Source organism: Leptodactylus fuscus, chromosome 3 (assembly GCF_031893055.1).
Source record: "Leptodactylus fuscus isolate aLepFus1 chromosome 3, aLepFus1.hap2, whole genome shotgun sequence".
Lineage (NCBI taxonomy): Eukaryota > Metazoa > Chordata > Amphibia > Anura > Leptodactylidae > Leptodactylus > Leptodactylus fuscus.
This window is the reverse complement of record NC_134267.1, coordinates 82624681-82768859: the sequence shown is the minus strand read 5'-3', so window position 1 is coordinate 82768859 and position 144179 is coordinate 82624681. Positions and strand designations below refer to the sequence as shown.

The 144179-nt window shown below is 44.6% G+C and overlaps 1 protein-coding gene across 1 annotated transcript; it reads right to left on the bottom strand.

Moving 5' to 3' along the window:
• Positions 1-72532: 72532 nt before the first annotated feature.
• On the bottom strand, positions 72533-114924 carry TAB2 (TGF-beta activated kinase 1 (MAP3K7) binding protein 2). The gene is made up of 8 exons (XM_075267861.1): positions 114552-114924; positions 93218-93264; positions 90035-90221; positions 84891-86325; positions 76765-76925; positions 76376-76469; positions 75297-75392; positions 72533-74738 (listed from the first exon to the last, which is right to left on the bottom strand). Exons 3-8 carry the CDS (start codon positions 90134-90136, stop codon positions 74593-74595), a joined length of 2034 nt encoding a protein of 677 aa, XP_075123962.1. The 5' UTR covers positions 90137-90221; positions 93218-93264; positions 114552-114924; the 3' UTR covers positions 72533-74592.
• Positions 114925-144179: the final 29255 nt, after the last annotated feature.

The following is a 144179-nucleotide window of genomic DNA, read 5'->3' as shown; positions in this document are numbered from 1 at the left end:
TAGGGGGACCATTATACTATTGGTGGACATGGTAGTGGGACCAATAAACTTCTTAGGGACATGGTAATAGGACCAATAAACTTCTTAGGGACATGGTAATAGGACCATTAAACTGCTTGGGGACATGGTAGGGGGACCATTATACTGCTTGGAGACATGGTAGGGGGACCATTATAATGCTTGAGGACATAGTAGTGGGACCATTATACTGCTTGGGGACATGACAGTGGGACCACTAAACTGCTTGGGGACATAGTAGTGAGACCATTATACTGCTTAGAGACATGGTAGGGGGGACCATTATACTGCCTAGGGACATGGCAGTGGGACCATTATACTGCTTGGGGACATGATAAGGGGAGCATTATACTGCTTGGGGACATGGTAGAGGGACCATTACACTGCTTGGGGACGTGGTAGAGGGACCATTATACTGCTTGGACACATGGTAGTGGGACCACTAAACTGCTTGGGGACATGGTAATGAGACCATTAAACTGCTTGGGGACATGGTAGTTGGACAGTTATACTGCTTGGGGACATGGTAGGGGGACCATTATACTGCTTGGGGACATAGTAAGACAATTATACTGCTTGGGGACATGGTAGGGGGACCAAAATACTGCTTGGGGACATGGTAGGGGGACCATTATACTGCTTGGGGACATGGTAGTGGGACCATTATACTGCTTGGGAACATAGTAGTGGGACCATTATACTGCTTGGGGACATAGTAGGGGGACCATTATACTGCTTGCGGACATAGTAGTGGGAGCATTAAACTTCTTAGGGACATGGTAATAGGACCATTAAACTGCTTGGGGACATGGTAGTGGGACCATTATACTGCTTGGGGACATGGTAGGTGGACCATTATGATGCTTGGGGACATAGTAGTGAGACCATTATACTGCTTAGAGACATGGTAGGGTTGACCATTATACTGCCTGGGGACCTAGCAATGGGACCATTATACTGCTTGGAGACATGGTAAGGGGAGCATTATACTGCTTGGGGACATGGTAGTGGGACCATTATACTGCTTGGGAACATAGTAGTGGGACCATTATACTGCCTGGGGACATGGTAGGGGGACCATTATACTATTGGTGGACATGGTAGTGGGACCAATAAACTTCTTAGGGACATGGTAATAGGACAATTAATCTGCTTGGGGACATGGTAGGGGGACCATTATACTGCTTGGAGACATGGTAGGGGGACCATTATACTGCTTGAGGACATAGTAGTGGGACCATTATACTGCTTGGGGACATGACAGAGGGACCATTAAACTGCTTAGGGACATAGTAGTGAGACCATTATACTGCTTAGAGAAATGGTAGGGGGGACCATTATACTGCCTAGGGACATGGCAGTGGGACCATTATACTGCTTGGGGACATTATAAGGGGAGCATTATACTGCTTGGGGACATGGTAGAGGGACCATTACACTGCTTGGGGACGTGGTAGAGGGACCATTATACTGCTTGGACACATGGTAGTGGGACCACAAAACTGCTTGGGGACATGGTAATGAGACCATTAAACTGCTTGGGGACATGGTAGTTGGACAGTTATACTGCTTGGGGACATGGTAGGGGGACCATTATACTGCTTGGGGACATAGTAAGACAATTATACTGCTTGGGGACATGGTAGGGGGACCATTATACTGCTTGGAGACATGGTAGGGGGACCATTATACTGCTTGAGGACATAGTAGTGGGACCATTATACTGCTTGGGGACATGACAGTGGGACCATTGAACTGCTTGGGGACATAGTAGTGAGACCATTATACTGCTTAGAGACATGGTAGGGGGGACCATTATACTGCCTAGGGACATGGCAGTGGGACCATTATACTGCTTGGGGACATAGCAAGGGGAGCATTATACTGCTTGGGGACATGGTAGAGGGACCATTATACTGCTTGGGGACATGATAGAGGGACCATTATACTGCTTGGGAACATTTTAGTGGGACCATTAAACTGCTTGGGGACATGGTAATGGGACCATTAAACTGCTTGGGGACATGGTAATGAGACCATTAAACTGCTTGGGGACATGGTAGTTGGACAGTTATACTGCTTGGGGACATGGTAGGGGGACCATTATACTGCTTGGGGACATAGCAGTGGGACCATTATACTGCTTAGGGACATGGTAAGGGGACCAATATACTGCTTGGACACATGGTAGGGGGACCATTATACTGCTTGGGGACATGGTAGTGGGACCATTATACTGCTTGGGGACATGGTAGGGGGACCATAATACTGCTTGGGGACATGGTAGTGAGACCATTAAACTGCTTGGGGACATGGCAGTGGGACCATTAAACTACTTGGGGACATGGTAGTGGGATCATTATACTGCTTGGGAACATAGTAGTGGGACCATTATACTGCTTGAGGACATGGTAGGGGGACCATTATACTGCTTGAGGACATGGTAGGGGGACCAAAAAACTTCTTAAGGACATGGTAATAGGACCATTAAACTGCTAGGGGACATGGTAGTGGGACCGTTATACTGCTTGGGGACATGGTAGGGGGACCATTATACTACTTGGGGACATGGTAGGGGGACCATTACACTGCTTGGGGACATAGTAGTGGGACCATTTTACTGCTTGGGGACAAGGTAGGGGGACCATTATGATGCTTGGGGACATAGTAGTGAGACCATTATACTGCTTAGAGACATGATAGGGGGGACCATTATACTGCCTGGGGACCTGGCAATGAGACCATTATACTGCTTGGGGACATGGTAAGGGGAGCATTATACTGCTTGGGGACATGGTAGAAGGACCATTATACTGCTTGGGGACATGGTGGAGGGACCATTATACTGCTTGGGGACATGGTAGTGGGACCATTAAACTGCTTGGGGACATGGTAATGGGACGATTAAACTGCTTGGGGACATGGTAATGAGACCAATAAACTGCTTGGGGACATGGTAGTTGGACAGTTATACTGCTTGGGGACATGGTAGGGGGACCATTGTACTGCTTGGGGACATAGCAGTGGGACCATTATACTGCTTGGGGACATGGTAGGGGGACCAATATAATACTTGGGGACATGGTAGGGGGACCATTATACTGCTTGGGGACATGGTAGTGAACCATTAAACTGCTTGGGGACATGGTAATGAGACCATTAAACTGCTTGGGGACATGGAAGTGGGACAGTTATACGGCTTGGGGACATGGTAAGGGGACCTTTATACTGCTTGGGGACATGGTAGTGGGACCATTATACTGCTTGGGGACATGGTAGTGGGACCATTAAACTGCTTGGGGACATGGTAATGAGAGAATTAAACTGCTTGGGGACATGGAAGTGGGACAGTTATACTGCTCGGGGACATAGCAGTGGGACCATTATACTGCTTGGGGACATGGTAGTGAGACCATTAAACTGCTTAGGGACATGGTAGTGGGACCATTATACTGCTTGGGAACATAGTAGTGGGACCATTATACTGCCTGGGGACATGGTAGGGGGACCATTATACTATTGGTGGACATGGTAGTGGGACCAATAAACTTCTTAGGGACATGGTAATAGGACCATTAAACTGCTTGGGGACATGGTAGGGGGACCATTATACTGCTTGGAGACATGGTAGGGGGACCATTATACTGCTTGAGGACATAGTAGTGGGACCATTATACTGCTTGGGGACATGACAGTGGGACCATTGAACTGCTTGGGGACATAGTAGTGAGACCATTATACTGCTTAGAGACATGGTAGGGGGGACCATTATACTGCCTAGGGACATGGCAGTGGGACCATTATACTGCTTGGGGACATAGCAAGGGGAGCATTATACTGCTTGGGGACATGGTAGAGGGACCATTATACTGCTTGGGGACATGATAGAGGGACCATTATACTGCTTGGGAACATTTTAGTGGGACCATTAAACTGCTTGGGGACATGGTAATGGGACCATTAAACTGCTTGGGGACATGGTAATGAGACCATTAAACTGCTTGGGGACATGGTAGTTGGACAGTTATACTGCTTGGGGACATGGTAGGGGGACCATTATACTGCTTGGGGACATAGCAGTGGGACCATTATACTGCTTAGGGACATGGTAAGGGGACCAATATACTACTTGGACACATGGTAGGGGGACCATTATACTGCTTGGGGACATGGTAGTGGGACCATTATACTGCTTGGGGACATGGTAGGGGGACCATAATACTGCTTGGGGACATGGTAGTGAGACCATTAAACTGCTTGGGGACATGGCAGTGGGACCATTAAACTACTTGGGGACATGGTAGTGGGATCATTATACTGCTTGGGAACATAGTAGTGGGACCATTATACTGCTTGAGGACATGGTAGGGGGACCATTATACTGCTTGAGGACATGGTAGGGGGACCAAAAAACTTCTTAAGGACATGGTAATAGGACCATTAAACTGCTAGGGGACATGGTAGTGGGACCGTTATACTGCTTGGGGACATGGTAGGGGGACCATTATACTACTTGGGGACATGGTAGGGGGACCGTTACACTGCTTGGGGACATAGTAGTGGGACCATTATACTGCTTGGGGACAAGGTAGGGGGACCATTATGATGCTTGGGGACATAGTAGTGAGACCATTATACTGCTTAGAGACATGATAGGGGGGACCATTATACTGCCTGGGGACCTGGCAATGAGACCATTATACTGCTTAAGGACATGGTAAGGGGAGCATTATACTGCTTGGGGACATGGTAGAAGGACCATTATACTGCTTGGGGACATGGTGGAGGGACCATTATACTGCTTGGGGACATGGTAGTGGGACCATTAAACTGCTTGGGGACATGGTAATGGGACGATTAAACTGCTTGGGGACATGGTAATGAGACCAATAAACTGCTTGGGGACATGTTAGTTAGACAGTTATACTGCTTGGGGACATGGTAGGGGGACCATTGTACTGCTTGGGGACATAGCAGTGGGACCATTATACTGCTTGGGGACATGGTAGGGGGACCAATATAATACTTGGGGACATGGTAGGGGGACCATTATACTGCTTGGGGACATGGTAGTGAACCATTAAACTGCTTGGGGACATGGTAATGAGACCATTAAACTGCTTGGGGACATGGAAGTGGGACAGTTATACGGCTTGGGGACATGGTAAGGGGACCTTTATACTGCTTGGGGACATGGTAGTGGGACCATTATACTGCTTGGGGACATGGTAGTGGGACCATTAAACTGCTTGGGGACATGGTAATGAGACCATTAAACTGCTTGGGGACATGGTAGTTGGACAGTTATACTGCTTGGGGACATGGTAGGGGGACCATTATACTGCTTGGGGACATAGCAGTGGGACCATTATACTGCTTAGGGACATGGTAAGGGGACCAATATACTGCTTGGACACATGGTAGGGGGACCATTATACTGCTTGGGGACATGGTAGTGGGACCATTATACTGCTTGGCGACATGGTAGGGGGACCATAATACTGCTTGGGGACATGGTAGTGAGACCATTAAACTGCTTGGGGACATGGCAGTGGGACCATTAAACTACTTGGGGACATGGTAGTGGGATCATTATACTGCTTGGGAACATAGTAGTGGGACCATTATACTGCTTGAGGACATGGTAGGGGGACCATTATACTGCTTGAGGACATGGTAGGGGGACCAAAAAACTTCTTAAGGACATGGTAATAGGACCATTAAACTGCTAGGGGACATGGTAGTGGGACCGTTATACTGCTTGGGGACATGGTAGGGGGACCATTATACTACTTGGGGACATGGTAGGGGGACCATTACACTGCTTGGGGACATAGTAGTGGGACCATTATACTGCTTGGGGACAAGGTAGGGGGACCATTATGATGCTTGGGGACATAGTAGTGAGACCATTATACTGCTTAGAGACATGATAGGGGGGACCATTATACTGCCTGGGGACCTGGCAATGAGACCATTATACTGCTTGGGGACATGGTAAGGGGAGCATTATACTGCTTGGGGACATGGTAGAAGGACCATTATACTGCTTGGGGACATGGTGGAGGGACCATTATACTGCTTGGGGACATGGTAGTGGGACCATTAAACTGCTTGGGGACATGGTAATGGGACGATTAAACTGCTTGGGGACATGGTAATGAGACCAATAAACTGCTTGGGGACATGGTAGTTGGACAGTTATACTGCTTGGGGACATGGTAGGGGGACCATTGTACTGCTTGGGGACATAGCAGTGGGACCATTATACTGCTTGGGGACATGGTAGGGGGACCAATATAATACTTGGGGACATGGTAGGGGGACCATTATACTGCTTGGGGACATGGTAGTGAACCATTAAACTGCTTGGGGACATGGTAATGAGACCATTAAACTGCTTGGGGACATGGAAGTGGGACAGTTATACGGCTTGGGGACATGGTAAGGGGACCTTTATACTGCTTGGGGACATGGTAGTGGGACCATTATACTGCTTGGGGACATGGTAGTGGGACCATTAAACTGCTTGGGGACATGGTAATGAGAGAATTAAACTGCTTGGGGACATGGAAGTGGGACAGTTATACTGCTCGGGGACATAGCAGTGGGACCATTATACTGCTTGGGGACATGGTAGTGAGACCATTAAACTGCTTAGGGACATGGTAGTGGGACCATTATACTGCTTGGGAACATAGTAGTGGGACCATTATACTGCCTGGGGACATGGTAGGGGGACCATTATACTATTGGTGGACATGGTAGTGGGACCAATAAACTTCTTAGGGACATGGTAATAGGACCATTAAACTGCTTGGGGACATGGTAGGGGGACCATTATACTGCTTGGAGACATGGTAGGGGGACCATTATACTGCTTGAGGACATAGTAGTGGGACCATTATACTGCTTGGGGACATGACAGTGGGACCATTGAACTGCTTGGGGACATAGTAGTGAGACCATTATACTGCTTAGAGACATGGTAGGGGGGACCATTATACTGCCTAGGGACATGGCAGTGGGACCATTATACTGCTTGGGGACATAGCAAGGGGAGCATTATACTGCTTGGGGACATGGTAGAGGGACCATTATACTGCTTGGGGACATGATAGAGGGACCATTATACTGCTTGGGAACATTTTAGTGGGACCATTAAACTGCTTGGGGACATGGTAATGGGACCATTAAACTGCTTGGGGACATGGTAATGAGACCATTAAACTGCTTGGGGACATGGTAGTTGGACAGTTATACTGCTTGGGGACATGGTAGGGGGACCATTATACTGCTTGGGGACATAGCAGTGGGACCATTATACTGCTTAGGGACATGGTAAGGGGACCAATATACTACTTGGACACATGGTAGGGGGACCATTATACTGCTTGGGGACATGGTAGTGGGACCATTATACTGCTTGGGGACATGGTAGGGGGACCATAATACTGCTTGGGGACATGGTAGTGAGACCATTAAACTGCTTGGGGACATGGCAGTGGGACCATTAAACTACTTGGGGACATGGTAGTGGGATCATTATACTGCTTGGGAACATAGTAGTGGGACCATTATACTGCTTGAGGACATGGTAGGGGGACCATTATACTACTTGGGGATATGGTAGGGGGACCATTACACTGCTTGGGGACATAGTAGTGGGACCATTATACTGCTTGGGGACAAGGTAGGGGGACCATTATGATGCTTGGGGACATAGTAGTGAGACCATTATACTGCTTAGAGACATGATAGGGGGGACCATTATACTGCCTGGGGACCTGGCAATGAGACCATTATACTGCTTGGGGACATGGTAAGGGGAGCATTATACTGCTTGGGGACATGGTAGAAGGACCATTATACTGCTTGGGGACATGGTGGAGGGACCATTATACTGCTTGGGGACATGGTAGTGGGACCATTAAACTGCTTGGGGACATGGTAATGGGACGATTAAACTGCTTGGGGACATGGTAATGAGACCAATAAACTGCTTGGGGACATGGTAGTTGGACAGTTATACTGCTTGGGGACATGGTAGGGGGACCATTGTACTGCTTGGGGACATAGCAGTGGGACCATTATACTGCTTGGGGACATGGTAGGGGGACCAATATAATACTTGGGGACATGGTAGGGGGACCATTATACTGCTTGGGGACATGGTAGTGAACCATTAAACTGCTTGGGGACATGGTAATGAGACCATTAAACTGCTTGGGGACATGGAAGTGGGACAGTTATACGGCTTGGGGACATGGTAAGGAGACCTTTATACTGCTTGGGGACATGGTAGTGGGACCATTATACTGCTTGGGGACATGGTAGTGGGACCATTAAACTGCTTGGGGACATGGTAATGAGAGAATTAAACTGCTTGGGGACATGGAAGTGGGACAGTTATACTGCTCGGGGACATAGCAGTGGGACCATTATACTGCTTGGGGACATGGTAGTGAGACCATTAAACTGCTTAGGGACATGGTAGTGGGACCATTATACTGCTTGGGAACATAGTAGTGGGACCATTATACTGCCTGGGGACATGGTAGGGGGACCATTATACTATTGGTGGACATGGTAGTGGGACCAATAAACTTCTTAGGGACATGGTAATAGGACCATTAAACTGCTTGGGGACATGGTAGGGGGACCATTATACTGCTTGGAGACATGGTAGGGGGACCATTATACTGCTTGAGGACATAGTAGTGGGACCATTATACTGCTTGGGGACATGACAGTGGGACCATTGAACTGCTTGGGGACATAGTAGTGAGACCATTATACTGCTTAGAGACATGGTAGGGGGGACCATTATACTGCCTAGGGACATGGCAGTGGGACCATTATACTGCTTGGGGACATGATAAGGGGAGCATTATACTGCTTGGGGACATGGTAGTGGGACCATTACACTGCTTGGGGACATGGTAGGGGGACCATTATGATGCTTGGGGACATAGTAGTGAGACCATTATACTGCTTAGAGACATGGTAATGAGACCATTAAACTGCTTGGGGACATGGAAGTGGGACAGTTATACGGCTTGGGGACATGGTAAGAGGACCTTTATACTGCTTGGGGACATGGTAGTGGGACCATTATACTGCCTGGGGACATGGCAGTGGGACCATTAAACTGCTTGGGCACTTGGTAATGGGACCATTAAACTGCTTGGGGACATGGTAATGAGACCATTAAACTGCTTGGGGACATGGTATTTGGACAGGTTTACTGCTTAGGGACATAGTTAAGGGTCCATTATACTGCTTGGGGACATAGCAGTGGGACCGTTATATTGCTTGGAGACATGGTAGAAGGGACCAATATACTGCTTGGGGACATGGTAGGGGGACCATTATACTGCTTGGGGACATGGTAGTGGGACCATTATACTGCTTGGGAACATAGTAGTGGGACCATTATACTGCTTGGGGACATGGTAATCAGACCATTAAACTGCTTGGGGACATGGAAGTGGGACAGTTATCCTGCTTGGGGACATAGCAGTGGGACCATTATACTGCTTGGGGACTTGGTAGTGAGACCATTAAACTGCTTGGGGACATGGCAGTGGGACCATTTAACTGCTTGGGGACATGGTAGTTGGACCAATATACTGCTTGGGAACATAGTAGTGGGACCATTATACTGCTTGGAGACATGGTAGGGGGACCATTATTCTACTTGCGGACATGATAGTGGGACCATTAAATCTCTTAGGGACATGGTAATAGGACCATTAAACTGTTTGGGGATATGGTAGTAGGACTGTTATACTGCTTGGGGACATGGTAGGGGGACCATTATACTGCTTGGGGACATGGTAGGGGGACCATTATACTACTTGGGGACATAGTAGTGGGACCATTATACTGCTTGGGGACATGGTAGGGGGACCATTAAACTGCTTGGGGACATAGTAGTGAGACCATTATACTGCTTTGGAATATGGTAGTGGGACCATTATACTGCTTTGGGGCATGGTAAGGGGAACATTTTACTACTTGGGGATATGGTAGAGGGACTATTAAACTGCTTGGGGACATGGTAGGGGGACCATTAACTACTTTTAGACATGGTAGGGGGACCAATATACTACTTGGGGACATGGTAGGGGGACCATTATACTGCTTGAGGACCTGGTAGGGGCACCATTATAATGCTTAGAGACATGGTAGGGGGGACTATTATACTGCCTGGGGACATGGCAGTGGGACCATTAAACTGCTTGGGCACTTGGTAATGGGACCATTAAACTGCTTGGGGACATGGTAATGAGACCATTAAATTGCTTGGGGACATGGTATTTGGACAGTTATACTGCTTAGGGACATAGTAGGGGGGCCATTATACTGCTTGGGGACATAGCAGTGGGACCATCATACTGCTTGGGGACAAGGTAGATGGGACCAATATACTGCTTGGGGACATGGTAGGGGTACCATTATACTGCTTGCGGACATGGTAGTGAGACTATTATACTGCTTGGAGACATGGTAGAGGGACCAGTAATCTGCTTGGGGACATGGTAGGGTGACCATTATAATGCTTGGGGACATGGTAGGGGCACCATTATACTGCTTTGGGACATGGTAGGGGGACCATTATACTGCTTGGGGACATGGTAGAGGGACCATTAAACTGCTTGGGGACATGGTAAGGGGACCATTATACTGCTTTGGAATATGGTAGTGGGACCATTATACTGCTTTGGGGCATGGTAAGGGGAACATTTTACTACTTGGGGATATGGTAGAGGGAACATTAAACTGCTTGGGGACATGGTAGGGGGACCAATAACTACTTTTAGACATGGTAGGGGGACCAATATACTACCTGAACATGGTAGGGGGACCATTATACTGCTTGGAGACATGGTAGGGGGACCATTATACTGCTTGAGGACATAGTAGTGGGACCATTATACTGCTTGGGGACATGACAGTGGGACCACTAAACTGCTTGGGGACATAGTAGTGAGACCATTATACTGCTTAGAGACATGGTAGGGGGGACCATTATACTGCCTAGGGACATGGCAGTGGGACCATTATACTGCTTGGGGACATGATAAGGGGAGCATTATACTGCTTGGGGACATGGTAGAGGGACCATTACACTGCTTGGGGACGTGGTAGAGGGACCATTATACTGCTTGGACACATGGTAGTGGGACCACTAAACTGCTTGGGGACATGGTAATGAGACCATTAAACTGCTTGGGGACATGGTAGTTGGACAGTTATACTGCTTGGGGACATGGTAGGGGGACCATTATACTGCTTGGGGACATAGTAAGACAATTATACTGCTTGGGGACATGGTAGGGGGACCAAAATACTGCTTGGGGACATGGTAGGGGGACCATTATACTGCTTGGGGACATGGTAGTGGGACCATTATACTGCTTGGGAACATAGTAGTGGGACCATTATACTGCTTGGGGACATGGTAGGGGGACCATTATACTGCTTGCGGACATAGTAGTGGGAGCATTAAACTTCTTAGGGACATGGTAATAGGACCATTAAACTGCTTGGGGACATGGTAGTGGGACCATTATACTGCTTGGGGACATGGTAGGTGGACCATTATGATGCTTGGGGACATAGTAGTGAGACCATTATACTGCTTAGAGACATGGTAGGGTTGACCATTATACTGCCTGGGGACCTAGCAATGGGACCATTATACTGCTTGGAGACATGGTAAGGGGAGCATTATACTGCTTGGGGACATGGTAGTGGGACCATTATACTGCTTGGGAACATAGTAGTGGGACCATTATACTGCCTGGGGACATGGTAGGGGGACCATTATACTATTGGTGGACATGGTAGTGGGACCAATAAACTTCTTAGGGACATGGTAATAGGACCATTAATCTGCTTGGGGACATGGTAGGGGGACCATTATACTGCTTGGAGACATGGTAGGGGGACCATTATACTGCTTGAGGACATAGTAGTGGGACCATTATACTGCTTGGGGACATGACAGAGGGACCATTAAACTGCTTAGGGACATAGTAGTGAGACCATTATACTGCTTAGAGACATGGTAGGGGGGACCATTATACTGCCTAGGGACATGGCAGTGGGACCATTATACTGCTTTGGGACATGATAAGGGGAGCATTATACTGCTTGGGGACATGGTAGAGGGACCATTACACTGCTTGGGGACGTGGTAGAGGGACCATTATACTGCTTGGACACATGGTAGTGGGACCACAAAACTGCTTGGGGACATGGTAATGAGACCATTAAACTGCTTGGGGACATGATAAGGGGAGCATTATACTGCTTGGGGACATGGTAGTGGGACCATTACACTGCTTGGGGACATGGTAGGGGGACCATTATGATGCTTGGGGACATAGTAGTGAGACCATTATACTGCTTAGAGACATGGTAATGAGACCATTAAACTGCTTGGGGACATGGAAGTGGGACAGTTATACGGCTTGGGGACATGGTAAGAGGACCTTTATACTGCTTGGGGACATGGTAGTGGGACCATTATACTGCTTGGGGACATGGTAGTGGGACCATTAAACTGCTTGGGGACATGGTAATGAGAGAATTAAACTGCTTGGGGACATGGTAATGAGACCATTAAACTGCTTGGGGACATGGAAGTGGGACAGTTATACGGCTTGGGGACATGGTAAGGGGACCTTTATACTGCTTGGGGACATGGTAGTGGGACCATTATACTGCTTGGGGACATGGTAGTGGGACCATTAAACTGCTTGGGGACATGGTGATGAGAGAATTAAACTGCTTGGGGACATGGAAGTGGGACAGTTATACTGCTCGGAGACATAGCAGTGGGACCATTATACTGCTTGGGGACATGGTAGTGAGACCATTAAACTGCTTGGGGACATGGTAGTGGGACCATTATACTGCTTGGGAACATAGTAGTGGGACCATTATACTGCCTGGGGACATGGTAGGGGGACCATTATACTATTGGTGGACATGGTAGTGGGACCAATAAACCTCTTAGGGACATGGTAATAGGACCAATAAACTTCTTAGGGACATGGTAATAGGACCATTAAACTGCTTGGGGACATGGTAGGGGGACCATTATACTGCTTGGAGACATGGTAGGGGGACCATTATACTGCTTGAGGACATAGTAGTGGGACCATTATACTGCTTGGGGACATGACAGTGGGACCACTAAACTGCTTGGGGACATAGTAGTGAGACCATTATACTGCTTAGAGACATGGTAGGGGGGACCATTATACTGCCTAGGGACATGGCAGTGGGACCATTATACTGCTTGGGGACATGATAAGGGGAGCATTATACTGCTTGGGGACATGGTAGAGGGACCATTACACTGCTTGGGGACGTGGTAGAGGGACCATTATACTGCTTGGACACATGGTAGTGGGACCACTAAACTGCTTGGGGACATGGTAATGAGACCATTAAACTGCTTGGGGACATGGTAGTTGGACAGTTATACTGCTTGGGGACATGGTAGGGGGACCATTATACTGCTTGGGGACATAGTAAGACAATTATACTGCTTGGGGACATGGTAGGGGGACCAAAATACTGCTTGGGGACATGGTAGGGGGACCATTATACTGCTTGGGGACATGGTAGTGGGACCATTATACTGCTTGGGAACATAGTAGTGGGACCATTATACTGCTTGGGGACATAGTAGGGGGACCATTATACTGCTTGCGGACATAGTAGTGGGAGCATTAAACTTCTTAGGGACATGGTAATAGAACCATTAAACTGCTTGGGGACATGGTAGTGGGACCATTATACTGCTTGGGGACATGGTAGGTGGACCATTATGATGCTTGGGGACATAGTAGTGAGACCATTATACTGCTTAGAGACATGGTAGGGTTGACCATTATACTGCCTGGGGACCTAGCAATGGGACCATTATACTGCTTGGAGACATGGTAAGGGGAGCATTATACTGCTTGGGGACATGGTAGTGGGACCATTATACTGCTTGGGAACATAGTAGTGGGACCATTATACTGCCTGGGGACATGGTAGGGGGACCATTATACTATTGGTGGACATGGTAGTGGGACCAATAAACTTCTTAGGGACATGGTAATAGGACCATTAATCTGCTTGGGGACATGGTAGGGGGACCATTATACTGCTTGGAGACATGGTAGGGGGACCATTATACTGCTTGAGGACATAGTAGTGGGACCATTATACTGCTTGGGGACATGACAGAGGGACCATTAAACTGCTTAGGGACATAGTAGTGAGACCATTATACTGCTTAGAGACATGGTAGGGGGGACCATTATACTGCCTAGGGACATGGCAGTGGGACCATTATACTGCTTGGGGACATTATAAGGGGAGCATTATACTGCTTGGGGACATGGTAGAGGGACCATTACACTGCTTGGGGACGTGGTAGAGGGACCATTATACTGCTTGGACACATGGTAGTGGGACCACAAAACTGCTTGGGGACATGGTAATGAGACCATTAAACTGCTTGGGGACATGGTAGTTGGACAGTTATACTGCTTGGGGACATGGTAGGGGGACCATTATACTGCTTGGGGACATAGTAAGACAATTATACTGCTTGGGGACATGGTAGGGGGACCATTATACTGCTTGGAGACATGGTAGGGGGACCATTATACTGCTTGAGGACATAGTAGTGGGACCATTATACTGCTTGGGGACATGACAGTGGGACCATTGAACTGCTTGGGGACATAGTAGTGAGACCATTATACTGCTTAGAGACATGGTAGGGGGGACCATTATACTGCCTAGGGACATGGCAGTGGGACCATTATACTGCTTGGGGACATAGCAAGGGGAGCATTATACTGCTTGGGGACATGGTAGAGGGACCATTATACTGCTTGGGGACATGATAGAGGGACCATTATACTGCTTGGGAACATTTTAGTGGGACCATTAAACTGCTTGGGGACATGGTAATGGGACCATTAAACTGCTTGGGGACATGGTAATGAGACCATTAAACTGCTTGGGGACATGGTAGTTGGACAGTTATACTGCTTGGGGACATGGTAGGGGGACCATTATACTGCTTGGGGACATAGCAGTGGGACCATTATACTGCTTAGGGACATGGTAAGGGGACCAATATACTGCTTGGACACATGGTAGGGGGACCATTATACTGCTTGGGGACATGGTAGTGGGACCATTATACTGCTTGGGGACATGGTAGGGGGACTATAATACTGCTTGGGGACATGGTAGTGAGACCATTAAACTGCTTGGGGACATGGCAGTGGGACCATTAAACTACTTGGGGACATGGTAGTGGGATCATTATACTGCTTGGGAACATAGTAGTGGGACCATTATACTGCTTGAGGACATGGTAGGGGGACCATTATACTGCTTGAGGACATGGTAGGGGGACCAAAAAACTTCTTAAGGACATGGTAATAGGACCATTAAACTGCTAGGGGACATGGTAGTGGGACCGTTATACTGCTTGGGGACATGGTAGGGGGACCATTATACTACTTGGGGACATGGTAGGGGGACCATTACACTGCTTGGGGACATAGTAGTGGGACCATTTTACTGCTTGGGGACAAGGTAGGGGGACCATTATGATGCTTGGGGACATAGTAGTGAGACCATTATACTGCTTAGAGACATGATAGGGGGGACCATTATACTGCCTGGGGACCTGGCAATGAGACCATTATACTGCTTGGGGACATGGTAAGGGGAGCATTATACTGCTTGGGGACATGGTAGAAGGACCATTATACTGCTTGGGGACATGGTGGAGGGACCATTATACTGCTTGGGGACATGGTAGTGGGACCATTAAACTGCTTGGGGACATGGTAATGGGACGATTAAACTGCTTGGGGACATGGTAATGAGACCAATAAACTGCTTGGGGACATGGTAGTTGGACAGTTATACTGCTTGGGGACATGGTAGGGGGACCATTGTACTGCTTGGGGACATAGCAGTGGGACCATTATACTGCTTGGGGACATGGTAGGGGGACCAATATAATACTTGGGGACATGGTAGGGGGACCATTATACTGCTTGGGGACATGGTAGTGAACCATTAAACTGCTTGGGGACATGGTAATGAGACCATTAAACTGCTTGGGGACATGGAAGTGGGACAGTTATACGGCTTGGGGACATGGTAAGGGGACCTTTATACTGCTTGGGGACATGGTAGTGGGACCATTATACTGCTTGGGGACATGGTAGTGGGACCATTAAACTGCTTGGGGACATGGTAATGAGAGAATTAAACTGCTTGGGGACATGGAAGTGGGACAGTTATACTGCTCGGGGACATAGCAGTGGGACCATTATACTGCTTGGGGACATGGTAGTGAGACCATTAAACTGCTTTGGGACATGGTAGTGGGACCATTATACTGCTTGGGAACATAGTAGTGGGACCATTATACTGCCTGGGGACATGGTAGGGGGACCATTATACTATTGGTGGACATGGTAGTGGGACCAATAAACTTCTTAGGGACATGGTAATAGGACCATTAAACTGCTTGGGGACATGGTAGGGGGACCATTATACTGCTTGGAGACATGGTAGGGGGACCATTATACTGCTTGAGGACATAGTAGTGGGACCATTATACTGCTTGGGGACATGACAGTGGGACCATTGAACTGCTTGGGGACATAGTAGTGAGACCATTATACTGCTTAGAGACATGGTAGGGGGGACCATTATACTGCCTAGGGACATGGCAGTGGGACCATTATACTGCTTGGGGACATAGCAAGGGGAGCATTATACTGCTTGGGGACATGGTAGAGGGACCATTATACTGCTTGGGGACATGATAGAGGGACCATTATACTGCTTGGGAACATTTTAGTGGGACCATTAAACTGCTTGGGGACATGGTAATGGGACCATTAAACTGCTTGGGGACATGGTAATGAGACCATTAAACTGCTTGGGGACATGGTAGTTGGACAGTTATACTGCTTGGGGACATGGTAGGGGGACCATTATACTGCTTGGGGACATAGCAGTGGGACCATTATACTGCTTAGGGACATGGTAAGGGGACCAATATACTACTTGGACACATGGTAGGGGGACCATTATACTGCTTGGGGACATGGTAGTGGGACCATTATACTGCTTGGGGACATGGTAGGGGGACCATAATACTGCTTGGGGACATGGTAGTGAGACCACTAAACTGCTTGGGGACATGGCAGTGGGACCATTAAACTACTTGGGGACATGGTAGTGGGATCATTATACTGCTTGGGAACATAGTAGTGGGACCATTATACTGCTTGAGGACATGGTAGGGGGACCATTATACTGCTTGAGGACATGGTAGGGGGACCAAAAAACTTCTTAAGGACATGGTAATAGGACCATTAAACTGCTAGGGGACATGGTAGTGGGACCGTTATACTGCTTGGGGACATGGTAGGGGGACCATTATACTACTTGGGGACATGGTAGGGGGACCGTTACACTGCTTGGGGACATAGTAGTGGGACCATTATACTGCTTGGGGACAAGGTAGGGGGACCATTATGATGCTTGGGGACATAGTAGTGAGACCATTATACTGCTTAGAGACATGATAGGGGGGACCATTATACTGCCTGGGGACCTGGCAATGAGACCATTATACTGCTTGGGGACATGGTAAGGGGAGCATTATACTGCTTGGGGACATGGTAGAAGGACCATTATACTGCTTGGGGACATGGTGGAGGGACCATTATACTGCTTGGGGACATGGTAGTGGGACCATTAAACTGCTTGGGGACATGGTAATGGGACGATTAAACTGCTTGGGGACATGGTAATGAGACCAATAAACTGCTTGGGGACATGGTAGTTAGACAGTTATACTGCTTGGGGACATGGTAGGGGGACCATTGTACTGCTTGGGGACATAGCAGTGGGACCATTATACTGCTTGGGGACATGGTAGGGGGACCAATATAATACTTGGAGACATGGTAGGGGGACCATTATACTGCTTGGGGACATGGTAGTGAACCATTAAACTGCTTGGGGACATGGTAATGAGACCATTAAACTGCTTGGGGACATGGAAGTGGGACAGTTATACGGCTTGGGGACATGGTAAGGGGACCTTTATACTGCTTGGGGACATGGTAGTGGGACCATTATACTGCTTGGGGACATGGTAGTGGGACCATTAAACTGCTTGGGGACATGGTAATGAGACCATTAAACTGCTTGGGGACATGGTAGTTGGACAGCTATACTGCTTGGGGACATGGTAGGGGGACCATTATACTGCTTGGGGACATAGCAGTGGGACCATTATACTGCTTAGGGACATGGTAAGGGGACCAATATACTGCTTGGACACATGGTAGGGGGACCATTATACTGCTTGGGGACATGGTAGTGGGACCATTATACTGCTTGGCGACATGGTAGGGGGACCATAATACTGCTTGGGGACATGGTAGTGAGACCATTAAACTGCTTGGGGACATGGCAGTGGGACCATTAAACTACTTGGGGACATGGTAGTGGGATCATTATACTGCTTGGGAACATAGTAGTGGGACCATTATACTGCTTGAGGACATGGTAGGGGGACCATTATACTGCTTGAGGACATGGTAGGGGGACCAAAAAACTTCTTAAGGACATGGTAATAGGACCATTAAACTGCTAGGGGACATGGTAGTGGGACCGTTATACTGCTTGGGGACATGGTAGGGGGACCATTATACTACTTGGGGACATGGTAGGGGGACCATTACACTGCTTGGGGACATAGTAGTGGGACCATTATACTGCTTGGGGACAAGGTAGGGGGACCATTATGATGCTTGGGGACATAGTAGTGAGACCATTATACTGCTTAGAGACATGATAGGGGGGACCATTATACTGCCTGGGGACCTGGCAATGAGACCATTATACTGCTTGGGGACATGGTAAGAGGAGCATTATACTGCTTGGGGACATGGTAGAAGGACCATTATACTGCTTGGGGACATGGTGGAGGGACCATTATACTGCTTGGGGACATGGTAGTGGGACCATTAAACTGCTTGGGGACATGGTAATGGGACGATTAAACTGCTTGGGGACATGGTAATGAGACCAATAAACTGCTTGGGGACATGGTAGTTGGACAGTTATACTGCTTGGGGACATGGTAGGGGGACCATTGTACTGCTTGGGGACATAGCAGTGGGACCATTATACTGCTTGGGGACATGGTAGGGGGACCAATATAATACTTGGGGACATGGTAGGGGGACCATTATACTGCTTGGGGACATGGTAGTGAACCATTAAACTGCTTGGGGACATGGTAATGAGACCATTAAACTGCTTGGGGACATGGAAGTGGGACAGTTATACGGCTTGGGGACATGGTAAGGGGACCTTTATACTGCTTGGGGACATGGTAGTGGGACCATTATACTGCTTGGGGACATGGTAGTGGGACCATTAAACTGCTTGGGGACATGGTAATGAGAGAATTAAACTGCTTGGGGACATGGTAGTGGGACCATTAAACTGCTTGGGGACATGGTAATGGGACGATTAAACTGCTTGGGGACATGGTAATGAGACCAATAAACTGCTTGGGGACATGGTAGTTGGACAGTTATACTGCTTGGGGACATGGTAGGGGGACCATTGTACTGCTTGGGGACATAGCAGTGGGACCATTATACTGCTTGGGGACATGGTAGGGGGACCAATATAATACTTGGGGACATGGTAGGGGGACCATTATACTGCTTGGGGACATGGTAGTGAACCATTAAACTGCTTGGGGACATGGTAATGAGACCATTAAACTGCTTGGGGACATGGAAGTGGGACAGTTATACGGCTTGGGGACATGGTAAGGGGACCTTTATACTGCTTGGGGACATGGTAGTGGGACCATTATACTGCTTGGGGACATGGTAGTGAGACCATTAAACTGCTTAGGGACATGGTAGTGGGACCATTATACTGCTTGGGAACATAGTAGTGGGACCATTATACTGCCTGGGGACATGGTAGGGGGACCATTATACTATTGGTGGACATGGTAGTGGGACCAATAAACTTCTTAGGGACATGGTAATAGGACCATTAAACTGCTTGGGGACATGGTAGGGGGACCATTATACTGCTTGGAGACATGGTAGGGGGACCATTATACTGCTTGAGGACATAGTAGTGGGACCATTATACTGCTTGGGGACATGACAGTGGGACCATTGAACTGCTTGGGGACATAGTAGTGAGACCATTATACTGCTTAGAGACATGGTAGGGGGGACCATTATACTGCCTAGGGACATGGCAGTGGGACCATTATACTGCTTGGGGACATAGCAAGGGGAGCATTATACTGCTTGGGGACATGGTAGAGGGACCATTATACTGCTTGGGGACATGATAGAGGGACCATTATACTGCTTGGGAACATTTTAGTGGGACCATTAAACTGCTTGGGGACATGGTAATGGGACCATTAAACTGCTTGGGGACATGGTAATGAGACCATTAAACTGCTTGGGGACATGGTAGTTGGACAGTTATACTGCTTGGGGACATGGTAGGGGGACCATTATACTGCTTGGGGACATAGCAGTGGGACCATTATACTGCTTAGGGACATGGTAAGGGGACCAATATACTACTTGGACACATGGTAGGGGGACCATTATACTGCTTGGGGACATGGTAGTGGGACCATTATACTGCTTGGGGACATGGTAGGGGGACCATAATACTGCTTGGGGACATGGTAGTGAGACCATTAAACTGCTTGGGGACATGGCAGTGGGACCATTAAACTACTTGGGGACATGGTAGTGGGATCATTATACTGCTTGGGAACATAGTAGTGGGACCATTATACTGCTTGAGGACATGGTAGGGGGACCATTATACTACTTGGGGACATGGTAGGGGGACCATTACACTGCTTGGGGACATAGTAGTGGGACCATTATACTGCTTGGGGACAAGGTAGGGGGACCATTATGATGCTTGGGGACATAGTAGTGAGACCATTATACTGCTTAGAGACATGATAGGGGGGACCATTATACTGCCTGGGGACCTGGCAATGAGACCATTATACTGCTTGGGGACATGGTAAGGGGAGCATTATACTGCTTGGGGACATGGTAGAAGGACCATTATACTGCTTGGGGACATGGTGGAGGGACCATTATACTGCTTGGGGACATGGTAGTGGGACCATTAAACTGCTTGGGGACATGGTAATGGGACGATTAAACTGCTTGGGGACATGGTAATGAGACCAATAAACTGCTTGGGGACATGGTAGTTGGACAGTTATACTGCTTGGGGACATGGTAGGGGGACCATTGTACTGCTTGGGGACATAGCAGTGGGACCATTATACTGCTTGGGAACATGGTAGGGGGACCAATATAATACTTGGGGACATGGTAGGGGGACCATTATACTGCTTGGGGACATGGTAGTGAACCATTAAACTGCTTGGGGACATGGTAATGAGACCATTAAACTGCTTGGGGACATGGAAGTGGGACAGTTTTACGGCTTGGGGACATGGTAAGGAGACCTTTATACTGCTTGGGGACATGGTAGTGGGACCATTATACTGCTTGGGGACATGGTAGTGGGACCATTAAACTGCTTGGGGACATGGTAATGAGAGAATTAAACTGCTTGGGGACATGGAAGTGGGACAGTTATACTGCTCGGGGACATAGCAGTGGGACCATTATACTGCTTGGGGACATGGTAGTGAGACCATTAAACTGCTTAGGGACATGGTAGTGGGACCATTATACTGCTTGGGAACATAGTAGTGGGACCATTATACTGCCTGGGGACATGGTAGGGGGACCATTATACTATTGGTGGACATGGTAGTGGGACCAATAAACTTCTTAGGGACATGGTAATAGGACCATTAAACTGCTTGGGGACATGGTAGGGGGACCATTATACTGCTTGGAGACATGGTAGGGGGACCATTATACTGCTTGAGGACATAGTAGTGGGACCATTATACTGCTTGGGGACATGACAGTGGGACCATTGAACTGCTTGGGGACATAGTAGTGAGACCATTATACTGCTTAGAGACATGGTAGGGGGGACCATTATACTGCCTAGGGACATGGCAGTGGGACCATTATACTGCTTGGGGACATGATAAGGGGAGCATTATACTGCTTGGGGACATGGTAGTGGGACCATTACACTGCTTGGGGACATGGTAGGGGGACCATTATGATGCTTGGGGACATAGTAGTGAGACCATTATACTGCTTAGAGACATGGTAATGAGACCATTAAACTGCTTGGGGACATGGAAGTGGGACAGTTATACGGCTTGGGGACATGGTAAGAGGACCTTTATACTGCTTGGGGACATGGTAGTGGGACCATTATACTGCCTGGGGACATGGCAGTGGGACCATTAAACTGCTTGGGCACTTGGTAATGGGACCATTAAACTGCTTGGGGACATGGTAATGAGACCATTAAACTGCTTGGGGACATGGTATTTGGACAGGTTTACTGCTTAGGGACATAGTTAAGGGTCCATTATACTGCTTGGGGACATAGCAGTGGGACCGTTATATTGCTTGGAGACATGGTAGAAGGGACCAATATACTGCTTGGGGACATGGTAGGGGGACCATTATACTGCTTGGGGACATGGTAGTGGGACCATTATACTGCTTGGGAACATAGTAGTGGGACCATTATACTGCTTGGGGACATGGTAATCAGACCATTAAACTGCTTGGGGACATGGAAGTGGGACAGTTATCCTGCTTGGGGACATAGCAGTGGGACCATTATACTGCTTGGGGACTTGGTAGTGAGACCATTAAACTGCTTGGGGACATGGCAGTGGGACCATTTAACTGCTTGGGGACATGGTAGTTGGACCAATATACTGCTTGGGAACATAGTAGTGGGACCATTATACTGCTTGGAGACATGGTAGGGGGACCATTATTCTACTTGCGGACATGATAGTGGGACCATTAAATCTCTTAGGGACATGGTAATAGGACCATTAAACTGTTTGGGGATATGGTAGTAGGACTGTAATACTGCTTGGGGACATGGTAGGGGGACCATTATACTGCTTGGGGACATGGTAGGGGGACCATTATACTACTTGGGGACATAGTAGTGGGACCATTATACTGCTTGGGGACATGGTAGGGGGACCATTAAACTGCTTGGGGACATAGTAGTGAGACCATTATACTGCTTTGGAATATGGTAGTGGGACCATTATACTGCTTTGGGGCATGGTAAGGGGAACATTTTACTACTTGGGGATATGGTAGAGGGACTATTAAACTGCTTGGGGACATGGTAGGGGGACCATTAACTACTTTTAGACATGGTAGGGGGACCAATATACTACTTGGGGACATGGTAGGGGGACCATTATACTGCTTGAGGACCTGGTAGGGGCACCATTATAATGCTTAGAGACATGGTAGGGGGGACTATTATACTGCCTGGGGACATGGCAGTGGGACCATTAAACTGCTTGGGCACTTGGTAATGGGACCATTAAACTGCTTGGGGACATGGTAATGAGACCATTAAATTGCTTGGGGACATGGTATTTGGACAGTTATACTGCTTAGGGACATAGTAGGGGGGCCATTATACTGCTTGGGGACATAGCAGTGGGACCATCATACTGCTTGGGGACAAGGTAGATGGGACCAATATACTGCTTGGGGACATGGCAGGGGTACCATTATACTGCTTGCGGACATGGTAGTGAGACTATTATACTGCTTGGAGACATGGTAGAGGGACCAGTAATCTGCTTGGGGACATGGTAGGGTGACCATTATAATGCTTGGGGACATGGTAGGGGCACCATTATACTGCTTTGGGACATGGTAGGGGGACCATTATACTGCTTGGGGACATGGTAGAGGGACCATTAAACTGCTTGGGGACATGGTAAGGGGACCATTATACTGCTTTGGAATATGGTAGTGGGACCATTATACTGCTTTGGGGCATGGTAAGGGGAACATTTTACTACTTGGGGATATGGTAGAGGGAACATTAAACTGCTTGGGGACATGGTAGGGGGACCAATAACTACTTTTAGACATGGTAGGGGGACCAATATACTACCTGAACATGGTAGGGGGACCATTATACTGCTTGAGGACCTGGTAGGGGCACCATTATAATGCTTGGGGACATGGTAGGGGCACCATTATACTGCTTGAAGACATGGTAGTGGGACCATTAAACTTCTTAGGGACATGGTAATGGGACCATTAAACTGCTTAGGGACATGGTAGAGGGACCATTATACTGCTTGGGGACATGATAGGGGGACCATTATACTGCTTGGGGACATAGTATTGGGACCATTATACTGCTTTGGGACATGGTAGGAGGACCCTTTTACTGCTTGGGGACATGGCAGTGGGACCATTAAACTGCTTAGGGACATAGTAGTGGGACCATTCTACTGCTTGGGGACATAGTAGTGGGACCATTATACTGCTTGGGGACATGGTAGGGGGACCATTAAACTGCTTGGGTACATGGTAGTATGACCATGATACTGCTAAGGGACATGGTAGGGGGACCATTATATTGCTTCGAAACATGGTAGGGGGACCATTATGATGCTTTGGGACATGACAGTGGGACCATTATACTGCTTAGGGACATGGTAGGTGGACCATTATACTGCTTGGGGACATGGTAGAGGGACCATTAATCTGCTTGGGGACATGGTAGGGTGACCATTATACTGCTTGGGGACATGGTAGGGGCACCATTATACTGCTTTGGGACATGGTAGGGGGACCATTATACTGCTTGAGGACATGGTAGGAGGACCATTATACTGCTTTGGGACATGGCAATGGGACCAGTAAACTGCTTGGGGACATGGTCATGGGAGCATTTTACTGCTTGGGGACATGGTAGGGGGACCATTAAACTGCTTGGGGACATGGTAGTGGGACCATTAAACTGCTTGGGGACATGGTAGTGGAACCATTAAACTGCTTGGGGACATGGTATTGGGACCATGATACTGCTTAGGGACATGGTAGGGGGACCATTATACTGCTTGGAAACATGGTAGAAGGACCATTATGATGCTTTTAAACATGGTAGTGGGACCATTATACTGCTTAGGGACATGGTAGTGAGACCATTATACTGCTTGGGGACATGGTAGAGGGACGATTAATCTGCTTGGGGACATGGTAGGGGGACCATTATACTGCTTGGGGACATTGTAAAGGGACCATTATACTTCTTTGGGACATGGTAGCGGGATCATTATACTGCTTGGGGACATGGTAGGGTGACCAATATACTGCTTGGGGACATGGTAGGGGCACCATTATACTGCTTTGGGACATGGTAGGGGGACCATCATACTGCTTGGGGACATGTTAGGGGAACCATTATACTGCTTGGGGACATGGTAGAGGGACCATTATACTGCTTGGGGACATGGTAGTGGGACCGTTATACTTCTTGGGGACATGGTAGTGTGACCATTATACTGCTTTGCAACATGGTAGGGGCACCATTATACTGCTTAGGCACATGGTATAGGGACCATTATATTGCTTGGGGACATGGTAGTGTGACCATTATACTGCTTGGCGACATGGTAGGGGCACCATTATACTGCTTAGGGACATGGTAGAGGAATCATTATACTGCCTGGGGGTATGGTAGTGGGACCATTATACTGCTTGAGGACATGGTAGGGGGACCATTATTCTGCTTAGGGACATGGTAGGGGGGCTATTATACGGCAATTCCAGCAGGTGCCGTGGCTTTAAGAGGAATACACTGCCACAATATAAGCTGTTCCATAAAGGGGCCCACCAGATCTGTGTGGGGACATGGTAGGGGAACCAATCTATTGCCTGGGGACATGGTGGAGGGACCATTATACTGCTTGGCGACATGGTAGTGTGACCATTATAGTGCATGGTGACATGGTAGGGGCACCAATATACTGCTTGAGGACATGGTAGGGGGACCAATAAACTGCTCGGGGACATGGTAGGGGGACCATTATACCGCTTTGGGACATGGTAATGGGACCATTATACTGCTTAGGAACATGGTAGAGGGACCATTATACTGCTTGTGGACATGGTAGAGGGACCATTAAACTGCTTGGGGACATAATAGTGGGACCATTATACTGCTTTGGAATATGGTAGTGGGACCATTATACTGCTTTGGGGCATGGTAAGGGGAACATTTTACTACTTGGGGATATGGTAGAGGGACCATTAAACTGCTTGGGGACATGGTAGGGGGACCATTAACTACTTTGAGACATGATAGGAGGACTAATATACTGCTTGGGGACATGGTAGGAGGACCATTATACTGCTTGGGGACCTGAAAGGGGCACCATTATAATGCTTGGGGACATGGTAGGGGGACCATTATACTGCTTTGGAATATGGTAGTGGGACCATTATACTGCTTTGGGGCATGGTAAGGGGAACATTTTACTACTTGGGGACATGGTAATGGGACCATTAAACTGCTTGGGGACATGGTAGTGGGACCATTATACTGCTTGGGGACATGATAGGGGGACCATTATACTGCTTGGGGACATGGTAGGGGGACCATTATACTGCTTGGGGACCTGGTAGGGGCACCATTATAATGCTTGGGGACATGGTAGGGGGACCATTATAATGCTTGGGGACACGGTAGGGGCACCATTATACTGCTTGAGGACATGGTAGTAGGACCATTAAACTTCTTAGGGACATGGTAATGGGACCATTAAACTGCTTGGGGACATGGTAGTGGGACCATTATACTGCTTGGGGACATGATAGGGGGACCATTATACTGCTTGGGGACATAGTAGTGGGACCATTATACTGCTTGGGGACACGGTAGGACGACCATTTTACTGCTTGGGGACATGGCAGTGGGACCATTAAACTGCTTAGGGACATAGTAGTGGGACCATTTTACTGCTTGGGAACATAGTAGTGGGACCATTCTACTGCTTAAGGACATAGTAGTGGGACCATTATTCTGCTTGCGGACATGGTAGGGGGACCATTAAACTTCTTGGAGACATGGTAGTGGGACCATGATACTGCTTAGGGACATGGTAGGGGGACCATTATATTGCTTAATAACATGGTAGGGGGACCATTATGATGCTTTGGGACATGGTAGTGGGATCATTATACTGCTTAGGGACATGGTAGGTAGACCATTATACTGTTTGGGGACATGGTAGAGGGACCATTAATCTGCTTCGGGACATGGTAGGGGGACCATTATATTGCTTTATGACATTGTAAGGGGACCATTATACTTCTTTGGGACATAGTGGCGGGATCATTATACTGCTTGGGGACATGGTATGGTGACCATTAAACTGCTTGGGGACATGGTAGGGGCACCATTATTCTGCTTTGGGACATAGTAGGGGGACCATTATACTGCATGAGGACATGGTAGGGGAACCGTTATATTGCTTGGGGACATGGTAGAGGGACCATTATACTGCTTGGGTCATGGTAGAGGGACCATTATACTGCTTGGGGACATGGCAGTAGGATCATTAAACTGCTTGGGGACATAGTAGTGGGACCATTTTACTGCTTGGTTACATGGTAGGGGGACCATTAAACTGCTTGGGGACATGGTAGTGGGACCACTAAACTGCTTGGGGACATGGTAGTGGGACCAAGATTCTGCTTATATGTGGAGTAGTGCGATGAATTTAGCTGGGTGGATGGTGAGATAGGGTCCCAATCCTTGTCATATAATGAAAAAGATCCCACCACGAAACAATAATTCTTTAGTTTGAATGCTTATTTATTTTCAAAGAATTCAGTAATGCTTCGTGAAATACTAAACGTTTTCGGCCTGTTTGGCCTTCATCAGACTCTACAAAGGTAAAATAAAATAGTGGAACAAAGTGAGCAATACACCATTGCATTATTTGTGAAACTGTACAGTAATTTCTAGTGGCTAAGATATTAATATACAAAATATACAAAATATACAAAGACATCACAGACGTGCTACATTGTAAAGAGGAATATGGTAGGGGGACCATTAAACTGCTTGGGGACATGGTAGTGGGACCATTAAACTGCTTGGGGACATGGTAGTGGGACCATGATACTGCTTAGGGACATGGTAGAGGGACCATTATACTGCTTGGATACATGGTAGGGGGACCATTATGATTCTTTGGGACATGGTAGTGAGACCAATATACTGCTTAGGGACATGGTAGGTGGACCATTATACTGCTTGGGGACATGGTAGAGTGACCACTAATCTGCTTGGGGACATGGTAGGGGGACCATTATACTGCTTGGGGACATTGTAAGGGGACCATTATACTTCTTTGGGACATGGTAGCGGGATCATCATACTGCTTGGGGACATGGTAGGGTGACCATTATACTGCTTTGGGACATGGTAGGGGGACCATTATACTGCTTGAGGACATGGTAGGAGAACCATTATACTGCTTGGGGACATGGTAGAGGGACCATTATACTGCTTGGGGACATGGTAGGGGCACCATTATACTGCTTTGGGACATGGTAGGGGGACCATTATACTGCTTGGGGACATGGTAGGGGCACCATTATACTGCTTGGGGACATGGTAGGGGCACCATTATACTGCTTGGGGACATGGTAGTGTGACCATTATACTGCTTTGCCACATGGTAGGGGCACCATTATACTGCTTAGAGACATGGTAGAGGAACCAATATACTGCCTGGGGACATGGTAGAGGGACCATTATACTGCTTAGAGACATGGTAGAGGAACCAATATACTGCTTGGGGTCATGGTAGGGGCACCATTATACTGCTTGGGGACATGGCAGAGGGACCATTATACTGCTTGGGGACATGTTAGGGGCACCATTATACTGCTTGGGGACATGGTAGGGGCACCATTATACTGCTTGGGGACATGGTAGTGTGACCATTATACTGCTTGGTGACATGGTAGGGAGACCATTTTTCTGCTTAGGGACTATGTAGGGGGGCTAATTTACGGCAATTCCAGCAGGTGCCGTGGCTTTAAGAGGAATGCACTGCCACAATATAAGCTGTTCCACAAAGGGGCCCACCAAGTCTGCGTGGCGACATGGTAGGGGGACCAATCTATTGCTTGGGGACATGGTAGAGGGACCATTATACTGCTTGGCGACATGGTAGTGTGACCATTATAGTGCATGGGGACATGATAGGGGCACCAATATACTGCTCGGGGACATGGTAGGGGGACCATTATACTGCTTAGGAAGATGGTAGGGGGACCATTATACTGCTTGTGGACATGGTAGAGGGACCATTAAACTGCTTGGGGACATGGTAGGGGGACCATTATACTGCCTGGGGACATGGTAGAAGGACCATTATTCTGCTTAGGGTCATGGTAAGGGGGCTAATTTACGGCAATTCCAGCAGGTGCCGTGGCATTAGGAATGCACTGCCACAATATAAGCTGTATCATAAAGGGGCCCACCAGGTCCGCGTGGCGACATGGTAGGGGGACCAATCTATTGCTTGGGGACATGGTAGAGGGACCATTATACTGCTTGGCGACATGGTAGTGTGACCATTATAGTGCATGGGGACATGGTAGGGGCACCAATATACTGCTCGGGGACATGGTAGGGGGACCATTATACTGCTTAGGAAGATGGTATGGGGGCCATTATACTGCTTGTGGACATGGTAGAGGGACCATTAAACTGCTTGGGGACATGGTAGGGGGACCATTATACTGCTTTGGAATATGGTAGTGGGACCATTGTACTGCTTGGGGACATGGTAAAGGGACCATTAAGCTGCTTGGGGACATGGCAGGGGGACCATTATACTGCTTTGGGGCATGGTAAGGGGAACATTTTACTACTTGGGGATATGGTAGAGGGACCATTAAACTGCTTGGGGACATGGTAGGGGGACCATTAACTACTTTGAGACATGGTAGGGGGACCAATATACTGCTTGGGGACATGGTAGGGGGTCCATTATACTGCTTGGGGACCTGGTAGGGGCACCGTTATAATGCTTGGGGACATGGTAGGGGGACCATTATACTGCTTGGGGACACGGTAGTGGAACCATTAAACTTCTTAGGGACATGGTAATGGAACCATTAAACTGCTTAGGGACATGGTAGTGGGACCGTTATACTGCTTGGGGACATGGTAGGAGGACCATTATACTGCTTGGGGACATGGCAGTGGGACCATTAAACTGCTTGGGGACATGGCAGTGGGACCATTAAACTGCTTGGGGACATGGTAGTGGGACCATTATTCTGATTGGGGACATGATAGGGACCATTTTACTGCTTGGGGACATAGTAGAGGGACCAATATACTGCTTGGGGACATGGTAGGGGGACCATTAAACTGCTTGGGGACATGGTAGTGGGACCATGATACTGCTTAGGGACATGGTAGGGGGACCAGTATACTGCTTAGGGATATGGTAGGTGGACCATTATACTGCTTGCAAACATGGTAGGGGGATCATTATGATGCTTTGGGACATGGTAGTGGGACCAATATACTGCTTGGGGACATGGTAGGGGGACCATTAAACTGCTTGGGGACATGGTAGTGGGACCATGATACTGCTTAGGGACATGGTAGGGGGACCATTACACTGCTTAGGGATATGGTAGGTGGACCATTATACTGCTTGGGGATATGGTAGAGGGACCATTAATCTGCTTGGGGACATGGTAGGGGGACCATTATACTGCTTGGGGAGATTGTAAGGGGACCATTATACTTCTTTGGGACATGGTATCGGGATCATTATACTGCTTGAGGACATGGAAGGGTGACCATTATACTGCTTGGGGACATGGTAGGGGCACCATTATACTGCTTTGGGACATGGTAGGGGGACCATTATACTGCTTGAGGACATGGTAGGGGAACCATTATACTGCTTGGGGACATGGTAGAGGGACCATTATACTGCTTGGGGACATGGTAGAGGGACCATTATACTGCTTGGGGACATGGTAGAGGGACCAATATACTGCTTGGGGACATGGTAGGAGGACCATTATACTGCTTGGTGACATGGCAGTTGGTCCATTAAACTGCTTGGGGACATGGTAGTGGGACTATTATACTGCTTGGGGACATGGTAGGGGGACCATTAAACTGCTTGGATACATGATAGGGGGAACATTATGATTCTTTGGGACATGGTAGTGGGACCAATATACTGCTTAGGGACATGGTAGGTGGACCATTTTACTGCTTGGGGACATGGTAGGTGCACCATTATACTGCTTTGGGACATGGTAGGGGGACCATTATATTGCTTGAGGACATGGTAGGGGAACCATTATACTGCTTAGGGACATGGTAGAGGGACCATTATACTGCTTGGGGACATGGTAGGGGCACCATTATACTGCTTTGGGACATGGTAGGGGGACCATTATACTGCTTGAGGACATGGTAGGGGAACCATTATACTGCTTGGGGACATGGTAGGGGCACCATTATACTGCTTTGGGACATGGTAGGGGGACCATTATACTGCTTGAGGACATGGTAGGGGAACCATTATACTGCTTGGGGACATGGTAGAGGGACCATTATACTGCTTGGGGACATGGTAGAGGGACCATTATACTGCTTGGGGACATGGTAGAGGGACCAATATACTGCTTGGGGACATGGTAGGAGGACCATTATACTGCTTGGTGACATGGCAGTTGGTCCATTAAACTGCTTGGGGACATGGTAGTGGGACTATTATACTGCTTGGGGACATGGTAGGGGGACCATTATACTGCTTGAGGACATGGTAGGGGAACCATTATACTGCTTTGGGACATGGTAGGGGGACCATTATACTGCTTGAGGACATGGTAGGGGAACCATTATACTGCTTGGGGACATGGTAGGGGCACCATTATACTGCTTGGGGACATGGTATCGGCACCATTGTACTGCTTAGGGACATGGTAGAGGGACCATTATACTGCCTGCGGACATAGTGGGACCGTTATACTGCTTGAGGACATGGTAGGGGGACCATTATACTGCTTAGGGACATGGTAGCCCCCCCCCCCCCCCACCACCCATTATACGGCAATTCCAGCAGGTGCCATGGCTTTAAGAGGAATGCACTGCCACAACATAAGCTGTTCCATAAAGGGGCCCACCAGTTCTGCGTGGGGACGTGGTAGGGGGACCAATCTATTGCTTGGGGACATGGAAGTGGCACCATTATACTGCTTGAGGACATGGTAGGTGGACCAATAAACCGCTCCGGGACACGGTAGGGGGACCATTATACCGCTTTGGGACATGCTAATGGGACCATTATACTGCTTAGGAACATGGTAGGGGGACCATTATACTGCTTGTAGACATGGTAGAGGGACCATTAAACTGCTTGGGGACATGGTAGGGGGACCATTATACTGCTTTGGAATATGGTAGTGGGGCCATTATACTGCTTGGGGACATGGTAAAGGGACCATTAGGCTGCTTGGGGACATGGCAGGGGGACCATTATACTGCTTGGGGACATGGTAGGGGCACCATTATACTGCTTTGGGACATGGTAGGGGTACCATTATACTGCTTGAGGACATGGTAGGGGAACCATTATACTGCTTAGGGACATGGTAGAGGGACCATTATACTGCTTGGGGACATGGTAGGGGCACCATTATACTGCTTTGGGACATGGTAGGGGGACCATTATACTGCTTGAGGACATGGTAGGGGAACCATTATACTGCTTGGGGACATGGTAGGGGCACCATTATACTGCTTGGGGACATGGTAGGGGCACCATTATACTGCTTTGGGACATGGTAGGGGGACCATTATACTGCTTGAGGACATGGTAGGGGAACCATTATACTGCTTGGGGACATGGTAGGGGCACCGTTATACTGCTTGGGGACATGGTATCGGCACCATTGTACTGCTTAGGGACATGGTAGAGGGACCATTATACTGCCTGCGGACATAGTGGGACCGTTATACTGCTTGAGGACATGGTAGGGGGACCATTATACTGCTTAGGGACATGGTAGCCCCCCCCCCCCCATTATACGGCAATTCCAGCAGGTGCCATGGCTTTAAGAGGAATGCACTGCCACAACATAAGCTGTTCCATAAAGGGGCCCACCAGTTCTGCGTGGGGACGTGGTAGGGGGACCAATCTATTGCTTGGGGACATGGAAGTGGCACCATTATACTGCTTGAGGACATAGTAGGTGGACCAATAAACCGCTCCGGGACACGGTAGGGGGACCATTATACCGCTTTGGGACATGCTAATGGGACCATTATACTGCTTAGGAACATGGTAGGGGGACCATTATACTGCTTGTGGACATGGTAGAGGGACCATTAAACTGCTTGGGGACATGGTAGGGGGACCATTATACTGCTTTGGAATATGGTAGTGGGGCCATTATACTGCTTGGGGACATGGTAAAGGGACCATTAGGCTGCTTGGGGACATGGCAGGGGGACCATTATACTGCTTGGGGACATGGTAGGGGCACCATTATACTGCTTTGGGACATGGTATGGGTACCATTATACTGCTTGAGGACATGGTAGGGGAACCATTATACTGCTTAGGGACATGGTAGAGGGACCATTATACTGCTTGGGGACATGGTAGGGGCACCATTATACTGCTTTGGGACATGGTAGGGGGACCATTATACTGCTTGAGGACATGGTAGGGGAACCATTATACTGCTTGGGGACATGGTAGGGGCACCATTATACTGCTTGGGGACATGGTAGGGGCACCATTATACTGCTTGGGGACATGGTATCGGCACCATTGTACTGCTTAGGGACATGGTAGAGGGACCATTATACTGCCTGGGGACATAGTAGTGGGACCGTTATACTGCTTGAGGACATGGTAGGGGGACCATTATACTGCTTAGGGACATGGTAGCCCCCCCCCCCCCCATTATACGGCAATTCCAGCAGGTGCCATGGCTTTAAGAGGAATGCACTGCCACAACATAAGCTGTTCCATAAAGGGGCCCACCAGTTCTGCGTGGGGTCGTGGTAGGGGGACCAATCTATTGCTTGGGGACATGGTAGAGGGACCATTATACTGCTTGGCGACATGATAGTGTGACCATTATAGTGCATGGGGACATGGTAGTGGCACCATTATACTGCTTGAGGACATGGTAGGTGGACCAATAAACCGCTCCGGGACACGGTAGGGGGACCATTATACCGCTTTGGGACATGCTAATGGGACCATTATACTGCTTAGGAACATGGTAGGGGGACCATTATACTGCTTGTGGACATGGTAGAGGGACCATTAAACTGCTTGGGGACATGGTAGGGGGACCATTATACTGCTTTGGAATATGGTAGTGGGGCCATTGTACTGCTTGGGGACATGGTAAAGGGACCATTAAGCTGCTTGGGGACATGGCAGGGGGACCATTATACTGCTTTGGGGCATGGTAAGGGGAACATTTTACTACTTGGGGATATGGTAGAGGGACCATTAAACTGCTTGGGGACATGGTAGGGGGACCATTAACTACTTTGAGACATGGTAGGGGGACCAATATACTGCTTGGGGACATGGTAGGGGGACCATTATACTGCTTGGGGACATGGTAGGGGGACCATTATACTGCTTGGGGACATAGTAGTGGGACCATTATACTGCTTGGGGACATGGTAGGAGGACCATTATACTGCTTGGGGACATGGCAGTGGGACCATTAAACTGCTTGGGGACATGGTAGTGGGACCATTATACTGCTTGGGGACATGGTAGGGGGACCATTATACTGCTTGAAAACATGGTAGGGGGACCATTATGATGCTTTGGGACATGGTATTGGGACCATTATCCTGCTTAGGGACATGGTAGGTGGACCATTATACTGCTTGGGGACATGGTAGAGAGACCATTAATCTGCTTGGGGACATGGTAGGGGGATCATTATACTGCTTGAGGACATTATAAGGGGACCATTATACTTCTTTGGGACATGGTAGCGGGATCATTATACTGCTTGGGGACATGGTAGGGTGACCATTATACTGCTTGGGGACATGGTAGGGGCACCATTATACTGCTTTGGGACATGGTAGGGGGACCATTATACTGCTTGAGGACATGGTAGGGGGACCATTATAATGCTTGTGGACACGGTAGGGGCACCATTATACTGCTTGAGGACATGGTAGGAGGACCATTTTACTGCTTGGGGACATGGTGGGGGACCATCGTACTTCTTGGGGACATGGTAGCGGGGCCATTATACTGCTTGGGGACATGGTAGGGGGACCATTATACTGCTTGTGTACATGGTAGAGGGACCATTAAACTGCTTGGGGACTTGGTAGGGGGACCATTATACTGCTTTGGAATATGGTAGTGGGGCCATTGTACTGCTTGGGGACATGGTAAAGGGACCATTAAGCTGTTTGGGGACATGGCAGGGGGACCATTATACTGCTTTGGGGCATGGTAAGGGGAACATTTTACTACTTGGGGATATGGTAGAGGGACCATTAAACTGCTTGGGGTCATGGTAGGGGGTCCATTAACTATTTTGAGACATGGTAGGGGGACCAATATACTGCTTGGGGACATGGTAGGTGGACCATTATACTGCTTGGGGACCTGGTAGGGGCACCATTATAATGCTTGGGGACCTGGTAGGGGGACCATTATACTGCTTGGGGACATGGTAGGGGCACCATTATACTGCTTGAGGACATGGTAGTGGGACCATTAAACTTCTTAGGGACATGGTAATGGGACCATTAAACTGCTTTGGGACATGGTAGTGGGACCTTTATACTGCTTGGGGACACGGTAGGGGGACCATTATACTGCTTGGGGACATAGTAGTGGGACCATTATACTGCTTGGGGACATGGTAGGAGGACCATTATACTGCTTGCGGACATGGCAGTGGGACCATTAAACTGCTTGGGGACATGGTAGTGGGACCATTATACTGCTTGGGGACATAGTATTGGGACCATTATACTGCTTGGGGACATGGTAGGGACCATTCTACTGCTTGGGGACATAGTAGTGGGACCATTATACTGCTTGGGGACATGGTAGGGGGACCATTAAACTGCTTGGGGACATGGTATTGGGACCATGATACTGCTTAGGGGGACCATTATACTGCTTGGAAACATGGTAGGGGGACCATTATGATGCTTTGGGACATGGTAGTGGGACCATTTTACTGCTTAGGGACATGGTAGGTGGACCATTATACTGCTTGGGGACATGGTAGAGGGACCATTAATCTGCTTGGGGACATGGTAGGGGGACCATTATACTGCTTGAGGACATTGTAAGGGGACCATTATACTTATTTGGGACATGGTAGCGGGATCATTATACTGCTTGAGGACATGGTAGGGGCACCATTATACTGCTTTGGGACATGGTAGGGGGACCATTATACTGCTTGAGGACATGGTAGGGGAACCATTATACTGCTTGGGGACATGGTAGAGGGCCCATTATACTGCTTGGGTACATGGTAGAGGGACCATTATACTGCTTGGGGACATGGTAGGGGGACCATTATAATGCTTGGGGACACGGTAGGGGCACCATTATACTGCTTGAGGACATGGTAGGAGGACCATTATACTGCTTGTGGACATGGTGGGGGTACCATCGTACTGCTTGGGGACATGGTAGCGGGGCCATTATACTGCTTGGGGACATGAGAGGGGGACCATTAAACTTCATGGGGACATGGTAGTGGGACCATTAAACTTCATTGGGATATGGTAGTGGGACCATTATACTGCTTGGGGACATGGTAGTGGGACCATTATACTACTTGGAAGGACCCGATTTCGAAAAGGATCAACGCGCTCAGCCAACAGTCATACAATATTCTTTATTTTCATTTAGAAGAACACACTACACTTTTCGAGCACAACGCTCTTTTTCAAGTGTATAAGCTGGCCTGGATGGCTCCAAACATCATGTTTGGAGCCATCCAGGCCAGCTTATACACTTGAAAAAGAGCGTTGTGCTCGAAGCGCATAGTGTGTTCTTCTAAATGAAAATAAAGAATATTGTATGACTGTTGGATGAGCGCGGTGATCCTTTTCGAAATCTGGTCCTTCCATATTGATTGACACTAAAGGTGGTACGGATCCTGCAGTCTCGTTACCTGGGGCAGAATCCTCCCTTCTCAAGTGGTTCAAAAACCTAACTTATGGTTGTGCTATACAACCTTGCAAGGTGAGAAGCTCTCATACTATTAATTGAAATTTACCATACGGTACCTCACCATATGCAGCTCGGTGCTGTTTTCTATTTTTGTCTTCATTATACTACTTGGGGACATGGTAGAGGCACCATTATCCTGCTTGGGGACATGGTAGGAGGACCATTCTACTGCTTGGAGACATGGTAGGGGCACCAATACACTGCTTGAGGACATGGTAGGGGAACCATTATATGGCAATTCCAGTAGGTGCTGTGGATTTATGAGGAATGCCCTACCACAATATAAGCTGTTCCATAAAGGGGCCCACCAGGTCTCTTATTGCCCAAGGGTCCACAGAAACCTGAAGCAGGCCCTGACAAGTGCAAGAGGCCTGCAAGGCTGAATTACAGAGCTGGCCAGACTCGGTCACCAACATGAACCAGGACAACGTGTTCTACAGGGCGTATTGTACATGGCATGCACTGTACTAGTTTTCAGCAGAAGGACCCTGTCCCTCAGCCCACTAGAATTTAGCCAGCTCTATTTGAGAATGCTAAATCCTAGTGGGCTAAAAGACCAGGTCCCTCAGCCCACTAGAGATAGCTAGTTTTGAGTAGAAGGACCAGGTCCCTTAGCCCACTAGGATTTAGCCAGCTCTATATAAGGATGCTAAATCCTAGTGGGCTAACTGACACAGATCCCTCTGTAGTTGTTGGGGTCGTATTGGTCTCCATTCTTGTAGATGGGGGTTATGAGGCCTTTGTTCCAGTCTTGGGGGAAGTGTCCTGCGTTGAGGATGAAGGTGAAAAGCTTTGCCAGTGTCGCTTGTATTGCTGGAGGGCTGTGTTTGATCATCTCTGGTAGGATGCCGTCAGGGGCGCTGGCCTTTCTGCTTTTCATCAGGGCGATTCTTTTTTGTATGTCTTTTATGGTGATTGGTGAGTCCAGAGGGTTCTGGAAGGCCTTGATGACTTTCTCTATATCCCTCAATTTCGTGATTATCTGTTAGGTTAGATCTTCTTCAGGGATGTTTTTGTAGAGACCTCTGAAGTAGTTGTGCCAGATGTTGCCATTTTGGATGTGGAGGGAGTTTTTCTTGGGCTTTGTGCCCATGTGGTGCCAGGTCTCCCAGAAACAGCTGTCCTGGAGGAAGTCCTCTAGTTGCTCTATTATGTGGGAGAGGTACCTCTGTTTCTTCTCTCTGAGGGTGCCTTTGTATCGCTTGCGCAGATTGTCGTAGACTTCCATCACCTCCTTCTTGTTGGGGTCTCTGTGTTTTTGGTTGGAGGCTGTTCTTAGGGAATGGTGTAATGCTCTGCAGTCGCTGTCAAACCATTTGTGGGACTGTTTATTGGTTTATCTTATGGGTTTGGTTCGTTTCAGGCATGCTAGTTCTGCTGTGGTCTGTAGGATGAATTTGAGATCCTTCACAGCTCTGGTGACTCCCTGTTGGTCTGGCTGATAGGTGTTTGTATGGAAGTTTGTGAGCAGTGTCTTGATTTTGGGTCGGTTGGTTGTGTTGGTATATTCCATGGCCTGGTGGTTGGCCCATTTGAAAAGAATGCTAAATCCTAGTGGGCTAAAGGGCCAGGTCCCTCTGCCCACTAGACATAGCTAGCTTTGAGCAGAAGGACCAGGAACCTCAGCGCACTAGAATTTATCCAGCTCTATATAAGAATGCTAAACCCTAGTGGGCTAAAGGACCAGGTCCCTCAGCCCACTAGAGATAGCTAGTTTTGAGTAGAAGAACCAGGTTCCTTAGCCCACTAGGATTTAGCCTGCTCTATATAAGGATGAAAAATCCTAGTGGGATAAAGGACCAGGTCCCTCTGCCCACTAGACATAGCTGTTTTGAGCAGAAGGACCAGGTCCATCAGCCCACTAGAATTTAGCCGGCTCTTTAAAAGAATGCAAAATCCTAGCTGGCTAAAGGACCGGGTCCGTCTGCCCACTAGAAATAGCTAGTTTTGAGCAGAAGGACCAGGTCCCTTAGCACACTAGGATTTAGCCGGCTCTATATAAGGATGCTGAATCCTAGTGGGCTAAAGGACGAGGTTCCTCAGCCCACTAGACATAGCTAGTTTTGAGTAGAAGGACCAGGTCCCTTAGCCCACTAGGATTTAGCCAGCTCTATATAAGAATACTAAATCCTAGTGGGCTAAAGGACCAGGTCCCTCTGCAAACTACATATAGCTAGTTTTGAGTAGAAGAATCAGATCCCTCAGCCCACTAGAATTTAGCCGGCTCTATATAAGAATGCTAAATCCTAGTGGGCTAAAGGACCAGGTACCTCTGCCCGCTAGATATAGATAGTTTTGAGCAGAAGGACCAGGTCCCTTAGCCCAATAGGATTTAGCCGGCTCTATATAAGGATGCTAAATCCTAGTGGGCTAAAGGACAAGGTACCTCTGCCTGCTAGATATAGATAGTTTTGAGGAGAAGGACCAGGTCCCTTGACCCACTAGGATTGTGCCTGCTCTATATAAGGATGCTAAATTCTAGTGGGCTAAAGGACCAGGCCCCTCTGCCCACTAGAGATAGCTAGTTTTGAGCAGAAGGACCAGGTCCCTCAGCCCACTAGAATTTAGCCGGCTCTATATAAGGATGCTAAATCCTAGTGGGCTAAAGGACCAGGTCCCTCTGCAAACTACATATAGCGAGTTTTGAGTAGAAGAACCAGGTTCCTCAGCCCACTAGAATTTAGCTGGTTCTATATAAGAATGCTAAATCCTAGTGGGCTAAAGAACTAGGTCACATTGCCCACTAGAGATAGCTAGTTTTGAGTAGAAGGACCATGTCCCTTAGCCCACTAGGATTTAGCCTGCTTTATATAAGAATGCTAAATCTTAGTGGGCTAAAGGACCAGGTACCTCTGCCCACTAGAGTTAGCTAGTTTTGAGCAGAAGAACCAGGTCCCTCTGCCCCCTAAAGATAGCTAGTTTTGAGCAGAAGGAACAGGTCCCCCAGTCCACTAGGATTTAGCCTCCTTTCTATATGGATGCTAAATCCTAGTGAGCTGAAGGACCTAGTCCCTCAGCCCACTTGGATTTAGCCTGTTCTATATAAAGCAGGCTAAAGCCTAGTGGGCTAAGGGACCAGGTCCTTCTGCTCAAAACTAGCTATCTTTAGGGGGCAGAGGGACCTGGTCCTTTAGCCCACTAGGATTTAGCATCTTTATAAAGAGCAGGCTAGACCCCCGAGTATAATGATCGGAGGCCTAGGGAGAGTGAACATAAAGAAATACAGCAACTTACCTCTCCAATGTGCTGATGTCCCTCCCTATTATCTTCGGGCCTTTGAAGTGACGTCACATGGGTTAGGCTGCCATGCTGGCTTACGCCACATCTGTGTCGTCGTTGCAGAGTTCCCGGGCCTAGTTGAGGGTAACTAAAGCTGTATTTTTTTTTATACTTGTCATCTCTCCTGGGCCACCGATCATTATATCATGGGGTTTGAAAAGACTCCAGAGTATAATAATAGCTTGTAGGTGGTGTACCCCCAAAATTTCACCAAACCCCAAATGTTTGCAGTGTCTGACAAATGGTGTAGGGGCCACTATGGGACATAATGCTGTGTGATAGGGCCACTGTGACACATTATAATGTGTGGGGGACACTATGGAATATCAGACTGTGTGGAAGGGGTGCTATGGGACATTATACTGTGTGGAGGGGCGGCAATTGAGACATTATTTTGAATGGAGGGGCCGCTATGGGACATTATTTTGAACTGAAGAGCTGCTATGGGACATTATTTTGAGTCGAGGGGCTGCTACAAGACATTATTTTGAGTGGGGGGCCTCTACGAGACATTCTTTTGAGTGGAGGGGCCGCAATGGGACATTATTTTGAGTGGGGGTGCTGATATTATTTAGTGGTGGGGGGTTAGCTATGAGACATTATATTGTGAGTACGGTCCGCTATGTGGCATTATACTGTGTGCAGGGGACGCTGTGGGATAGTATACTGTCTGAAGGCCAGTAGGAAATTATAGAATTATAGTGTGTGTAAATGGGGTGTTATACCACATGGGGTCAGGAAAGGGGATGCTAAGTCGGGGGGGGGGGGGGTCAAAGGTTTGCTACGGGGCCTAGTCTTTGTTAGTTAGGAGAAGCGGTAGAGACCAAGGAGAAACGAGATAGTGCAGCAGTTAGGTGATCTATATCACTTAAACATTGCTGTGCAACAACATAGTTTCTGTGTGACTTCCAATGTACATTTCTCTCCCGCTACTATAGGCCACAATGTCTCGTAGGAAACCTTCTAATGTAAGACGCTACATTGAGCCCAGAGTTATACCCAGCCTCTTCCCTGAACATGCAGTCCCATCAGGCGTTCCCACGTGAGTCCCTCTGTGTATGCTACAACTTCAAGAGAACCCAGAGCTGCAGCCATCCCCCCCAGGCAAGGCCAGAGCAGACAGAACCACCAGATAAACAGGATGAGAGACCTCGTCTTGAACCCCAGGGGGTCTGATCACCAATGCATTGCAATGCATTGCAAAATACCGGCACTTCTATTTCAGGCTATGTAGCGTAACCTGCAATAGAAGCAATGTAATGACAAGCCGGGGAACCTTCACAAGGCTCCCGGCTGTCATAGTAATGGGGACCGATTGGAGACATTAGCGCCGGTTGTCTACTGTGTAAAGCAGTAGACACCCAGCGGCTATGGCAGACGCCCGGCTCCTGGGCGGCTGCCATAGTTACACACCCAGCATGCGCCGTACTAGTATGGCGGATGTCGGGAAAGGGTTAACACGTCTTTCATTTCTGGACATCCTTATTGATTTAGAGCTGTGTCTTGTTTAAAGTGTGATATTGACATATGTTTGACAGTCGGAAAGGTTCCATTGTCTTGGCTGCAATCGCTGTTGGAGCAGTTGACCTCAGCTTTTTGGATTTTTCCTATGGGTACAGTTTTTTGCAGGCGATTGGCAATGTTGATGTCTGGGGTAAAAATGCCTCGTCATTATGCCCATGCCACGAAAGTTTTGCAGGATACTTGCAAGTGTGGAAATCTTTTTTTGCTGGACTATACTGGCATTTCTTGCTTCCTGAATTCTTAGTTAAGTAATTTCAGACCTCCAGCTTTTCACTTTTCAGTGGATTATGGTGCCATTTTTGGAGACAACTGGCCATGGTTGCACTGGAAATCACTAAGAATTTGACCCTACTAGAATTGTTTCTCCATGGTGGCGGTCATCGAATTATGGTGCACCACCAAGGTGAACAAACTAATCCTATTCTGGAGCAACAATGAGAGTGCTGTCTCTTCCATTAACCATTTGTCTTCCAGTTCTCTGTCAGTACTGGCTCTTTTGAGACATTTAGTTCTAAGATGTTTGCAATTTAACATTGTGATGGGTTGGATACAGGTTTAACCAGATGTTGTAGCGGCCAGCAGATCCTCCCAGGACCTGGTGGTGCTGGTGGTACATGCTGGAGGGAACGATATTGGGTCGGATTTATGGTTTGGTCGGAGGTGGTTCCCTTAAGCACACTGTCGTGACACTTGAGATACAGCTGCAATTGAATAGGCAAGGAGATAGTTGAACATGCATGTATCTTGTCACACATGCTCCCTAGGCGCGATCATGGTGCAACATTGGCAGTTGAAAGAGATTGTTGTTGACATTTTTCTGTCAGGGATATAGGATGCCTTTGAAAAGGCAATGTTCCTGCTGCTTGGAGGTGGATCAGAAGAAACATACTGTCCTAACAGTCTTAGCATTTTACCCCAAATCTGTTATATCATATGCAGAAGTCTAATCAATAGTAAATAAATAAATAAGCACCTTATAGTGGATACCAGAGATAAATGGCGCTAATGAGCAGATGTATTTATGGGGGAGCCTGCATAAGTTTGCCATAATAAGTTATGGCTCCTAATGTGGTACTGTATATGTTTGCATTACAGGTAGCAAGTTCACAATACTTTATGAAAAAGTGTATCCTGTATGTTGAAGGGAATATTTCCATAAACCCATCAGATAAGGTACCACTGTGATCTAATCCCACAAAAATGTGTTTGTTGTCAGAAAGCTATATTTTTCTTTTCGATGACCATCCCGTCTTCTCCTTATTTTACCAGTGACGAATATTCGGCATTGTATAACTGGCAATGATGCAACGATTGCGGTTGCAAGGGATGCAAATGCGATCCAATTTCTAGCTCTCTAAGGTAAGCACAGCCAAAGTTATGCAAGTTTCCATAGAAAGTATGTCTATGGAAAAACAAATGGTAAGCCAGGATACAAACTCTGAGTTTAACCATACACTGCGCTGACACTCACTTTTACACATTTACTATTTAAAATGCTCCTAAAATCACCTATTTATTAGATTAAGGTACGGGCACATGGTTTTTAGACACACTTGACAGTTATATTGCTACTGTTTTTACTCCTCCTGACACTTGTGGCATTAGCAGAGGAAGTGGAGCAATGGCTTAGTGAGGTGGACTGGGAGCGGGCCGAGACATTCTCCCTGAATGCAGCGGCAAGCTGGGTGGGCCCTGCATGGTATTGGAATGGAGCCTGTACAATCAGAGTGGAGTGGTAGCCTTGCTATGTATTGCCCTTGTCCATAATTGCAGCTCCACATGTCAATGGAGACACATGGCGTTATATTACCATGTGTCGGAGAACTTTGGCCTTTCTTTGGATAAATTAGTCTGGGTAAAGGTGCATGTCTCCATTGACAGGGACAGCTTTTCAAGAGAAATAATGGTGAGCTTGAGAAATAGGCTCAGATTGAGGACATGCTATCAGTTGCCAAAACGCATAAGGAATCCACTACATGGTACAGCAATGACTGCATCACCATCAGCTTGACCAGGAACATATTAAGTTGCACAACTGCCGTATAACTGTGTGCATATTGCTTTCTCTTGGACACACATTCCTTTATGGATGACTAATGTTGGTGTGGAAGAGGAGGAGGAATGTAATCAGTGATGGTGATAATGATGAATGTACTAGATGTAGATGGGACTTGCCTACAAGAAGGATCATTGGGAAAAGGAATAGAACAGTCTTTCTCACTTACACTGCCAGTGCCACTGCCAACTAATATGGTGATGCCTTTCATGTGTGTACATAGAGAAGTCATTCCTATATTTGTCCCTGCATGAACATGGCTAAGTTTCTGCTTGCAGACCTTGCACATCACCATGGGTTTATATTTGGCAATGTACAATAGAATTCTCACATGGGGGGAGTTAACCATGTGTAATTGCTGCTAACAACAGCAGCAGTGGAAACAAGTCTGCCACGATCACCACCCCACCCCACCCCACCCCACTTCCTCTAGGTCTGCCCAGGGCAGGCTTTTTGGATATTGGGCTGGATTTCTTACTATTACCACTGCCATCATCCTCTTCATCTGATATTATCTTGTCACCCTGAACCATTTTTCTTCACTGCTGTAGGTCAGCTTTAAAGGGGCAGGGCGCTGAAGATGACACTGTTACACAAGGTCACATGCACACAGCTTTACTCCAGGTATCCATAACAACTGATCGCAGGTTTTTCACTGAAATCCAAACTGAGATACACATGATGACATGACTAGAGATGAGCGAGTAGTATTCGATCAAGTAGGTATTCGATCGAATACTACGGTATTCAAAAAAATTCGTACTTGATCGAATACTACGGTATTCGAAATATTCGTACTTGATCGAATACTACTAGCTATTCGCAGTAAATATTTGATTCAGAACCAGCGTTGATTGGCCGAATGCTATACATTCGGCAAATCAACGCTGGTTCTGCAGCAGGCTCGTCCTTACTAGTCAGGAGAGCCGGCAGCTTGCTGTTACAAGGGAGCTGACTTTTTCTCATAGGAATGCATTGACCAGCATTGATTGGCCAGTGTACAGCATTCGGCCAATCAACGCTGGTTCTGCCAGAGACTCGTCTGTGAGGAGGCGGAGTCTAAGATCAGACCACAGCAGTCCCCATTGTGGTCCGATCTTAGACTCCGCCTCCTCACAGACGCGCCTCCGGAAGACAAGGGAGACAGTGTATATGTCAGCCATAGGGAGGCAGGGACTTGGCTCTTTTTTTTTAATTTTTTTTTTAATGTAGATTGTGAGCCCCACATAGGACTCGCAATGTACATTTTTTTCCCTAGCAGAATGTCTTTTTTGGAGTATGGGATGGAAATCCATGCAAACACGGGGAGAACAAACAAACTCGCGGGCACCAGCGCTCAGCAACCACCTCTTCTGTGGTCTTCTTCCGGCTGGGGTCACACTCCAGCGCCTGCGCAGTCGGCTCTGCCATCAGGACCCAGGCAAAGTCAAATGCACAGGCCGGCCGGTGGCCATTTTTTTGGAGGACGCTAACGTGCGCATGCGCAGTTCGCTCCTGTTCTCCATAGCACTACAGGAGCGTACTATGCATGCACACATAGCGGCCTCCAAAAAAATGGGCGCTAGCCGGTCTGTGTACTCGGCTCTTGCCTGCATCCTGATGGCAGAGCCGACTGCGCAGGCGCCGGAGTGTGACCCCAGCCGGAAGAAGATGCAGAAGAGGTGGTTGCTGCAGAAGATGGAGGCGTCGCTGGAGAGAGTTCTCTGGCAGCATTGGGGATGCCCCCAGTGCTGCAAAAGAACTCATTTGCATACCAGTAAAAACCGGTATTTGTACCCAACGGAGGGCCAGAGGCGACTGATAAAGGTAGGAGACAAATAGCCTTTCTTAAGGCTATTCCGACGTGTCAGCTAGAAAAAAAAAAGGGTTTAAATGATAGGATCCCTTTAAGCTAGGTTAAGCAGGGGATTCATTTCTTTAATTTTAAATTGATCATCATGAAGTTCCTCATACATCATAGCCAGCACCAGTGGCGTAACTACTGGGTAGCAGCTGCCACAGGCAGGGGTGAACCTGCCTTTTTCGCCGCCCGAGGCGGACGACAGAAAGCTGCCGCCCCCCCCCCCCCCCGGAGGAGGGGGCGGAGCAAAGGGGGCGTGGTGGAGCGGCGTTCGCAGGCAGAGAGCAGGCATAGAGGGAACCTGCTCTCTGCTTGAGCGTGAGGGGAGGCCGCCGAAGCAGCGCTGCTCCAGCGGCCTCCCCAATCCACCTCTCGGTGACGTTAACTGGCTTAGTTAAGCAAAAATGCCACCCTCCCGGGGCCCTGGCATAGCGCCGCCTGAAGCAGTCGCTTCATGGGAGGTGCGGCGCTGGCCACAGGGCCAGGGATATTAGGGGCCCGGCGACAGCCGCTACTGCTGTATTTAAAAAAAAATCTTACTAGGCCGTTACCGGCTGGAGTTACCCCAGCTCGTAACGGGCCCTATTTACTTACCGATCCTGGCAGGGGCTAGGATCGGTAAGTGACGCCACGGGCCCCACATACACTATTATTATACTCGGGGGTCTTTTCAGACCCCTAAACAAACCAAAAATGAAATGCACTAAAACTTGACCTTATTAGTAATTTTAAAAGCCCCCAAAAATCGTGGCACCGTTTGACTGCCACCAATAATAGGAGATATTAAAAGGTGGAATGGAGTGGTAATAACGTCCTAAATATGTAAGTCTCTCAGGAAAAGGCCTTAATATTCCACCTATAAAATCCACCTGACATAGACTCACTAGCCTTAGGCTGGGTTACTGGTCTAACTGGTTTTTGTTATTTGGTTCTATGAATCACCCCCAACCCCCACATGCTAGAGGACAGGCATGCATACAATCAGGCTGAGACGATATTAGGACCTAATACACACTAGCAGGGAATGTAGTTATCGCTCCCTCCTATTTAAAACCCTCCACCCCACACACGCTCAATTGTCAGCACATTAGTAGATTATAAGCTCAGCCTGATGGTCTGTTTCACCAGACAAAAGCCGGTTCATCAGAGGTAATGCGAGCTATTTAAATAATGCCTGCAATTTTGCATAGCATCAGTATGTGTTAGTAGCGTGCAGTCGCTTCAGACCCCCGAGTATAATGATCAGAGGCCCGGGAGAGGTAAGAGAACATAAAACACACAGTTACTTACCTTTCCACGCTTCTGGCAGCCCTCAGGCCTACTACTGTGAGGTCCCTGACGTCACATGACCGGGGTCTGCGTCCCGGGTCATGTGACGTCCGAAAGTCAAGGAAGATGGCCGACACCACCGGGGACTGCAGCGGAGCCGGGGATAAGTAAGTGACAGTGGTTTTTATGTTTGTATCCCCCCCTTGGGTCTTCGATTATTATACTCTGGGGTCTGAAAAGACCCCGGAGTATAATAATTGTTTATGGGTGTCCACTGTGGGGCATAATACTGTACATAATATGTACTGGGGCCACTATGGGGGATAATACTGTGTGCAGGGGCCATTATGAAACATAATACTGTGTGCAGGGGCCACTATGGGGCATAATACTGTGTGCAGGGGCACTATGGGGCATAATACTGTGTGCAGGGGCCACTATGGGGCATAATACTGTGTGCAGGGGCCACTATGAGACATAATACTGTGTGCAGGGGCCACTATGGGGCATAATACTGTGTGCAGGGGCCACTATGGGGCATAATACTGTGTGCAGGGTCCACTATGGGGCATAATACTGTGTGCAGGGGCCACTATGGGGCATAATACTGTGTGAAGGGGCCACTATGGGGCATAATACTGTGTGCAGGGGCCACTATGGGGCATAATACTGTGTACAGGGGGCACTATGGGGCATAATACTGTGTGCAGGGGCCACTATGGGGCATAACACTGTGTGCAGGGGCCACTATGAGACATAATACTGTGTGCAGGGGCCACTATGAGGAATAATTCTGTGTGCAGGGGCCACTATGGGACATAATACTGTGTGCAGGGGTGACTATGGGGAATAATACTGTGTGCAGGGGCCACTATGGGGAATAATACTGTGTGCAGGGGCCACTATGGGGAATAATACTGTGTGCAGGGGCCACTATGGGGAATAATACTGTGTGCAGGGAACACTATGGGGCATAATACTGTGTGCAGGGACCACTATGGGGCATAATACTGTGTGCAGGGACCACTATGGGGCATAATACTGTGTTGCAGGGAACACTATGGGGCATAATACTGTGTGCAGGGACCACTATGGGACATAATACTGTGTGCAGGGGCGACTATGGGGAATAATACTGTGTGAAGGGGCCACTAATGGACATAATACTGTGTGCAGGGGCCACTATGAGGCATAATAGAGTGGGCAGGAATGTGGGGGGTCGGTCGTTGGGGTCTTCGGCGGCGTTCGTGGGGGTTGGTATGTCAAAAGTTCACCACGGGGCCCCACCATTCCTAGTTACGCCACTGGCCAGCACAATGTCCTTGTACAGTTAATTCTTACAACATTAAATTTTTATTAAGGATTTTCCAAGGGTTTAACAAAAGGGGAGAGGGGGAGAGGAAAGGCAGGGGAAGATCAGGGAAACAATGGGAAAGAACAGGGGAAAAAGGGGTCAGGAAAGGGAAACAGGGGGAAGGGGAGGCGGACTCTGACGCAGCAGAGTTACAATGAACAATGCATTTCAGATAAATTAGAGAAATAAAGAAGAAAAATGCAACAAGAACCATAATGTGTTGTAAAAGCATAACAGAAGGAACAGCAATCCGCAACACTAAAGTACTAACTGAGGTTATGCGAGCACCAGAAAGGTAATTGACAAGAAAGAGTTCCAGAAATAGGCAGGCATCATACAGGCGAGGAAGGGAAAAGAGCACGGAAGTCAGCAGAGTAATAGAACATGTTCCACAGTAGCCAGGTCTGATGGTGAAGTCGGTCATCAGGGCGAAGCATCGCCAGCATGTCCTCCATTGTACGGATATGGAGGAACTCCTTAAGCCAGGAAAGGAGCGTGGGGGGGGACTGGGACTTCCACAGTCTCGGGATGACCGAGCGCGCAGCTACCAACATAAACCCCAAAAGCTTGCGAATAGGTTTCCGGAATTTACGAGAGAAAAGAGAAAGGAGCAGAGGGGCCGGATCATCTTCTAAAGCAACACCTGTCACCTGAAAAATAACCCCTCTCACACTATCCCAGAAAGGGCGAAGAAGGGGACATCCCCACCAGATGTGAGCCATCGTGCCGCGATCGGTGAGACATCTCCAACACCTATCAGAGGTGGTTGGAAAGATGGCGTGGAGCAGAGTCGGGACCCTGTACCACCTAGAGAGGATTTTATAATTTGTCTCCTGAGCCTTGCAGGAAATGGAGAACTTATGACACATCTCAAAGGCTGACGACCACACACCCGGCGGGAACACCACCCCCAACTCCCTCTCCCAGCCCCCCACGAATGGTGGTAAGCCACTCTCCGAACCCTCTAACAGAAAATTGTACAGAAGAGAAACCGTATGTCCCGGTCGAGAAGCAGAGAGGCAAAGGCGTTCTAAACAGTTAATTCTTCACATAGAAATGCCTACCTTCCAAGATTGTATTATTTTATTTTGTATAACTGTGCTTTTTATTAAAGATTTTCAAGTAAATATACAAACATACATCAACCAAAAATGCAAAGTGAATGTATAAAGTGCATGAAACATTCTAAGGCAAAAAGAAATAAATAGGACAATACGGAAAATATACCCAACATAGGGCCTATAAGAGGCAAAATAAATCAATTGGGGAAGACAAGATAGATAAGAAAAGGAGTGGGGAGGGACACTGCCAGTAGAGAGGAGGGAGGCCGCTGCCTATTCACAGATACTGGGTAGCCCAAAACTCATCCCACGGCTTCCAGACAGCTTGGAATTGCTCTTCCTCATGATTCAATAAGGCAGCAAGGTACTCCAATGAATAGGCATCCTTAATTCTAGTGTGTAGTTCTTCAAGAGCAGAGTGGGGGAGGGAAACCTACCTCCAATGTTTGGCTACTAGACATCTAGCGGAGCTGAGGAGACAAATCAGGAGTTAGAGAGGGTTCTTACACATCTTGTCTGAAGGTTAATTAAGCAAGAACGTTTGGATAATAAAAGGCAGCTTACACTCTGTCCACCCACTCCACCAAGGTCTCGATTTGGCGTCAGAAAGATTGGAGAAGGGGCAAGACCAAAAAAGGTGAAAAATGTTGGCTGAGCGGGAAGTACAACAGCAGTTATCCAGTATGTTCAGATTGAAGGAGAGTTGTGATACCAGTGCATGAACATCTTGTAAAAGTTCTCCTTATGTGTGATACATCTAGAGGTCTTGACTGCCCTTCCCCAAAAAGGTTTACCCAAATATCCTTCTCAGTTAGACGTGTAGCTGTGTGTAGGAAAAATATCCGGAGTGGAGTCTGAGAGGAGCTGATATTTATCTAAGATGAGACCAGCAGTAGTAAAACCAGACTTACACATCTTTTCAAAAAACGTGAGTGCTTAGATCCTAGGTCCATTGAAGTCAGTGCAAGTGAAATGAGAGATTCAGATATATGAGAACTTACCAGACCAACGGAGGTCAAATTGGATTGGAGATCAGTAAATGGAAGGAGGGAACATGTCCTATAATCCTATAACATTGGAGGAACTAAAATGGCCAGCCCATTGTCAATGGTTTTCCAGCGGCGTAGTGAGTCCTAGAGGAAATTTAGGATGGAGGAGGAATACTGTCATGAAGGAAAGTTCAGAGGATGGGGGAAAGAGAACCACACAATTGCGCCAAACATCCCTTGAGAGCACCATAGAGCCTAGCAAGTCAATTGTAGGAGGAAAATAAGGACTGGACCAGAGCAGGGAGTTAGAGTGATGTGGGGTAAGCCACCACTGTTCTATCTCCATCCATTAGTAGTAGGATTGAGGGATAGACCAAGCTTGTATCTGGTGTAGCTGGGTCGCCCAGTAATATAAAACTAGGTTACAAAGGGAAAGGTCATCCCTCGCCCTAGGGGCCATTAAGAGCTGCCTAGAGAGCTTGTGTCCTCCTCTGACCCAGACAAACTGCAGAATCGAGCCCTGCAAAGTACGTAGGTCCCAAAGGGGGACCGGTATCAGGAGGGTCTCAAATAAATAAACTAGTATAGACATAGTCATCTTTACCTCAATTATCCTGCCGTAGAGACAGGGGGAGCACCAACCACTTGGTAAGTATGTGTCTAAAGAGTGAGGGAAAATTTGCTTGATACTCTTGGGAAAATTACCTGGACAAGCGAATCCCCAAATACTTCAAGGATGAGGTCTGCCACTTGTACGGGAAAGAAGCCTGAAGGCCAGCCAAGGTAGAGGAAGAGATCTGGTTTAGAAGGTATTAAATTTATAGCTGATGAGACAGAAGAGCGTGGAGGTTGTAATGAGAAACATGGATATAGGTAAGGGTCAGAAGGATATCATAATAATAATTATAATAATAACTTTAATTATATAACGCTAACATATTCTGCAGCACTTAACAAATCAGAGGACATATGAACAGGCAAAATATGAGACATTACAATATCACAAAGAAATAAACATATCAAACAATAGGAGTGAGGTCCCTGTAGGGTTATCTATGCACCAAAGGTCGTACAATGCATGGTATCAACCTCTGGAATTCCCTAGCCAGTTGAACCTGTGGACGGGGCAGTTGCCTCTGGGTACAGGCAAACAATCAGCATGCTCAGAAAAGACCATGATAAAATCTCCGCCCAAGAGCCAAGTAGCAGAGGAAAGGGAGTGCAAGCAGGAGAGGACCTGACGTAAGAAGGCTATCTAGGAAGAGTTAGGGGCATAAACATTGCACAAAACTAGTGTGGAGCCATGAAGGATTCCATCCAGAATAACACAACAGCCATGGGGATCGAGGTGGGAGAACGTGACCGAGATGGGGCAAGAGCGAGAACGCAGGATAGCGACTCCCGTTCTGTGACGATCATGAAACACTGAGAAGGCCAGAGGAAAATGTGCATTTGGCGAAGTTAAACGTCCCGTATAGTCAAAATGAGTCTCCTGCAAAAATAGCTACATCAGCCCGAAGGGAACGACGTTCCAAGAGGATCAAATGCTGCTTGACATTGGAGCCCAGGCCCTTCACATTAATAGACAAAAATCTAACCATTGGGGTCTAACAAATGAGGACAGCGGCAGATAATAAGCAAGCTCACACACAAGACGCTGGCATGCTCCCATGAAGAAGAAGGAGCCGCAAGTTGCAGGCCAGGACGACGAGTCATAGGTGAAGTCTCCGAACCAAGGGGGAGGAAGAGGGAGGGAAAGGAAACAAAAGACAAGCAAGACAAGACAAATATACAATTTAATAACATCATGGGCAGAACTATGTGTCCTGCCAGGGGGTAAATTAGAACCATGGATGCAGAAGAGAAAACAGAGTAGAGTAACATCCCCCGGTTAAGGGAACATGACCTAGAGAGCAGGGGCATGCAGCCAGAAGCCTCCAGATCCACATGAAAAGTAATGGAGAACAAGAGCCAAATGGTACCAGTCCGTCGTGGGCATTATTAAACAGACTTTTAAACAAATAGGTCAAAGCACCTAAAGGAGCAAAAACAGTATAGCTTAATCAATAACAATCACAGGAAAATGAAATACGGGCATGAGGAAAAAGTAACCCGACCACCAAGAGGCACTTAGGGATTGTCTCCCAAATTAAGCTTCTGGGAAGAAGAGGCGAAAGGGAGCAATTGGCGCTTCCTAGAGCAGTGACAACGCCAGACCGGATCTGGCAAAGGAGGTGGCAGGGGGAGGTATGTCCAGGGCTTCACAAAAGAGGCAGGTCCGAGTAGGAACGTAGAGTAGCAGAGCGCTTGTCCTTCAGGGCAGGAAGCACAAACGGAAAGCGGAGATAGAACAATCCTGCAATAGCTGAAGAAGGGGGTGAATATGACGATGCTTCTGGAGGGTAAGAAGAGAGAGATCCTGGTAGAGCTGGAGTTTGGCCCCATTAAAGTCAAAGTCCTTGAGAGTCCTCGCCTTAGCCATGATAGTTTCTTTCAGGGTGAAGTTGTGGACGCAACAGATAACGTCCCTTGGCGTGGATGAAGCGCCTTTAGGGCAGAGGGCACGGTGAGCCCTATCTAATTTATTTTTGTCTGAGGGGGACTCTTGTAGAATGGAGTTGAATATCGCCTCTAGAACCAGGTGCAAATCCTCCGGCTGAGTAGGTTCTAGGAGACCTTTAATGTGGATATTGTTGCACTGACCTCTATTATCAAGGTCAGCGGAGAAGGAGATGCCGGACTCACATGGCGCCTGTGTTTCAGGAGGAAGATGGGCCATTTCCAGGGAGGCCAAGGATCCTGCCTGAGGGAGCTGTGGAAGGGACCTGGAGGGAGAGACCCATGCTGGAAGTGATTGAGAGCGCAGGAGTAGCGGGACCCCCGGTGACAAGGAAGGTCCCGCTGCAAGATCAAAGCGGCAGCCTGTTTTGCAGAGGTAGGCCCAGGCATGTTGGAAGCAGGAGGAGAGGATGCAGGATGCCGGCGCCAGGAAGGCATCGATGGTTGGCAGGTGCCTCGGTGCTGGCCAGCATCTTCTTATGAATGTGCTTACCCATGACAGCTGAAGGGGAGTGGAGAAGGTCCGGGGACAGCGATGCCGGGACGGAGCAGGTGAGAAACACGTCCTACTCCATCGAACGCTAGGCCACGCCCCCACTATTCAATAACACTTTTTATCCTTCTTGTCCTGTCCTCTCCATCCAGAAGTTACCCTGCACTCTTTGCACTTATTATCTGTTTATTCATGGATACCGGCTGGTGAAGGGCTCATACAGCTTCAGTTACATAAGCTTTTCTATTAAAAGATGGCTGGACCATTGAAGCAAACAAGCCCCCTTACCTCTTGTGTCCCCTTATTTCCTCATAGAATGTAAGCTCTTATGAGCAGGGTGCACCTTTACTTTTTTTTTTCTCACCACAACACTCATTCGCGTATAGACTACTTCTTTGGGAATGCCCCAGCTCTTCGCCTGCTGACTGATACCAGTATTGGCCCTCTTTCTTGGTCCGACCATGTCCACTTGACAGTGCCATTGGTGCCTCAATGAGTCTCTGCTGAAGTCGCCAACTTCGCTCCCTCTTTTGCGCACCCACCTAACTATTTCTGCAATAACCTGGGCTCTGTCGACTCCCCTGGGTTTCTTTGGGAGGCCCATAAAGCTGTCATGAGAGGATATTGTATTGCGCTGGTCTCTAAGTTTAAGAAGGACAGGCAAGCCTAACTGCATTACCTTCAGGCTTGTATTTGCTCTCTTTCCTCCACGTTGGCTAGTCCTTGCCCAATCGGATCTTCGTGATCTGGAGACCCGCCAAGTGCAACGACTCCTCCTATACACCCACAAGCAAAATTTTGAGTAGGGCAATAAGACTAGAGATGAGCGAACACTAAAATGTTCGAGGTTCAAAATTCGAATCGAACAGCCGCTCACTGTTCGTGTGTTCGAACGGGTTTCGAACCCCATTATAGTCTATGGGGAACATATACTCGTTAAGGGGGAAACCCAAATCCGTGTCTGGAGGGTCACCAAGTCCACTATGACACCACAGGAAATGATGCCAACACCTCTGGAATGACACTGGGACAGCAGGGGAAGCATGTCTGGGGGCATCTAACACACCAAAGACCCTCTATTACCCCAACATCACAGCCTAACAACTACACACTTTACACACTCAATACCACCTCTCTGACAGTAGGAAAACACCTTGAAACATGTGTATTTGGCACTTGCAGTGAGGAGAGCTTGTCACCAGCAGTGAATTTGGCCCTTGTAGTAAGTTGAGGTTGGCACCAACATTTGTTTTGAAAATCAGGGTGGATTGAGCCTCTAACCAGCAGAGTTTGGGCAAATTCATGGTGGAGGGAGCCTCTAAAAACCCCAGTTTGGACCAATTCATGGTGGAGGGAGACTCTAAAAACCCCAGTTTGGACCAATTCATGGTGGAGGGAGCCTCTAAAAAACCCAGTTTGAACCAATTCATGGTGGAGGGAGCCTCTAACCAGCCCAGTTTGGACCAATTCATGGTGGAGGGAGCCTCTAAAAACCCCAGTTTGGACCAATTCATGGTGGAGGGAGCCTCTAAACAGCCCAGTTTGGACCAATTCATGGTGGAGGGAGCCTCTAACCAGCCCAGTTTGGACCAATTCATGGTGGAGGGAGCCTCTAACCAGCCCAGTTTGGGCAAATTCATGGTGGAGGGAGCCTCTAAAAACCCCAATTTGGACCAATTCATGGTGGAGGGAGCCTCTAAACAGCCCAGTTTGGGCAAATTCATGGTGGAGGGAGCCTCTAAAAACCCCAGTTTGGACCAATTCATGGTGGAGGGAGCCTCTAAAAAACCCAGTTTGGACCAATTCATGGTGGAGGGAGCCTCTAACCAGCCCAGTTTGGACCAATTCATGGTGGAGGGAGCCTCTAACCAGCCCAGTTTGGACCAATTCATGGTGGAGGGAGCCTCTAAAAACCCCAGTTTGGACAAATTCATGGTGGAGGGAGCCTCTAAACAGCCCAGTTTGGACCAATTCATGGTGGAGGGAGCCTCTAAAAACCCCAATTTGGACCAATTCATGGTGGAGGGAGCCTCTAACCAGCCCAGTTTGGACCAATTCATGGTGGAGGGAGCCTCTAACCAGCCCAGTTTGGGCAAATTCATGGTGGAGGGAGCCTCTAAAAACCCCAATTTGGACCAATTCATGGTGGAGGGAGCCTCTAAACAGCCCAGTTTTGGCAAATTCATGGTGGAGGGAGCCTCTAAAAACCCCAGTTTGGACCAATTCATGGTGGAGGGAGCCTCTAAAAAACCCAGTTTGGACCAATTCATGGTGGAGGGAGCCTCTAACCAGCCCAGTTTGGACCAATTCATGGTGGAGGGAGCCTCTAACCAGCCCAGTTTGGACCAATTCATGGTGGAGGGAGCCTCTAAAAACCCCAGTTTGGACCAATTCATGGTGGAGGGAGCCTCTAAACAGCCCAGTTTGGACCAATTCATGGTGGAGGGAGCCTCTAAAAACCCCAATTTGGACCAATTCATGGTGGAGGGAGCCTCTAACCAGCCCAGTTTGGACCAATTCATGGTGGAGGGAGCCTCTAACCAGCCCAGTTTGGGCAAATTCATGGTGGAGGGAGCCTCTAAAAACCCCAATTTGGACCAATTCATGGTGGAGGGAGCCTCTAAACAGCCCAGTTTGGGCAAATTCATGGTGGAGGGAGCCTCTAAAAACCCCAGTTTGGACCAATTCATGGTGGAGGGAGCCTCTAAAAACCCCAGTTTGGACCAATTCATGGTGGAGGGAGCCTCTAAAAAACCCAGTTTGGACCAATTCATGGTGGAGGGAGCCTCTAAACAGCCCAGTTTAGGCAAATTCATGGTGGAGGGAGCCTCTAAAAACCCCAGTTTGGACCAATTCATGGTGGAGGGAGCCTCTAAAAACCCCAGTTTGGACCAATTCATGGTGGAGGGAGCCTCTAAACAGCCCAGTTTGGGCAAATTCATGGTGGAGGGAGCCTCTAAAAACCCCAGTTTGGACCAATTCATGGTGGAGGGAGCCTCTAAAAACCCCAGTTTGGACCAATTCATGGTGGAGGGAGCCTCTAAAAACCCCAGTTTGGACCAATTCATGGTGGAGGGAGCCTCTAAAAAACCCAGTTTGGACCAATTCATGGTGGAGGGAGCCTCTAACCAGCCCAGTTTGGACCAATTCATGGTGGGGGGAGCCTCTAAACAGCCCAGTTTGGGCAAATTCATGGTGGAGGGAGCCTCTAACCAGCCCAGTTTGGACCAATTCATGGTGGAGGGAGCCTCTAAAAACCCCAGTTTGGACCAATTCATGGTGGAGGGAGCCTCTAAAAACCCCAGTTTGGACCAATTCATGGTGGAGGGAGCCTCTAAACAGCCCAGTTTGGGCAAATTCATGGTGGAGGGAGCCTCTAAAAACCCCAGTTTGGACCAATTCATGGTGGAGGGAGCCTCTAAAAACCCCAGTTTGGACCAATTCATGGTGGAGGGAGCCTCTAAAAACCCCAATTTGGACCAATTCATGGTGGAGGGAGCCTCTAAACAGCCCAGTTTGGGCAAATTCATGGTGGAGGGAGCCTCTAAAAACCCCAGTTTGGACCAATTCATGGTGGAGGGAGCCTCTAAAAACCCCAGTTTGGACCAATTCATGGTGGAGGGAGCCTCTAAAAAACCCAGTTTGGACCAATTCATGGTGGAGTGAGCCTCTAAACAGCCCAGTTTGGGCAAATTCATGGTGGAGGGAGCCTCTAAAAACCCCAGTTTGGACCAATTCATGGTGGAGGGAGCCTCTAAAAACCCCAGTTTGGACCAATTCATGGTGGAGGGAGCCTCTAAAAACCCCAGTTTGGACCAATTCATGGTGGAGGGAGCCTCTAAAAAACCCAGTTTGGACCAATTCATGGTGGAGGGAGCCTCTAACCAGCCCAGTTTGGACCAATTCATGGTGGAGGGAGCCTCTAAAAACCCCAGTTTGGACCAATTCATGGTGGAGGGAGCCTCTAAACAGCCCAGTTTGGACCAATTCATGGTGGAGGGAGCCTCTAAAAACCCCAATTTGGACCAATTCATGGTGGAGGGAGCCTCTAACCAGCCCAGTTTGGACCAATTCATGGTGGAGGGAGCCTCTAACCAGCCCAGTTTGGGCAAATTCATGGTGGAGGGAGCCTCTAAAAACCCCAATTTGGACCAATTCATGGTGGAGGGAGCCTCTAAACAGCCCAGTTTTGGCAAATTCATGGTGGAGGGAGCCTCTAAAAACCCCAGTTTGGACCAATTCATGGTGGAGGGAGCCTCTAACCAGCCCAGTTTGGGCAAATTCATGGTGGAGGGAGCCTCTAACCAGCAGAGTTGTGGGAAAGCAGGGTGGAGGGAGCCTCTAACCAGCAGAGTTGGTGGAAATCAGGGTGGAGGGAGCCTCTAACCAGCAGAGTTGGGGGAAATCATGTTGGAGGGAGCCTAGTATTAGCAGAATTGTGCAACGCTTATGGTGGATGAGTATGAGGATGCGGAGGAATTGGAGAGGTTGAGTACAGACATGGAGTTTCATGTTGGGGTGCTTTACACAGGTGGGCACAAAAATGAAGGCTCTATCCAGTGGTGGTTCATTTTTATCAAAGTGAGCCGGTCGGCACTCTCAGCTGACAGACGGGTGCGCTTGTCAGTGATGATGCCACCGGCTGCACTGAACACCCTCTCAGATAGGACGCTGGCGGCAGGACAGGACAGCACCTCCAAGGCATATAGGGCAAGTTCAAGCCACAGGTCCAACTTCGACACCCAATACGTGTAGGGCGCAGAGGGGTTGGAGAGGACAGGGCTGTGGTCAGAAAGGTATTCCCGCAACATGCGCCTATACTTCTCACGCCTGGTGACACTAGGACCCTCTGTGGCGGCACTTTGGCGAGGGGGTGCCATCAAGGTGTCCCAGACCTTAGACAGTGTGCCCCTCGTTTGTGTGGACCGGTGAGAACTTGGTCGCCTACTGGAGGAACTGTCCTCCCTGCCGCCAACGTCACATGCTGGAAACATCTCCATCATATTCTGCACCAATTGCCTGTGGAAAGCATTGATGCGATTGGCCCTCCCCTCTACCGGAATAAAAGACGAGATGTTGTTTTTATACCGGGGGTCAAGGATAGCAAAGATCCAGTACTGGTTGTCCTCCATGATTTTGACAATACGCTTGTCGGTTGTAAAGCACCCCAACATGAACTCAGCCATGTCTGCCACAGTGTTAGTTGGCATGACTCCTCTGGCCCCACCGGAAAGTTCAATCTCCATTTCCTCCTCATCCTCCATGTCTACCCATCCGCGCTGCAACAATGGGACGATTCGAAGTTGCCCGGAAGCCTCCTGTATCACCATCACATCATCGGACAACTCTTCTTCCTCCTCCTCCTCCTCCTCCTCCTCCATTAAACGCGATGAAGCGGACAGATGTGTGGACCTAATCTCCAGCTGTGACGGATCGGATGCTATCCCTGACTCCTCTGTGTGATCTGAGTTATCCCTGATGTCAATCAGGGATTCTCTCAGAACACACAAGAGCGGGATTGTAAGGCTCACCATCGCATCCTCAGAGCTCACCCTCCTTGTGGACTCCTCAAACACCCGTAGGATGTCACAAAGGTCTCTCATCCATGGCCACTCATGGATGAGAAACTGAGGCAGCTGACTTTGTGGCACCCTAGGGTTTTGTAGCTGGTATTCCATCAAAGGTCTCTGCTGCTCAACCACTCTATTCAACATCTGAAACGTTGAGTTCCAGCGTGTGGGGATGTCGCACAAAAGCCGGTGTTGTGGCACATGCAGGCGTTGCTGGAGAGATTTTAAGCTAGCAGCGGCTACTGTCGACTTGCGAAAGTGGGCGCACATGCGCCGCACTTTCACCAGTAGCTCTGGAACATTGGGGTAGCTCTTTAGGAAACGTTGCACCACTAGGTTGAAGACGTGGGCCAGGCATGGAACATGTTGGAGTCCGGCAAGCTCCAGAGCTGCTACCAGGTTCCGGCCGTTATCACAAACGACCATGCCTGGGCCCAGGTGCAGCGGCTCAAACCATATTGCCGTCTCATCGAGGAGGGCATCCCTCACCTCGGAGGCAGTGTGCTGTCTGTCCCCCAAGCTGATCAGCTTCAGCACAGCCTGCTGACGTCTACCAACGCCAGTGCTGCAACGTTTCCAACTCGTAGCTGGGGTCAATCTAACAGCGGAGGAGGAGGCGGTGGCGGAGGAGGAGGCGGTAGAGGAGGAGGAGGAGGGGGGTGTTCTTCTCGTGTCCCTGCCAGGAATGTTAGGCGGGGAGACGAGGTACACCGGGCCAGTTTGGGAAGCAGTCCCAGCCTCAACTACATTCACCCAGTGTGCCGTCAGTGAAATGTAGCGTCCCTGTCCGCATGCACTTGTCCACGCGTCGGTGGTCAAGTGGACCTTTGTGCAAAGCGCGGAACTAAGGGCCCGCCTGATGTTGAGTGACACGTGCTGGTGCAAGGCGGGGACGGCACACCGGGAGAAGTAGTGACGGCTAGGGACGGCATAGCGAGGTGCCGCAGTTGCCATCAGGTCCAGGAAGGCGGGAGTTTCAACAAGCCGGAACGCCAACATCTCCTGGGCCAGCAGTTTAGCGATGTTGGCGTTCAAGGCTTGCGCGTGTGGGTGGTTAGCAGTGTATTTCTGCCGCCGCTCCAATGTCTGAGAGATGGTGGGTTGTTGTAAAGAAGCGCCTGATGGTGCCTTTGATGGTGCAGGAGAAGGAGATAAGACAGGAACAGGGGAGGATGAGGGAGAAGTCAACAAAGTGGCGGAGGCAGATGAAGTGGTGTCCTGGCTCGTCCTCTGGAGTGCATCGCCAGCACAGTCAGCAGTGGCAGTGGCAGAGGCAGAGGCAGTGGCAGAGGCAGTGGCAGTGGCGTGAACGGCAGGCGGCCTTTGTCCTGCCGTTGCTGCCTGCCACTGATTCCAGTGCTTGGATTCCAAATGACGGCGCATTGAAGTGGTGGACAGGTTGCTCTTCTCAGAGCCCCTAATCAATTTCGAGAGGCAAATTGTGCAGACAACACTATATCTGTCCTCGGCGCATTCCTTGAAAAAACTCCACACCTTCGAGAAACGTGCCCTCGAGGTGGGAGTTTTTCGGGGCTGGGTACGAACTGGAACATCTTGGGAGATTCCGGGTGTGGCCTGGCTTCGCCTAAGCTGCTGACCTCTGCCTCTGCCTCTAGCTACCCTTTTTGGTGCTGCACTTGCCTCAACATCCACACTACTTTCCCCGCTTGACATCCCCCCTGTCCAGGTCGGGTCAGTGTCCTCATCATCCACCACTTCCTCTTCCAACTCCTGTCTCATCTCCTCCTCCCGCACAATGCGCCGGTCAACTGGATGCCCTGACGGCAACTGCGTCACATCATCGTCGATGAGGGTGGGTTGCTGGTCATCCACCACCAAATCGAACGGAGATGGAGGAGACTCTAGTGTTTGAGCATCTGGACACAGATGCTCCTCTGTTAGGTTCGTGGAATCGTGACGTGGAGAGGCAGGTTGAGGGACAATGAAAGGAGCGGAGAACAGCTCTGGGGAGCAGGGACAGTTGGGGTTATTGTTCTGTGAAGCTTGGGAATTTTGGGAGGAAGGAGGACAAGACTGTTGGGTAATAGGAGGAGAGGAGGCAGAGTCTGACTGGCTGCTGGACAATGTGCTGTAAGCGTTCTCTGACAGCCATTGCAAGACCTGTTCCTGGTTCTCGGGCCTACTAAGGTTTGTACCCTGCAGTTTAGTTAATGTGGCAAGCAACCCTGGCACTGTGGAGTGGCGCAATGCTTGCTGCCCCACAGGAGTAGGCACAGGACGCCCTGTGGCTTCACTGCTACCTTGCTCCCCAGAACCATTCCCCCGACCTCGCCCACGGCCTCGTCCACGTCCCTTTCCGGGAGCCTTGCGCATTTTGAATTCCCAGTTAGAAATTGGCACTATATACGAGTAGCAAAAATTGTGGGTGCACGTAACCCCAATATATTCTTTGAATTCCCAGTCAGACAATGGCACTATATACCAGTAGCAAGAAATGAGGGTATTTATAACCCCAATATATTCTTTGAATTACCAGTCAGAAACTGGCACTATATGGCAGTAGCAAGAAATGAGGGTATTTATAACCCCAATATATTCTTTGAATTCCCAGTCAGACAATGGCACTGTATACCAGTAGTAAAAATTGTGGGTGCACATAACCCCAATATATTCTTTGAATTACCAGTCAGAAACTGGCACTATATGGCAGTAGCAAGAAATGAGGGTATTTGTAACCCCAATATATTCTTTGAATTCCCAGTCAGAAACTGGCACTGTATACCAGTAGTAAAAATTGTGGGTGCACGTAACCCCAATATATTCTTTGAATTCCCAGTCAGACAATGGCACTATATACCAGTAGCAAGAAATGAGGGTATTTATAACCCCAATATATTCTTTGAATTCCCAGTCAGAAACTGGCACTATATGGCAGTAGCAAGAAATGAGGGTATTTATAACCCCAATATATTCTTTGAATTCCCAGTCAGACAATGGCACTGTATACCAGTAGTAAAAATTGTGGGTGCATGTAACCCCAATATATTCTTTGAATTACCAGTCAGAAACTGGCACTATATGGCAGTAGCAAGAAATGAGGGTATTTGTAACCCCAATATATTCTTTGAATTACCAGTCAGAAACTGGCACTATATGGCAGTAGCAAGAAATGAGGGTATTTGTAACCCCAATATATTCTTTGAATTCCCAGTCAGAAACTGGCACTGTATACCAGTAGTAAAAATTGTGGGTGCACATAACCCCAATATATTCTTTGAATTCCCAGTCAGACAATGGCACTATATACCAGTAGCAAGAAATGAGGGTATTTATAACCCCAATATATTCTTTGAATTACCAGTCAGAAACTGGCACTATATGGCAGTAGCAAGAAATGAGGGTATTTGTAACCCCAATATATTCTTTGAATTCCCAGTCAGAAACTGGCACTGTATACCAGTAGTAAAAATTGTGGGTGCACGTAACCCCAATATATTCTTTGAATTCCCAGTCAGACAATGGCACTATATACCAGTAGCAAGAAATGAGGGTATTTATAACCCCAATATATTCTTTGAATTCCCAGTCAGACAATGGCACTGTATACCAGTAGTAAAAATTGTGGGTGCACGTAACCCCAATATATTCTTTGAATTCCCAGTCAGAAACTGGCACTATATGGCAGTAGCAAGAAATGAGGGTATTTATAACCCCAATATATTCTTTGAATTCCCAGTCAGACAATGGCACTGTATACCAGTAGTAAAAATTGTGGGTGCACGTAACCCCAATATATTCTTTGAATTACCAGTCAGAAACTGGCACTATATGGCAGTAGCAAGAATTGAGGGTATTTGTAACCCCAATATATTCTTTGAATTCCCAGTCAGAAACTGGCACTGTATACCAGTAGTAAAAATTGTGGGTGCACGTAACCCCAATATATTCTTTGAATTCCCAGTCAGACAATGGCACTATATACCAGTAGCAAGAAATGAGGGTATTTATAACCCCAATATATTCTTTGAATTCCCAGTCAGAAACTGGCACTATATGGCAGTAGCAAGAAATGAGGGTATTTATAACCCCAATATATTCTTTGAATTCCCAGTCAGACAATGGCACTGTATACCAGTAGTAAAAATTGTGGGTGCACGTAACCCCAATATATTCTTTCAATTACCAGTCAGAAACTGGCACTATATGGCAGTAGCAAGAAATGAGGGTATTTGTAACCCCAATATATTCTTTGAATTCCCAGTCAGAAACTGGCACTGTATACCAGTAGTAAATATTGTGGGTGCACGTAACCCCAATATATTCTTTGAATTCCCAGTCAGACAATGGCACTATATACCAGTAGCAAGAAATGAGGGTATTTATAACCCCAATATATTCTTTGAATTACCAGTCAGAAACTGGCACTATATGGCAGTAGCAAGAAATGAGGGTATTTGTAACCCCAATATATTCTTTGAATTCCCAGTCAGAAACTGGCACTGTATACCAGTAGTAAAAATTGTGGGTGCACGTAACCCCAATATATTCTTTGAATTACCAGTCAGAAACTGGCACTATATGGCAGTAGCAAGAAATGAGGGTATTTGTAACCCCAATATATTCTTTGAATTCCCAGTCAGAAACTGGCACTGTATACCAGTAGTAAAAATTGTGGGTGCACGTAACCCCAATATATTCTTTGAATTCCCAGTCAGACAATGGCACTATATACCAGTAGCAAGAAATGAGGGTATTTATAACCCCAATATATTCTTTGAATTCCCAGTCAGACAATGGCACTGTATACCAGTAGTAAAAATTGTGGGTGCACGTAACCCCAATATATTCTTTGAATTCCCAGTCAGAAACTGGCACTATATGGCAGTAGCAAGAAATGAGGGTATTTATAACCCCAATATATTCTTTGAATTCCCAGTCAGACAATGGCACTGTATACCAGTAGTAAAAATTGTGGGTGCACGTAACCCCAATATATTCTTTGAATTACCAGTCAGAAACTGGCACTATATGGCAGTAGCAAGAAATGAGGGTATTTGTAACCCCAATATATTCTTTGAATTCCCAGTCAGAAACTGGCACTGTATACCAGTAGTAAAAATTGTGGGTGCACGTAACCCCAATATATTCTTTGAATTACCAGTCAGAAACTGGCACTATATGGCAGTATCAAGAAATGAGGGTATTTGTAACCCCAATATATTCTTTGAATTCCCAGTCAGAAACTGGCACTGTATACCAGTAGTAAAAATTGTGGGTGCACGTAACCCCAATATATTCTTTGAATTCCCAGTCAGACAATGGCACTATATACCAGTAGCAAGAAATGAGGGTATTTATAACCCCAATATATTCTTTGAATTCCCAGTCAGACAATGGCACTGTATACCAGTAGTAAAAATTGTGGGTGCACGTAACCCCAATATATTCTTTGAATTCCCAGTCAGAAACTGGCACTATATGGCAGTAGCAAGAAATGAGGGTATTTATAACCCCAATATATTCTTTGAATTCCCAGTCAGACAATGGCACTGTATACCAGTAGTAAAAATTGTGGGTGCACGTAACCCCAATATATTCTTTGAATTACCAGTCAGAAACTGGCACTATATGGCAGTAGCAAGAAATGAGGGTATTTGTATTCCCAATATATTCTTTGAATTCCCAGTCAGACAATGGCACTATATACCAGTAGCAAGAAATGAGGGTATTTATAACCCCAATATATTCTTTGAATTCCCAGTCAGACAATGGCACTGTATACCAGTAGTAAAAATTGTGGGTGCACGTAACCCCAATATATTCTTTGAATTCCCAGTCAGAAACTGGCACTATATGGCAGTAGCAAGAAATGAGGGTATTTATAACCCCAATATATTCTTTGAATTCCCAGTCAGACAATGGCACTGTATACCAGTAGTAAAAATTGTGGGTGCACGTAACCCCAATATATTCTTTGAATTCCCAGTCAGAAACTGGCACTATATGGCAGTAGCAAGAAATGAGGGTATTTGTAACCCCAATATATTCTTTGAATTCCCAGTCAGACAATGGCACTGTATACCAGTAGTAAAAATTGTGGGTGCACGTAACCCCAATATATTCTTTGAATTCCCAGTCAGAAACTGGCACTATATGGCAGTAGCAAGAAATGAGGGTATTTATAACCCCAATATATTCTTTGAATTCCCAGTCAGACAATGGCACTGTATACCAGTAGTAAAAATTGTGGGTGCACGTAACCCCAATATATTCTTTGAATTACCAGTCAGAAACTGGCACTATATGGCAGTAGCAAGAAATGAGGGTATTTGTAACCCCAATATATTCTTTGAATTCCCAGTCAGAAACTGGCACTGTATACCAGTAGTAAAAATTGTGGGTGCACGTAACCCCAATATATTCTTTGAATTACCAGTCAGAAACTGGCACTATATGGCAGTATCAAGAAATGAGGGTATTTGTAACCCCAATATATTCTTTGAATTCCCAGTCAGAAACTGGCACTGTATACCAGTAGTAAAAATTGTGGGTGCACGTAACCCCAATATATTCTTTGAATTCCCAGTCAGACAATGGCACTATATACCAGTAGCAAGAAATGAGGGTATTTATAACCCCAATATATTCTTTGAATTCCCAGTCAGACAATGGCACTGTATACCAGTAGTAAAAATTGTGGGTGCACGTAACCCCAATATATTCTTTGAATTCCCAGTCAGAAACTGGCACTATATGGCAGTAGCAAGAAATGAGGGTATTTATAACCCCAATATATTCTTTGAATTCCCAGTCAGACAATGGCACTGTATACCAGTAGTAAAAATTGTGGGTGCACGTAACCCCAATATATTCTTTGAATTACCAGTCAGAAACTGGCACTATATGGCAGTAGCAAGAAATGAGGGTATTTGTATTCCCAATATATTCTTTGAATTCCCAGTCAGACAATGGCACTATATACCAGTAGCAAGAAATGAGGGTATTTATAACCCCAATATATTCTTTGAATTCCCAGTCAGAAACTGGCACTGTATACCAGTAGTAAAAATTGTGGGTGCACGTAACCCCAATATATTCTTTGAATTCCCAGTCAGACAATGGCACTATATACCAGTAGCAAGAAATGAGGGTATTTATAACCCCAATATATTCTTTGAATTCCCAGTCAGACAATGGCACTGTATACCAGTAGTAAAAATTGTGGGTGCACGTAACCCCAATATATTCTTTGAATTCCCAGTCAGAAACTGGCACTATATGGCAGTAGCAAGAAATGAGGGTATTTATAACCCCAATATATTCTTTGAATTCCCAGTCAGACAATGGCACTGTATACCAGTAGTAAAAATTGTGGGTGCACGTAACCCCAATATATTCTTTGAATTACCAGTCAGAAACTGGCACTATATGGCAGTAGCAAGAAATGAGGGTATTTGTAACCCCAATATATTCTTTGAATTCCCAGTCAGAAACTGGCACTGTATACCAGTAGTAAAAATTGTGGGTGCACGTAACCCCAATATATTCTTTGAATTCCCAGTCAGACAATGGCACTATATGGCAGTAGCAAAAATAGTGGGTGTATATAGCCCCAATTCTATTGCTAGGGGACTTGCAGGGTATTTCTGGGGTGAAGGTGGGGGGGGCACACCGTTGGAACGGGTATCGGGGGTATATATCGGGTATACGGGAATACACTGACAGTGTATTCCATTCAGGATCCTGGGAAAGCTGGGTTGCGGCGATTGAGCCCGTCAGTGCCACGTTACACTGACAAGCTTCTCCCTGGAATTTAGCTCTTATAAGAGCTGTTGGTTGTCTTCTCCTTCCTATCCTAGCCTGTCCCTGCCTACCCAGAATCTAAGCCCTAGCTAACTGGACGGAAACCTCCGTCCTCGGTGAATTGCAAGCTCAGAATGACGCGAACCTGGGCGGCGCTGTTCTTTTAAATTAGAGGTCACATGTTTTCGGCAGCCAATGGGTTTTGCCTACTTTTCTCAACGTCACCGGTGTCGTAGTTCCTGTCCCACCTACCCTGCGCTGTTATTGGAGCAAAAAAGGCGCCAGGGAAGGTGGGAGGGGAATCGAGTAATGGCGCACTTTACCACGCGGTATTCGATTCGAACATGCCGAACAGCCTAATATCCGATCGAACATGAGTTCGATAGAACACTGTTCGCTCATCTCTAAATAAGACCCATACCTTGCTGGCGAGGACCCTTAGAGACCACTGTGCTACTTCTGTTCCACATGCCATTCGTGATTCCTCTGGCATCCTCCAGCATCACCCTGATCGAATCGCTTTGGCCTTCCATTCTTACTACTCTAAACTGTACACCCTCCTGATGGTTGATCTGGTTTAGTTCCTACCTGGCCTGTGGTCTTCCGCGACTCTCTTCCCAAGCCCTGGCATCCCTGAATTCTCCCATCACTGGCAAGGCGTTAGAGGGAGTTCTTAAGGATCTCCCTAATGGCAAGGACCCGGGCCTGGATGGCTTCATGTATCTTTACTACACTACACTTACTTACTACAAGTTCTTTCGGGATGAACTTTCTGGGCATCTTCTTAGTTTATTCAATTCCTTTCTTATGGGTTCCCCGATTCCCCCAACCATGTCTCACCCTCTCCTCTTTCTGGTCCCGAAACCGGGAAAAGACCCCCAGGACTGCACTAGCTATCATTCGATAGCCCTACTAAATACGGATCTGAAGCTTTTTATGAAAATTTAGCCAATAGACTCATTGCTTAGCTTCCTCTCCTTATTCACAAGGACCAGGTGGGCTTTGTTTTGCGTCATCAGGGTTGCGATAAAACCAGGAGGGCAGTGGACCTAGTGGAGGTGGCCAACCATACTTCTACCCCAGCTCTCCTGTGTATGCTGAGAAAGCCTTCGACTGCCTCGATTGGTCCTTTATGTTCTCCACCTTGGAGGCTTTTGGATGCTCAGGGGCTTTTCTCACGGTGATCCGAGCTCGTTACTCGTCACCTTTGGCAGTGGTTAGACTCTCACACAACTCCTGACCCTCCTTCCCAATTTGTAATGGCACTAGGCAGGGTTGCCCCCTCTCTCCTCTTATCTTTGCCCTTTGTATTGAACCTCTTGCAGTTAGAATTCATAGGAATCCGGATGTTAGGGGGATTAGGGTCGGAGATAAGGAATTCAAGGTTTCTCTCTTTGCCAATGATGTTCTTCTTTCCATTACCTCTCCCTATACTACCCTCGCTAAACTTTTTTTGCCTACTAGAGGACTATGGTAATTTCTCGACTAAGGGCAATTCCTCGAAAACCAAGCGCTCCCCCTTAATATTCCACAGGATTGCCTTGCACTCCTGCAGAGTAATTTTGACTTCTAGTGGCAAACCTCTTCTATCCGCTATCTTGGGATCCAGATTTCACCCTTCTATTTGTCCCTCTACTCAGCGAGCTACCCACTTCTCTTTCGCAATCTCCAGGCGCTTCTAGATAGGTGGCATCCCCTGCTTATCTCTCTCTTAGGGAGAATTGCTGCGGTCACAATGACCCTTCTTCCAAAATTGCTATACTTTTTTGAGGCCCTTCTTGTGGCAGTTCCACGGGCAGACTGTCGGAGCCTCCAGAAGGCAATATTCCAGTTCATTTGGCAGGGTGATGCATTGCATACACCGTACGCTTATGTTGATGGGGAGGGGGAGTGGGAAACTGGCCGTGTTTACCAGATGGATGGAAATTTACTTTACTAGATCTGCCTATTGTGCTACGTTACTGTTGGTCTCACCTTGCTCCTCCATGGTGTCCCTCTTCTATGGTCAAGGTGTGGTCCAGGGTGGGGCTCTTCTGTTTCGCCGATATGGTGGATGCTGTGGTCGTTTGATCATCTTACGTCTTCTATGGGCCTCCCTCCAACGGAGTGGCTCCACTACTCTCAGGTAGTTCATTTCGTCCGTTCACTTTATAGATCCCTCACAGTAACCCCTCCCACTGCATTTGAGAGGATTTGATATGCAGGTACTTCTACATGAGGCTTGATCTCCTCTATTTACCAGCTCCTCTCCTCCCATGCTGTGAGTTCTCCCTCATCTCACTGTTATATGCTAAAATGGGAAGAGGCAGTGGGTAGACCTATTTCCCCTGAACAGTGGCAGGTAATATGGTCCCATGCTGAGAAGTCCTCTTAATGTGTGTCCTTTCGTGAGGTCCAATATAAGCTGTTAATGCTGCCTTCCTGAACGCATTGAACCCTGCTATTCCAACATTGTGTTGACGTTGCCAAGCTGTGGTAGTTTCGCTTTACCACATCTTCTGGACATGTCCTCTTATCCTGGGTTTTTGGTGGGAGGTTAGGGCTCTGACGGCTTCCCTCTTCAGCCAAGGGGTACCTCTTGACCTGCTTACCTACCTCCCACTGAGTCTTCGTTGTTGGCCAGGATGAAGGACGTGCGGAGCCTTGAATACCTTACACATATCAATAGTCTTAACACTCTTGATGCCTCCCAGTCTATTTGGGCCCCCCGGGACACCTATTGCATCCTGCACGGCTTCTGATTATGGTCTACTTCTCCCCTCCCCCCCTTTCTCCTTCCATATTGTGTTTTCCTTGGTCATTTGCCTGTTCTTTGCCCCCCTCCCTCCCAGTTTTAGTCTTTTTTGTGACTTTTCTTTAGAGCATTTCTTTGGTTTGCCAGTTTATTTGTACTTTACCAGTTGAGGGTTGGGAGCGCTAGCCCCTTCCCTCTCATTGTTATGTCTTTTTCTCTGAAAGGCGGAGAATCCTATTAACCCCTTCCCTCATTATGATATATCAGTACATCATTTAGCAGTGTAATTTTCCACACTATGATGTACTAGTATGTCATGGTGATGGTGCATGCTCAGAAGCTAAACTCCGATTATGGGTGTTAAAAGGGCTCCATCATTGGGAAAAGTAATTTTTAACTAAGCACATACTTGCATAGCCTTTAGAAAGGCTATTCCACACATAAGTTTTGTATGTAAATTGCCTCAGTAGTTTTTGAATGAGCCTGTTTTGATTCATATGCTAATTAACCTCCAGAGAGCACCAGAAGTGTCTATGAGCACTGTCTGCTATTCTCTGCTCTGTGTGAGAACAGAGAGATGAGTCATCAGCAGCAGCCTGTGCTGTACACACAGTAGACATTGCTCGCTGAGAACTTCCTGTGGTCGCTGAAGCCTAATTAGCATATGAATAAAAATGGACCCATTCAAAAACTACTGAGGCGATTTACATACAAAAGGTATGTGTGGAATAGCCTTTCTAAAGGCTGTGCAAGTATGTGCTTAGTTAAAAATTACTTTTCCCAATGAGAGCCCCTTTAACGCCTTAGATGCCACATTCAATTATGACTGCTGAAACTAAGGGGTTTCCAGCCCTCAATCACTCGTGCAGCACATTGGAGGGTGGTGATATATTGTCATGGCAGCCAGGGGCCCAATCAGTTGCTGCTGGACTATAACTGACTAATCACATAGGCGGGCAGCCTATAATATATACTGCGTTCCATGTGTGTATTACTGAGCTAGCAAATAAAAATTAAAACACTTTGAGTCGGGTTTACAGGAGGAAAATCTTAATTCTAACAACAAATTTAAAAAAAAAAAAACCTCCCCCAAAAATAAGCCCTAGCTAGATTTTCCAGGTTTTTTTTTTTGAGTAGACTTGAAATTAAGCCCCATTTAAAAAATAAGCTCTAGCTAGTTTAACCCCATCCTAACATCAGCCATGCAATTACATCAGACTTCTACCACATCAAGTCCACACTGATCGTGTACATTGTTGTGCTAATGCCCACGATCAGAGTCCATTCCGATCGCGGGCATTGTTGCCCACCCAACCACCGCCCCCAAAGTATTACAACTGTACCTTTCTTGTTGAAGGCTGGCTCCAGTACAGCAAGATCGCAGGAGCAGACCTTTTCCTTTGACAGCTGGGAGCCTTATGAAGGTTTCCAGGCCTGTTATAGGAATATTACTAATGAGGCTACTTTTTCCTATATGGTGAACACTGTAGAGGGTGGGAGAAAAAAAACCCAAAAAATAAAACCGAACTAAAAAAAACAAAAAGTGCAGGTTTTTTTTTTTTGCCATTTTGCCTCTGATAAAAATTGAAATAAAAAGTGAAAAATTGTTGTTCATGGAAAAAGACCTACCCCGAAAATAGGCTCTAGCCCCTTTTACAGAGGGCTATATCATGTTTTTTGGAGAAAAACTGTACATGCACACCCATTGCCACTGTAAACATATTTGGATGGTACGCCTAGCATCACCACTGTGGAACACTCATATGGGCCCTGGGCACTTTTAAAATTACTAAAGGGCCAGCAGGTCAGAGACTGAGCAGAGATCCTGAAAAAGTGATGACCAAGAACAGTCCACTGTTCCTTGCGGAGAAGGGTGATGGTGGGGGATTGACAAGTTAATGGACAGAAACTTTTACAATGCATGTTGAATAGTTTTTTTTTCCCCTCACCCTTTACATGTTGTAAAGTTACATTGATATACATTGTGGTAGCGTGCGTGTGCAGAATTCCATGCCAAAATTGTCAGTCTAGAACAGGGGTGCTCACACTTTTTCAGCTTGTGAGCTACTTTGTTAGCTGACCAAGGCAAAAGATCTATAAGGGCGGGGCGTTCCTGTGGGTGGGGCCGAGGCGAGCCTATGGGTGGGACCGGGCGGGCTTATGGGCGGGATGGGGCGTTTCTGTGGGCGGGACCCAGCATGTGGGCAGGGCCGAACTTATCGTGAGAGCAGGAGACGGAGTTCTGTGGCCGCCCAGGGATCCCCGATGTCTGTTCACAGCGCAGGCTGAGAGTTATCTCTGGGCACTGGCAGGCTAGGGCAGCCCCGCCTGCCAGTGTCAGGAGATGACTCTCAACCTGCACTGTGAGCAAGCAGACACCGGGGATCCCTGCATCCCGCGATCGACCTATACGTCCTTTGCGATCTACCAGTAGATCGCGATCGACATATTGGGCACCCCTGGTCTAGACGACTAGTTTCAGAGATCCAACCTACCTCAGCAGTCAGCAAGTATCAGAACACAACTCGCATCATTTAATAGGATCTTCATTCTGTTATTACTAAAAGAGACTCTAAAATGCATCATTTTCTTGCTTGAAGTTAAATGAACAAATCGACAAAGTACTTAGAATATATATTTTTTTAATTTTTATAAATAACTTATCTGTTACAAAGACTGTTTACCCAGCTAAATCACAAAACCATCAGCTCAAGATATCCAAATTAGGTTTTATTATTAAAACAAGTAAAAATTTTCTCAATCTTCACAGAAAACTGCAGACGAAGCTGAAAATGGTCTTTTTTTTTTAAAGCAAAAGCATTGCTTGTAAGTGCTTTGGTTCTGCTGTTTAGCCCAATTACAGTGCTGGAAGGCCTAACATAACAAGCCTTTGCAACACTTTGGTTACCTAGAAATGTATTCTGCAACACAATGAATAGCCTCAAGAAATAAGGCTCATCACATTTAAGTTTCTGGTACAAAAACCTTAAAAACAACATTGCACTGTATGATGTTGAGTCATTTACAGTGGATGACTTTATGAAACCAATGGCTACATAAATATCAAAGCCTAAAAGAAAAGGAGAGCCACTGACTGGTGCTAATCTCTTAATACTTAAATAAAAGCAGCAATTCCGCACATTTCTTTGAGATGCCAAGCAGTGTATCAGTTCATTTCCAAGAGTGAGCTGCTCGTGAAATGCATGGTTACTTCTTCCCTAAACTTTATGATGTCCTACAGGTCACTGCTTCAAGCCAAATGATCATTTTCAAAATGGCCAAAAATCGTAACGCAATAGTTTTTGTTGGGAATGAAGGAATGAGAACTACCCAGATCTATGCTGACAAATGAGCATCTGTTTTAAGATACAACTGTCTCAAACAGGAAAATCATAGATTTGAGGCCATTGTAACAAAGAACATGGACCCATGTGAATACAAAAATAAGTTAAAAAACAGAGCTTCATACGCAACGTCTGGGCATTAATAAAAGGTTCTCATTCGTTACATAGACAATATTGGCAGTACAGTACTTGAAAGTATAACTGAAGATATGACGTTGCAACTTGGGTAACCTAGAACCTGTATTGGCAGATTACCTTGGGATTTCCAGGATTGTCTGCCATACATGACATTAGGTTTTCTTTTGCCAGAAATATACAAGTTCTAAGACTTCTAAATAGGCATGACACATTTGGCACGTTATGGAAATAATATTCAAAGGTAGGTTTTTAAGGAAATGTCAATGTGAGAGAGTCACCCACTGTAAAGTCCAATGTGTACAGGAAAATGTGTTAGAACATTGTGCCTTTTCATGATTTTCACAGGACATTAGGATATGCAAGAGAAATAGGTTCTGTGGTGGAGAGATGACCAACAAAATCAAACTGCACAATGCTTTACTCCCTCCCACCACCCAGTAAAAGGCACCACATTGTTGATAAAAGATGCAAAAAAAAAAAAAAAAAAAGACTGTGGCAAGAAAAAAAAAAAATAGAAAGGGAAATTTTAACAAAAAACCCTATTACACTTTACATACAGGAGAGAACATGAAATTAATAAAGGTGAGAAGGAAAAATAAGGTCACTTGGAGCAGGTTTCAGGGTTATTTACAACTGGAAAAAGCTTTAGGTAACTTCACTGTATCGTACAGAGACAACACATGCAGTTTTTCATCATTGTTGCACTTGATTGTACTGATGCTGGTTTCACAAGTCATGGGAGGTTCCCGAAAGGCACTTAAACACATGAACGGCAAAGTCCTTCCTCTGTTCATGTGACGGCAACAACATGCAGCAAGTTGAAAATCCTTTGTATTTTTAGTGTTTGTTTTCGGGGTTGCTGGTTTTGCATATGGAGAATTGAAAAGCCAATAAAATGTATTGCTTTGTTTCTCCTCTAAATATCCAAAAATCGATCCAGTAACTTTTACTGAGAAAAAGTAGTAAGGACCCAAAACACTGGGCACAGTGAGAAATCTTCTTTAAAGGCTATTAATACTGTACATGGTACAGGCGGCCAGCTGGGAACCAGGCGTATCAGTCTTACACTGATCAGAGAATTTAAGAAAAGGGCAAATACCCAACTGCGCACAACACAAGACTGAGGTATTATTCTGTGGGCTAATGTTTACTATTAGTAAACAACCACAAGGCCATTTTTCTCCTAGGATTTAAAAGCCGTTTTTGAAGATTTTCCATTTCTATCCATCGACAGAATTGACCTACTGGCTCAGTAATTCCTGGGCATATCGCACTGTTCACATCGGTTTAAGGCAGGGTGATTCAGAAAAGTACATGCAGTGCAATTCCACTGAGCTCCCTCGTCTTCCTCCGTGTCAGGAACTTTTGTTGGAGTTTTGACAGTGGACCTTTGATCTAAATGGGAACAAAAAATTAAAAAAACAAAAAAAAAAAGTTTAAATTAAATTAATGTAACAAAAAAAAAAAAAACCTCAAACAATATCCAGTGATAAAATTCCAGAAATATTAAGACAAACAAAACCAAAAAGCAAATTGTACCTTTACCTCACAAAATAACCAGTGGTCATATAGATCACAAACAAGGAAACAATTTTGATATCAAACATTTACATGGATTTGATCCATATAATAATTCCCCCCAAAAATTGAAATACTGACTTTGGTGGATAAACCCCATGGATGCTGCATTGTGGGACAGGAATAGGACCAGTCCTGAATTTTGCAGCCTGAACGGTCGGCCAACACATGGGACGTGTAATGCACGGTTGTGTGCATTGACTAACAGAAATTAAGTGGTCAGTGTACTATCCGGGAAAAATATGAATACCACACAGAACCATGCCACGATTGTGTACAAGGGGCCTAAGCCACATCTGTAAGTGGTTAAATTTAAGTAATAACTAGCATATAACACTTATTTTATATCAAGTGTTTAGTTTTGCATGTACTTACCAACAGACTGTGTACCTTTTGGCTTTGGAGGCACGGGGCCTAAAAATCCAATGTTATCATAGAAATTATGAATGGCACTGGGATCAAAATTCGGCCCTGGATAAAACAGAATAAGCCTGTTTAATGACAGTTAACCTCCCCTCTTTCGCCCCAAAGAAGAAATTTCATATCACATATTTTAACAGGAATCAAACTAGGATTTCACTGGAGCAAAACTGGTAAAATGTGGTTAGAAAAGAAAAAAGTGCAAAACAGACGTAAACCACAAAATAATTGTAATTCACATGTAAAAGGCACTGAAAGGGTTTTCCAGGCTAAAGATATTGATGATTTACTCTAAGGATAATTGTTCACTACCAGATTATTGGGGGTCCAACACCCCCACAGATCAGCTGATACCCAGAGAATGGAGCAGGAAGCAGACAGGCTTTGGACTCTGTATATGTGATCACACCAGGATGCTGCAGATCACCTGCCATTCAACTGAAGGGAACCTAACCTGAACGGACTCCATTAAAAGATTACACAGAGAAAAAAGCTGTGTACTTCATTCTCCATTCTGTGTATCAGAACCAGGGTTCTCTACAGCAAGGCTGCCCAATACGTCGATCGCAATGGACGTATGGGTCGATTGCGGGATGCAGCTACGCTGTCTGCTTCTTCACAGCGCAGGCTGAGAGTTATCTCTGGACACTGGCAGGCTGGGGCTGCGACAGCTCCACCTGCCAGTGTCTGTAGATGACTCTCAACCTGCGTGTGAACAAGCACTTGCATAATACTCGATAATAATACTTGATAATGCTCAGCCTGCGCTGTGAAGAAGCAGACAGCGGGGATGCCTGGGTGGCCATCTCTCATGATCCGCCCGGCCCTGCCCACAGGCCCACCCCGGCCCCGCCCACAAGAAGTAGGTAGTAGATCTTAGGGCTTGGTCAAGTTAAGAAGTAGCTCACATGCTGACAAAGTGTGAGCACCCCTGCTCTACAGTAATAAGCATAATGTACAAGAGGATATGTTACAACCTTCCCCCCCAAAAAAAATAAAAAAATAAAATAAAATATAATATTACACAAACTCACCTCTTGCTTGAAAAAGATCTATTTCTTTGGTGAGACAGTCTATATCAATTTGTAACTGCCTGTTACAACTCCTTAATTCCTGCATTTCTTCCAGCTTGAAACAAAAAAATACAAAGTAGATATTTAGAAGTAGAAGGTGAACATACTATACAACATGGTAGGATGCGAAACCTAAAACAAAAAAAATAGATCAAATTTGCCAGCAGCTGCTATAGTCATTACAGCCAGAGTCAGCTGAATTGCATTTAATCTTCTAAAAGTCAAATACAGTATAGAAGCTTTCACAACACAGCTTGGCAGCAAAATCTCAGTTATTGGGTTGGAGAAAAAAAAACAAAAAAAAAAAAAAAACACCACACATACTACAGGTAGGTACAGTGTAAACTTACTGATGGAATTTGTGAAACTGAATTCGACCTATTTAAGCGTCTCTGGGTGAGATTATTTTCCATTTCATTGACCTCAGTTTTAAGTTTGTCCAGCTTTTTCTTTTGTACTTCTAGTTCTCGATGAAGCCGTTCCATTCTTGCTTTCTGATGTATTAACAAAGCTGGGACAAAAAAAAAAAAAAAGCGAGAAAAATTTATAAAGCACCTTATTAATTACTCTTAATTTGCTGAAGAAAAAAAAAAATAAATAAAAATTACCACCACTTAAAGGGGACCTTTTATTTTATTTTTTTTTTAAAGGGCCCCCCTAATTTTGGCACAGTAGTAATTTCTAAAGCAAAAAGTACCCCAGTATGCTAATTACAATGTCTGGTGTCAGTCAGTCTGCACCAACCTACAATCACCATCTGACAGCAGAGAACCTAACTATGGGTGGATTGATAAACTGTCGGCCTAGTCTGCCTTGGAAGTACGAGGCTGTCTAAGATGTAGAAAAAATGGCTAGGTGAGGGTCACTTTAAACAGTTATATGGCAGCTTTTTTTTTTTTTAAAAAAAAAGTGTACTAGCCTGCTTTTGGAGACATAAGAAAGAGGAGATTTTATAAATGTCAGAGAGATAACTGTTTGAAGTGACCTACCCTCATTTTCTCTACATTTTACAGCCCATACTCATGTATCATGTATCACATTGAAAGCAATAGGTAAAAAAAAAAAAAAAAGCCTCCCACTGACTTCAATGGATAGCGCACATAAGACCGAACCCATTGAAGTCAGTGGGATTCTGTTATAATCCGCTCACTCTGAACGTGTTCACGTGTCAGATTGAGCGGAGTCTTAACTCCGTGTGAAAGCAGCCTTAGGCCGATTTTGTGATTGGCATAATTGTTGCATATTTTCTATGAAGAACTCTCTAAAAATTCACAATATAACTAGAGTTTTACAGAACATCCTTCACAAGCTGCAAAAAAAAAAAAAAAAAAAAAAAAAAAAAATCTTCGAAAGGCATGCTGGGGATTTTCAAGCATTTATGTGTATGCGGTACCAGAAAAATGAGCAAAGTACATCTTGGTACAGCAGGAAGCCTGTAGCAAACAATAGCTGCTGAGGAGTGATGACAGAACGGGGCTGTTTGCCAACCCTTTCTGTACAGTTCTGTAATATGTATCAGTAGTTAGCTTTCTAAAAGACATACTGCTAGCTTTTGGAAGACCAGAATAACAAATAAAGGGGCATTACCATCACAGCATTTCTGGCTATATTCATAGCAGGTGCCAAAAATGCCTGATCGCCACAAATGTGGGACCTGCATGTATCTCAAAAACAGCAACCTTTTCATGGATGCAAGTAAACCAAAGAGTGCCGTGCAAGTCTCTGAACTCACTTGTAAGGGATTTGTGAAAATAGGCAAATTTGGTTACCAGGTTTTTATGACAATGTATGGAAATAGCCATAGTTTCAAAGATAGGAATACCCCTTTAATGGCCCTGTATGTTGCATGACTATAATAAGTTCAAGGAAAATGTTTGTTCTCGTACCGTTTTAGCCAGTGGGTTGGAAATATAAAGAAAACAAAAAAGCTTGATAGCCATTAAAAAGGTATAAACTACTGAAGACTAACTCACAATGATGACAGTTCACAACGTTTCGGAACATCTAGGCTCCTTTACTTGAGAAAGGAGCCTAGACGATCCGAAACGTTGTAATTAGAGATGAGCGAGTACTGTTCGGATCAGCCGATCCGAACAGCACGCTCGCATAGAAATGAATGGACGTAGTCGGCACGCGGGGGTTTAAGCGGCCGGCCGCCGTTAAAGCGGAAGTACCAGGTGCATCCACTCATTTCTATGGAGCGTGCTGTTCAAATCGGCTGATCCGAACAGTACTCGCTCATCTCTAGTTGTAATCTGTCATCATTATGAGTTAGCCATTAAAAAGGTATCAACTACTGAAGACTATCAAGCTTTTTTGTTTTCCTTATAATAAGTTCATATTACTAACAAATCTTTCCAAACTTTAAATTGAAATCCTAACTTTTTTTTGTTTTCGAAAATTAAAGACTGCTGCATTTAAGGAGACTCTGCAAACTAGGAAGCAGAAGATCACTTACACCCATAAGATCTAGTCAACACCTTGGCGTTAAATGCAAAAGACATGCTGACATCTCTAGCTAGACTAAACATGTTCCTACCTGGTGTAAAAATGCATTTTTTGCTTTAATATTTTAACCCTTTTACAGCCAAGGACATACAGTATGTAATAGGTAAAAGGATAGTCATGATAAGAACATATATAATACAGCCTAGACACAGCATCAGATTCAGGTTCTCATTGATACTAGGCTGGTCCTTGCTAGTTGGTGATGGAAGATAGTGTGTGTACATGTAGCGATACTTCACTGCCATGAACAAGATGAACTTTATGGCCCTGACAGGGAGCATCATTGTTACCTAGGAACAACTCTTGGGGGCGTCATACACTGAGCAAGAAAAACTATTGTTTCTATGGTCACACTGAACAACAGTGTTAATGGATCTTTACGTGATGTTGTACCTTTACAGTAAATGACAAAGCAGTAAGTGCAGAAAATAATTTCTTCTCCATGAACATCTAGAGATCCATGAATAAAATATAAGAATCATTTTTTGTAATTAACATTGTACCAAATAAGTACTGCCCTGCTGTAACTTATGGAATATGTATCCGAGGTCCTAAAATGTCCACAACCCAATGGAACAAACCTCATATACCATAATCTAAACTCAATATCTAGTAACAGCACTTAAGACGTTGCCTAAGTATTTTTTATAACACTGCCTAATCTTTGAAAATTCTGGAGAACAGCAATATTCATGTGAATGTGCCATGCACCATGCCAAGGTTGAATGGCACAAGGATGATATGTGTGTGCCACCTGTGCCTCCACAGACCCATTAATATCTTTCATCGAGCCTGAGGCTTCAAAACAGACAGGTATAAGACCTATCCGGAGCTTTGCTCTGAGCTCATGAGCCTATCTATGGGGCCTTTACAATATAATGGGTCGGTGTGCTAGCTGTGAAAACCATGGCTAGCACACGGATGATGCACAGTCATGCGCATGGAGCCAAAGCGGAACTCGCTAATCTTGAGACTATAAAGGCCACACAGACATTAAAGAGAACCTTTCACCGATTTGGGCACAGGCAGTTCTATATACTGCTGGAAAGCAGACACTGCGCTGAATTCGGTGCACTGTTGGCTTTCCCGATCGGTCCCGGTACCGTAGCACTTTACAGTCAGAAGGGCGTTCCTGTCAGTCAGTCAGGAACGTCCTTCTCCACAGCAGCGCCTATTGCGCTGTACAGTGTGAGCCGGTGGATGAACACCCCCTCCCTCTGCTCACAGTACTCATCCATAGACGAGTATTATCAGGAGGGGGGGGGGGTTCATCCCCACTTACACTGTACAGCGTGATAGGCGCTGCTGTGGAGAAGGACGTACCTGACAGACTGTCAGAAACGCCTTTCTGACTGTAAAGAGTTACAGTACCGGGACAGATAGTGCTTTACCCGGGGCACAGATCGGGAAAGCCGACCGTGAGCTGAATTCAGCGCACTGTCGGCTTTCCAACAGTATATAGACCTGGCTGTGTCCAAAGGTCCTCTTTAACCCCTTCCCGACATGCGCCGTAATAGTACGGTGCATGTCGGGTCTGTAACTATGGCGACCGCCGGGGAGCCGGGCGGCCGCCGTAGCCGCCGGGTGTCTACTGCTTTAAGCAGTAGACAACCGGCTCTAATGCCTCCGATCGGTCCCCGGACCGATCGGAGGCATTAACCCCTCCGGCGCCATTTTCCCAGCGGCGCATGGGCGCCGCCATTTTGGCCGGGATCGCCGGCTCCTGGAGCATGCTCCAGGGCTGACGTCCCGTTGCCATGACAGCCGGGAGCCTTGTACAGGCTCCCAGGCTTGTCTGCAAAGCCTCTCTTTTGCAGGCTGGTCTATGCAGCCTGCAAAAGTAAGGATGCTTTTTTGCAATGCATTGCAATGCATTAGCATTGTAATGCATTGCATCAGTGATCAGACCCCCTGGGGTTCAACACCCCTAGGGGGTCTAATAAATGCAAAAAAAAAAAAAAAGTAAAAAAAAAAAATATAAAAAAATATAAAAAGAATTAAAAGTTCAAATCACCCCCCTTTCCCTAGAACACATATAAAAGTAGTTAAAAACTGTGAAACATATACATGTTAGGTATCCCCGCGTCCGAAATCGCCCGCTCTACAAATCTATAAAAATATTTTTCCTGTTCGGTAAACACCGTAGCGGGAAAAATAGTCGAAAGTGCAAAACCGCCGTTTTTTCACTGTTTTGATTCTGATAAAAATTTGAATAAAAAGTGATCAAAGCAATAACATTTCCCGAAAATGGTAGAACTAAAAAGTACACCCGGCCCCGCAAAAAAAAAAAAGACACCCTATGCATCCCCGTACACTTACGTATAAAAAAAAGTTACGGCCGTCGGAATATGGCGACTTTTAGAAAAAAAAAATTTTTTAACACAGTTTTGGAATTTTTTTTAGGGGTCAAAATGTAAATAAAACCATATAAATTTGGTATCCCCGGAACCGTACCGAAACACAGAATATAGGGGACATGTCATTTTGGCTGCACAGTGAACGCCGTAAAACCAAAGCCCGTAAGAAAGTCGCAGAAATGCATTTTTTCTTCAAATCCACCCCATTCTGAATTTTTTTCCTGCTTCCCAGTACATTATATAGAATAATTAATGGTAGCATCATGAAGAAAAATTTGTCTCGCAAAAATTAAGACCTCATATGGCTCTGGGAGCGGAGAAATAAAAAAGTTATGGGGTTTTGAAGGAGGGGAGGCAAAAACGAAAATCAAAAAATGCCATCGGCGGGAAGGGGTTAAATGAATCAATCGTGCTCCTATAAATTGCATTCGGTCGCCTGAATACTAGACTAGACAATTTCAATACACAGCAGGAGCCATTTCGTGTCATTGCTTAAGCCAGTATCTGCTGTCTACACCACAAGAAACAAAACGCTCAGTCCAAACAAACCCCCTTTTTTTTTTTTTTTGCCTTTAATCCACTGTCGGCGCCTCCCTTTTCACAAAAGTAAAATTGCAAATGAATGGTTCGCAATTTTTTAGGCCTTGTAAACTGACCATAAAACTGGACAAAATAAAAATGTCCCAATGTTGTCATTTCAACATCACAGATTATCTTATTGCCTGAGTAGAGAAGAGAAGCAGGAGTCTGATCATGGAAAACAAATGGCCCTCACAGATTAACTAAAGCTGACCATACACTAGCAATTTGTGTCTTCTAACTACTGGTTTCAACCAGGTAGTTAAATTTGTTGTTTTTGATTTTCCAATATAAACAGGACTATTCACCACCTCCACCAAGTTCCTAGCATCTGTTAGTAGGGGCTCCTCCACCCCTTCCAGCACATAGAACTTTCTCTCTAGCCCCCACTGTTTCCAAGTAACAAGCGCAGGTAGAGTCTCGTGTCGTATTTAAGCTCTGCAATGTCAGAAGGGCAGAGTCAAGCAGGGGGTCTGATTCAAAGCTCCAATCAGATGCAGCCAGTGTCTGAGCTCAGAATCACACCCCTTGTTGGCTTCTCCCTGACACCGCCCTCCTGACAGTACAGAGACTAAATAGCATATCAGACACCAAAACTAACAGCATTGATTTCTCAGGAACGCTGGGGGCCAGAAACTGTGGAGAAGCGCCCATTGACAAAGAACCAAAGCTGTTTGAGGTGATGAAAGGTCCTCTTGAACTGCTAATAAAAAATTTTTTCCTGTAGAAGGACCATAGGCCACACACACAATGGGATGGAGCCACTCCAATAGGGAGGGTTTTATGAGAGGGCTTTCTGGGTATGCTTTGTGACATTGGCAGATATCACTGTGTGGACAGGACAGTAGATAACCTGAGAAATCATCTATTGTGATTGATGGATTTGGAGTCTTATCTACAAAAACATGGTAGCGGTCATCATCAGTGTTCTGATAAGTGAGAAACAGCATACACTGATTTAGAAATATCCTACAGAAAACAGGAAGTCTCAGCATATTATATGAGCTTGTGGACAGGGTCAGAACTGTAAACTCCTCAGCTTTGTTTATGAAGTAGGGCCCGACCTGAAATCTGCCTAGAAAATTCACTCTTAACTCTCTCTCTCTCTCTCTCTCTCTCTCTCTCTATCTCTATATATATATCTCTATATATATATCTCTATATATATATCTCTATATATATATATCTCTATATATATATATATATATATATATATATATATATATATATATATATATATATATATTTTGGTGAGGTTTTAAAATGTTAGTTATTCTATGTTTTAAAAAACAAACAGACAACCCAATAAACATGCAGGAAGAATACTATAGACCAGGAGGAGCTGAGTAGACTGATCGATAACTTTACAGGAAAAGATCCAATATAACATGTAATTTACCAATTGAAATCTCTGCTCTAGGTTAAAAAGGAGGTCCTATCAATCCTCTGTGCATACACAGTCAGAGTGGAAGAGTGACAGGACCGACTCCTTCTCAACATGGAAAGTAGAGATTCCAAGAGATACAACTGACAGATTTTTGACAGATTTTTCAATTCACTTTCCTCTCACAGATACACGAATCCGCTCAGCTCCTCCTGCTCAATAAAATGGTGTCTACAGACAGAGTATCATTTTTCATATGACCGGTTCACTTGAGACTTTTGTGCGAATTGAAATAAAGGCAAATACACAGGATAGTTTATACTAACCTAGTTCCTATATACCTATCCAGGGTTCAAATATTGTGCTGAATTTGCTTTGCGAGCGCCATCCACACAATGATCAGTTCTGGCCTCTGATCACAACAGAAAGCTATAGTACACATTCATTCATAATACCATTTTAGGCTAAGGCCCCACGTTGCAGAAACGCAGCATCTTTTGTTGCAGATTTTGCTGTGTTTTTTGAGCCAAAGCCACGAATGGCTAGAAAAGGAATGGATAATATACATGAAGTTCTTATACTTCTACCTTCTGCTCAATCCACTCTTGGCTATGGCTCAAAAAACCAAATCAAAATCTTTAACAAAATAAGCTGCGTTTCTGCAACGTGGAGCTTCAGCCTTAAAGGGAGTCTGTTAGCAGTAAATTAAGGGGGCTTATCCAGCGTCCAAAAATGATCTGCAAATACATCCACAGCTGTGCTAAATACTCGCTGCATACAGCAAAACCATCACATGCTGCAGTGATGGTTTCTTTGAAAGCTCACTCCCCCCTCCTCCTGTGAGCAGCAAACCCAGAGTGAGAGCAAGAATGCTGTGGATGTATTTGCAGATATTTTTTGCAAGCTGGATAACTCTATTAAGTATAAATCTAAGGGCTCGTTCACATCTGCGCCCGGTCTCTGTTCTGCAGGTTTACGTTTCCCGCACAAAACAGAGGCAGGAAACGGAAACCTGCAAGACTCTTTCATACCCATTCATTTGAATGGGTTTGAAACATGACCGGCTGTGAGAGTTCTATGCTCTCTGCCGCAAAACTGTTTTTTTTTTTTTAAAAAAAAAAAAAAAAAAAAAAAAAAAAAAAAAAAAAAAAAAAACAGTTTTGCGGCGGCGAGCATAAAACACTCACGGCCGGACCCGGTCTGACAGGTTTCCGTCTTCTGCATGCAGAAGACGAAAAGCTGAGAACAGACTGCCGAACGCTAGTGTGAACCTAGCATAGCACAGTAACAATTAGGTATAATATGTGTCTTCAGCCTAAAATGCAAAGCTAAAGAAAAAAAAAATACACCATGCATAGCACGATTTTACATTGCATTGCTGCAGTGTTAGTGTGTGGTAAGCTCAGGTATAACATACTGGAACTAAATGTTTCATAAAGACAAGCTGTATGGCTGAAAAATGTGCCACACTACCTCTACAACTCTTATAGTTTCCCATCCATTGAAACTTCAAGTTACAAAACTGTTGTTGCCGTTTTGTGCAGCAAAAAGTACAAAAGAGACCCAACCTCAAAAACAGCTGTAATAAATAATTAAAACAGAAATCCCCCCTCCCCAAAAAAACCGCTATGCATATATGAATATTTACCTTGTGTATAAGCTGCATCATCTGATCCAACGCTTAGCTTTCTTACATCATTTATTCTATCATGTCCTAAAACAGGGTCTGTTATGTGGATACCTTCTGGCTCTGCAAATGGAAGTAGATTTGTAGGCTCAAAGGTTGGGGACACAACACCAGGGGAAACTGAAGGAGGCTTGTTTGGGGACACAGTTATTTTAAACGTATATTTTGTATTAGGCTGAGTCACTACAACACGGGGTGACGTGGCAGAAATGTTGTTTCCAAGGGCTCGGCTTTTGGGTGGATGATGATGAATGAAAGCAGGTCCCATGCTTACTTGCCCAGAGACATTTCTGCCTGTACTGGCTGCACCAGGGTTCGCGGAAATAAAAAGTGTTGGCTGATTTCTAACAATCTGGTCATCACCACCAGGAGCTGAAATATAGACCTTAGGCTGGCCACGGCCCAAATTTTCATCTGTGTTTTGAGGACCTGCAATGTAAACAGTAGGCTGGCTCCTAGACTGGTGGTTCAAAGCAGAAGGGTTAGTGGAACTTCGGGAACTTGTGGAACGCAGCACTGAGTTACTTCTTTGGGGTGGTTCAAGTTTAATTTCTATTTGGTTTTTCCTGGGACCAGTTGAGATATTCTGAATGTTATATTGGGTTGAAGGCTGTGAACCACCTGAAGAATGAAGCACTGGGGCTTGAGGAGTGGTGGGTGAACTAATAGGCATGTACACATGAGAGGTCTGGTGACCCTGCTGCAGCTGTGCTGAGGTATGTGATTGAGTGTAAGAAGAAGGAAGGGTTGTCCAAGGATTCTGCGGTGTAGGCTGATAAGCCTGCTGTTGTGCGAGATTCGGAGACATCCAGCCTGAAGACACTGGGGTTTGCCTTGTTGGGCCACCTTGAGAAGTAATATAAGGTCTAATATATATTGAATTCCCATGTGGGCTGTTAAGTACAGGTGGTGGACCGCCATGTATGTGCAAAGATGTAGGGGTATTACGATTGGACTGGATATTTGGAGCCAAGGTAACCATGATAGGATTGAACCTGGTTGTCTGTAAGCCTGATGAGCTTTTGCCGCCCAACTGAAGTCCAAATTGATGGCCAGGGTTCGAAGCATTAACTGTGTTCGTCATCCCAAAAACATTATAGTTAGAAGGCATAACGGGTGCAGTCTGTGGCTCTTGTTGATACAGTTCATTGTTGGATTGCCCTCCCTGAAGGTGTCCATCACTTATGCTGTGACTTAAAGTCCGGGTGTTTCCATTTATTCTGCTTCCATCTCTGCCCTCATGGAACTGAGACTGCAAATCCAAATTAAGGGATGTCATGTGATTTCTTAAACCAGCAATGCTAGATTCTTCAGGAGACACGTCACCTTCACCATACAGGTATTTAGTACTCTCTTGAGAAAGGACTGCACAGCAAGCATCCAGATTGTTGTTATTCTAGGGAAAAAAAAGGAGGGAAATAAAATTAAAGAGGAATCTTTAGGTTTCATGGACACAACAATCTGCAGTCTGCATTTGCTAGCCGTGATTTTCATGGCTAGTACAGTGACCCATTTGCTTCATTGGCCCATATAAACGCCTGTGTATTATAAAGGGCCTGTGGATGCTGCCATAAGCCTGGCAAAACTCAGGCCAGGTTCCATCTCTCAGTTTTGACCCCGGGCTCACTGAAGGCCGTGTTCCCTAAAAGAAGGTGACGCATGGATATCATCCATGTGACATCCAACAATAGACCTGGAACATGCGCGCTAACACACAAACACACACAAATTCACAGTTTGTACACAGAGGCATAACAGATTGTGTGTGTGTCCATAAGCGTCATGTGATTATGTGTATCTCATTTTGGATATCAGTGAAAAACCTGTGATCAGTTGTTATGGAGACCTGGAGTAAAGCTGTGTGTATGTGACCTTGTGTAACAGTGTGATCCACAGTGCCCTGCTTCTTTAAAGCTGACATACAGCAGTGAAGAAAAATGGCTGGCGAGTGGTACTGTGTGCTGAGGCACGTATCTCATCTTACAGTTTGTGGTGCTGTGTGCAGAAGCACGTATCTAATGTCTACTGTGTGGTATTGTGTAAAGAGGTGTGTCTCTAATCCTACAGTGTGTGGAACTGTGTGCAGATGCACGTATCTAATTCTCTCCCATGTAGTACTGTGTGTAGACGCACGTATTTAATCCTCTGGCGTGTGGTACTGTTTGAAGACGTGCGCATCTAATCCTCCGGCATGTGGTATTGTGTGGAGAGGCGCGCATCCAATCCTCCCCCATGTGGTATTGTGTGCAGTGGCGTGTATCTAATCCTCCGGTGTGTGGTATTGTGTGAAGACGCATGTATCCAATCCCCTGGCGTTTGGTAATGTGTGCAGACGCACGTATCTAATCCTCTGGCGTAGGGAACTGTGTGCAGATGCGCGTATCCAATCCTCTGGCATGTGGTACTGTGTGCAGATGCTTGTATCCAATCCCCCATGGTGTAATACTTTATGCAGACGAGCGTATCTAATCCTCCGGCGTATGAAACTGTATGCAGACAGGCGTATCTAATCCTACGGCATGTGGTACTGTGTGCAGACGCATTTATCTGGTGGTGGTGCTATGTGAAGACGTGCATATCTGATCCTCCGGCGTGGGGTACTATTTGCAGTGTGTGGAACCGTGTAACACGCATATCTAATCCTTGGTCTTGTGGTACTGTGTGCAGACACACAGTGTATCAAAAACTCTGGTGTGTAGAACTGTGTGCAGAGGCGCGTATCTAATCCTATGTCGTGTGGTACAGTGTGCAGAAATGCATATCTCATTCTCTGGCGTGTGGTACTGTGTGCAGACGCATTTATCTAATCCTCTGGTGGTGGTGCTATGTGAAGACGTGCATATCTAATCCTCTGGCGTGGGGTACTATTTGCAGCGTGTGGAACCGTGTGACACGCATATCTAATCCTTGGTCGTGTGGTACTGTGTGCAGACGCACAGTGTATCTAATACTCTGGTGTGTAACTGTGTGCAGAGGCGCATATCTAATCCTCTGTCATGTAGTACAGTGTGCAGATGCACGTATCTAATCCTCCCCTGTGTGGTATTTTGTGTATAAGCGCGTATCTAATCCTAGGGCATGTGGTACTGTGTACAGACGAGTGTATTTAATCCTCTGGCGTGTAGAACTGTGTGCAGACGTGCGTATTTAATCCTCTGGCATGTGGTACTGTGTGCCAAGACACGTATCTTATTCTTTGGCGTGTGGTACTGTGTGCAGATGCACGTATCTAATCCTCACCCATGTGGTATGGTGTGCAGTGGCGTGTATCTAATGCTCTGGTGTGTGGTATTGTGTGAAGACGCATGTATCTAATCCTCTGGCATGTGGTACTGTGTGCAGGCGCATGTATCCAATAGACATGTAGACATGCGTATCTAATCCATCGGCGTGTTGAAGTGTGTGCAGACGTGCGTATCTAATCCATTGGCGTGTTGAACTGTGTGCAGACGTGCGTATCTAATCCTCCAGGATGTAGAACTGTGTGCAGATGCGAATATCTAATCCTCGGTCATATGGTACTGTGTGTAGATGTGCGTATCTAATCCTACGACATGTGGTACTGTGTACAGACGCGTGTATCTAATACTCTGGTGTGTAGAACTGTGTGCAGAGGCACGCATCTAATCCTCTGGCTTGTGGTACTGTGTGCAGAGGCATGTATCTAATCCTCACCCATGTGGTATTGTGTGCAGTGGCATGTATCTAATCCTCCACTGTGTGGTATTGGGTGAAGATGCATGTATCCAATCCCCCGGCGTGTGGTACTGTGTACAGACGCGCGTATCTAATCCTCCCCCATGTGATTCTGTGTGTAGACGCGTATATCTAATCCTTGGTCGTGTGGTACTGTGTGTAGACGCATATATCTAATCCTTCAGTGTGTGTGGAACTGTGTGCAGACATGCGTATTTAATCCACTGGTGTGTGGGACTGTGTGCAGATGCGCATATCTAATCCTGTGGCGTATGATACTGTGTGCTGACCTGTGTATCTAATTCACTGATGCGTGTATCTCAGCTTGGATATCAGTGTTGGATTGTAGATGTGGAGTGACCGTGTGTATTGCAGTTGGAATATGAGTGAAAGACTTGCAGGTTTTATTGGCTAAGGGTGGTGGTGGGCATTGTGTTTGGAATGCTGTATCTCAGCAACGGTACGTCTGATAGAGTTGGAGTCTCGGCTTAAGGCCTCCCGGATACCTGAAGTATCTCTGTACCAAATTTGGTGAAGATCAGTCCAGTCGTTTGGTTTGCAATATAGGTTATGATCCTTTGTCTAACAAATTTCACTAGCTTTTAGTAAGTTCTGCAAATGAGCAATGCAAATCTGACTGCAAACAAGAGGTGTGCACATAGTTGGACTAATCCGTGTCTATTAAGTAAAATAAAATGAATGAATGAAAAGCCACTTTTTTCCCCCAGATAGCAGGTGCCAACCTAACCTTATAGTTTTACTTTCCTGGTTTTCGTTTGGGTAAGTTTGAGTAGGAAAACTCAGTACTAACTAATGAACTGAATCTTCTCCTACACAACTAGATATACATTTCCTTCCGCTGTAGAACATTTTGCCTGCAGTTCAGACTGATTTTCTAAAGTAAAGTGTTTGAGTTAAGGCTACATGTTTTCTATCCACCTTTTTGTTCTTGCTGAACATGGAGAATATTGGCACTGTTCATACAGAGCACAGTATCTGTTTACACTACCAATGTGGCCTCTGTTTATAACAAAAGCAGCAATGCTGTACCAGATCCATTGGACAACAACTCTCACTAGTGGCGAGATGACCTTGACAGCTTATACTGGGTCCGATCAGATTCTGTCGTGGTTTGCAGTCTGCAAAATTCTTATGTGCAGCTTTTTATAGTCAACAATAGCTTTGCAGCAGAGGTTGGCTTCTTAATACAGATGGATAGAAGACAACTTACTCATCTCTGTTCCGATAGGGACTTTTGGCTTTGTTATCTCAAACAAAGAAAAACTTACTAACACCAGTAAGTGATAAATTGCCACACTTTCACTTGTAACTGGGTGTACATTTACTTTACCCCTTTTAAAAGGAGATAAAGGTTAAAAAAAGTACCCACCCAAGTATTATATACCAACCTGCTGCATGCATCGAGATACAACACCTTCAGGCACCTCTGGGAATTTCTGTCGCAGGTCATTTAAAACCTGAAAGTCCACTTGTGAGCTTCCTTGGGCCATTCGTGTATTGCCTGTGCAGAACTGTTCTTAGCAGTACAGTTCTAGGCCTTGATGGAACCCAACCTCATCCCTTTGTAAGCATTTTCTGCAAATAAATAAAGTCAAAGGAAGTAAAATGTGCACAAAAATATATTAACTCTTGACACTGAGCTATCACTTGTAAGGGAGTAAAACATGTCACATGCCATTTGGCAGCACCTATAAGGGCTCATTCACATCTGCGCCCGGCACTCCGTTCTGCAGGTTTCTGTTTCCTGCACAAAACAGAGCAGGAGACGGAAACCTGCCAGCATCTTTCCAAACCCATTGCTTTCTGTGGCGAAAGTTTTTTGTTTTTTTTAAACCAGACACAGAGTCGGACATGCAGTACTTTGTGTCCGGTTTTAAAAAACGGATTCGGAGAGGAGAGCTCAAAATGCTCACCGGCGCTCACGGATGGACTCAGCATTACAGGTTTCCGCCTTATGCATGCAGAAGAAGGAAACCTGATAATGGAGTCCAGACGCTGGTGTGAACCCAGCTTAAACTTTCAAAAAAAAAAAAAAAAAAAAAAAGGTCCTGCAGCAAACTTCCGTGCGAAACAAGTAAGATTAAAGACTGCAACATCTTAAAAGCATGCTGCAGAATTTTTGAAAATCAAAGCAAGTCTGTAACACAATAGGCATTTTGCTCAGATCAGAACTTTATGTTAAATGGGTTGTCTGAGATAGATTAAACTTTACCACTAAGCTACCCCCCCCCAAACTTCTAATTTCACAAGGAGCCAGAGCCAGCATCTGCGCAAAAAGCAGCAGCGTTTTATTGCACATGCGTGGCTTCTGCTGGCGTTCTAGTGCACAGTCACCAGTTTCAGATCCCAGTTGCAGGTGGAAGAGGGGGTGAGAGGACAGGTAAGTGGGGCAACACGGTGGCTCAGCCTCAGTGCTGGAGTCCTGGGTTTGAATCCCACCAGGAACAACATCTGCAAGGAGTTTGTATGTTCTCCCTGCGTTTCGGTGGATTTCCTCCTATTCTACAAAAGACATACCGATAGGTTAAAAGAAAAAAAAAAGAAAAATCTGCATCAAAATCCTGCTGCCTCCCATTGAAATCAATGGGAGCCGGTCATTTCCTTTTTCCGTGAGCAGTTTGTTCCCGCTCACGGAAAAAAGTAGTGAGCTGCCCTTTCTTCAGGTGGATACCGCCTAGTTATACCACCCTCCGAACTAATCCGGAGCGGAAAGCCGCAACAGGAACCCTATGTGAACTAGCCCTTAGTTTGGTCTTCATAGACTAACTACAGTCTTCTAAACAGGCATTGATCAGAGGGCTAGATTTATGGCGTCTCCACTGAAAGACACATCCATTCTAGGGTATTGTACCAGGCAAGAAAATTGATTGCTTACCAATCTAATTGATTGGTTGGACACGAGCCCTCCTTCTCTGGTGGAATTGATATCTAGAGTTAATAATACTGTTAGGCTGGAGAGGGGTGTGTATTAGAGATAAGCGAACACTGTTCGGATCAGTAGATCCGAACAGCACGCTCCCATAGAAATGAATGGAAGCACCTGGTAAGTACGCTTTGCCGGCGGCCGGTCGCTTAACCCCCCGCGTGCCGGCCGCTTCCATTCATTTCTATGGGAGCGTGCTTTTAGTGTTCCGAACAGTGTTCGCTCATCTCTAGTGTGTGTGTGTGTGTGTGTGTGTGTGTGTGTGTGTGTGTGTGTGTGTGTGTGTGTGTGTGTGTGTGTGTGTGTGTGTGTGTGTGTGTGTGTGTGTGTGTGTGTGTGTGTATATATATATATATATATATATATATATATATATATATATATACACATACACACACACACATACACACACACACAAAGAAAGGCCCAAACTAAATTTGTAAAAAATTGGGGGGCATGGTTGGATACACCTGGTCTTCCCTCCCCATCTCTGATTAGGGATAGATTTGTAAGGGCTCGTTCTCACGGGGGCAATGAGGCAGATTTTGACGGCGGATTTTGCCTCAAAATCCGCCTCCATAAAATGGTGGTCTATGGAGACCTCTAGCTTTAGTTTTTCGCATTGCTTTTTGGGCGTGTTTTTTTGCAAAAAAGGCAAAGCGTTTTTTACGGTCCATTCACTTTAGGGGAGGGGAAAACCGCCTGGTGTTTTTTAAAGCTTTTTTTTAGTAAAAAAAAACCACTCCAGAGAACACTCAAAAAAATGGGGCACGGTCCAAAAACCGCTTTTTTTTCCGGACTAAAATAAGCCAGGCGGAACTAGCCCTTAGGGTCCATTCACACAGAGGAAAATGATGAGGAATTTGGTGTGGAATTTTCCACGCTGAAAATAAAGCCTCCCATTGATTTCAATGGGTTCTGCTAGCTGTTTTTCCACATAAAAAAAAAAAGAAGAAGACATCCAGTTAAGACTAGGTCAAGGGGTAGAAACGCACCCCTAATTTGCCTTCATCTGCGAATTGAGGGGCCACACATTTGACTTTACATGCATGCCTTTAGTGAACCTGAAGTGCAGAGAGTAGTGTCCTTGAATTACTAGACTAGTGTGAGAAAGCCTTCTTTGGAAAAAAAAAAAAAAAAAAAACACGCACTACATACTTTGCATTAAAATTATTACACAGTCATAACACTTTCGTATATGTTTAGAATGTATTCAGAAATACATTATTCACATTCAGGTGTGGTCCCTAAAATGTTCAATAAACTAATGTGGGTGGGACTGTGCAAACAACATGAGCAACACAGGTTTGCAGGTTAATTTTTTTTTTTGCCCCCCACGACAGACTGACATCAGTTGTCCTTTTAGTATAGTATGCCAAAGTACAAGATTTCATATAGGCTATACTGTTGAATAACCCTGTTAAAGTAATTTCAGTTCTACTCAAATTATCTATATGCAAGCTCTAAATTTAGAAATGCTAAGTTCTAAGAGGGATATCTGATGAAGCGTAGATGCCAAAGAGCAGAACTTATTTAAACAACTTTGCAATTGTACGGGCAGTTAAGAGATGTACAAGTAGTTTGGGAAGGAAGCCAAGCGTATAACAAATGAGCATTTCACACCAACAATATTTAGGTTACAAGTTACCTCAAGTGCCCTTGTAGACTTTTAGATCCGTGCCCTCACCGCATTTTCTGCAAGAAGGAAAAAAAGACGACGTTAGTAAATTAGTTATAATACAGATAAACATACACATTGTATTTGTGAGGATATAATGTACACAACAAGAAAACAAATTCAGCACAATTCTTGAACGTGAATGGAGATTCTATAATGGAGCCCAAGAAACACCAGAAATCTTTGTCATGTGCAAAAGCAGATTCCCCCAACGCAATTGTGAACCGGGTATAAGACTTTTCCAGGAAATTAAGAAAACTAACCTAAAATTTTGGTATACAGAGAATAATTTTGTAAAAGTACTGCACATCCAAGCAAAGCTAGGTTCACACTATCTGCTTAAAAATCAGTTACCTGCGGACCCCATAGACTATCATAGGGTCCGCCGGATTTTTGTCAAGTTTAGAAAACTTACAAGCTCAATATAAATTTAGAAAATTTTTAATATAAATATATTTTCATTGAGCGGTATAGTCAGTATTTTGAACTTTTTTTTTTTTTTTTTTTTGCAAGGCACCACTACAACGACAAAACAAAAAAAAAAAAACAAAAAAAAAAAAAAAGGGGGATGATGAACCTTTCATTTTCTTTAAAATGTATAATTTTCTAGACTTTTGCACAGCATACATTAAATGCATCACACACACGTATCCTGTGTTTGAAAATATCCCTATTGTGGACCTAATCATATGTCTGGAAACATGATAAGGTCAAAAAGGAAGAGAGAGTGCCGGAGCACAGGGGAGGTGAGTAACTTTGTGTGTGTTTACTGACCTTAGCTAATTATATTCTGGAATCTGAAGGGACCCCAAAGTATAATAAAAGTTCTGGTTCAGAAGTGCTCGTAAATGAAACTGCAAGACAAAGGTTTGTCTAGCAAGGCCTAATCAATCAGAGTAAAATTCCTGATCACCCAATCCTGCCTAACCCAGCTCTGACTTTAATATAGGCCTAGAGGACTTCCGTAACACTACGCACTGGACAATACTTCACATGCTCACTTCAGCTAGGCAAGTATTTGCAGCTCACTTAAAACCCACCAATATTCCCTCCATATCTGAGCAGTGTTCTAAAAGAATCAATATATTTTTTGCAAATGTCCATTCACTATGCATATGAGAATTTACCATCATACTCATTACACTGAGTGATCATGTTGCTTTACTCTATAATGTAACATTATGAGTTTTGATATGTGCCTAGTGCTGCCCTGACTGATCACTGTCTGAAAAAATCCCTTATATTCATATATCCCTTTGTATTTACTAAAAGTTATAGGTTAAAAAAAATTCTCATGTGTTTGTGAATATTGCAAAGGATTTACATAAGACTTGTTATTTTCTGAGGAAAAGAGTGCATGCTTTATCTGTATCTATAGTAACATTTTACGATGCATTTATGATGCTTTTTTGAAAGACACAACTGCCCTCCTGTACATGGGCAGTGTATAAAAACTTCTGACAGCTGCAGAATCACAGCTCCCATGCGGTGAATTAGTACAAGATATATTATTTATCTTTTGCCTTTATCGTAAATTAGGTGGATAGAAATATACCTCAGAAGCAATGCGGTGTAGAGTCCGGACTGGTTTTGGGCGCAGAGTTAGAAAAAAAAATTACTGTCTCAGTTTCAAGGCAAAATGAATATTTTAACCCCTTCCCGCCGATGGCATTTTTTGATTTTCGTTTTTGCCTCCCCTCCTTCTAAACCCCATAACTTTTTTATTTCTCCGCGCCCAGAGCCCTATGAGGTCTTAATTTTTGCGGGACAAATTTTTCTTCATAATGCCACCATTAATTATTCTATATAATGTACTGGGAAGCTGGAAAAAAATTCAGAATGGGGTGGATTTGAAGAAAAAATGCATTTCTGCGACTTTCTTACGGGCTTCGGTTTTACGGCGTTCACTGTGCAGCCAAAATGACATGTCCCCTATATTCTGTGTTTCGGTACGGTTCCAGGGATACCAAATTTATATGGTTTTATTTACATTTTGACACCTTAAAAAAAAATTCCAAAACTGTGTTAAATTTTTTTTCTAAAAGTCGCCATATTCCGACGGCCGTAACTTTTTTATACGTCCATGTACGGGGATGCATAGGGCGTCTTTTTTTGCGGGGCCGGGTGTACTTTTTAGTTCTACCATTTTCGGGAAATGTTATTGCTTTGATCACTTTTTATTCAAATTTTTATCAGAATCAAAACAGTGAAAAAACGGCGGTTTGGCACTTTTGACTATTTTTCCCACTACGGCGTTTACCGAACAGGAAAAATATTTTTATAGATTTGTAGAGCGGGCGATTTCGGACGCAGGGATACCTAACATGTATAGGTTTCACAGTTTTTAACTACTTTTATATGTGTTCTAGGGAAAGGGGGGCGATTTGAACTTTTAATACTTTTTAGATTTTTTTATATTTTTTTTTTACTTTTTTAAAAAAAAATTTTTTTTTTTTGCATTTATTAGACCCCCTAGGGGTGTTGAACCCCAGGGGGTCTGATCACTAATGCAATGCATTACAATGCTAACGCATTGCAAAAAATCATCCTCTCTTTTGCAGGCTGCATAGACCAGCCTGCAAAAGAGACAATTTGCAGACAAGCCTGGGAGCCTTGTACAGGCTCCCGGCTGTCATGGCAACGTGACGTCGGCCCTGGAGTATGCACCAGGAGCCGGCGATCACCGGCAAAATGGCGGCGCCCATGCGCCGCCGGGAAAATGGTGCCTCTGACCGCGGCGCGGGGACCAATCGGAGGCATTAGAGCCAGTTGTCTACTGCTTAAAGCAGTAGACACCCGGCGGCTATGGCGGTCGCCATAGTTACAGACCCGACATGCGCCGTACTATTACGGCGCATATCGGGAAGGGGTTAAATATTATCAATATTGTGTAATTAGATACATAGTTTGTTGCATAATTACTTTCATAAAAATTCAGTAACTAGCTTTTTTTCTCTAGAGGAGCTATACTGCATCTGTCTGACCATGGCTGTCAGCCATTTATGAAGTACTCAGAACAGGAGTCAAACCATGAAGAAAAAAAAAAAAAAAAAAAAAAATGTAGGCCAAACCACAAAATCCGACTCCTGAATCCACAGCCCTGCTGGTGGAGAAAAAGGGAAAGAACCTCGTTCATTGCTTCATTTTTCTTCCTTTTAAAATATAGTAAGAGCGACAACAACAAAAAAAAAAAGCTGTGTTACCAAAATTAGCCTTTGTTCAACTATCAGTGGCATCGCTAAAAGAACATTACAGCCTTTATGTTTTCTACAAGTTAGGCTTGCTATCAAGCAATACTCAATACCATACATTATTCTTTAATACAACGAGAAGAGAAGACAAAAAGAAAAAAAAAAAAGTTGGGACTTGGGGTGCCAGGCAATAATTGTAAGACTACACATGCACAAAAATGCATGCATTTCTTTATTGGAAAAGTGGAAGAGTTTCTTGTGAAAAAACCCACACCACTGTACAAAATAAGGTCAGTCCTCCACAGTATGTTTCATAGTGGCCCCGCCACATGGTATAGTGTCCCAAAAAATTTTCCAAAAATTTCAGGTTCAGCCAAACGCGAACATTTTGCAGCCATCCACGAGCTATTATACTGTGGGGGACTCTATAGATACCAGTGTATAAGAAGGGGAGGCCCAGGAAAGGTGATCAAACAGTGTTAGGGTCTATTCACACTGAGTAAACGCACGCTCATTTTGGTAAAAAAATACACGTGTAAAAATAAGACTCCCATTGAGTTCAATTACATTGTTTACATGTGTAAAAAAAATGCATCACATTTTCTGGCGCAGATTTTACGTGTGTAAAAAAATGTCATTGAAGTCATCGGGAGTCTTATTTTTACAAGTGCATTCATAACGTGTATTCTGCCAAAATTAGCACGCGTTTACTCAGTGTGAATGGACCCTTACTCACCTTCCCTAGACTTGGTGCAAGCTCCCTTTTTTTTTCTTTTCCTCAGTGCTTCTGCCAGACGTCAGTGACTCTCAGGAGTGGTGAGTAATATTGTTTGTTTTGGTGTTTTGTTTTTTTTTTAGTTTGTGATCAGTCACCTCCCCCTAGGACTCCGCTTATTATACTTTGGGGTCTATAGAGACCATACAGTATAATATAGCAGTTTAGTTTCAGACTTGTTTGGTCTGAATGTAATAGTTGGAAGCGTTCATCCTTGGGTCGCATCCTCAGGGATTTGGGCTACCGTGCCAGGCAAGTATGCCTCGCATGCCACTCTTGGCAGAAATGCTGGGGGTTGAGGACCTCTGCTCTAGAACATAAGGGTTAGAGCTTGCACCATGTTGACATCTGTGTTGAGGCATCTGTTCTGGTCCTCTCCAAACCAATGACTATCATGTCAGGTGACTTTTTAATTGAAAACGAAGAACAGTGAGAGAGAAAAAAAAAAAAAAATTTGTGCATGTAGGACTTTTTTGTCCAGTGGTGTTTTAGCAGACACGGTGTGAGTCTCCAACGCAGATGTGAATGTAGCCTTAGGGTCGGTTCACAATAGGGTATGTATTCCGTCCGGTTAGAGTCCGCATGGAGTATCGCAATTTCAAGCGCTATGCTGTAAAAGCACACGGATCCCATAGACTATAATAAGATGAATCGTTTGTGCGGGCAGTGCGCGGCAAGCACACAGCCCCCACTATAGTCTATGGGGTCTGTGTGCTTTTACAGCACAGTGCTTGAAATTGTATTCTGTCTGGGGGGACTCCATGCGGACGGAATACATACGCTAGTGTGAACCAGGGGTTATATTTTAAATCATGTATTAAAGCCCAGAGTATACTAGGCTTACTCTTTTGAAGTTGAGGAGAAGTAAGATGTTTTACTTCATGTTTGATTATGTCTGTAGTGGTGGGGTGGGAGGGGAAGCATCAAGTGACAGCATCATAATCTGTATAGCCTCCTGTGACCTGGGAAGGAATTCTGCCAATGAGACAGAATTTCAGCGACCTACTTTTAGAAAATATATGAGTTTGGGTATAAAACAAAACAGTGCTAGTTACTGTAGCCCATCAAAAGGCCACAGCAGTGTACCACTAAAAGCAATCATTTTTTTTTTCATGGTTTTTCTTTTGTACCAAAAAGAAAAAACTGCCTAAAACCCCTTGAAGATGCAGTCCAAGACTGCCTTAACCGATACAGGACTGTGAAATTTTTCAGTTTTGAGTTTTCATCTTTTACTTCCTTCCATTACTTTAGTTTTCCAGAGTCGTATGATGGCTTATTTTTTGCAAGATAAAATTGCACTTTCTAGTGGTAATATTCTGTACAATGTATTAAGTCAGCAATTGAGCGACTCTGTGCAAGTAAACTCTCTTATATCCAAATCAAAAAACATTAACTCAGCAAAGATGTATACATTCCCTTAAAACAGACTTTAATAAATATTTTAAAATACAATCATTGTACTATGATGACCACCGGTATTAAATATGGAAATAAAGAAAAACAGACCATGGTCTCAGGCCTATTAGATGAATACACATACAGCAATATTAACAGGTATGCGATACATAATTGGTTTGGTCTCAGAAAATGTAGTCAATCCAACCTGAGCGATTCAACAGGTACCCTACTACGCCATATGTTCTGTCCACTGACCCCCACATGTAGCTATCACAAAAAAAAAAAAGTTGGCCCCATTTGTCCCTGGTTTAACTGGTTTAAGATACAGAGCGAGTCACTGGTGAAAACGCTATTTTGGCATTGAGATCCCAATGCAGATCTCATTTCCTAACAGAGTTTTAATAAACAGCAGATCGCTCCGAATCTGTAAGGGTTATCATGATGATTTTCATCTTTAAAATGAATCCAAGCTCACCTTCATAGCCCTAACCAATCCTGAAATATGGGGCTCTAAATTGGCCTCCCCCTGCAGCCTCTGGCAGCATCTTAGAGATTCAAGAGGAGTTTAAGGTGCAAATATTTGTTTTAATTAGAGATGAGCGAATATGCTCAATTGAATACCTCTGCCGCATAGCTCACGCTGCAAAAACACTTCCGGGGCTTCAAATTTTTACTGCCCCTCCCACCTTCCCTGCCACCGGGAGCTATGCGGCAGAGGTATTCGATCGAGCATATTCGCTCATCTCTAGTTTTAATGCATTATTTAAAAAAATAAATAAATAAAAATTTGCGTTTGTCTCAGTTACATGACTTGGGTGGACATGACTATTTAAAAAATAAATAAATTTTAAAAGAATAGGGTTTTGGGGTGCACTTGCTTTTCACATGGTGTAATCCTTACATTTTACAGGAGGATAGTTGTTTAACATTTCCAGCTTCAAAGTAGACTTTCCAGTTCTGGTGATTTTATGAAGATATGTGCAAGCAGGTCTGTAGGCCTTAGTGATATGAATGAACTCTGCACATGCTCAACTCAATTTTAGTAAGTTTGGTGCATATATAACTTATTGTTTGGTTTCCACTTTCAAGAACTAATATACGGTACCTTAGTTGCTTTTTTATAATATAAAAAACACATTTTAAATCAAAATTGCATGAAGGTGCTGGTTCATATACAGTACCAAGTGGCATTTTGACAATGCTGCTTTGTCCAATTTAAGAAAATATATAGGTAAGGGGGTTAGTATGTTTTTTGGGGTTTTTTTGCAATTTAGATTGTCAGTCTCAAAACTGCGAAAATTGCTCTGGCTATTGGAGGTGCAAAATGCCTGGAGACCCCTGGTAGCGAAAGGGTTAATACACTTTGTACATACAGAGCTAAAAGGCACACACAACCCTGTGCCTGCCTTTATCATAAAGCTGCAATCAGCTGACCCAATTGCCTTGGACTTAAGAGATAGCCTGATCTTAACAACTCAGCCCCATTTCCCTCAAGAGAGCAGAGAGTCACATCTCCTGTTCTGAGATGCTAGATAAGGACAACAAACCAGGACCAAGACCTAGGCAACCTTGTATAAGTAGGAGGAATAGTTTCAAACAGTAGATAAACAAAACATTTCTAAGGCTTAGTTCACACGTAAATTACGTGTGGCTTATTTTGGCACCGCAAAAAAATGCTTCCTAATTAGGAAGCATTTTTTGGACCTTGCCCCACTTTTTGTGGAGTTTTTTTTTTTCTGTAAAAAATAGCTTCCAAAAAGTTCCAGGTGGTTTTCCCATCCTTTAAAAGAACAGGCTGCAAAAAACACGTAACGTTTTTTACTGCGCGTTGTTTTGTAAAAACCATGACACTTTTTTTTTTTTTTGCAAAGAACGCGAGTTTTGCGCTTCCCATTCACTTCTATTGCTTTCTTCAGGCGGAAAACACCTGAAAAAAAGTCATGTCACTTCTTTTTCTCTGCTAGCAGTCTACATAGTCTCACATTGTACGAGGAGGATTGTGGCGTGGATTCCGCTGTCAAAATCCTCCTCCATGTCCCTGTGTGAACTAGCCCTAAAGCAGTGTATTTAGGAGAATGCTTGAATTTACATAATCTAGCAGTTTAGACACAAATACCCCTTTAAACGTTTTTTTTTTTTTTTTTTTTTATATATAAGGTATTGCTGCACATGACTTTTTTTCACACTTCATAGTATTCCACTCTAAATACAACGCTCATGGAAAGAATATTTTTTACCATACCATATTAAAATATCAGCAAAAATAAATGAAAACTACTTCAGACATCACCTCTTACCACGTGGTAACCTTGATCGCACGCAGGGTCGGCAAACCCAAGAAGCGTGCTAACAGTGCCACATAACCCATTACTCTCTGGCATTCAACTTCCCCCTCTTTACAGTGTCCTTTATAAAACATGATCATTCGCCCCTATTCTGTCAAACTCCAGCACCTGCAGATATTGATCCAGTCTATATTATGAAGGACCATGTGACTGTACCACCTCTCAGCATCCTCCATAGTAATGCACTGCACTCTGCAAACCATTGCAGGCGTCGTGTAAGAGGCCGAGGGACATGTACAGTGAAACGGTCCTTCACTTGTGCTCAAGTTGTGAACAGGATCAATCAAAAAAGGTTGTCTACACCTGCACTAAAAGTGTCTTTATTAACCCACACACAGTCTTATCTCTACCTTTATCTTGATATTTATGAGAGGTTAATATGGTTTCTGTTCTTCATAGCATAAATTCCACTCTGCAGGCAGTGACTAGTAACTACAAGTTCAATGAAGCCTTGACTTGTCATCACATACTGTAGATGTAAGGAAGGAATCACATATGCAGTTATTATGGAAGATTTTTATTCATTTTTATTTAGTCAAATGTGCAAACAATAGAATGGAGAATGATCAGTGTTTCATGTTTATGGAGCAAGTCCAATTTTTTTTTTTTAATAAAAAAAAATGCATTTGTGATTATTCCAAACTAAGCATTATGCTGCACCTCTACAGCCTACAGGTTGGTGCCCACATACTGCATTATAGAATTGTTGACAACGGTTACTCTCTGGTTTGTCCTGTTTTTATTAAAGGTTTCCATTTTTAAACAGGTTGTACCTGCAACCAAAGAAAGCAAGACAGCTGATAAAGTGGGCTGAGGGCTATTCCAAAGATCATACATAGAAGGCATAAATGTGTGACATTAGCAGATTTCAACCTAAAAGATAAACTGTTGTAAGATTCAGGAACAATTCTTCTATGCTGCATCCTTAGTCCACAAATAAACTCTCAGAAAGAATATTACTGGCAAACACGTATTACCAATCTGAACAGCTACAGCAGCCACTATGGGGTAAAAGGTGTACGGCTGCACCCGCAGAACTCCAATTGTTCACCCAACAGTTGTTCAGCCATCAGCTTACTTCTACCAATATTGCATGGCCACCTAAATGGGACCACTAAAACGCCTGCATTACACAGTACTAGGATTTAGTCACAACCCTGCCGCTTAATACCTAAACCCTGAAATAACAGTGGTGAATGTGGACAGGGGTCATTTCCTTTGCTCTGGCAGAGAGACCATTATAGCCGACATCAGTATGCCTCACTTCAAAACACATGCTCAATACATTGGTGCATGAGCAGTTTTACCCCTAGAGATTTGCATTAAAGGGGTTTTCCAGGCATAAAATGTATTTATTTTTTAAAAAAGAAAGGTTTTCAGTGCTATTAATGGGTTAGTAATTGCAATAAAATACCTTTAGCAATGTTTTGAGTGATTTCTGGGCGTCTCTGGGAGCTCCTGCCATCCTCCATATTTGTTTACATGCTTCCCTAGCCTACAACTTCCATGATCCCCCTCTCACAGCCCCTCCCTGTTTCCCTTGCTAGCCCGTGGACTACTAGTCCTATCTGCCTAGCTACCTCAATCCCAATCCACCCCCCACTCCTCATCATACTTACCTGTCTTCTGTGCCCTGGAGATCAGATTCTTCGGTCTCGCCAGCATGTGGACTTCTTGCACGTGTGTTATACGCTCTTCGCTTCTGCCGGCAACTGTACAATAAAGCTCTATTGTGCAGGTAGAAGCAGAGGAAGTGACACTTCATACCAGAAGACAGGTAAATATGTTGAGAAGCTTTTTTGAGTGGTTAAGTGTCCAAAATGGGGCGTCTCAGGAAATTCCACTTCACTAGTATTGTAGGGACTCTAAAAACATGCCATCCAAAAACTAAGCTGTCTAAATCTGTGTTCTAAACGCAAAATAACGCTCCCTCTGTTCTGCACCCTGCTGTTTGAAGAAAGAGCAGTCAATACTCGTTTATATGACAGTTAGGATAAGGCCCCACGAGACGGAAATGCTGTTTTTTTTGTTGCAGAGTTTGTCAAGATTTCTCCTAGGATGGGGGGGGGGGGGGGGTATTCTCAGGTGTCAGTTGTCAATTCCGTTTTTTTTCTTTGTAAACTTTAAATTTGCAACCTCACACATATTATACAAATGCACTCAGCTCCTAAGAAGGCGCCAATGTCCATGCCAGCATGGATAACTAATAGAGATGAGCGAGTAGCATTCGATCGAATACCTCCCCTACTATATTATAGCTGTGTACAGAGTTTGTATGGAGTTGCAGCACAAGCATTCATAAGAGCCCTTAAATTGTATACACTAAGGATGCGGCTCCATGTGACGTAAACGCTGCGAGTTTCCCATGGCGGAAACGCTGCAGGAAAAATAACAGCGTTTTACAGTAGGGGCAAAATGCCATGCCCACTTTGCAGTAAAAACCGTGCTGCGAACACACCGCGATTTCTAAAACTGGCACGGTATAACAAACAGAAAGTCCTGAACTTTTTGTCTAAAGCACTGTGGGAAGAACCGCGATGTGTTGCCACTGTGGTTTTTCCGGCAGTGCTTTTTTGCTGCAGGAGGCCATGTGGGGCCTTAACCTAAAAGAGCAACATCACAGATCTAACCTTTCCATTCATAATTCTATAGCAACCTGACAGTCACATCGATTTCTACTGAATCACAAGTAGCGTAAGAAAGTTATTTTATCCTCTATATGGGACTGCCACTGCAAACCAGAATGCAGCGCTTCACATCTATGGCAGTCCCTTAAAGAATGAACAAAATGCCAGTACTTATGCTTGAGCCGCTATTTTGTTGAGACAGGGGAATATGATCATCATTCTCATGACAAGTGGGTGTCTCAATGCAAAGGAGTCCCTTCTCCCTGGACTCCCAATTAGAATATATTCCTATGACAATGTCACATGAATTTCATCATGTTTAGCAAGCAGCCAGCTAACTTCCTTGATCTTACTGGAGGAATCTGCAATAAAATTTATATAGTACAAATTTTACACAAGATTCAAATTCACATTGGAGGTTGTAGTAATGCCTGTACAGGCATAATAGGCGACTGTAAAAGCATTATTTTTTAAAACGCATTGAAAATAGATGAAAGTTTGAAAGTCTAAAAGTCTCATACCAAAACCCACCATACTATTACACCCTTTAAATATGCTTTTACATCCCCTTCCCTAGTTCAAATTATATAAAAAAAAAAAAAAAAAAAGCAAAGATGCCCAGACCATAAGAATATTTAATAGTATTTGGGAGGAAATGATTTAGCATATTTGCATACCACGAAAGTGATCAAAATGTGACATTCCTCAAAATGTTATAAATTTTTTTTTTTTTAAAAACTACATCTTGTGCAGAAAACAGACACCTTAGGCTGTGTTCACACTTACATGATGACAGACATTAAACAACATGAAGGAAGCTATCTTTCGCCATGTTTGTTTACCTTTGTAATGGAAGATGCATGCAGGACGACTACTGTCCATTACAAAACCAGTTTGTCTGATCTCTGCAACAATTTAACGGTCATCCCCAAAATGGGGGTGCGTTTTATAGTCCGAAAGTGGACTATGTGGAGGAGCGAAATTGCAGCATCGCAAAGGAGCAACACGATGGCTCAGTGGTTAACACTACAGCGCTAGAGTCCTGGGTTCGAATCCCCTATATGGGACTCAAGCTACATAAAAAAAAAAAAAAAAATTGCAGCATCACTACGCTCCGCCAGCAGCTAAAATCCTCCCCGCCATCCACCATTCTATTACAGTGGATACCAGGTCTGTAAAGCTAATGGCGGCCATTCTACTTCAGATCAGTCGCCATAGCAACCGGGACTCCGCTGTAACGTACAGCAGAGATACAGTAACTAATGCCCACGATCAAACTCTGATCGTGGGCATTAGTATTGTTCCTATAACAGCTGGGAGCCTACTGAAGCCTCCCAGGCCTGTCATAGGAATATTGCTATTGCGGCTGGTCTATGACCAGCCACAATAGTAATGTAGAGAATCTCCCATAGACGGCAACACACTTGTATTGCCGTCTATAGGACTTGCAATCAAATGATTGCAAGTTCAAGCCCCCTAGGTGGGAGCTAATAAAATGAGGAAAGAAAAAAAAAAAAAAGTTTATAGAAAATAGTAAAAAATAAAATAAATTATCTCCTTCCCCTAGAACACATATGAAAGTAGAAAATTACTGTGAAACACATACCCATTAGACTGTGCTCACAGTTTTTTGGCAACAGATTTTGACACGGAATCCACCTCAAAATCCACCTTCCAAAACGGCTCCCATTGACTTCAAAAGGGAGCCGCTTGCTTCTTTATTCCGCTAGCTAGTAGCAGAAAAAAAGCAGCGAGATGAGCTAGCTTACCGCGGATTCCATTGCTTACACACCCGTGGCATCTGTGACGCAAGACTCCCTCTCAATTAGGCCCATTCATTCGGGCCTAATCCGGAGCGGAATGCTGCGATGTGCTGCATCGTCATTCTGTTACGGCTAGCTGCGCAGTATGTTCACACGCGGAATTAATTTTCCACCATGTGAACGTACCCTTAGGTAACCCTGTGTCCAAAAATGCCCATTCCACTAATATTTTTCCTGTACGGCAAACGTCAAAATCAAAAGTGCCAAACTGTCATTTATTTTATTTTTTTTACTATATTGCCTATGATTTAAATAAAAGGTGAACTAAGCAATAGACATTTCCTGAAAATGATATAACTAAACACCACACCTGACCCCTTCCAAGAAATGCTCTATGCACCTCCGTTACAGCTGCAGAGTCACCTGCCAATGTGACCTTGCAGCGGTTTGAAAACTACAACTCCCCTATATTAAATTTATAAAATTTTACCACTTTTTGCTTTAAGATTTTTTTTCTCCCCATTTTCCTCCTCTAAAACCTAGGTGCGTCTTATAGTCCAATGCGTCTTAGGGCAAGTTATGACGGAGTTTTTTAGTCCGGAACCTAAGGCGGAGGCCATCTCAGGCTCCAGACCAAAAAACCGATTAGCTGCAAATGAAAGCCGGTGCATCCAGCCGCGCACTCTGCTCCAGATTAGGCCCAATGAATGGGCCTAGTCCAGAGGAGGGAGTATCTTCAGGCCGTATCGTCAGGCGAAACGGCCTGAAGAATGAGCATCTCGCTCCCAGAAAAAAAGACCTGAGCAGCTCCCATTGATTTCAATGGGAGCTGTCTTTTTGGTCTGGATTTTATAGTCCAAAAAAAATACGGCATACGTCAAACATACAACCACAAAAAGCTAACTCTATTGTAGAAATTTGCTGTGGAACAGAAATGCAGCAAAAAGAGTAGAAATGCACCTTGTTCTTTGCATCGTCATTACCACTTTCAGCTGCGTTTACTCATCACAGCATACAATTCTACAAGGAAAAAAAAAATGCAGTAACGGAGCTAAAAATTAACAAGATTCATGCTTCATTTCAGAAACACATACCAGTACCTTTTTTTCCCCACAAAATATGGATAAGAATAAATGAAAACTCTTTCAATTTGCTGGGACTATTAAACACAAAGTTTTAGACACTTGCGTCGCTGCAATATGCAGCCTTATCTTTACGCCTGTATGGTAACTGGCTGCCATTCGCGCAACAGCAGTGCTTCTGCAGCCCCCTTCATTAAAAGAATAGGAGCCGCGAAAGCAGGACCACATTTTGCAGCCCCCACACGTGACTGTGTAATTCACTTAATTGCGTTTTTCCTTCAGCTATTGCTGCATTTGCCTGTGCTTTTTTTCTTCCCTTATTAAATCTAAACTAAATTCTTGCGATTCTGCTACAATTAATATCCTACATTATGAAGACAACTTTTCTGCAATATGGATAAGATTACCCAAAATCTCACTCACCTTGCTGGTACTGAAACATGCAGCTAAAAGCGCTGTGTCTCCACAATGTGAGGCCTTAGTCTAAGGGTCCGTTCACATAGACTTTTTGGGCAAGAATTTTGGCGAGGAAAAAAAAATCTGCTTCAGGAATTAGGAAATTGTTTTTTTGAAGCGTTTTTTGGAGCTTTTTTTTTTTTAGTTTTTTCCCTCCAAGCAAAGTATACAGACCTTAAAAAAAACAACCTCTAAAGGTTTGGTTTTTTTGCACGGTTTTTGCCAATTTCACACCAAAATCAACCCCCAAATCCGCGACGTGGATTTACGCCTCCCATCAACTGCGTTTGTTTTTGCATGCAGAATCTGACTGAAGGAAGCTTTTTTTCCCCGCTAGCGTAAAAATTCAGAACGTGGAAAAATGAAGCGAGCAAAACCCATAGAACTCTATGGGGAGACATTTTTTCCACGTGGATTCTTACGCTGATTCAGCGTCAAAATCAGCAACCATAAACTCAGTGAATGGATCCTAAGGCTGAACTCACATGAAGATTTCGCAAAGGCTGGTGCCCCACATGTAAATTCCACAGTTTGGCCACAGCCGTGGAAAAAAAAGCAGCGTCTTACAGTCCCTGCATAGTGGATGAGATTCTAGCAGATCCCATCCACACATTGCGGAAAAATTTGCATGGCAGAAAGGCTACGATTTCCAAAACCGTTGCAACGTGAGGCTTTAGCAAAAAGGAGTTTTCCAAGACTTTCAAAGGGGTCCAGTACACTGTACAGCTTCCAGTGGCGCCTGGCACTGCAGCTGATCGGGACAGGGTCCAAGAGTCAGACCCCAGCCAATCTGATACTGATGGCCTATCCTGTAGATAGGATATCATTATTAATTACCTTTAAGGAGCCAAAGAGGAGAATGGGAACAAGCTTGAAAAAAATCCCCCAAAATTTGTGATAAACAATTAAGAGACTGCATGACCCAACAGAGCAAAAAGGCTTGGTGATCAGTATGGGTGCTAAGAAAAATTAAGAATAACCTTACACACATACTATGGGAAGAATATGCAAATCTGCCTTCCATGATGTAATTAGGAAGACAGTTGCTGCCTCATTGTTGCAAACCAATAGAGGGCGCTCACTGGAATGTGCAAGCCTGTCTTAAGACAGGATTCCAGTGAAATAACCCAATAATGGCTGCTCCCTTTAGCCTCATGCCCGACCTTCCAAGAGGCCTTTGTTTAGCAATGACGCTGGGATTATTACCAGGTTATAGTCTCTCAATCGAGGACAGCTGTTTCGATCTGGTTGGATCTCATCAGCCCGATGTAGAGAGGACTATAACCTGGTAGAGGTGAGAGGCTTAGACAGGGTTCGGGGGATATTGTCACTCCTTAGGGAGAGACCACCATATAGGTGTGTGGAGACTTGTTAAGCCTTTAGCACTCCACTTTGCAAGGAACATGGGAAGAATATGCAAATCTGCCTTCCATGATGTAATTAGGAAGACAGTTGCTGCCTCATTGTTGCAAACCAATAGAGGGCGCTCACTAGAATGTGCAAGCCTGTCTTAAGACAGGATTCCAGTTACACACATAGTGAACAAAATGCAGCATGCTGTTTTTTCAGACATTTTCCTATAGATAAAGAAAAAAAAAAAAAAAAAAAGAAAGAGTAAAGAACAGCAGGAAAAATGCTTTATAGTTAAATCGCCATAAGAAATGCAAAGTAACGCAGGGATTTACATTTCCCATTACATTTTTTTTTCCTTTTAAAATGAAAACTGTATGTGAAGGTAGTCTTGGGATAGGTTTACACTGAGCTTTTGCTGAGGAACTGCATTTATAACTGTAGCAAGGAGTAGCAGATTTTACTATAAACTGCACCTCTGGTGTACGCACTGTTACTATACAGGTGAGATGCATAGTCATATAGTAATATGTACTACACTTTACTGTAATTAAAAACTACACACAGATTCCCCCAACATACAAAGATCACCTACACCACACATAAGCCATTCAGGTTAAGGATTAATCACGTCTGCTTTCAGTGGACATGTAACCAATGATTTTAATGGACGAATGGATAAAGTACAGAGACATGCTCTATTTTGCTGACCACAGAGCGACACTAGTCTATAGATCCTGAAAAACCACGGAGAGCATGTGCCATCCGTGTACTGTGTTTTTTCACTGACCCAGAAATATGTAGCAAAATAGATTTTTTTTTTTTTTGCACATGTGAAAACACGGATAATCCACAGACAGCACAACCTGAAAGTAAAACAGAATTGTATGCAGTCTATAACTACACAGACCTCACACATCCACTGAATGGAGTTGAAGCGCAACTAGACTTTCAGACTTTTGAAGCCCTACATTTTTCACTCTCTTGTTTCGGTATTGAGCCATTCCTGCCTTTCACTGAACATTAGTTTGTATGGAGTAAGGGGCTGTGTAGAATGTAGAGAAAATGAGGGTGAGAGGGTCACTTCAAACAATTATATCTCAGACATTATACAATCTTACTTTTGGTGTCATATGAAAGAAGTTGCACTTTGGTTGCAGTGATATCTAAATTTTTTCCAGAGATATCACTGGTTGAAAATCTAGATTGGGATGTTTAGATCATATTTATTAAATACATCCTAATCCCGATTTGTAGTTTGGAGTTCTCAATACAGAAACAAGGGAAACGGAGAAAATTTTTTTTCCATGATTTCACAAAAAGCCAAAAAAAAAAAAATATATATATATATATATATATATATATATATATATATATATATATATCAAAAGTTGTCCGAAAGTTTATACGGTAGATATTGGAGCAAATTTGGTATGCCTTGTACTCCAGCTCTAATGTACACAGCTTAAACAGGACCTTTCACCAATTCAGTTCTCAGCATCTGTTAATAGGCGCCGCTCCACCGATTCCAGCACAGTTGGAATTTTTTTCTCTAGACCCTACTGAGCAGCAAGCGCAGGCTCAGAGCTCCAATCAGAGGCAGCCAGTGTCAGAATCACACCTCTTATATACCATAAATACCAATAGCACTGATTGTTTAAAAATGGTGAGGGCGACAGAAAAAGTTCCAACTGTGCCAGAATCACTGGAGCAGCAGCTATTGATGTAAAGAGCTGGACTTAGTGGATTATGGAGTATTCACTAATATTCCATATTGGTATAAGTTTTGTTCCAAGAAATTTTTGCAAGTAAGGACAACTGAATTTGCCGTTACATTAGCTGTCAACATTCTTGTTATCACTATGCAAATTTTTCAGTTTTAGCATGGTTTTACTGATGAAGTCAAAGTTACCATCAAGTCAAAGAGAACATTACAGGGGTAAACTTTTGTTCTGCACATCACATTTACAGATTTGGAGAAAAACTTGGAAACGTGTGCAAAAAAGGCGACTGGGTCCTTCAGATCCCTGGAGCACTGCTCTTGCCACTCACATACCTGCCATTTTCTATCTGCACCACCCTGTGAAGTCGGGGTTGATCTCCCCACTGCTATGACATCTTTCTTGAGCAAAGAACAGATCCGAGGGCTGAAGGCCCACTCCAGTACACTAAATGCCTTATTTTCATAAAATCTCAAAGTAGTTTTTCTCTGCATCTACAAATGTGTCATACATAAAGGTATGTTGGTTATCACTGTAATGAGCTCTACAATTCTGTGATAGCAGTCAATATGTTCGGAAGAGATGGTGGGCTCCCTTTAACCCCTTAATGAAACAGCCTTTCTTGAATGAAAAAAAGGCATGCCTCATCCTGAAGAACGAAATTATCCTTAGGACAAGGCATCTTTTTTTTTTTTCTCCCATCCAAGAGCCAGATTTTTTTTTTTTTTTTTTTTTTTTTTACATAGACATACCCATTTGACAGCTTGATTTTGCCAAGAGAAGTTGGATTTAAGACTGTTTTATGGACTTTAATAGGACAGCACTCAGAACCTACACTTGCCGCTGCAGTTGTATGGCAAGTGAGCAGCATGAGTCACGAAATGTAAACGTTACCTCCAACTGCGCTGTTTTGATACAGGTGATCTGCAGGGGTCCCAGGCCTAAGGATATACCGACAATATTAGAAATTGGATGACCCCTTTTAACTGGTTGGGAGTTATCCATCTCCAGTAAGAACCAGGCAGGGCAAGTCAGCCGTACTCCTGACAGTGCCCTCACAAACACTTTGTCAAAAATATTTGCGACAAGGTGCAAATATACCTGCCCCAGGCTCACAACGAATATATTAGACACGTACAGTCAGTAATTTCCATTGACAGTACATTCATCTTTTGTTTTTGTGCATATGTTGTGTCAGTGCTTGATTTTTTACTACTTTTATTAAAATATTTTATTTTGTATTTTTTATAACAATATTTCTATTTTGCAATGGAACAGTACATGGATGGATTATCACAGATTATAATGAACCAAAATAAGGAGTGTTGTTTTTTTTCTTTTATCTCTTCCAATAGAGCAACGGCGTCTGACTCAAAATTTCAAATTAAATGCATCCGAGTAGCCTGCAAGTCCTGCATTTCAGATGTTACTTTAGGGTCATTCCATGTCAAGTGGACCATTGCTCCTCACACGATCATCTCCAGTTAAAGGTCAACAGTGCCCCAGGTATTTGATATCTGGCCCTAAAAATTTACAGAACCTTGTTTCAAACATACATGTACATCCTTATAAATTTTCAGCAAAACCGGAGAAGGTCGAGTGGGGACAATTTTAAAAACTGGTCCACTTGATGTGGAATGACCCTTTAACCCAAGGCTAAATTCAGAATTGGATTCTCTGATGTAAATTGTGTTAAAACTGTTGGTAGGGAATGGTGACAGAAAAAAAACCCAACCACAGGGCACAGCATTTTTTTTAATTTTTTTTATTTTTTAAAGGGGCTCTATCATTGGGAAAAGTCATCTTTGGCTAATCATATCCTTCCATAGCTTTTAAAAGGCTATTCTGCACCTACCTTTTGTATGTAAATTGCCTCAGTAGTTTTTCAATAAGTCCGTTTAATTCATATGCTAATTAGCCTTCTCCGTGCACTCCGTAAGTATCTGTGTGCACTGTCTGCTCTATGTGTATGAGAGCAGGGAGATGAGTCATCAGGACAGCAGTCTCTCTGCTCTCAAACACACAGAGCAGACAGTGATCACAGACACTTACGGGGTGCACAGAGAAGGCTAATTAGCATATGAATAAAAACGGACTTATTCAAAAACTACTGATGTAATTTATATACAAAAGATATGTGTGGAATAGCCTTTCTAAAGGCTATGCAAGTATGTACTTAGCTAAAAAAGACTTTTCTCAATGATAGAGCCCCTTCAATGAAACAAAGGGAATCCCAACAGACCCAGTAAAAGGCCTTATTCACAGCAACTGCTCATGGGATCCAAAAGTCGTTCTCCCATATAAAATAAACCACTATTCTAAATGGCACAAGCTAGGTAGGGGTGCCAAATTCTGCATTGGGGCCCAGGACCTTCAAATTCTGCCTCAGGACAACATGCAGAGCCATAGATATTAAAGACAAAAAACTGAGAAACTAGTTTTGTCTGTTCTGCAGCTCACACACTCACATTGATGTCTATACACTCAGGAAAATAATTTCTTTACTAAACTAATGCATTGAAGAGCATTTCAAGTTTAGCAGTACATGTGAAACAGATCAGACTAGGACAAAACCCCGCCATCAAGAAAAGCAAACTCAGGGTGCTTTCACACAGAGTTTACGCTCCACTCATTTAGACACGTAAACAACAGAATCCCATAGACTTCAATGTGTGACGGTCTTACGCGCGCTACACATTGAAATCAATGGGTTTAAAAGCCTCCCATTGATTTCAATGTGTAGCGTGTGTAAGACTGAAGTCACTTTGACACGTGTTTATGTGTCTGAATGAGCGGAGCGTAATCTCCGTGTACTTGAGACCTCAAATGTCAAACGGCATCCACAAAACTGCCACAGATATGTGAATTAGGTTCAAGTCAACAAGGACTGTTGCTGTCCATCAGGTCAGTCTTGCTATCAAAACTTCTGTTCCTACCACAACAGATGTGATGTAGATATAAACCCCACATTATATTGACAACATGAGCTTAATCCATTATCAAAAATAAAATAAGAGCTTGGGGATCCTCTGGAACGGAAACCTAATCTGCTTTAACAAGTGGTTACCCTCAGAACTCAGACTACAATGGGGTTCACCAGGTTTCAACCTGAAAAGGGCAGAAAAATACAGGGAAATAAGTCTTGCTTGCAGGACTTCAATCCACATGTTCAGGCTAAGGCTCTGCAGCTTATTTTTTTGCAGATTTTGCTGCGTTATTTTGAGGCTAAACAAAGAATGGGTAATATATCAGAAACTCTTGTACTTTTACCTTCTGCTACAACCACTCCTGACTTTGGCTCAAAAAAACGCAGCAAAATCTGCAACAAAAAAAAAAGCAATGTTTCTGCAACGTGGGACCTCAGCCTTAAAGCAGAATGGGGAATGGAAACCCCAAGTGGAGACCACGTGCTAGTGTGAATTCAGCCTTATGTGGCTTTCACACTTGTGCCACTGTCCACCCTTTTCTGCCTAAATCCCTGGAAAACTGCATAGGGACGGCTTCCATAAATCCATTCATTTCAATGCGTTTCTAAAGCAAACCGCCGGTGTCCGTATGCAGCCTCTCCACCGTGAAACCATTTTTATTTTCTTGTATGGACAAAGTCCTGCATGTCTGATTGAGTCTGTGCAAAAAAAAAAAAAAAAAAAATCTGTTTCACGGTGGAGAGGCTGCACACAGACACCACCAGTTTGCTTTAACAATCCATTGAAATGAATGGGCTTTATAAACTGGCTGCCGGCAAGCCATCCCTATGCAGTTTTTCCGGGGATTTAGGCAGACAGCGACGCTAGCTTTACTCGATCTTTTGGTAAGAAGAACAGATTAAACAATTCATAGATCTGTTTTATGACATACAACAACTGATCACGAGGACCCTGTTAGCCAATAGGTTCCATTAGTTAGCCGTTTCCTCGTCGATATCACTGGCTGAAAAGGGATGGAAGACTTCATCTGCGATCTTAGACTAAGCCAAAGCCTCTGAACAGATGTGAACATGGCCTTAGCAGTCACCAGCCTCTGACTTACTACAAGACACAGTGCCCACAATGCCAGCCATGTACAACACTAGCCATGGACATCACTGGATCTATGCTATACACAAGTAAAGTATAAGATGTGACATAATTCTCTGTAAGTCCATGCCTGCCACAGCCGGAGGGCAAGCACAGAATATGCCTGCTATGCCCACAGCCTGCCAGTGTGACCTCACATACCACGGGGACACAATCGTGGAGGAGTGAATGAAAGAAGTGAGGTGCACTATCTTCCTATGCTATTTATAAATCCTCCATGTCGGCCCCGTGTCTGGCAGAGCTGTCCCAGACCAGGAAGAAGAGCAGCACTCCCGGCCGGCCGGCGCCGCTGCTCCGCTGACTGGAGGAAGGGGGAGGGGGTCGCTCACACCTCGGCTCAGGTAATAACCAGAGACTATCAGACACATCTGACAGACACAGGAGGCCACACACAAGTGTCAGTGACAGGCCTGGAGCAGGGGCCTACAGCTAGATCACCGCCCACCTCCCCCTCCTCCGCTCAGGCCTGGGCCCACTTCCCCAAACAGGCCCAAAACCCTGGACTCTTTCCCCCGCTCACCTCACAGCCTTCTCCTCCGCCGCCAGCTCGGATAAGGGGCCGGCTTGACGCCCGCGACACCTCTCTATCAGCCTCGTAACGAAGCCAGCTCAGTCCAGCGGGGGGGGAGGGGGACAAGCGTCGCTTTTGCTGCCCCGGCCCGGCAATCTCACCGCCACCTCCCCCCCTCCGCCTCACTGCAAAGTTCCGACCTCAAAATCCTGTCAGGCCCAGTCCAGAATGTCCCGCGCTCCGCCAGCGGAACCAAGCGCCTCTGACGTCACAGGTCCCGGAACGTAACGGTCCCTCCTCTAGCTGCAGTTCTTGTCTATGACTTCTCTGCTTCCAGGCAGGAGGCGAAACCAAAATACTAGCAGGGCGAAATATGGCGGACGAGAGCCAAGCGAGATCCCGCGAGAGGATGATGGGAGTCTAGTAGTGACGCGACCATGTCCCCTCCTGCCCGCTGTTGCCAGAGACGCTGCAGGCTGTGTGGCTCCGAGCTGCTCAGTTAGAAAGATGGGGGGATAGGAAACAGAAGCTTACATCTTCTCTATGCACTGAGGAGAGGCTCCCTAGTCTCTGTTCTCACCTGCGCCAGCCCTTTCTGTCATTTTGTAATTCTGCTCCTTTGGATGCGTTTACACTGAGTTTTATCAGGCGGATTGTGATGCAGAAAACGCACTGGACTAAGGGTGCGTTCACACGCTGTAACGTGGAGCGCCATCTGGCACGTATACACGTGTCAGCAGATTGCGCGCTCAAAAAGATCCCATTCATTTCAATGGGAGTTACGAGCGTATACGCCACATTATTTTGTGCACCCTAAGGGTTAGTTCACACGTAAATAACGTGGCTTATTTTGGCACTGGAAAAAAAAGCTTCCTAATTAGGAAGCTTTTTTGGACCTTGCCAAGCTTTTTTTGGAGCTTTTGTTTTTTTGTAAAAACAACTTTAAAAAAAAAGCCAGGCTGTTTTCCCCTCCTGTAAAGTGAATGGGCTGAAAAAACCGTGTCGTGTTTTTTCCGCGCGTTTTTTTTTTGCAAAAAAAGCGTTGCTTATTTTTGCAAAAAAACGCACAGTTTTCGCCTCCCATTCACTTCTATAGCTTTCTTCAGGCGGAAAACGCTGTTGTTGTAAAGGGGCTGATTTTGAAGCAAAATCCGCTGTCAAAGGCTGGTCTTACACGACCGTAATGCCTTTGCAGTCCGCAAGTTGCTGATCAGCAACTAGTGTTTTTACACTCCGCAGATGTCTATGAGCTGCCGCACTCGCCCATAGAGTTCTATGGGCGAGTCCATGCAGTGCCGTGAATTGCGGCCATTACGGATATGTTCTAAAAAGTGCGGACCTCGGTTGCGGCCAGGCACACCACGGATAAAATATCCGGTGGTGTAAGAGGCCGCACTGAGTATAATGTGTCCGCAAATGGTCCGTAATTGAAAACCCTCAATTGCGGACCATTTACGGACTTAAACTACGGTCGTGTAAGACCAGACTAAATCCTCCATGTCCCCGTGTGAACTAGCCCTTAAAGGGGCTCTATCAGCAAAATCATGCTAATAGAGCCCCACATATGCGTGAATAGCCTTTAAAAAGGCTATTCAGGCACCGTAAATCTTATATTAACCCCCGGTCCCGTTTTTAAATAAAAGGATAAAAACGTATATGCAAAACTTACCTGAACGTGCACCCTGGGCGGGGGTGCACGGTGCAACGTCAGCTTCGGGCACGCCTGCCTCTTCTGTCTTCTTAGAGTAACGCCCTCTTGCTCCGTGTCGTCTTCCGGCTTCTTCTTGTGAAATCCCGCACCTGCGTAGTAACGCTTCCCTCCGAATCGCTACTGCGCAGGCTCACTTGCCATTTCACTTAATGGCAGTTCGCGATTGTACTGCGCATGCGCAGTACTGTCACATGCGTCTACGGGGACTGAACCTGTGCAGTAGCGATTCAGAGGGAAGCGCTACTACGCAGGCGCGGGATTTCACGAGAAGAAGCCGGAAGAAGACACAGAGCAAGAGGGCGTTACTCCAAAAAGACAGAAGAGGCAGGCGTGCCCGAAGCTGACGTCACATCGTTTATCCCCGCCCAGGGTGCACGTTCAGGTAAGTTTTGCATATATGTTTTTATCCTTTTATTTAAAAACGGGACCGGGATTTAATGTAACATTTACGGTGCCTGAATAACCTTTTTAAAGGCTATTCATGCATATGTGGGGCTCTATCAGCATGATTTTGCTGATAGAGCCCCTTTAAAGAGGCTTCAACTATGTCTTTCATTGACTGGAATAGGAGTCATCAAGAGATGCTTTCTTTCAGTGAAAAAAAGTTTGGCCCTACTTTTAGCATTGAAAGCCAAATTAAAGAGGTTATTCAGAGACTTTTGATTCACTTAGGTTGGCCAGCACTTTCTCTGTGCAGGACCTGAAGATTCTGCTCTGGTTCAGTCCCTGGCGTCACATCATCGGAAAAAGTCCCTGTCGTATTCCTGCTCTAGTTACATGTGGCCAGAATTGACTATAGTCAGCCAGTGCCCATAGCAAGAAAATGTGTGGAAATAGAGTGACCTGGGGATGCGGCTTATTCCAATCATATGTCCTGCATAAAGAAACTGCTAGCCAAGGCAAGTTAAAGGGGATGTCCAGGATAACCATTTTTTGTTATTTTAGCTGGTTTTAAGTGGTCGTTAAAAGAAATGTGTTGCCAGAACTTGAATTTTTTTTTACCACAGTTTTATATTTTTAAAGAGTTTTTGGTAGTGTCACTGGAGTGTTTGCCCTGTCCTGGATATGTCCCGTGTGCTGGATCTTGGTGAGGTGCTGCACGGTTGTTGGACACTGACATCATCAGGCCCCGCTGGAGTCTAGGTGTAGGTGCGTGGAATTTGAGGGACTGCTTCTGGAGCAGAGAGGCCCCACTTGGAAGCGATAGAGTGGTCTCAGTATATAAATGTTGGAGACACATTAGTAGGGCTGCCCTTTAGCAGAATTCGAAGCTGCCTCCCCGCTCAGCTCACAGTAACATATCAGCACACCATAAGGAAAAAGAAAATGAGGAAACGGGACAGTAGAAAGGTGGTAAGTCTTCATGGACTGCCGCACAGATGAGACTGGAATAGAGCAGGGTCATAAGGGAACGAGTAATCTGTGAAGGATCAAACTACCCCAGGCCTTTCTCCAGAACTGGTTTAAAACCAGACCGCTCCAAAAAAAACTGCAATAAGTTCTGCTTCACCTCTCCAACATATGGAGGGAATTGATGGAAGTAGCCTGCGCAGCTTAAATGGAACCCAGTCCCATCTGGACAGGACCTATACAGACCACATCTTGGTAGTGACTGGTTAATAATGAACAGTGAGCTACTGAGAATGGTCTCCAATTTTGTTGTTCAGTCATCCATTTCTGCAAGTAGGACACATCACGCAGCTTCAAGGGGACCTCAACATAGCATAAAGTAAGGTGAAGACATACTGAGGTAGAACGTCTCGAAGGCAGTGACCAGATGGGGAAGTAAGGGGGCTCAAGTAAGGTCTCAGCTGGGCTGCCCTCCAAGTTCTCAAAGGAAGGGCCCAAGAGAGTAGCCCAGAGCTTTACAGAAGTCAATGTCGACTTCCTGGGGAAGTGCAAGGACCTTGAAAAACCATCTCCTAAAAATAGGGTTGTCCAAACAGGGAGGGAAATCAGACTTAAGTTTTGGAGTCATGGGTGAAGAGTTCTGAGTAGAGATTGGCAAACCTCTCAAAATTCGTTTTGTTGTGGGTTTCAGTGGCTCGGCTCCCACTTAATTTTGGGGCAAATAAGTTCGATATGAACCACACTTTAAATAGGCTTAAAATATTGTTCTTTTAGGGCTCCTAGGAACCTATCTATTTAATTTCTAGCTTTCTGAGGAAAATACAGCCAAATTTATATCAAATTTATGTATGCATATAGCAAAATGAATATTAAGTAGAGCATACAAACTCCAAGTTTAACCATTAATAGCGCTGACACTCGCTTTTACACATTTAAAGGGATTCTACCATTAAAACTTTTTTTTGTGGATAAGACGTCGGAATAGCTTTTAGAAAGGCTATTCGTCTCTTACCTTTAGATGTGGTCTCTGTCGCGCCGTTCCTCAGAAATACCGGTTTTTAACGGTATGCAAATGAGTTCTCTCACAGCGATGGGGGCAGGCCCCAGCGCTCAAACAGCGATGAGGGCGTCCCCACTGCTGCCAGAGCAGTGTCTCCAGCGCCGCCTTCTTCTTCGTCCGCCCTGTCATATTTAATGTCTTCTTCCAGCGCAGGCTCGTAACCTAGCAGAGCAGACTGCACAGGAGCACAGGCCACGGGAAAATGGCCGCTAACAATACTGTGCAAGCGGCCATTTTCCTGTGTGCCTGCGCAGTCTGCTCTGCTCTGCTAGAAGTTACGAGCCTGCGCCGGAAGACATTGAAGATGACGCGGCGGACGAAGAAGGAGGCTGCGCTTGGAGACACTTCTCTGGCAGCCGTGGGGACACCCTCATCGCTGTTTCAGCGCTGGGGCCCACCCCCATCGCTGCGGGAGAACTAATTTGCATACTGGTAAAAACCGGTATTTCTAAGGAATGGCACGGCGAAGACCACGTCTAAAGGTAAGAGACGAATAGCCTTTCTGAAGGCTATTCCGATGTCTTATCCACAAAAAAAAAAAAAAAAATGTTTTAATGGTAGAATCCCTTTAACACACTCATGGTTTTTTAAACATATATGGCAGTTATATTGAAAAAAACTATGTTTTTGTCAAAAAATAGCTTGTTTTGATGGCTTGTAAATGCTACAGAGGCATATTGTTAATTGGAAGGCAAATTTGTGGCTGGGAGCAGATTTGAGATCAAAGTTGTGTTTTTTTATACTAACATAGCAGTGGCACTAACAGTGTGCTATAGTTGAATGTGATCAGGCTACAGGACATGGTCTGAGGGGTGGTAGCTGTGGCCACATGTGTGGTAGGGACTAATATGATGGACTAGGCAGCCAGATTTCTCTGCCTAACTGATAGCATTGGTGGCAGGCAATAGGCAATTATGGCAACATGTGTGGCAGTGAGGCAGAGCATAATATAATGGACCAGTCTGCTTGACTGGTGGCAGTGGTGGTAGGCACTGGGATGCTGTGGCAATATGTAGCTACGGCTGTAGGCCATATTTGTCTTTTTGGAGGCAGTGGTGGAAGCTGTGGCAGTTGCAGCAGTCGGTATAGTAGATGGAAGATGGTAGTAAAGGGAGACTGACACCACATTCAAAGGCATGAGCCGGAGATGTTTGAAAATCCTCACGGATCCGTGCCTGATTTATTTTGATAAAAGTAATTTTTTTCCCATGCGACTTTTGGCCAGATTTTTCTTTTAGATGCTACAATGCAACCAGTAGCACTAAATACCCTCTCTGCCATAACATTTGAGGCCAGACAAGAAAAAACTCATGGCAAACTGGGCCTGCTCCCTCCACTGCCCTAACCTATTGGCCCAGAAATCCATAGGGTCAGTGCACTGTAGGTACAACTGTATCTGCTGGTGCAGCTGGTGTGTGTCAGTTGCCTCATAGATTGTAAGCCCTCGCGGGCAGGGCCCTCTACCCCACTGTGCCAGTCGGTCACTGTTAGTATTATATCTACCTGTATATTCTGTGTATTGTATGTAACCCCCAAATGTAAAGCACCATGGAATTAATGGTGCTATATAAATAAATAATAATAATATTGTGGCCACAGTTGACGCTGTGAGCTCAAAAATTTTTTGGCTCATCATCTTCCAGATACTTTAGTGGGCCTGACTGTTGTTTTTACTCCTAATGACACTTTTGGCACTAGTGGACGAGGTAGAGCGCTGGCTGATTGAGATGGAATGGGAGCAGGCAGAGGCTGGCAGTTGCAGTGCTTTCTCTAAATACTGCAGCAAACTGGGTATACAACCTATCCTGACTATATTCAAATTCTTCTTTCCTTTAGGAATAAGGGAAGAGTTCCCCCATTTTGTTTTTATAGCGAGTGTCTAAGAATAGAGATGAGCGAACACTAAAATGTCCGAGGTTCGAAATCCGATTCGAACAGCCGCACACTGTTCGGCTGTTCGAATGGATTTCGAACCCCATTATAGTCTATGGGGGGAAATGCTCGTTTCAGGGGTATGCAAAATTTGATAAAATTATACTTACCAAGTCCATGAGTGACAGTCGGGCTGGATTCCCCTTGAAGTCTTCTCCCGGCGCATCTCTGTTCTTAGATAGAGATGAGCGAGTAGTGTTCGATCGAGTAGATGTTTGATCGAATACTACGGTATTCGAAATACTCGTACTCGATCGAACACTACTAGCTGTTCGAAGTTTAAGGTTCGATGCAGAACCAGCGTTGATTGGCAGAATGCTATACATTCTGCCAATCAACGCTGGTTCTTCTCTTACCTTTAGAAGTCTTCTCCATGCAGCGTCCCCGCGGCGTCTTCCGGCTGGAATTCACTCTGCCTAGGCATCGGGGCCTAGGCAGGGCCGACTGCGCATGCGCGGTTGGCTCTGCCCGGCCCGACGATTGAGCAGAGCCGACTGCGCATGCGTGGGCATGCCCGCGCATGCGCAGTTGGCTCTGCCTAGGCCGGATGCCTAGGCAGAGTGAATTCCATCCGGAAGACGCCGCGGGGACGCTGCATGGAGAAGACTTCTAAAGGTAAGAGAAGAACCAGCGTTGATTGGCAGAATGTATAGCATTCTGCCAATCAACGCTGGTTCTGCATCGAACCTTAAACTTCGAACAGCTAGTAGTGTTCGATCGAGTACGAGTATTTCGAATACCGTAGTATTCGATCGAACATCTACTCGATCGAACACTACTCGCTCATCTCTATCTAAAAACATTACCATCCAGTACACATCCCTCTGCTTGATTCTATGAATATGCTTTTTGCTGTGTAAGCAGTGAGCATACAGCCTGCCATGCCTCTGCATCCAAGGGAGACATTTCCTTCTCTTACAGTCTAGGAGTCCCACTTCCTCTACCATTATGACTCTGTCCCTGACCCAGTTCTTCATCTTTCTCCATCAGCAAAGGTGTGATGCTTTTGACAAAGAGGTGGATACTGTTTCTCCTCTCCCATCTCTTGTTGCATGAGTGTAAGGGTTTCCTGTAAAATATACAATAAAGGAATCACATCGCTGATGCTGAAGTGATCCCTGCCGACGAATTTGGGGGCTTCTTCAAAGGGTTTGATAAGCCGTAACGCTTCCTAATAATCATCCAATGACTTATCTCTAAGTACAAAATTGTCCCTGTAGTCTGCTGCATGCAATAATGGTTCACCGAATTCTGCTGCTCACACAGATGGTCCAGCATGTTTAAGGTGGTGTTCCACTGGGTTGGAACGTCAAAGATAAGACAGTGGATTGACAGACTGTTTTGTCGCTACAAGTTGAGCAGCTTGTATATGTAATGTAAGAACAGCGGAAATGGGCAGAGATTTTTCTAGCCAGAAGGTACATTTCTTTTAAAGGGGCTCTATCACTGGGAAAAGTCATTTTTAACTAATCACATGCTTGCATAGGCTTTAGAAATGCTACTTCACCCTTACCTTTAGTATGTAGATTTCCTCAGTGGTGTCTGAATAAGTCTATTTTTATTCATATGCTAATTAGATTCCAGCCAGCTCAGGAAGTTCCCAGCAGCCTCCTCTCTCCTATTATCTCCTATGTGTGTGAGGCAAACAGGAAGCTGAGTCATCATCAGCAGCAGTCTCCCATAGAAAACAACAGGGAGAGGTGTGCACGATGTATCGTGCACCAGTCTAATTAGCATATGAATAAAAACGGACTTATTCAGAAACCACTGAGGCAATCTACATACTAAAGGTAAGTGTGGAATAGCCTTTCTAAAGACTATGCAAGCATATGATTAGTTAAAAATGACTTTTCGTAGTGATAGAGCCCCTTTAAGCCACTATACAGTTTAATAAAGTGACAAACCACCAGATTAAAGACATCTCTTTAACCTAATCCCTATATTTCTTTTACAAAAACAAACATTTTACTTATTCTTTTATCAGTGAAATTAAACAGAAGAGCCCACATAAATCACTGAACCACCTTCTGTCTCTGTCTGTTTTGCTCCTACTAGCTGCTGGGGACATCTCTCCAAATTCTGGTCCTCCTTCTTTCACTAACTTTTCCTCTTCCTGCACATAGTAGTCCCACTAACCTCATCAATATATTGATAGTATTCCCTCATCTTTTTCCTCTCTCGTTTAACTGTTCTCTCTGGAATGCCTGCTCAGTGTGTAACAAACTAGAATATAATAATGACTTATTCCACAATAATTCTCTTAACCTGCTTGCCCTTACAAAAATCTGGATCCATCAATCTGATATGACCTCCGCTGCTGTTCTGTCTCATGGTCGCCTACCTTTTTCACATACAGCTAGGCCTTACAACAGGCAGGGTGGAGGGGTGACATACTTCTTTTGCCACAGTGCATTTTTCAGGTAATTTCCCTAGTACCTTCACTCACCTTTGAGGTACACACAGTGGTGAACCTAGCCTCTCTGGCATGCTAACAGAAGACAGCACCCCAAGGTTATAACACAGGACCGGGAAAAGCTGGCTATATATGGAACTGCTTAAACTTTTTCTGTTTGATTGAGATGTACCATACCAATCAGGAATGAATATGAAAACTTACACTGTTGTTATCTTTCTTACTTTCTCTACTACTATTTAACCCCTGGTGGTCTTAAAATAAAGTGCGTCAGCACACATTCCTCTGTTAAGAGAGCAGTTAATACCAACCTTTGCGTCTGGTATCAATACCTCGTCATTAACCCTTAGCTCATATCAATTAGGACAACGACAATTACCCGGGATTATTGGTCAGTTAGTCATAAATGCGACTCTGACCTTATCACCGTCTCTTCCCTTTGGACCGCCATGACTTGACTCTGTAAAGTTTGCAACACAGACATCTTTGACGCCTCACTTCTCCACCCCTATATATGTCCCACTGCGGCACCTACAGCCTATATTATGCCCCACAGTGGCACTATAGACTGTGGGGCATAATAGAGGTTGCAAGGGTGGGGCTGCTGTGGGGCATAATAGAGGTTACAGTGGGCTCTTCAAGCTCTATTATGCCCCACATTTGCCCACCCAACTATTATGCCCCACAGTTGCACACCCATGAACTATAATAAACATAATTAACACTGTTACTCACCTCTCCAGGATCTGATGTTGATCCTAGCAGACTTTGAACCTGTATGGTAATGTCTCAGACTTCACATGGTATGGGATATTACCATATAGGCCCAAAGCCTCTGCTAGCAGTAACAGGCTATTACTGCTAGCACAGTACATTTTTGTAATTTTGCTGGATAGGTCGGAGTGCAAATTATCTCCATACACTGGTCTCTATTTATTTACAGTGTATGTGTCTATTCATCTATGTATACCTACTATACTTACCTCATCTGACCCCTGTTGTTCTGCAGGTTTTAGTGATGTATGAGTTGGTTGCTGCTTGTTTCAATGTACGGTGCTCTGGTAAGGGTTATGTGTGACTTACATCATTCACCGTACATTGTTACATGTATTCACTGACCATTCAGAAGCTTGAAACTGTGCTGTGCAGTGGTGATTGACTCCGTACTAAGCCTGGTGTCCATAAGCTATTGATCTTTTTATTCCTGTGTAGTTTATAGCCGCGATATAGCTCCGGAAGTTACTAGGTGCAGTGACCAGGATTAGTTATGGGGGTGCTATCTATCTGCCCTCAAGTTTAGTGGTTGGCTGTGACTTGTGAAGCTGACTTTGTGTGTCTGTATGTGGTGGCAGTATTATTTATGCTGCAGTGGAGTGGGGGCATATGAAAATTGGGCTTAGCGCACTTAAAGACTATATCTACCCCGCCAGTGCTAATAAATAGCTACACATACATATTACTGCTTGGACACAGGTGTTTACCAGTCACTGACCTAGCCCCATTCATTATAGGCTATTTGGTTATTACAGCCTTTCATGACTTTTAATGATATTAATAAAAGTGATATTTTAGTGTACTTTTCAGTTTAGTTTTTGATATTTTGTATTTAGGTACATTTACGTATAGTTTTCTAATAGTTTTTTCTGAACAAGGGTGTCCCCTGATGGGAGGGGGGACTCTGTATCTCGGAGGGAGTTTGCGCTGTAGCGCATGTGTGTGTAGTAAACTGATCCCACGGTGCGGTTTGTATAGACAACCTCTGAGAGTCCCTCTAGTGAAGAGGTTTTCAGGGGAAACCTATTGACAGCTTCACAGTTAGGTGTTAATCCATATATATCCTTACCCTTCCTTTGAATAGTTATTGTATGGTATGGATGGCCACCGAGTTATGGCTGCATGTACAGGTCAGAGGGATAAATGTTGGGGGGTTTTAAGTAGGACTTCAACTTGATCCGTATGAGGAGTCAAACACGCCATGAGGTGTTCCGTCTGTCGTCAAACAGAGAAACTGTCTTATGAGAAGAGGTGATTAGTGGAACGGGCTAGTGAACAGGGAGATACATATGTGGACTGTCGGGATCTCAATAGACATTCAGATAGTGAGAGAATCCATGGGCATGCTAGCTGGATTCAAAGGGTTGGAAATAAAACACTAAATGGGAATAGGATTGAGGCTTTGAGTGTAGAGATATAATCCTAGATGAGATACCGTCACCCATACATGGAGGAGTCATATAACCTGGCCAGTGAGTTTATGAGCATGTATGGACATGCATGTGGAGGATGCTGTCTCATGTGATCATGATAGTCAAGAATTAGATGCTATGTATACTTACCTAACCAATGGCTAATTGGCCCTCTAAGATGATATTGGTATTCACAACTTAGCCCCGACTCCAGTATTAGTATAGAATGGGGGAGCCGGGGAAAGATGTTTGTATAGGATCTCCTTATAGTTAATGCGTGCGTCCACATGAGGCTAATCCTGTACGATCTGCCCACATTGAGTGAGCGCGCATACATGGAGTTAATCCTTCACCCACAGGAAGTCTGTCTGCTGCTACATAGTGGAATGTCTGGATAATGGATATGCTATATCCCATCTTTTGACCACTAAGCATCATTCATATACGGGCTAAATATGGGATAATTATATGCTATATAGATTCGGACCTATCCGCGATCTGGCTCCTGATGACTGAAATTTTCGCGGAGTAGATATTCTGCCTATACTTACCTAACCATCAATGAGTCGTCTTTCAATGCTAGTACGGCCGCATTTCTAACTAAGCGCGCATGCGCATGCTTTTGAATTGAATCACTCACGTTCTAGCCCCACCTCCAGGAGGCCGGTTCCTGAATTTTAGTGGATTGGCTGGAGAGAAGAAGGGGCGTGACAGGTGTAGTGACGTTCAAGCAGGTTAAGTTCTATTTAAACCCTGCTCTGGCAACGCATAGTGTCAAGCCTACACAAGTACCGGGGTCTACCATCAAGGCCCCGGAAATTGCGGTTTTAACCGCACATCATCCCGCATCTAGCAAATATATTGTCCTCCTGACGATCCTAATGGTGAAACGCGTTGAGGAATACTAATAGAGCTATATAATAGCCAGAGTAGGGAATGGTAGATCTGTTCTGAGTCGATCTTTTGGGCGAATGTGGGTCATTGTAGCAGGTTTACTCTAGGGGAAGCAGATACTATCTGATACAGGCTGACCAGGCGAACTAGAGTTAAATACCCCCCACCCAATAGCTAAGTAGTATTAAGACTCCAAAATATCTACTAGTGCCACTATTTTATATACTAAGTCGCTAGCGCAGATCCTATCGGGAGAGATGGGTGTTTAGTATTGAGTATTTTGCTCTGGAGAGGCATTTAAAATACTCTAGATTTTTTATTGCAGGATTTTTTCCATACACTAGGTAGGGTCTGTGGTTTTTGTATTAGACTAGGTGTGTCTGGTATCTTCAGTTACACAAACAATTGCACAAGTGGGCTGTGAGCACTGTTTTGCTCTTTTAATGAGGTAAATAAAAGTTATATTTTATTACAGTGTTTAAATACCCGAGGGTACATTAGTGTAGACCTGAAAATACCAAATATGTATTGTGTTTATAATTTCTTTTTTATATATAAAATTAATTTTATATAGGAAAGAGGCATTTTGAGGGATTCATTCATTTTAATTAGCACACACTTTATTCAATTAATTAATATATTTATAAGTTAATTAATTAATTTATTTTATACATTTTCTTCATTTCCCACTAGGGGACCTGAACCATCAATGCTTTGATCACTGGATCAGTACTATGCACGGCAATACATGTGTAGAGGAAGTCAGCCTATCTACCCACCACAGCAGGATCAATCAGGTTTGTGGGGTCCTGGCAGCTCGGGGTCACTGGTCAGACCTCAGTCTGTTGAAAAATACATATCAGCACTCCCCAATTTCACTGCAGGAAGAAGATCGGGGGGGGGGGGGGGGGGGGGGCATTAAATTAGCAGAAAACCCATAGATGCCGTTAACTTATGGCTAACACCAACTGCTCAGACTTTGAGATGGTGGAAGGCTTCTGCCGTAATAGTACGGTGGCTTTCCTTTAGACCCAGATGACCATGCCATGCTATTACAGCGTGTTGCCTAGGGGGTTACAGAAAAGTTCCAAAATGTGTTAATAAAGTATATTACAAAATGTATTAATCACACAAATACTGATAATCGAAAGTTGTTTGAAAGTTTAGTTTTGCTTTAATAATAATCCAGTGTTTGTATAGAGGAATCCCAGCTGATCTTAACCTTTTTCTCCTTTGGGATTAAAGGTGGACAAACAACAGATGGCTGTTCATGAAACGATTCTACACCTCTGGCGGTGGCTTATCTCCCATGAGAATCCAACATACCCAATCCTTCTTTCTCCTGATATCTATTGTGGGTGGCGAGTCAGGATACTCCAACCATTTTAGGCTAGGTTCACATCTACACTTGGCTCTTCAGTGTTGGGGTCCACTGTGGGACCCGAATGACAAAGCCAGACTGCTAAAACTGCGGTCACGCTCAGATACTGGTGGACACCATTGACTATAATGGCATCCGCAAGGTGTCTTCTTTTTCATATTTAAAGCAGGAGAAAGAAAAGTCCTCTGGTTAGCAGAGACTCTGGTGCAGATGTGAATTTAGCCTGAGATGGTTGACAGGTCTGGTAGAATTTTATGGGCAGGTTTAGGATGCTGAAAATAAATATGCACGCTCAGCAAACCTGATCATTTATGTTTATGGGGGAAGTTGGCCCGTAGCTGTCTTATATGTATGGTCAGCCTAACACATCTTTGTTAAACTAACTGTAATGCAAGTTGCTGACGGTGAAAATTTAGACTATATGCACTTAAAGGGGTTGGCCACTTTGAGACCAATATTGACAAACAAATGTACAATAAAAAGATATACAATTTTCCAATATACTTTCTGTATCAATTCCTCACAGTTTTCTAGATTTCGGCTCGCCCTCATTCATTCTGTTACTTCTAGAGGATAAAACTCACCATGGTCATGTGATTTACGGTCCATGGTCATGTGAATGAATGACAGCAAGCCGAAATCTAGAAAACCATGAGGAATTCATACAGAAAGTATATTGGAAAATTGTATATCTTTTTATTGTACATTTATTTATCAATATTGATCTGAAAGTGGCCAACCCCTTTATACACGTTTATCCTAAGATTAAATGTAAATAATATAAAGTCAGACTGGATGGACAATGTGTTCTTCTGCTGTATACATTCTATAGTTTTAGTAATACCATGCCAGTTGCATAAGGATATGTCCAGGATTAATCTAAAAGTACTCTCCTGCATTGTCATTATGATCACCCCTACTCCAGTAGCCCTCCCCCTACAGATTTGGAATAGTCTTTATATAATTCCACCCTTCCAAACATTATTAAATCCATATGTACTGTATAACCACAACATTTCAGATCTGAATGAGTTGTCTCTTCCCATAGATATATACCTTGAATGATTTATATGACAAGGACTTTAGGTGATTAACTCTGGTATGAAACAAGTTCAAATCAGCCTTTTTCAGTACTTAAGGAAAAATACTTTTTTCTTTATGTATTCGGTATTTTGTATTTCCTTGACTAAAACAATATTTAAGATTTTCCTATGATCTGATGTACTTTTATCTAATATCAATATATTACACTTGGACTTCATTTGCAGTAAATGCCAATATGCATTATTTTAAACCAATGGGCTTTTGTCAATATAGTATTTACTAGATAGATACGTGAGTGATATGAGATAGATAGATAGACAGACAGACAGACAGACAGACAGACAGACAGACAGACAGACAGATAGATAGATAGATAGATAGATAGATGAGTATATTACATATGTGATTCATAGACATAATATTTCACATTTTCAGATCTTCGCCAGCGATCACTTTGATCCTTGATCTTTTCATCTGCAGTGGGAATGTTCACCCCCCAATATTCTAATACCCCTGACCTCTGGCTTTCTTGCTCATTCCTACCTATATATCCTCTACAATTTATTTTGTATGACCTTTGTGCAAAGTTGCACTCCAGCTTCAATATAATATTATTAATTATTTTCTGAAAATTATTATTGCATAATTAATTAATTCAGTCACTGGCTTTTTAAGGAATTAGATGATTTTTACGGCTTCTGACTGACCATGGCTGTCACAACAGGAGTCAGGTTGGTGGTTTGTTCTACTGACTCCATGACCCTGGTCAACCCCAGGCAAATCTGGGCAGTTGCTAAGTCCTAGGTTCTTAGGAGATAATGACCTGGTAAAATCTCCAGGCTTGTAGACTCAAGGGTAAGGTATACATGAGACTCTATTGTCATTCCAATGTCCCCCATACAATACAGTAGTCCTGAGAATGACTCTGACTATTTAATTTTAAATTCTAATTTTAATGAATTACAAATAAAATTTCAGGGTGTGATTCGATGTTTATTTTTTCTGATAGATTGTAAACTCTTGTGAGCAGGGCCATCAATTCCATTGTGTCAAAAAAACTGCATAAAAATGATATAAATATCCTTGCAGTAATTAGGTGCTGAATGGCAATTCAGACAGTCCTGAAGAGAGATACAAGTCAACAGTTTGGAATCTTTTAACTCTTCCCAGTGACATTCATAAAAAGATAACCCTCCGTAGGTGGCCACCCAGTTTTACATTGTTTTGAAGCTGCACCTCTAATTATGTCAGATTAAAAACACAATTCCTTTGAGTTATGGTGATGATAATATCTTTTGACACCGAAAAGGTAGGTTTGAGCAGACATGTTTTTGTTGTTTGTATTACATGAAACTTTAATTTATAGTTTTTTTGGATTGTTGTAGAGACAGGTTAAAAAAAACTGCATACCTTGAGCAAATACTAGTGGAGGATCCAGCAAGAAGTGGAAGTAAAAAGGCATCCATACACCTTAGATACAGTCCTATTGGGCACCCCTATTAATCTTAATCATTTTTAGTTCTAAATATTTTGGTGTTTGCACCAGCCATTTCAGTTTGATATATCTAATAACTGATGGACACAGTAATATTTCAGGATTGAAATGAGCTTTATTGTACAAACAGAAAATGTGCAATATGCATTAAACCAAAATTTGACCGGTGCAAAAGTATGGGCACCTCAACAGAAAAGTGACATTAATATTTAGTAAATCCTCCTTTTGCAAAGATAACAGCCTCTAGTTGCTTTCCTGTAGCTTGTAATCAGTTCCTGGATCCTGGATGAAGGTATTTTGGACCATTCCTCTTTACAAAACAATTCAAGTTCAGTTAAGTTTGATGGTCGCCGAGCATGGACAGCCCGCTACAAATCATCCCACAGATGTTCAATGATATTCAGGTCTGGGGACTGGGATGGCCATTCCAGAACATTGTAATTGTTCCTCTGCATGAATGCCTGAGTCGATTTGGAGCGGTGTTTTGGATCATTGTCTTGCTGAAATATCCATCCCCGGCGTAACTTCAACATCTTCACTGATTCTTGAACATTATTCTCAAGAATCTGCTGATACTGAGTGAAATCCATGCACCCTCAACTTTAACAAGATTCCCGGTGCCGGCATTGGCCACACAGCCCCGAAGTATGATGGAACCTCCACCAAATTTTACAGTGGGTAGCATGTGTTTTTCTTGGAATGCTGTACGCCTTTTTGTATGACCAAACAACTCAATCTTTGTTTCAACAGTCCACATGAAGCTGGCTTGTCCAAATGTGCTTTTGCATACCCCAGGCGACTCTGTTTGTGGCGTGCTTGCAGAAACGGCTTCTTTCTCATGACTCTCCCATACAGCTTCTCCTTGTGCAAAGTGCACTGTATTGTTGACCGATGCACAGTGACACCATCTGCAGCAAGATGATGCTGCAGCTCTTTGGAGGAGGTCTGTGGATTGTCCTTGACTGTTCTCACCATTCTTCTTCTCTGCCTTTTTGATATTTTTCTTGGCCTGCCACTTCTGGGCTTAACAAGAACTGTCCCTGTGGTCTTCCATTTCCTTACTATGTTCCCCACAGTGGAAACTGAAAGGTTAAATCTCTCAGACAACTTTTTGTATCCTTCCCCTGAACAACTATGTTGAACAATCTTTGTTTTCAGATCATTTGAGAGCGGGCTGTCCATGCTCGGCGACCATCAAACTTAACTGAACTTAAATTGTTTTGTAAAGCGGAATGGTCCAAAATCCCTTCATTCAGGATCCAGGAACTGATTAAAAGCTACAGGAAGTGACTAGAGGCTGTTATCTTTGCGAAAGGAGGATCTACTAAACATTAATGTCACTTTTCTGTTGAGGTGCCCATACTTTTGCACCGGTCAAATTTTGGTTTAATGCATATTGCACATTTTCTGTTAGTACAATAAAGCTCATTTCAATCCTGAAATATTACTGTGTCCATCAGTTATTAGGTATATCAAACTGAAATGGCTGTTGCAAACACCAAAATATTTAGAACTAAAAATGATTAAGATTAATAGGGGTGCCCAAACTTTTTCATAGGACTGTAGCTATTGGCCCAATACGGTACTCATTTGCCAGGCAGCAAAGATTTGTAATGTAGCTCCATTGCCCTTTAAGGTTAAGTTCCTATGTAGTGGGCTGCAATGAAAAAGCGCTGAAAGAAAAACCGTGTTGGAAATGCACTGTGGTTTTTCCTGCAGTGCGATTTCCAAAAACGTGATGGTTTCGGAAATCACAGCATTTCCACTGCGTGTATTTTCTAGCAATGTGTGGATGGGATTACTAGAATCTCATCATTTTGGAGGGACTGTAAAATGCTGCGGTTTTTGCTGCGGCGTTTACACCATGTGGGGCCTTGACTTAGCACTGTTATTATTTTCCAGCTCTTTTTCCACTGAGCATTATTGAAATGATGTTGCGTATGAAATCTGAAACAAACACTACCTTTTTATTCGTTACTGATGGTTCTCATAATAATTTGAGACAGGTTTATTTCTGATTTTCGCCGTGTCTTTCTCAATTTCCTTTGTCTGCTGATTGTTTTGTACTTTATTTGAGAATGAATGTTTATTAGGCTCTGTTCAGATCATGTTTTTTTACTTCCAATTAGGACATCCATTCAAAGGGCGCAAAAAAAAAACAGATGAAAAAAAGGAACACAAACTGATGGTCATCTGTTTACATAGACATCAATCTTAAAAAAAAAAAAAAAAAATCCAGATCTATTTCTGTCTGGTTTTTGGATGGATATAAAACTATGGTATACTATGTTTTTGAGTCCTTCAAAAAAACAGACACAAACAGATCCTTTTTCTTTTAACCTTATGTACATCTATGTATATGAATCACTATCAGTTTGCTTCCATTTTTGTCCGTTTTATGCATCCGCTTTTGGCATCCATTAAAGGAATGTATAAAACAGATGCAAATAACATGGTCTGAATAGAGCCTTCTGTCTGTTTCTCAGTGCTTAGCTGACTTGGGGGCTCATTCTTATCACGTTTTGATTATCAATATAACTGATTACTTTTGCAGATGATTCAAAAACAAATTAAAATGGCAACCAGATGCCTTTTGGTTACATAGAGCCCATGTTAAATAAAAATGGATCAATTTCTGTTTTTCTTTTTTTTTTTTGTGGGAAACAAAAGTGTGGTTTATCCTACTTTTCTGTTCTACGGTAACTGATCCGTTTTTACTAACATTGTCTCTATGTAAATGAACGGTCATTATTTTCCATCGACTTTCATCTGGTTTTTTTGCATCAGTTTTTTGTATCCATAGTACTAGTCAGTTAAACTGATGATCAAAAACGTGACATCAATGGTCATGTGTTATTTAATGTAAGTTTTGTATGCCTTCAAAATTAAAGGGATTTCCAGGATAAACTGATAATTAAACCCTAATATAAACTCCCTTCCCACACCTAACTTCTAATTTACTTCAATTAAAAAAAAAAAATCTATAATTACCCATATCCCTGGAGCGGTCATGTGACCACCCCAGAGACACTTTCTGATAATCTGGTGACGTTCCATTTCACCGCTTCTTAAATGCAACGTCACCATCACTCTTCCCCTTCCCCTATCCCCAGCAATACTTACCGCTTCCTGTGTCCGGGGACGGCTCCTCCCTGTGTTCTAGCAGTTGGTGCAATAGGTTAGCTAGGGAGACGCGGCTGGGTGGGAGGGGCTATTAATGGGCGAGATTGATAGACTTAGTGAGACAGGGAGGGTGGGAAGGGCTAGTAATGGATGGGATCGCTAGTCAGTGAGAGTGGGAGGGGCTAGGCTTAGTGAGACTGAGCATAGGAGGGGCTAGTCTTAGTGAGATGGAGGGTTTAGTAACAGAGTGGGGAGGGGGGCTGAGTGAAAGGGAACTAGTGCAGCAGCTACACAGGAAGCTGCCCAGCAGGAAGTTAACACCAGAAAAACAAAGGGAGAGAATGCCAGCAGCCACCAGAGACACCCTGAAATCACTCCAAACAATGCTAAAGGTATATGGGTATATTTATTAACCCATTACTAAGCACTAAAAAACCTTTATAAAAATAATAAAAAAAATATTTTCTGCCCAGAAAACCCCTTTAAGTAATAAATACAGATTAAACATAAAAGTCTGCAGCTCAGGTCAGTTAGGGGGCGTTCACACTACCGTCATTGTTTAACAGGTAGTGTCCGCTGCTAATGTCTGTTCAAAATCTCGCACGGACATTAGCAGCGGACATTAGCTGTGTCCGTGACATTCTGCATTCATTTAAATGGCGATCGGGTGCATTGTTTTGCACTCCGTGCCTGTCCTTCACTGTCCGTTTGTAAAGATGTCCGACTTTGCAAGCGGACAGCAAAACCCGACATGTAGGTTTTTTCTGTCCGCTTGAAAAGTCAGACATCTTTACGAACGGACAGTGAAGGACAGGCACGGAGTGCAAAACAATGCACCCGATCGCCATTTAAATGAATGAAAAATGTCACGGACACAGCTAGTGTCTGCTGCTAATGTCCGTGCAAGATTTTGAACAGACATTAGCAGCGGACACTACCTGTCAGACACTGACAGTAGTGTGAACTCCCCCCTTAGTGCATTGAGTTTTTAGCACAGCATGTGGATGACATTTGGTTAAATCTTATCCACTTCGCTACCACTGTACATCATATTGGATTAGTTGTTGGCAAGTCAATAAAGGCTAATTTGCTAGTAAGGAGACCGGGGTCAGGCTTGTCTGAATATTAAAGTATCCTTAGGTTTTGTTCATATGTTCAGGTTTTGTTCATTTTTCTTTCCTAAAACAAGAATATTACATGAGCCATTACCAATAGCAATGTTGGCATGAAGAACAAGACATCAGCGTCTGCAGGCCTCAGTTTGTCTTTAAAAATGGTTAGTATGCAATTACAATTTTTACTGACAATCTTGTCTGTAGCTGAGATGCCTCTGTAAGCAGTGGCGTAACTAGGAATGGCGGGGCCCCGTGGCAAACTTTTGACATGCCCCCCCCCCCAAACCGACGCCGAAGACCTCGACCGACCCCCTCCTCCGCACTCTATTATGTCCCTTAGTAAGCCCTGCACACAGTATTATGTCCATTAGTAGCCCCTGCACACAGTATTATCCCCAATAGTGGCCCCTGCACACAGTATTATCCCCAATAGTGTCCCCTGCACACAGCATTATCCCCCATAGTGTCCCCTGCACACAGTATTATCCCTAATAGTGTCCCCTGCACACACAGTATTATCCCCAATAGTGTCCCCTGCACACAGTATTATCCCCCATAGTGGCCCCTGCACACAGTATTATCCCCCATAGTGTCCCCTGCACACAGTATTATCCCCAATAGTGTCCCCTGCACACACAGTATTAACCCAATAGTGTCCCCTGCACACAGTATTATCGTCAATAGTGGCCCCTGCACACAGTATTGTACCCCATAGTGACCCCTGCACACAGTATTATGCCCCATAGTGGCCCCTGCACACAGTATTATCCCCCATAGTGTCCCCTGCACACAGTATTATCCCCAATAGTGTCCCCTGCACACAGTATTATCCCCCATAGTGTCCCCTGCACACAGTATTATCCCCCATAGTGTCCCCTGAACACAGTATTATGTCCCACTGTGGACACCCATAAACAATTATTATACTCTGGGGTCTTTTCTTACCCCATAGTATAATAATCGGAGACCCGGGGGAATAAAAACATTAAAAAAAACAGAAACAGTTGCTTACCTGTTCCCCGGCTCCTATGCTGTCGGCCGCCGCTCTTGTCCTGCTTTAATGACGTCGGACGTCACATGATCTGGGAAGCAGGCCTGGGTCATGTGACGTCAGAGACGTCAGACACGAATGACAGAGGCCTGGCAGGATCGTGGAGAGGTAAGTAACACTGTTTGCTATGTTCCCTTACCTCTCCCGGTCCGCCAATCATTATACTCGGGGGTCTGCAAAGACCCCTGAGTATAATGATAGTGTTTGTTGGGCCCGCGGTGTCACTTGTTGATAGGTGAATAGGGCCCGTAACGGCCTATTGAAAAAAAAAAAAAAATGCAGCGGTAGCGGCTGTCACCAAGCCCCCTAATGGCCCGGGCCCTGTGGCAGCCGCCTCCGCTGCCTCTATGGTAGTTACGCCACTGTCTGTAAGCCAATCTCACATGTAGTCACATGCTGGTGCTTTTGGTGCTTACCACCTAGTTGTGTGGAGTCCTGTACACTCCTCAGTTGCTCTTATTTGGTTTCCTTTAAATAATAAAATTGTTCATAAATTGCATGTGAGATGTCATAAACAAAATTGGTTTCCTTTACTATGAAATAAAACTAACCTGAAGAAGGTGCATGAACATCTATTCAGAGAAATCTTACTAATAGAAATAACATAGTAGATGAGGTTGGATGAAGACACCAGTCCATCAAGTCCATCCTATAACCACTTCTGTGTAGAGCCAGAGGAAGGCAAAAAAAAAAACCCATGAGGCTGATGCAGCAATTAGTATAAAACCCTGGATCAACTTGTCTTTACTCAAAATCTAAAACCTGTTACCTATAATATCTTTCTGTATAAGAAAGGCGTCCAGGCCCTTTTTGAACATGCACAATGTATCCACCATCATCACATCTCGTGACACTGAGTTTCATAGCCACACTACCCTTACAGTACAAAGTTCCTGTCTATGATGCTGGTGAAATGTTCTCTCCTCTAGACATAGAGAACACTTAGGCCCTTTTCAATGTCACAGGCCTAAGTATAAACAGATCATTAACCCCTTCCCGCCGATGGCATTTTTTGATTTTCGTTTTTCGTTTTTGACTCCCCTCCTTCTAAACCCCATAACTTTTTTATTTCTCCACTCCCAGAGTCATATGAGGTCTTAATTTTTGCGGGACAATTTTTTCTTCATGATGCCACCATTAATTATTCTATATAATGTACTGGGAAGCAGGAAAAAAATTCAGAATGGGGTGGATTTGAAGAAAAAATGCATTTCTGCGACTTTCTTACGGGCTTTGGTTTTACGGCGTTCACTGTGCAGCCAAAATGACATGTCCCCTGTATTCTGTGTTTCGGTTCGGTTCCAGGGATACCAAATTTATATGGTTTTATTTACATTTTGACCCCTAAAAAAATTTCCAAAACGGTGTTAAAAATTTTTTTTTCTAAAAGTCGCCATATTCCGACGGCCGTAACTTTTTTATACATAGGTGTACGGGGATGCATAGGGCGTCTTTTTTTGCGGGGCCGGGTGTACTTTTTAGTTCTACCATTTTCGGGAAATGTTAATGCTTTGATCACTTTTTTTCAAATTTTTAGCAGAATTAAAACAGTGAAAAAACGGCGGTTTGGCACTTTTGACTATTTTTCCTGCTACGGCGTTTACCGAACAGGAAAAATATTTGTATAGATTTGTAGAGCGGGCGATTTCGGACGCGGGGATACCTAACATGTATATGTTTCACAGTTTTTAACTACTTTTATATCTGTTCTAGGGAAAGGGGGGTGATTTGAACTTTTAATACTTTTTATATTTTTTTATATTTTTTTTTACTTTTTTTTTTTATTTTTTTTTTGCATTTATTAGACCCCCTAGGGGTGTTGAACCCCAGGGGGTCTGATCACTAATGCAATGCATTACAATGCTAATGCATTGCAATGCATTGCAAAAAAGCATAATCTCTTTTGCAGGCTGTATACACCAGCCTGCAAAAGAGAGAATTTGCAGACTGGCTGGGAGCCCTTAACAAGGCTCCCGGCTGTCATGGCAACGGGGGGTCGGCCCTGGAGCATGCTCCAGGAGCCGGCGATCCCTGCCAAAATGGCGGCGCCCATGCGCCGCCGGGAAGATGGCGCCTCCGGCGCCTTTGACAGCAGCGCCGGAGGGGTTAATGCCTCCGATCGGTCCGGGGACCGATCGGAGGCATTAGAGCCGGTTGTCTACTGCTTGAAGCAGTAGACACCCGGCGGCTATGACGGCCGCCCGGCTCCCGGGCGGTCGCCATAGTTACAGACCCGACACGCGCCGTACTATTACGGCGCATGTCGGGAAGGGGTTAAAAAGGACTTTGTATGGTCCCTTCATGTATTATTAGTTATCTGTTCATCTTCAGAAACGTGCACATATGTTGGAGGGGTAATACTCAGGTAGGTGTTGGAGACAACTAACGCAGGATTCAGATTTAGTCATTCGCTTAGTTTTAGAACTGGTAGTAGAGGCTTGACTTTGAGTAAGATATATATATATATATATATATATATATATATATATATATATATATACTATATATATATATATATATATACACACACACACACGTTAGGCCCATAGTCATCAGGTAACAACTTCTGACGTTTTCAATACAACTTCTATGCTTTTTTTTTTTTTTACCACTGGACATCTGCAATCTATAGAAAAAGGAATCTCTTAGTTCACAAACAGGAGGAGACATAGAGCAGGAAAGCTCCAGGAGGGCATTTTTAGATCGAGCAAGACACAGTGTGACGTCCCTCAGTCATCAGCAAGTTTAAGCGTGAGCACCACCCCTACCATGACACAACATACCTGCCTCATCAGTGATCTTCCTCAGTGCAACCGGTACTCTCCCAGCATCTCATAGACTCTTACCCTTCTCTTACTCGTTCTCCTACTGCTCCTGTCATCTTCAAGCATGTGCATTAAGCGCTAGAGAATACTGAATCAGGGGAATACTGCTGAAATGGCAGATATAGCCACATGATCTATAAGTACTAGGGCATACTTTCATCTCACACTTATTCAGAGGAGCCTCAAGGCATGTAATCGCTATCTAAGAACCTCAGACCTATACTAATTAACTGTTTCATTACTTACCTAGGTTCTGTTCTCTAAATCGTCAAGATCACCTGTATGCAGTGAACACATTCTCCATGAGTTGGAGATACAAATTTCTTCACGTCTTTACACCAGTTCAGATTATTCAAAGATGTCGGCAGAAAATATTGAAGGAAGGAACATCAGTAATAATAACAACAGGGCCTGGTTTCCTCTATTACTGCAATGTTTGAACAACGAGCATTGGCCTCTTCCCCAGCACCAAGATCTGTTAGTTCAAAAAGACTTGTTCCATCCAGAACTGAACTGTCTTTTTCTGACTGGTTTGTGACAGGTCAAAATTGAAAAATACAGGATTGTCTACATCCGTAAATTAATACTCTATTGGCAGCCTGTAAGCTCTCTACAAATAAGACATCATAAAGTATGGGTGTTCTTTCTGGCTCAGTGATTCAGAATTTCAGTCAGTAGAAATACTAAGTGTTTTGCAAAATGGTTTTCAAAAAGGGCTTAAATTTAATACTATTAAAGTACACAAGATAGCAGTTAATGCTATGACTAATGGAAAAATTTCTGGTCATCCTTAGTGTCAACTTTTTCAAAGCAATTAGAAACCTGAGACCGGAAGTTAAACCTCCTGTACCTGTCTGGGACTTATCTGTTGGTCTCAATGTTTTGACATCTCATCCATTTGAACCTATCCAGGTCATTGACCTTACATGGTTATCATGTAATGTAGCTTTAGTAATAATTACATTTGCTAAAAGTCTGGGAGAACTACAGACCTTATCTCAAAAAGCCTGTACCTAAGAATCCTGCCCAATGGGCTTCTCCTGAGAACTTTGCCAAATTTTATACCTAAAGTTCCTTCTTTTCAGAATATCAATAAAGAATCCTTCTTACCAGTCTTCTATTCTCATTCTGAGATGGAAGAACAGTTATGTTTTTCACACCTTAGATGTTAAAATTGCTATTCTGACCTACCTGGATAGAACAAAGAATTTCAGAAAAGAAGAACATGCCCCCACCTTGTTGCCTTTGTGTCATCGCTCCCTCCCATGTTTGTTGTAAACCTTTCTACAATAAAGGACTGCTTTTAGAAGAAACCGCCTTTGGTGAGTGCCCCCTGTTTTTTCTACCTTGATGCTTTATATTAATCAAGCTTATCAATCTGGGCTTCCAGATAAGCAATTCCGTTACCCCCTGTAGAACAATTTGCCCCCTCAAATAACTGTTGCAGAAAAACATACATTGCTCAAGATGTGCACTGAGTTGCATCGGCACTAATAGAATTTATAATAGCTAATGGAGATATGTACAGCAAAACAATGTGAATAAAGCAAAAATGAGTTACCTTCTGGCACCAAACACCACATGACAAAGTACCCCATGACCATAAAAGTGGAGATCCAGGGTGTTTTTGTTTTTTTTTAAATACTTGCACAATTAATAATCTAATAATGCACAATAAAAATATGCTTGTTTTTGTTTGTTTTTGTGCAGAGACACAGAGACCAAGTAACCTGACTGTAATCAAAGTCATAGAAAGACAAGCTATACATGAAATTGTGCTGCATTGTGCTTTCCATTGGGTATTAAAGGAACCAAAGTTTTAAACACGTGTAGATAAGGAAAATCATTATAGGTTGTCTTCATGCTTTATGACCACTTGTACCTAAATTACTCAGAGCTATAAATCTAGTTGTGAACAGAGACATATTGCTTAGTTTTTACTACGTGTTCTAGCCAGTTATTTACCAATAGTTTCTGAACCTTGCAATACACGTTTAAAGTATTAAAACTCGATATGTCATTATTTACTAGATATTTTAATGTATTCTTCTAATGATTACACATATGATGTATATATTTGTTAATTCGCTTTTAACTGTTTACTGTTAGTTTACATTAGTTAAGTTCCTAGCCTTCCAATGCAAATTAATGAAAAGCTTCTAAAAGAATCCCTTTATGAGGCCTCGTGCCAAAGAGGTGTCACATTCAGACAGGAGCTCTGCTTAGTCAGCAATATTTAGTTACAGCAGTAGTTGACTTTCCGTAGGGAAATATTCCCCTCCTTAAAATGAATATGCAGCATTTGGAAGTGACACTGACTGTGGGATATCACTGACTTCTACTGCTCATTGTCTTTAAAGCAAACACAAATAAAGTGTCCCCTTGCCTCTAGAATTACAGATTAACCCATTCATGACTTGGCCATTTTCCCTGGTTCATGACCCTAAACGCTCTTTTGAAAGCTATAACATTTTTATGTCATTTTTTTCATTTATATGTTTTTCTCATTTTTAATATATTGTAAAAGATTAAATACATAGGGGAAATGAGTCTGTTTCCACATTTTCTTGTTTGTTTTTTTAACAGCACAAACTGACATTTTTTTTAAATTGTACTTTATTTTTTATATTATTTGTCTTTTTTATTTTTATTTTTTACACACAGAATGTATTATCCCACCTATGCCAGTTTTCTGGCTCAGATGGATTAACATAAGGCACACATTTGGCTCAAGGTCTTTTCTTGTGCCAAATATGCGCTACATTCGGGATCTCACTCACCACTTTCTCCCAACATGGACGGGGACATATTTATTGTAATTCACACTATCACAGGAAATTTAGAAATGTTAGGAACTGCCATAGATCTAGACTCTAGTACAGGGGTGGGCAATTAATTTTCTCATGTGGCCACATGAGAAATTGTAACAGTTCTAGAGGGCCATGTGCTCCGTGGCAAATTTAGCTCCACCCACTTATCTGCTGACTCCGCCCATTCTCAATCATTTTTCCATGTGTCCCACAAAGTAAAATCCTTCTACAGTCACCCTAACATTATACACCCCCACATTATAGTGTTTCCCTCCAAATGTCCCCCAGTATTAAGTCCCTCTCCTGGTGCCCCAGTATAAAATAGAAGAAACTAGAGGGGACATTAAACTGGGGCAGCTGGAGGGGGACATTAAACTGGTGGCAACTAGAGGTAAACATGTCCCCCTCTAGCTACCCCCCATGGTTTAATATCCTCCTCCAGCTGCACCAGTTTAATGTCACCCTCCATCTGCCCCCTAGTTTAATGTGCCCCCTCCATGTGCATTCAGTTTAATTGCCCCCCTACATCTGCCCCTATTTCCCCCCTCTTGCTCACACATGCTGTCTCTTCTCTTTTTATCATCCAGCAGCCCACATTGCCGGCAGCTTGCAGAAAGCACAGTCCTGTGTGGCTCCGCCCACTAACGAATCATAGCCTATCCTGGTGATAGGCTGTGATGACATCATCACAGGTCCTTGAAAAAACTTCCACTAGCTATGTGGGCCGGACAGAAGTAGTCAGAGGGCCGGATGTGGCCCGCGGGCTGGATATTGCCCAGGTCTGCTCTAGTATATGGGAGTGTGCCTGATCTATTAAGAGACTGGAGCGTCTAAATTGGTTGCCACTTGTACCTGTTGGGACTCTTACTAAGACTGACAGAACCACAGTCTTAAATAATAAATCTGTTGCATTGTGCCCCCATAAGGTCAATAGAGTTTCATATATAGTATTTAACCCCTTAACGACCGGCCCATAGTAAAATTACGTCGGCACTGACAGGTCCTTCCTGACTGCCCTATGGTAAAATTACGTCGGGCAGTCAGGGAAGGATTCCCTGTCAGTGTCGACGTAAATGGAGCGGATCTTAGCTGTACCTGACAGCTAAGACCCTGCTCCATTATCCCCCATCGGAGGGGTCTCCGATCGGGGGGTTTTAACCCCTTCAGTTCCGTGATCAAACATGATCACGGAACTGAAGCGGTTCCGTGATGCTGCCGGTCTGATCGGCACCCCCCGCGGCGAGATCGGGGGTGCCAGTGTCTCAAACATGCAGTCTGGGGTCTGGCCAGTGACCCCAGACTGCTAAAGACCCCTGATACTTGGTTGATTCTGCCCGGGGTAAGAGGAAGTCAGCCGCAGGCAGCCCTTGCGACTGACTTCCTCCAGACCCTGCAAGACACTGACTGCTGTGTCCTGCAGCGTCTAATAAGAGAATTAGTGATGCTTTTATCAAAGCATCACTAATCCAAGTGTCCTAATGGGACACATGAAAAAGTAAGAGAAAAAAAGTGAAAAATAAATAAAGTTTATAATAAAAATGAATAAAGTTATAAAGTCCCAAAAATGCCCTTTTTTATAGAAAATGAATTATATAAAAAAACCTAAAAATTAATAAAAACAATGCATATTTGGTATCGCCGCGTCCGTAACAATCTGTGCAATAAAACTGAAGCAATATTTAATGTACACGGTGCACGTCGGAAAAAAAAAGGAAAAAACCCGCCGAAAGTAGTGATTTTTCGAATCTTACCTTACAAAATAGGCTATAAAAAGTGATCAAAAAGTCATATGCACCCCACAACAGTACCAATAAAAAGCGCAGGTTGTTCCGCAAAAAATAAACCCCCAACCAACACTGTCAACCGAAAAATAAAAATGTTACGCCTCTCAGAAGATGGCGATGCAAAAATCACTGATTTATGTACCCAAATGTGTTCTTCCTCTACAGAATTAGTATCACATAAAAAAATAATATAAATGAGGTATCGCCGTAACCGTACTGACCCGCAGAATAAAGGTCACATGTTACTTATACTGTACGCTGCATGACGCAAAATTAAAAAGGTAAAATGCAATGCCAGAATTGATTTTTTCTTTTTTAAATCCAGCAAAAAAGGGTTAATAAAATGTAATCAATAAGTTGTAGGCACCCAAAAATGGTGTTGTTACAAAATGCATCTCATCCCGCAAGCAACAAGCCCTTATATGGCCATGTCACCAGAAAAATAAAGAAAATATAGCATCTAGTAATGTGAAGGCAAAAAAGCCCCAAAATCGCCAAATTATTAGAATACAACTGGCTGCGTCAGGAAGGGAATATATAAGCTGTGTGAGCGGATATCAGGGGACACCCCAGATTTACAGCTTATGAGCGAAAAGACACCAGAAGTGACCCCAAAGTGACCCCCCAGAGTGACTCCCCCAATCATAGGAGCTACTGGGACATAGTAGGCAATTTGGTGTCTGCAATGTCCTCCACACCGCTTACATATTCCCTCTTCACCATCCGCTGTGCAGTCACGTCTGGGATACTAATACTAACTACACCCCCTGAGAAATTCTTTGAGGGGTGCAGTTTTCAAAATGGGGTCACTCCTTTGGGGAATCCACTTTTCTGATACCTTACAGGCTCTACAAACATGACATGGCGTCCAGATACCAAACATCTGAATCTGTACTCCAAAAGCCGCATAGCGCTCCTGCCCTTCTGCACCCTGCTGTGCGCCCAAACTGCAGTTTATGCCACATGTATGACACATGTATGATACTGGTGTACCCGGGATAATGGACGTAATGTCATATGTGGGAATAAACTGATATTAGGGCACAGCCAGACATAGAAGGGAAGAAGGGTTATTAGGTTTTTGGAGCGCAGACGGTTTGGTTTTTGGATGCCATGACACTTTTGCAGAGCTGAAACACCAGTAAAGTGGAATCCCCTGATATGTGACCTTATTTTGGAAACTACACCCCTGAAGGATTTATTCAGGGGTACAGAGAGCATTTTTAACCCCCAAGTGTTGCTATAACTTATTATCCATAAATAAATACGAAGCTGATTGTGAGAGGTGAAAATGACCATTTTTCCAGGAATCTGTCATTTCAGTGCGTAATATGTTGTGCCCGACTTGTATCAGAGATGAACGCTCTGAAAGCTGTTGTGCCCGGGATACCCGCTTACCAGTTTTTGGAGTGTGTATCTCTGCTAACATAAGTTGGGCACAACATATCGGGCACTGAAATGGC

Excerpts from the sequence above, each read along its gene's own strand:
- TAB2 (XM_075267861.1), bottom strand. The coding sequence starts at position 90,136 with ATGGCCCAAGGAAGCTCACAAGTGGACTTTCAGGTTTTAAATGACCTG. Across the intron at positions 86,326-90,034 it reads TATCTCGATGCATGCAGCAG|AATAACAACAATCTGGATGC; the intron begins GTTGGTATATAA and ends TTTTTTCCCTAG. Across the intron at positions 74,739-75,296 it reads AAAAGGTACACAGTCTGTTG|ATCAAAGGTCCACTGTCAAA; the intron begins GTAAGTACATGC and ends GTTCCCATTTAG.